The sequence below is a fragment of the Telopea speciosissima genome, chromosome 5 (genome assembly GCF_018873765.1).
Source record: "Telopea speciosissima isolate NSW1024214 ecotype Mountain lineage chromosome 5, Tspe_v1, whole genome shotgun sequence".
Taxonomy (NCBI): domain Eukaryota; kingdom Viridiplantae; phylum Streptophyta; class Magnoliopsida; order Proteales; family Proteaceae; genus Telopea; species Telopea speciosissima.
Window position 1 is genome coordinate 14,163,079 of NC_057920.1, and position 124,346 is coordinate 14,287,424.

General features: G+C 38.3%; 8 protein-coding genes across 10 annotated transcripts; 1 reads left to right on the forward strand and 7 right to left on the reverse strand.

Moving 5' to 3' along the window:
- Positions 1–9,068: 9,068 nt before the first annotated feature.
- LOC122662804 (subtilisin-like protease SBT1.6) lies at positions 9,069–11,440 on the reverse strand. Its single transcript, XM_043858519.1, has one exon. It carries the CDS (start codon positions 11,438–11,440, stop codon positions 9,095–9,097), a length of 2,346 nt encoding a protein of 781 aa, XP_043714454.1. The 3' UTR covers positions 9,069–9,094.
- A 4,180-nt stretch (positions 11,441–15,620) lies between these two features.
- Positions 15,621–55,239, reverse strand: LOC122661344 (DEAD-box ATP-dependent RNA helicase 28). Its single transcript, XM_043856706.1, has 20 exons — positions 55,220–55,239; positions 32,640–32,943; positions 32,383–32,559; positions 32,190–32,258; positions 31,961–32,067; positions 29,432–29,510; positions 28,437–28,610; positions 24,772–24,920; positions 24,056–24,151; positions 23,672–23,774; positions 22,896–22,958; positions 22,618–22,679; positions 21,610–21,706; positions 21,381–21,499; positions 21,256–21,298; positions 20,840–20,941; positions 18,255–18,353; positions 18,071–18,160; positions 17,229–17,494; positions 15,621–15,970 (listed from the first exon to the last, which is right to left on the reverse strand). Exons 2-20 carry the CDS (start codon positions 32,895–32,897, stop codon positions 15,955–15,957), a joined length of 2,169 nt encoding a protein of 722 aa, XP_043712641.1. The 5' UTR covers positions 32,898–32,943; positions 55,220–55,239; the 3' UTR covers positions 15,621–15,954.
- Positions 34,608–37,946, forward strand: LOC122661346 (signal peptidase complex catalytic subunit SEC11C-like). 2 transcript variants are annotated; one of them, XM_043856708.1, is made up of 9 exons: positions 34,608–34,744; positions 35,111–35,223; positions 35,367–35,438; positions 35,647–35,682; positions 35,760–35,805; positions 36,028–36,121; positions 37,370–37,427; positions 37,683–37,737; positions 37,782–37,946. In XM_043856708.1, the coding sequence occupies exons 1-8, from the start codon at positions 34,702–34,704 to the stop codon at positions 37,722–37,724; spliced, it is 504 nt and encodes a 167-aa protein (XP_043712643.1). In that variant the 5' UTR covers positions 34,608–34,701; the 3' UTR covers positions 37,725–37,737; positions 37,782–37,946. The 2 variants fall into 2 exon arrangements, with proteins under 2 accessions (XP_043712643.1, XP_043712644.1); XM_043856709.1 differs by lacking the exons at positions 37,370–37,427; positions 37,683–37,737; positions 37,782–37,946 and adding an exon at positions 36,269–36,365.
- LOC122661345 (E3 ubiquitin-protein ligase CIP8-like) lies at positions 41,851–43,225 on the reverse strand. Its single transcript, XM_043856707.1, has one exon. The coding sequence runs from the start codon at positions 43,147–43,149 to the stop codon at positions 42,055–42,057; it is 1,095 nt and encodes a 364-aa protein (XP_043712642.1). The 5' UTR covers positions 43,150–43,225; the 3' UTR covers positions 41,851–42,054.
- An 851-nt stretch (positions 55,240–56,090) lies between the features above and the next one.
- LOC122661253 (CTL-like protein DDB_G0288717) lies at positions 56,091–68,540 on the reverse strand. 2 transcript variants are annotated; one of them, XM_043856597.1, is made up of 4 exons: positions 67,211–68,540; positions 57,984–58,332; positions 56,974–57,237; positions 56,091–56,602 (listed from the first exon to the last, which is right to left on the reverse strand). In XM_043856597.1, exons 1-3 carry the CDS (start codon positions 68,275–68,277, stop codon positions 56,974–56,976), a joined length of 1,680 nt encoding a protein of 559 aa, XP_043712532.1. In that variant the 5' UTR covers positions 68,278–68,540; the 3' UTR covers positions 56,091–56,602. The 2 variants fall into 2 exon arrangements, with proteins under 2 accessions (XP_043712532.1, XP_043712534.1); XM_043856599.1 differs by lacking the exon at positions 56,091–56,602 and adding an exon at positions 56,821–56,843.
- Positions 68,541–73,759: 5,219 nt separating this feature from the next.
- LOC122661255 (thiosulfate sulfurtransferase 18-like) lies at positions 73,760–76,897 on the reverse strand. The gene is made up of 5 exons (XM_043856601.1): positions 76,735–76,897; positions 76,559–76,638; positions 76,378–76,448; positions 74,383–74,436; positions 73,760–73,878 (listed from the first exon to the last, which is right to left on the reverse strand). The coding sequence occupies exons 1-5, from the start codon at positions 76,860–76,862 to the stop codon at positions 73,789–73,791; spliced, it is 423 nt and encodes a 140-aa protein (XP_043712536.1). The 5' UTR covers positions 76,863–76,897; the 3' UTR covers positions 73,760–73,788.
- A 3,542-nt stretch (positions 76,898–80,439) lies between these two features.
- LOC122661254 (receptor homology region, transmembrane domain- and RING domain-containing protein 1) lies at positions 80,440–86,612 on the reverse strand. Its single transcript, XM_043856600.1, has 4 exons — positions 86,436–86,612; positions 85,976–86,206; positions 81,304–81,699; positions 80,440–80,839 (listed from the first exon to the last, which is right to left on the reverse strand). The coding sequence occupies exons 1-4, from the start codon at positions 86,578–86,580 to the stop codon at positions 80,745–80,747; spliced, it is 867 nt and encodes a 288-aa protein (XP_043712535.1). The 5' UTR covers positions 86,581–86,612; the 3' UTR covers positions 80,440–80,744.
- A 14,788-nt stretch (positions 86,613–101,400) lies between these two features.
- Positions 101,401–118,977, reverse strand: LOC122662553 (peptidyl-prolyl cis-trans isomerase CYP21-1). Its single transcript, XM_043858212.1, has 7 exons — positions 118,771–118,977; positions 117,142–117,220; positions 106,331–106,378; positions 102,921–102,944; positions 102,560–102,742; positions 102,274–102,349; positions 101,401–101,836 (listed from the first exon to the last, which is right to left on the reverse strand). The coding sequence occupies exons 1-7, from the start codon at positions 118,867–118,869 to the stop codon at positions 101,674–101,676; spliced, it is 672 nt and encodes a 223-aa protein (XP_043714147.1). The 5' UTR covers positions 118,870–118,977; the 3' UTR covers positions 101,401–101,673.
- Positions 118,978–124,346: the final 5,369 nt, after the last annotated feature.

Sequence of the window (124,346 nt, forward strand, 5' to 3'; positions counted from 1 at the left end):
AAATATAGTTTTTCGGATAATTATATCATATCTTAATCCACATTTGTTAGGATAGTGTTAAATGGATACGGATATGGATACGAAAATGGTTTTCGACTATTCATTTACATCGCTAATCCATGCTTAGGTCATGTTTGGTGTGTCCACTGACTTGAATGATCAATGTGGAAGTCTGATTTCATTCTTTCTTTCTCTCCTTAATTACTCTCTGTCAGACCTGAGGACTAAGCTGATGATGGTGTAGCTGTCCACAGCTTAATTAAAACCAGTTGTCAGTGGTCACTGGTCAAGCGGTCAAAAGTCTTTCGGTTTCAGAAAGGAAGCATTAATCTGGATAAAGATGCCGGCGGCCGCACCATCCTACCAAGGTTAATAAATAACGGTTGACTTGGATTCCACTTTCGAATCCGTAAGAATTGACTGAGAATATTCTGCTTCAGGTGTGTGATTTTTCGAAAATTTTTATGGGAATAAGAACTCTCTAGTCCTATGCCAACACTCTCATAAGTTTATCTCTCCTCTTGACACCTATATTCTCTTGTTTTGAAAAATAAAAAGAAACACAAGGGATTTTGATCGTAAGACAGAAAACTGCTTTCCAATTTGTATTTAAAAATTTTGGTCAAGAGATCGCTATCTGGATGTATAGCCTTGCAATAATTTGGTTTCGGGCTCCTCTATAGGTGTGCGTTGGAAGATGTTTAGTGCGACCCCCAAACTCAACACGTGGCCTAGGTACCTTTCTAACGGTGGGAATGGATGTGCACCACCTAGCTGGAAATCTTTCTCTCCATCGTATGTGCACCCAGATGTACACCCAGCTCGATGGTGTACATCCATCACCGCCGTTGAAATGGCACCTTGATCACGTGTCGAGCTCGGGGGCCATACCAGACATCTTCCAACACACACCTCGCATTGTAAAGGAGCCTCCCAATGTAGGGGCCAATGAGAGGGTACACAAGGGGATCTACCAGATTGAGATTTTTTATTTCAAAGGGGTTGAACAATAAATTCATGCCATTCTGTGTTTGGTGCACAGGAACCACATGATCACTGATCAGTTAGCCAGCATCCTTTTTCCTAACTTTTCTAGGTTTTTTCTAAGTGAAGTTTCATTGATAAGTGAACAATCGCTTGGGTGGGTGGTTGGATGATGGCTTGTCAGTTCGAGTGCATGACCCCCCCACCAGGAGGTCAAGGGATCGACGGATTGGATATGGTACGGATTTACTACTATTAGAATCCAAATCTGTTTATCTAATGACATAACCGTATCTGATCTGATATCTGATGGAATTTTAAAAACTAGTATTATATTTGAATTCGGGAGTGTATCGAATATCCGGATATTATCTGATTTAATAAACTATTCGATTAGTAAACGAATCTGACATATATCTATTACGGATTTTTGACTAATTATCGATACCAACTCTGATTACCAAAATATCCTTATAATAATATTTATAATAAGGGTAATATAGTAATATATCATATGTTTTTACAAAAATATTAAACTAATCGCATTTTACAATATGATAGTAAATTATCATGATATTATCCGATCTGAAATGGAACTATCAGAATCTCAATCGGATTATCTTTTGGACGAATTCCGATATTTTTCGGAAACCAAAATTCCGGATTCTAAAACCTCTAAACAGATTCGAACACGGATTGGACACAAATTTTTGGCTATCCATTTAGATCCCTACTTTAAACCATGCTTACCAAATATGTAGGCCTCTTCTAGCTCTTATCGACACTTTTCATAGTGTCAAATAATTTGTAACCTTATTTATTTTTTGCTCTTTTAGTAATATACCCAGTTTTTTCCAACGAAAGTAATAATGTTAGTTCACATGTATACTCAAAAAATGCATATGACCATGGCACATTTTGATAATGATACATAAAGATGTTATTTTCAAATTATTTTTGAAAACAATTTGTACCCTTATATTAAAAAACTTTCAGAAATAAAACAATGGACAATTAAAAGGTATCAAGTTCTAAATATATCTAGAGAGGTGTCATTCGGACATTAACATCAATACAACAAAATGGCAATTTGGAGTCTTGATTCCGTTTTTTCCAAATCCTAGCTCTTAAAACTCCCTTAAAAATCTATAAGAATCATACAACAAAACCTGTTGTCTCATAGTACACGGATCCGGATCCTCTACTTCCGAGCTGCCCCTACTGCCATGCGCCCCAGACACAGCAAGGCGGTAAAGACCATCTTACCCCCGCTTGGGCAAGGCGCTCAGGCAGGGGGTATGGCGGTCTTTTCACCGCCTTGCTGTGTCTGGGGCGCACACGGCAGTAGGGGCAGCTCGGCAATAGAGGACCCCAACGCATAGTACACTAATGTTGGCTAGTTAAGGATAGAAATTGTTATATTTTAAGGGTCATGCCGTGCACTGGTTAGATGGAGCCATGATCGGACATTCGTTTAATATTGGGGACATTTTGGGTAACCTCAGGATAGTTTTTGTATTATACACAAAAGGTTTTGTCTTTTCTATGCAACATAAGATGATGATACTATGATAGTTCATTATGCAAAATTATTTTTTTTTAATAAAAGAAAGGGAAAAGGCTAGGCACACCGCCTACATACCGCAAGCTAGCGCCTGTTGTGTCTATCTTTCTCTTCCCCCTTTGAATGACCCCTCTTCCCCTCTTATATGATGCCCCATCTCGCGTTCCCATTGGTGCTTACCGCATGTGGGTGGTGTGCCTATCCTTCTCCCTAAAAGAAAATAGGAAGCAGTTTCCCCACACCCACTGTGAATGAGGAATCCCTTGCCCATGGGTTTCTATGTCTTGGGATGGGCGGAGTGGGGAGGACATTATCGAATTGGTACTCTAGAGGGGGTAGGGTAATATGACTCTCGATGGGTGGGTGAACACTACTCCGTGGGTGGAGGAAATTTTCTCCAAGAAAATAAACTAGCAAGAACTCAAAACATCCATGACATTCTTAAAGGTTAGCAACCTCAACATCTCACCCTTAGCCCTAATAGAGAAATATTGAACTAAATTAACAATAGATCCCAATTGTTTCTTATTTACAAAAACTTGACATTATCTGGGACTGAAATTTTTTTGGTAAAAGGGGAATTTATTGAGCAAGGGGGTGTGAACAACCAGCAGCTTCAGCCCCACAAAGATGTTGAAGCCACTGCGTGGAATGTGGCCAGTCTGTCACACACATAATAGACAGGGCCTTCCTAACTAGGGCATCTGAGATTACATTCATAGCCCTAGGAACAAGGGAAAAAGAAACCGAAGAGAAAGAAGCCGAGAGACTAATCACATCTGAAACCAGGTCTTCAACTTCCCAACTCGAGGCTTTCCCACCAACAAGAAAACCAATCGCATCAGAGCAGTCCGATTCCACCTGGATGTTCTCAAAATTCATCTCCAAGGCTAACAACAGAGCACATCTAATTGCAAGGACCTCCGCTATAACAGCCGAGCCAAAGTGAAATTTACTTGGTCAGATAAGCAAAAACCACCTTATCTTGTTAAAGAAATTTTACATAGGGGTATGGTTATCTATTTGGAAGAATAGTAATCTGTCTTTTTTGCCATCCATTGCTTTTGACTATAATCCATCGTTGTGCAATTATATTCTTCGCATTGGTTTTATAGAAAAATATGTTTAATTTTTAGGCTACCTAGTTTCTGCATCTTTTTTTTTTTTTTACTTTTATATATAAAAGGGGCGTCTTTCTCTGTGCCGCAGCGCAGGCTACGCCCAGGCACATGGGGGTGGGCACAATGACCACCCTGCCCCTTTGCACAGGCTGCCCATGTGCCTGAGCCCAGCCTGCGCTGCGGCACAGAGAACATTCTCCCATAAAAAAAAGTGGAATTATTTAAGGATATCAGAATCTGGTATGCAAGCTTAATGGTTTAATATATATTTTTTTTGCGAGTTTGGAGCAGAGATGTTTTTGGACATAGATGAAATCTGATATTTTTAACCAATGCTACTATCTTGAATCCCTTGAGCCCTCAGCTACTCTTTTGAATCCATTACTAGAAGTTAACAATAACTTGAAATGGTTGTTAATTAGATGCAGAAGAAATATTTTGGATGCAGAAATTACGTATTTCATATGTGATACAAGGAGATAGAAATACTTTTTTTTTTTTTTTTAAAAATTCTATGGCTAATTTACATTTAATAAGACTCTCTATACCTTATATTATTGATAATAATGATATTAAATTGTTTGATGTTCACTCTAAAGATACGATATTTGTTGAAGAATTTAGTTCTATATATACCATTGTTAATCCTTTGTATCCATCACTCATTGCGCTTCCGTTTGAAGAGGATTGAAGGAGGGTTTTTTTGGCCATTGGGTCTCTTAAGGCTCCTGGTCATGATGGAATACCTACGAACTGTTGGGATATGGTTAAGTTAGATATTATACGGTTTGTTCATAATTTCTTTCACCTATATTTCTTTACCATTTGGTGCAAATTATACATTTTTTAACATTTTTAAAAAAAAAAAAAAAAAAAGAGAACTGTTTATGTAGATGAATTTAGACTTATAAGTTTGTGTAATGTTACCTATAAAATAATAACTAAATTATTAGATAACTGTCTAAGGTTCATAGGTTTGTATCCCTTTTTCAAGCTGTTTGTTGCAAAAGAGAGGCAGATATGTGATGATATTATTGTGGCAAATTAGATTTTCATTATTTAAAAAAGGATAGTGGCAAGAGAGGATGGTTTGCCTATAAAATAGATATGTCAAAACCGTATGATACGATTGAACCGGGTTCATTAAAAATTTTTTTTTTTTTTTGGGTTTTTAGGCTTTAGTCAAACTTGGTGTGATATGATAATTTATATTATGTTTTCAATATCATATTCTATTAAACTAGAAGGGAGTAGTTTTGGTTTTTTGAACCCTGAGGATGCCCACTTAGCCACTATCTATTTATTGTTGCTATGGAAAGATTATCTCGAATTTTAAAGGTTTATAGGGATCTTAAATTATGTAAGGGTATTAAAATTGGTAGCAGATGTCTTGAAATTACTCATTTGTTATTTGTTAATGATACATTTATTTTTTGTGGAGCTAATAAAAATGATATTTCAATTTTACATGCTATTTTGAATCTATTTCCTGATCTATCAGGATAGTTTTCTTTTCTTGACGTGAGAGAGAGGGATGAGTCTATTCTCTTTTGCCTTACAAAAGAATTGAAGCGTTGTTTACCAAATGAGAATTTTATCCTAACTAAGGGGAGGTGATAGTTTCCAAACATCTCTCATATTTCCTTTATCTTGTCTGAGTTACAAAAACCACCCGAAAAGTGGTTGAGGATCAAATCCCTTAAACGTAGGACACGGGAGTTTGAATTTTAAATTTGCTGGAAATATATCATCCAAATCATACATGAAAATACATGTAACAAGGGGTTTAGATTACTAATCTGTTTTGTAAACACACCAAGGTTGATGTCAGCAATTGAAGCACCAAATATAATGTCACGAACCTAAAATTAAGTTGAGAAACTTAAGGGGTTAAGTCGTGGCAATGGACACTTTCCTTAAGACTGTAGAGACGCCTATGGTGCAAGCCAAGTTCGTGTGAATCAACCTCCAAAATAAAACAGTACTTGACCCCTCCAGTAGTCGTTGCTCTCGTTTACTGGGCCTCGTCGAGATACATTCGGGTTGTGCTCAGTCAACAAAGGAAATCGAATAACAAGACCTCTCAAAACAATAAAAAACAAGAAAGAAAACTTGAGAGAAACTGAATATAAGAAAGTGTGTAACAACACTTATAATTATCATACAAAATGTCGAAAAACATAAGAGGAAGACCCTTTGGAGACACTCTTCCCAAAGAATGTGTCCTTTCAACAGATACAATGGAAAAAGTCAACATCGGTCAAAATCAATCAACCTCGAATTGAACCGAAAACTTACCGAGGTATTTTGGAATTTCATTTTATAAAATACAACAAAATTCAAACTCTTACATCTATACCTAGTCAAATAGAGGGTCCACTTTGATGAACACATGTCCACCAATAAATTAGAGATAATATAAAGTTGTATTCGATAAAGGGAAGAAAACAAGCTTAAAAAAGATGTAGTGGAGAACCGTTCTGTTCGTAACTCCAATACCCCTGCAACTCAAACTCTCTTAGCAAATTCAAAAGAAAGAAAAAAAGAACAAAATGTTTCGTATTCTTTTTTACATGAAACACAGACATCATTTATTTCATCACTCTGCATAGTTACATGGAGATAATTCATATTTTAATTAGTTATCAATATTTATAGTTTCTTACTTAATGTTAGACGACGAGAGACGTGGGGTCGGGCTCTTCTCCGATGAAGAATCTGTTCAATGAAGCATCCAACGACTGAGCTGACTAGCACACAGCCCAACATAGGCATTGGGCACGAATTAGCTGAAGGAAAGCAAAGAACAGTTGGCTCTTAGTTGTAAAGGTCTCAAACTGTCCAATTTCCTACTTAATCGCTCTATCTCAAATCTCAATCAAACAGAAACAAGAAAACAAAAGCCAAGCAAGTTGAAATTCGAAAAGGACTTCTTAAGACCCACAAGGAAAGGGAAAGCATTAAAGGAAAAAGTTTCTAAATTCTTAATTTGTTAATGGATGCCGCACTCCACGCTGTGATTGATTTGATGGTTTCCATTCCGGAGGCGAAAAAGATCCTATCAATCCGAACAGCATGCAGCCATGTGCAGCACCTGAGTGAGGCACTGTGCATTAATCGCCTTACCCTTGTTCGGGCAAAGCGTTGGGTAGGGATTAAGACGGTAAATGCACAGTGCCTCATCTCAAGTTGCCCGGATTGACAGGACCCGAGTTCGGGGTTTCAACTTTCAAATCACTCTGATATCTATCCATCCATCTAGCTATAAGTCGCATAAAATTGAGAATTCCGAATAGTTTCTTTCACAAAAAAAAGCCACTCTTACCGACAGGAATTTAAATAGACGGTCAAATTCGAATTTAGTTTCCATATGTAGTTTCCATGGTTTTAGTACACAGTATCGGAATGGGTATCAGCAACACATAAATCGATACGATAAAATCGATACGATACCAATACAATATCGGGTTGGATCAGTTATATCGGACAAAATTACCCCCAAAATTTCTTAAAAAATGAGTTTTTTGATCATTTTACCCATTGTCCGTACCGTGCTATTGATACGGTATTGACATGGTACCGGTATCGATGACTAGCAAAATCGATACGTATTGCCCGATATGGGCGATTCGATATCGATACTTAGAACCATGGCAGTATCTGTTTAGGGGTATTCGTATTTGTTAAAGAGTATTCTGATCTAACTTCGGATAATTCATAACAAAATCTAATCGATCAAATAGATATCAACTAATACTAAAAAATCAAATATCTAATCATATTGAGGGTTCTTATAGGTTCAACAGGATCTAGAGGTTGAGAGCAATTTATATCCATCGGGGGAGGAAGGTCTGGGTAACATAAATTAGGGGATGCAAACAAATAGTTGAAAATCCAAATTCGATTCACATCCAAATCTGGTCAGGAGATATCTAGATCCGATCACACCTGGTCCATATCCAAGCCTTATTTGATCCGTTTGCATCCCAACTTGACGATCCAACATATCATAAGAAATTTTATTTTTAGCTACACCCCATTTCTTTCTCCAGAGTATTTTCTTTTCTTCCACCTTCTCAACCAATGAATTGTATTTACATTTCCTTATTTTCCTTCTTTAATATTAAGGGCAAGAGATCGTTGCATGGTCACATGGCCATTACACTCGTCTTAGGGCCAATGAAAACACATGTAGGGACATCAACATGGAAGAAAAAATTTATTTCACGGAGACAAGGTGGTAATTTCACACGCTCTTGTGTCTACGCATAGCGCCACACGTAGGGGTGTCAAAACGTAGTTGAACCAACGAAATCGAACCAACCCGACTATAACCAATATGAGCTTCTTGGATCATGTTTCAGATTGGGGTTTTGTCACATTGAAACCACATCGTACCGTATCGAAATTGACAAGACACCAAACTTAAAAAATTAGACCGCACCTGATATAACTCGATAAGAAACCAATACCAGCCTGAAATTCGGATAAAAAAACACACATTTTTTTTTCATACTTTTGAATATATTTACATGACAAATCGAAACCACACCGACTAAAACCAATATGAACTTCTTAGATCATGTTTCAGATTGGGGTTTTGTCACGTCGAAACCAAATCGCACCGCAACTGATATAACTCGATAAAAAACCAATCCTAGCCTGAAATTCAGAAGAAAAAAAGAACACACACAAACACATTTCCTTCATACTTACGAATATATTTACATGACAAATTGAAACCAAACTAATAATAAACCAATTAGAGATAGGGATGTAAACGGATCGGATTCGGCTCGGATAGTGCTATATTCACATCCGATTAGCTTTCAAACGGATTCAGATAGTGCTAAACGGATATGGATCGAATATTTTATCCGTTGACATGTACATATAGTTTTTCGGATAGCTATAGTCTATTCGTATCCGCATCCGTTTAACTTTCGAACAGATTCGAATACGGACACGGATACAAAAACGGATTTTGACTATTCATTTACACCCCTAATTAGAGATATCGTTACAAAATCGATCCAAACATTCTTGGTTAGAACAGGATTTTCTTAGGCGTTCACATAAATACATTCATAAATACATACTAAAGCAAGAAAGTTGTTTAATAACTTAAAACCCAAAAAACAAAAAAAGAAGGAAAAGAGGTGGTAGTGTTACATGCTAACATTCTAACACACTTAAAACAAAACATCCCTTTGATCTTCCAGTCTTCCTTTGTTTTTTTTTCTGCTAATCTGCTCATCTGCTCTTCCAGTCTTCCTCTCAGTTGCCGAGGAATACGAATATCACACCAAACGAGATGTCCAAGAAAACTACCCAAAAAACACGTCAGAGAATGCGTAGCTGAGTTTACTACCATACTCCGCTGCTACTCCTACACCTACACCTAACCTCCATGAGACATATATAATCACAAAGTCTGAAACTCGCTGACCACTATGGGGCTCCGAACCACATGTTTCCCGTCCGACCACGACAGAGACCCGAAAACAGCACCCGTATTTTCATCCAAGACCAGATTCCTACTGTCAATCGATACCGTCATAGCGAAGCTGCGCTTCTTCACCATCTCGGAGAACACCAACTTCGATGGTTTCACAGTCACCGAAACCCCTTTCGGCAGCGCTTTCACCTCCACTCTGTAAATCGAGTTTGCTGGTCCAACATTTGTGACTGTTCGAATCAATGTCTTGGTCGAAACCCCACGCGCCGCTGAATCAAACAACGCCGTGATCGACGGGTAATTCAGATTCCCCGGCGATGGTTTCCTCGGAGGGCACCTCGCAGGTATCTTCGTTATCACCTGTATCGTATTTTCCCCGTAACCGATAGAACACAAGAAGGTCACGTAATCGTCGCTTGTGATGTCGTAGACGAGTCCAGGGTCCATTGCTCGGTCCAGATTAAGATGGCCAGAACCGTAATCGTAAGGCGTCGATGGCTTACCAGTGGCTTCATCGGTAATGGGTTGGAGACGGTTGTCCACAATGCTGGCTGTAGTCATCATTGCAGACCGGATTGCTGCCGGGCTCCAATCTGGGTGGGCCGATTTGAGTAACGCAGCGGCGCCGCTCACATGGGGGCAAGCCATGGAAGTACCGGAGAGGATATTGAATTCGGTTTTGCGAGTATCGGAATCTAAGCCGGTAGGTCCAAATGCATCAGTCCAGGCGGCAAGAATGTTGACACCAGGAGCGATCAGGTCCGGCTTGAGGATCTCTGGGTTCACACCGTTGGGTCCTCGACCGGAGAAAGAGGCCACTACCGGTGCTGGCTTCACGCCAATGACGGTGCCACGGAAGACAATTGTCGTCGTCGGATTTTTAGAAGATGAAACGTAAGCTTTCAATTCGTCGGCTTCTTTGGCTCCGAGAGCACCGGTAGGGATAAGGTGAGCGTCGCCTACAAGACCCTCGCCATTAGAGATTCCATTGGCGAGTATCATTCCAACACCACCAGCTTTCTTGACGACCAAACCCTTTGCGACTCTCGGATTACTCCCGCGATCACAGATTACGATCTTGCCTCTCACGAGCTTTGGATCGAGGGAATTCTCCATACAGAGGGAAGCAGAGAGCATCCCCGATTTGCCAGGGTATACCAGAGGGAACATTTTGCCGTAAAGTGGCTTACCAGAATAGAGAGATACACCAGCGATTTTCCGTCCATCGCCGAGGATTACATCGGCCGGGAAATTACGATCGATAGTTCCAGCTCCAACAGTAGTAAGCCATGGTGCCAGGTTAGTTACAGACATACCATTGGGGCCATCGTTACCAGCGGAAGAAGATACGAATACCCCTTTCGAAACGGCTCCATAAGCTCCGATGGCAATTGGGTCGAGATAGTAAGGAGCGGAAACACCATCACCTCCTCCAATGGAGATCGAAATCACATCTACACCGTCAGCCACAGCACGATCAAATGCCGCGAGAATATCAGAGTCGAAGCAACCTGAGCCCTTCCAACAGACCTTGTAGACTGCTAATCTAGCTTTTGGCGCGACACCTTTGGCGATCCCCTGAGCGTAGCCGGCCATGCTCGCCTTGAACACGTGACGACCTGCAGCTGTAGAAGCAGTATGTGTTCCATGGCCGTCTGCATCTCTCGGCGATCGGTACTCAACAGTGGCGTTAACCAATTCAATATCGCTAGCTCCATTCAATCTCGAAGCCGCCTCATGGCCTTTGGCGAAGAACCTAGCCCCGATAAGCTTCCGATTACAATGAGCTGGAGTAAACTGAACTCCGGTCTCGCATATACCCTTCCACCGAGATGGAACAGGACTGAGGTTACGATCAGAGAAGCTTCGGCGCTCAGGCCAGACTCCAGTGTCGAGAACACCGATGATTACATCGGAGCCGTAATCAGAACCAGACCAGAGGCCCTGCTGATTCCGGAGGCCAAGGAATTGGGGAGAACGAGTGGTATGGAGCTGACGACGACGATCTTCAAAGACGGCGAGCACAGATGGGTGTCGAAGCACGGAAGCTGCCTGGTTGGGAGTTACAGTAGCAGAGAAGCCGTGAAAGACGGTGTCATAAACATGAAGGATTTGAACTGGATCAGCAAAAGCAGAGCTGTACCAATGGTAGTGAGAGGGGAAAATGGAGGGTTTGGACTGCTCATCGACACGAAAGATGAAGGTTTTGATGATGTTGTCAGTTGAATCTGAACGGGTTTCCAGAGGAAGACTCAAGAACGATAAGACGAAGAGAAAAAACAGAGATTTGCAGAGAAGTGTGAGCACTGCCATGAGAGCAGGAAGTAGAGTGAGACTAACACGACAGAGAGAGTGAGGGAAGTGTGAAGTGAGTTGCAGGAGAGTGTGAGTTGTTTTATAATGATTCAAAGTTTAAAGTTCCATTATTACTTACTTGCTTACCAGTGTGACATGGTGATCGTCACGACAAAAAAGGCCAGACAGGCGGAGATATTTTAATAACTGGGAATGGATTGTATTTATACTTTTTCGATTCTTGTCATTACAGTTTTTAACTTACACAGATAGAAGGGTCAGACAAGGAGACAACAGTGATTTAGAACGAATGATGGCAGGTGCGGTGGAGCTATTGACAGTTGGATAAGCAGCTTAGGGCTTTTAAAATGAAGTATGGTTTTGATTCCGATCTGATGGTTTCTAGGTGGATAATAGTACTGTGCTGGACTTTTTTACCTAGATCATTTTCTTATGGTGGGTTGGTTTTAATTGATGCATCAGCCCTTAACTCGCGGGAGCTTTATTAAAAGGGGAAGTGGGATGGGTAATAGCTTGAGTGTGTTTGGGACCAGCTTGGGGCGGGGGGGTTGTTTTGGACTTTGGACTGGAGACACTAATAAGATGATAAAAGGGACGCCACGTGTGGGGGATGGTATGTGGAGCCCTCATTTAAATGTGTGTATGTTAATATTTGCTAAATGGGGAGTGGAATGACGTCCTAGTCCTCACCTTGGACAGTGTTTTCAGGCAGGGGGTAGGATGGTCATTTCTGCCCCCATGTGAGGAATTGGAGGGGATAATGATTCGTTTCTATCGGGTACGGTTCCTTAGTGCCTCTAATAAGAGGGGGTGGACCCCACCCGGGCAGAGAGTTCGATCAGGGGGTGGAATGGTCATTTCACCCCCTTGTTAGGGAACTATAGGAACCGTACCGGGCATGGAACTGTAGGCGATAAAGATCCCTATCAGGGACCCCCCCCAAATATTTATAGGTAAAAAAGACTTGTCTGGGAGCACGGCGACGCCTATGCTCAGACACAGGCGCTAGGGATGTAAATGGGTACCTGAAAATCCGAATTTGATTCGCATCCTTATCCGTTTAGGAGTATCCTAATTTTTATTCGAATAATCCCGAAAAAAACATATCTGATTCGAATAGATATCCAACTAATGATATAGACATTTTTGAAGAATCAACAGATTCTAAAAAATGAGGAAATGAGAATTATGAGACCAAAACATGGATTGAGTGAATCATAGGGATGTAAATGGATCGAATTCAGTCGGATAGTGGCATTATCATATTCGTATCCAATTATATTTGGACGGATTCGGATAATATCCTATCGATTTTCAGACGGATTCGAATAATTTCCTGATAGTGATTTTTTGAATACAGGTTCTCTTAAATGGATATGAATACGGATCGAATACAATTTTTTGACTATCCGTTGACATATTTACAGTTTTTATGATGAGGGTTAGGGTTGAGACTTGAGAGTTCAATAACTACCATTTCTTCTACTCTTCTTAGTCTTTTATTCTCTTACGTTTTTTATTTTTGATTTTTTAATAGATATGTAATTCCATGTATCACATTAAATAAAACAATATATATATAAACCAATAGCAAATCTAGCAAAAGAATCACATTATCTTAACTTATAAATTTATAAAAATAAGATAACAAAATCCAATAAGATAACTTAAAAGGATAGACAAACACAGAGTTATATTTTAGATATTTTATTATCGACGGACTGCTAAACGAATTGGATAATAATCGGTCGGATAGGGGGATTATCATATTCGTATCCGATTAGTTTCGGACGGATTCGGATTCTCCTAAACGGATACGAACGCGAATCGAATACAAATTTACGAATATCCATTTACATCCCTAGTGAATCATATCTGTTGGGGGGAGGAAGGTCTGGATTACACAATCAAAGATGTAAACAGATAGTCGAAATTTCGAATTTGATTTGCATTCGTATTCGTTTGTAGGGATATCTGTATTCGGGCAGGGAATATCTGGATCCGATCACATCTGATCCATATCCGATCTGTATATATCCCTAGAAGCAAGATAGGGTGAAATGATCACCCTACCCCTTATGAAAGGTGAAAATCTCCGCCCTTGTTGATGCTTCTGTGTTCGTTCTCATTGGCCCTGCTGGTACAGGGTGCTCCCCCTCCCCACAAAGAACATTATTCATTACATTATTATCTAATATAAGAGAGAGGGTTCTGAACAAACAACGAAGATAACCACACACTAATATGGTGCAAGGGAATGGTTTTGTACAAAAGAGCGTAACAAAGTCATTTCATATTATTTAATAATAATAATATCTAATATTTAAATATTTATAAACAATTTACAAAACTCAGAATTTTATCCAATCATAGTCAAAATTCTCTTTGGACATTCTTTTCTATTTTTTTCAATATTAAACATCTCCTCCATTCACAAGTACACATTGTAAATCTAGCATATTGATATATAGTTATTATAGACATCAACCATTGGTACACCGAAACGCACAAAATATAATTGCAACAACAATGACCTCTCCTTACCAAAAAAAAACAATAACCTCTCAAGTACGGAGACCAAAATAAAATAATTAGCAGAGAAATTTGTTGCATAAACGACCAACAGTGATCCATACAAGACTCTCAATATGATCACGTTCAATAAACGTACATATGAATGCTCACATTTATATTTTTGAATCGCATTCCAAAAATATATAAAATGACAACCTTATGAATAGGATGCCCAACTTTATCCCTAGTTGTGAACACTTAAGGTATAACATTAGGACAACATTTCGCATATAAATTTACAATTCAAATTAATAAAAAAAAATTTATGAAAACAAACTAATTTAAATTAACATAGTTTTTATACACTACGTATATGTGATCATAAACCTCTGCAAGGTAGTTGATAGTATAACATATACATCACACAATGTAGTAAGAACATTACTGTTTCCCCCCCCCCCCTCCCCTTTTCCATAAGACCAAATCACAGAAAATACAGCCCTTTGAAGTTTTTAGGAATTTAAACTAACACTTTAGGAGACAGTTTTCCTTCACCTGCGGTGAATGGAAAATCCCTTGCCTATGAGTTTGGGTGTCTTGGGAAGGGTAACGGGAACAGTAAGATATCCTCGATTTCGAACTACATCGGGGCATAGTAATAATGATCTAGATAGGTGGTGGAGTACACTTTCTCCAACGCGGATTTAATCAAACATTATACATAAAATGAGCCAACCCTTAAACGAGCAGAGGAATAGTAACTTCGCTCAGGTTCATATAGATGAACTTGACTGAGTTCTGGGCTTGGGTCATCACCCAACAAAAGCATGGTTTTCTCCTTCAAATTAAAGCCATATTTGGCTCTGCTCAAGCCTAAATGCTAAGCCCAAGCTTCATAGCCCAGTTGGGTAACGGTTGAGCAACCTTCTTCAGAAATCAACTGTCATATATCAGTGACCTGTTGTCCAGTCTATTATTAAATATATTTATTAATAATTTACAAAACTACCACCAAGCTCAGAATTTCATCTAATCAAAGTCTCAAGACGTTCTTCCTTATCGAGATGTGGATTCAATGTTAAGCATCTCCTCTATTCACAGATACAAATTGTGAATCTAACATTCGGAGTGTAAGCATCAAACATAGGTACACAAAAACACACAGTATTACAACTGCAAAAACCTCTTAGGTATGGGTCCCAAAATAACTATAAAAGAGCTTTGTTACATAAACAATTGACGGTGACCCATACAAGACTCAATAGTATCACGTTCAACAAACATACATATTGATGCTCACATTTATAGTTTTGAATCGCATTCCCGCAAATATTCAATGTGACAACCTTATGAACGAAATGCTAAATTTTTTGCCCCTAATTGCAAAAACTTAGGTACATTAGGATATCATATCGCACATGTAAAATAAAAATACAAATTAATTTAAAATTTTTTATGAGACTAAATTAATTTAAATTAACGTACTTCAAATTTGGTTTGATGCACACATATTCAATATGCATATGTGAGCATAACTCACTGCAAGATAGTTCATGGTATAACATACATGTTACACAGTGTACTAAGAACATTACGGCTCCTTACTGCAACAACACGCCCCCCCCACCCCCACCAAAAGGAAAAAAAGAGGAAACTCAGTTTGTTTTTACATTTTTTTTTCACCCTTTTTTCTAACTATTCCAATTAATTCGTTACAGTTTCTTCTCCCCAGAACAAAATGGGAGATTTGTAAAACAAAACGCCTAAAATAAATAGATTACAATTAAGACTCTGGAACGGATAGAACTACGTAAGAACATGCCTGATTACTCCTATATAATCTACAGTTTCCAGAACCTATCGTAAATATTACCTTAAAAAATGAAGAAAACATAAGGATGGAAAGAGCTGGCCGTTTCAATGTTGAAGCAGGCATCCCTTCCCCCTGAGTTGCTGCCTGGAGAATGCTCCAGTAAGTAAGTTGTCAACTAGTTGCTTTATTTGCGTTTATACCTGCACAAGTTTAAACAGAGCACTTAGATTCTTTTTCTAGTAACTTATAGATAAGCACAGAGGCCAGGGCAAACCCGGAAGAATCAAACAGAAATAAGCCACAAACCATGATTTCAGTGAAACTTTTAGAATTCACAAATAGGCGGGCAATGACATTTACAATAAATTATGAATCACTAAATTGAATACAGTTCATCCACCGTTAACATTTCTCCCAGTTTAATGCCACCTGATTAATCAACCTCAAATGCTTGTAGAAAAGCATCAGGGTGTTTACAAATGACACACAACCCAATGAATTAGCAAAAATAACACTATAAGCATTTCCCACGACCTTCTGAGGTAATTGATATGAAATAACATTGAAGGAATTGACAGAGATCCAAAAACCCACAGTTCTTGAATGATAAATATTGTGATTTTCTCTTACAAGATCCACAAACGGCATACACTATGAGCCTTCAACCTGTCTATGTCTTAGTAACTCATCCATGATGAATGCAATAAGATGGGGGTTCAATCTAAGCCCTGGAGTAGATCAACTGATGTCAAAAACTTGCTTGTCACTCACCCAATGCTTCTAACACTACTTACATACTGATATTTATTTATTTTATCTGAGACATATTCTAGACCATTATTGGGTCTGTCGCATTCATAGAAAATGACATATGAATGATCCAATCATGTTCAGTTTGATATATAAGAAATTTTCATACAAATCAACTTACTGGCTGTGACATCCAACTTGTTCTCTAATTTTTCTTAGTCGGATGTTTGTAAGCAATTGCCATCAATAATATACCTAGACAACACTATTAAAAGGGGGGGGAAAAAAATAGAAGGCAACATTAGCATATTCTTCTACTTTTGCAAAGTTCACAAAATGGAAAGGCAAGTGTCACAAATAAAAGGCCAAAATATATGCCATAAAATTGTAACGCTGAATTCTCCATCAGGTTTTAGTCCTCTGCCAAAGAGAAACTAAACAATTTTCATGAAAAGCTTCCATAATTTTGATTCAGTTAAGGCACTAGGTCTGGTTTTGCCTCACCGTTAATTGGTGTAGTAACTGTCGTTATATTTCACTTTTATTAGTTGTGAACAAGCAGCATTAGTGGATAGCAGGTTTGGTTATGTATCTGCCTATAACAGCAGTTGGTGGTATCAAACATATCCTCAGTAAGTTAGCAATTCAACGAAAAAGCCTCTAAAGCACAGACAGATTTTGAGTCCAAACTATGTATCTGATCCATACCGTGATTTGCTCTTGAATTGCTTAGACTTTTTCTTTCCAGCTGCATGAGTGCTTTTTTGTTTCCTTTCACTCATATCAATCTGGAATAATTCACGCATCTCTTCTGTCCTTGACTGAGTTCTTTGGGGAGGGCGTTTTGATGTTTTGCCAGCCCTTTTCACAATCTTGCCAGCAACTTGTGCCTTAGTCATAGCCTTTGCAGCTTTTGCCCGTCGATAAGCGACGTCAACCAATAATTTTCCTTCTTTTCCCTTACCATTTCTTCCCTGCCATGAAACATATATTCTATTTAAATATAAATAGATGACCAATGCATGTTCCTCGACCATGAGTATATGTAACAAATCTATTTGGTTAAATATAAACAAATCATATGGCACAAATACCACCCATTATTCATAGACCATCACACAACAGTCTTGAAATAATATTAATATTGGAAATGCTTCACAAGACCAGGGTTTTGAAAGACAAAAGAAATGGACACAGTAAATTGGGAAGAAAATCAACAAGGGAAAATGTAGACTCTCAAGTCGTATACGGTCTATATCATGAATGGCCAGCACAAATGAAGATCAGGGTCAAGGAATTAGATACATGAACTAGGTAATTTACACCAAAATAACAGTGCATTAACACAACTATTCAGCAGATTCCTTTGGATTGTAATCAGATAATGATGACAACAAACAACCAACAAGATCAACTTGTGTCCCAGGAATTTTCTAATCGGGTAAAGTAGAGAGGAAAAACCGCCCACCCCTGGCTCATTCATAAGTTATAGTTAGCTCTGGAAATAATCTGAGAGAATGACCAATAAATGCACAGATGCAGATACAAACCAGTTCTAGCTCCTTGTCAGCTTCATCTTCATCCTCCAATCTCTCTCGAGATGCTTCCAGTCTCCGACGCTTATTTCGTGGCAAATTTTTCTGAGACACCCGAAATTATTGGCCCTCATGTTTCCACTTGCACAAGAATTTCCATTTGAAAAGAAAAGAGTAATTTTGAAGTGTGAGTAGATACCTCGCGCTCCAGCTTTCTCTTTTCCTTCATTTTCAAGTCTTCAGCTTGCTGGGCACTGATAACTTCATTTTCAGAATTTTTACCGTTCTCCATGGAAGCCTGTCATCAGAGACATGTGTCAACATAATATCACAATCAAAACATTATAAACTTGGTATACAATTTTGTTTGAGAGATAATCCCAAATGAAAAGTAGAACTTAACTGGTCATGTTGTACGGTAAAATTGCCTTGAGATCAGGGGGAGGCAAAAAAATAATAATATTGTTAAATAGTGGTCTAGTAGAGTTAGGTTTCTAGTCATGATAGGGGGAATGTCCTATCGTGACTAGTGTTTTGATTAGTTTTTCTTTTGTGTCGGTAGTTGCTTTTGACAAGGATTCTGGTTTCCTTGTTTAGTTGTATGAGTGTAGGACTGTATCTTCTAATTTCTAGTTGTACGTGATGTTATAAATAAAAGGGAAAAGTCCAACGATAGATACTCTCTCTCTTTCTCGGTTTCTTCTCTTCTTTTATTTTCTGGTTCTCTTGAAGCTCTACCAGTTACATGGTATCAGAGCTCTCAGAAGTCAGAATTTCTTCATCACGATTCTGTTTTGAGAGTCTCTTCTGGCCTGTGGGATTGGTTGTAGCAACCTATGCTGCCTACTGTGGTTTAGCTCTAGTTCCTGCTTATATGAAGAAGAACTAGAGCTCATTTGCATTGTATGTCTTCCATGGAGTTTATCACCCCATCTCAAGGTGCTATTTAGAAGGTGGCGGCATCTTATTTTCAGCAGATTCATCCTTGAAGCAAGTATGTTCTGAAATTTTTTATCTGCAATTACTCTACTATCAGCCAAGCACTTTTACCTCAAACTTCAGGGTTTTATTCCCTCTTATAATAAGTTACTTCGCCCAGAGTATTGGGCTGATCAGAGGCCTGTTTTTTTTAGTGGAGTTAAAGTCCTCCTATTTTGACCTACAGTACTCTGTTTTGGAGTTTTTAATTACAGCATTATATTTTAGCCTACCACAAGATCAGACCATCAGATTCCATTCAGTTTTTAAGGGATTGTTCCCCTGTTATAGCAGCACCTTCGATTCTGATTCGGTGCTCATCTGCCACCTAGTTTGGCTTATATACCAAACTATATAAGCACTATATAGTTGAAAGCAAAACTAACCAAAACTAGTTTGGCCTCTCGGACCCCGCTGATTTGGTGCTCATCCAACACCTAGTTTGGCCTCTTGGACCCCATGGATTAGCTACGCCCCATCTCAAAAATATAGTCTACCATTTTAAGAGTTTAGCGTCGCATTTTCAACAGTTGGACAGAATTTGAAATTTCAACCAATTCTCTATTTCTCCATGTGTACAAATTGCATTAGTTTAGCTGATAACATGGACAATATGCAAGTTCAAGTCTGAGGAGTTACTAATGCAAAGACTAGGACCAGAATAGTTCTAATCTCAGGCAGTATCAAATAGAAAATCTTCCAAAGAACAAGAAAGAGAGCAATGGGATCCCAAAGAGAACAATGAAAACTAAAATCATACGAGGGAACTCAAATGAGGGAACAATTTCCTGGGTTGAAGTAACAAATAAAAACTCACAATTTGTAACCTATTGAAGCAGCAATGATCTTGATGTGGTACTCTTCAAGAAATCGATGTGACAATCAGTTGAAAGTTAGGCTTATTAAATTGGCCAATTACAAGGTAAATCCATGGGATCAAAGTCCCAATACATATATGACCCAACCCAAAACTTATTTCCAATAAAATAAACCCTTTAGGTGACTTATCTACATCAGTTACTTTGTCCAAAAAATGCTGAAAGTACTGAACCTACTGCGTCCTTTCGGGAACCTGCAAAAGCAGGACTTGCTCCGGGTTACAGCCCTTACAACTCCACAGATCCCTGTTTCACCCTCAAGCTTTGCACTCCTTCCTTACATAAATGTCTAACTCAGAATCGCAACTGAACACACCCAAAGATGAAAGATCCGAAGCCAAAGCCATGGATGTACAAAGGAAACCTCACTTTGGGAGGTATCCACCAGAAAAAGATAGGTTAGATACATAATGCATCAAGCATTTAGACCTATTTACGAAATCATTGCTAAGATCATTGACCAGACTTGCATAGAGAATGCTACTTGCACAGGTTCAAACCCTGGCTATGGATGGGCATCAACTCTACAACAGCCCCATTTCTCTTCCTCGTATTCACAAAACCCACATTTTTTTGAATTCCAAAATAATTGAACACCTTAATCTTCACTCAAAGTAAGTTTTAGCAACTGTGGATATGTTATTAGGCAAACCTAAATTGATTGAGTAAAACTGTAATTCTTTCCCCACAAATTAACTCTCCAAATCACAACCACAAACAACACCCCCCCCCCCCCCCAAAAAAAGAAAGAAAAGAAAAGAGGGAATGACATTTAAGAATATTCAATAGCCAAAACAACAATACTTGTAGGTAATACTAGGAAGATACTCATGATTTAGTGTGTACCAACTACCAAGGATACAAAACTCTAGCTCGATGTCTAAACATTAAAAAGAGTGAGACTAACATCCATCTTATAGAAAATTACCTTTGCTGACTTAGCAAGAAGCTTTTTCTCCTTTTCAGTTGTAAACCAGGTTCTTTTAGGACGTGAATAGATTTCATCCTTATGTGCAATCATATTTTCTGCCTGACAATGTCATGCAAATCAAGAAAATTCCTATTTAGCAATCCAAACTTAAACAAAAATCTTTTCAAGCAAGGAGACGGATATCAGAGCCCTGATGGTATAATGATATATAATGGTAGTCCTAGATGCTAGCATGCAAGAAGATCCTGACATCAGTTACTAGATCCATGGCATCATGTCCCTCCAAGCTAGAGGCTTCAAATACAATCAAATGAAGGTTACCATATGACATTTGACCACAGAGAACAAATTACAACGAGGTGTTAAAGAAATTCCAAGCATAAACACATGGATCAGGACAAAGAACTCTGAACCTTTGTTGCTTCCATTTCAGCTTTTCTAAGGGCTCTCTCTTCCCTGCACAGAACAGCAGTTCTTATCAAGATGATCAGAAATATATTTAGAAGGAAGAACTTAATATGTAAAATTCAATAAGAACCTCTCCTCTTGGAGAATAGCCGCAATTTGATCTTCCGTTTGTTCAATTATTTGAGACCACTTAGTAATTGATTGTTCTGCAACTATTCGACTCCTCAGCTTTGATCCAGCTCTCTTTGCCTACCATATTGAATAATCCTTGCTGGATAAATTAAGCAGTCTACTCATAATGAAAACAGAAAGAATAAAGGATTGAATACAATATCATCAAATAGGAATATATTGCTCACAATAGCTTTTAAAACAGATCGGTCATTATCCATGACGAATGTAACAGCATATCCTTCTCGCCCAGCTCTAGCTGTACGACCCACTCGATGAACATAGCTGCATCGAAAAACAAAAGAGAGGGAAAATAAAAACTACAAGCATCACTAGAATGAAAACCATAGACAACAAGCTCAATTTTATTTGCAAACTGCTAACTGTGAACTGACTGCAAAGGATGAGACAGCTTTCCTCAGTAATACATTTCATGGGAAAATGAATGCAAAAATGAGAGGAAGCAAAGCACTAGGTGTGATGCACAAAATTTGAGTATTTGTCCTTCAATGCTCATATCTTTACCTAGTTTCAAAATATAGTTTCCCTAATTAGGAAAATGTTATTCTCCAAGGAGACTCTGTGATAATCCCCAAGAAGATGTTTCTCCCTTCATGGAACTTTTCTCAATCAAAGTAAGACCTTTTCAGTGGTCAAAATGTCTCTCAGAAGGAAGGTAGTGATTTGTCGATGACACTATTTAAAAGGCACAAAAGGACCATAATGTAAAATTTGACCGAAGAGGGCACCTGTTCTGCTTGTTTTCCGAGAAAGGATGCACCCATCCCTGCCTGAAGAAATCTTGCAGTGGAATATCAAAACTTCTCCTTGGAATAATACTTCCCACTTTTATCGATGATAATTATTTTAATTACTAAAGAAATGTATATCAGAAGATTTAAGTACATAAATTCTAACATATGCATTTAAATATACTAAATTACTTGGGGGATGCATTCCATCATAAAAGAAATGAATATTGGCTTTCTATGTTGGTTAGATCAGTGTGCCAAATATGGTGTCCATCTTAAAGTGATGTAGACATGGGTCTATCCAAATTAGGTTCAATCCTCTACAGTATTGAGACCCGTAGCAGATACAGTGAGGAGGAGACAACCTTGCATGCCAAGAAATGAATAAATTACCCATTAGAAATGGAAAACACCAACAAGGAGAAAACAGGAAGTCATACTCACCTAGTGAGATCACGAGGGCACGCAAAGTTTATAACTGTTTGAACACCAATTATGTCAAGTCCCTACAGCAAATGACAATAAACCTAAATATTACCCAAAATGATTGTTGTCATGTTTCGAATAATCAATTTAATATTGCTGAACTTTTTAGGATGCCAATTCCCAAACCACATGCACATGCACACAAGCACAAACACAAACAAACAAATAGTGTGTGCTCGAATGCAGCACTCCAAACAGAAGAATTCTGACGAGAACACTAATGAAAACATGCTTACACGAGCAGCGACATCAGTTGCAATGAGAAAATCCACTTCCTGTTTCCTGAATAGATCCAAAGCCTACACAAGACCGGCTAAACACTAGTTACACATGATAATAATGACAAAGCTTGCGTATATTAAGTAGTAGAGCTAAAAATCATGGGTAAAATTATCAACTTATCAATAAAAATATAAATAATATAATGACAGAACGCATTTGCATGATTTCAGCTCATAACCAATAACTATTTATTGAAGTTAGGTTAAAAAAAATAAAATTCATGTGCAATGCCCTGTCACAGCTTCAAATGATCACCAAAAGGAATCAAACAATAATTTTGGAAAGCCTTAAGAAGCAGAAAATATATATAACCTAAATAGCAAATTAAAAAAGAAATATCTCACAATCAAATCATGGACAGTTGACAATTGAGAAAATAAAGTAAATAACACCAATGAAGAAGGTAAGCAATATTAAAAAAAAATCAAGACCAAATCATGACCATTAAAACCATTAAGAAACTAAAGTAAGTAAACTGTAATGGAAGAAATACATTATCACAAATGTCAAAGTGGTGGTGCATACAGAAAAACAGTTTGCACTCCACAAGTCAGTTTAATACAATATAAAAATGCTCTTGCAGGTGTTAAGGTCCAAACAAGTGATACTTATGATAAGCAAGATGATAAAAGTAATGCCACCCTGGAACCTCGTCGTAGACCAATATTTGCATAAATGGATATTAGGGAGGGAATTGAAGCAAAAACTTCATAGAGAACAGGACGCTCACATCAAGACGCTGCACTTGAGTAAGATTGCCATGAAGCTCGGCAGCTTTTAAACCAACTAATCCAAATAAAATCTTCAACCTATGTGCAGCCAGTTTTGTTCCACTACCACCAAAATCATAAAGTCAGAGTCATAGATTTGATAGAAAACACATAATAAAAATGACACAAAATTCACTCAAGCCTAAAGCCTACAATAGTTTTGTTCCATCTACTATATTCCATAGAGTATACTATACACATCCATTTTAATACATTCCACAATGGGAGGAATGAAGAGAAATGGATCCTTTTCTGAAAACAACATTTCTTGTGAATATAAAATAAATTAGTTATTGAGATTTATGGTGCAGATCATTGTCATTGTGCTTTATAATAACAAAAACCTGAAGATTATCACTTTTGACGTGAATGTTTTAGAGCATAGAGCAAGAAGAACTGCCTCTTCATTTGCTTCACGCATACGACGAATCCTAACCACCCTGCACAGGAATTATCATAATTAAGGAGAAGTAAAAGCCAAATAGATTGATGACCGCTAAATAACAAGAGCAATGCATATATATAATGGGCTGCCCCCCCCCCCCCCCAACCAAATAAAAAAAACAGTATCAGTATTTTCAGTGTGAAGGAGGGAAACAAAAGGTGCTTCCATGCCCATAAAACCTACCATTTTACAATCAGATTATTTCATCCAATGTAGAGCAGAGCCCATTGTAGATTTTGCAAAACGCTAATAATCAATAAAATACACTTAAAAGAAAATGGTAAATTTAGTTCAACCATGTTTATGATAGTTAAAGAGATTGCTGCTTCAACAAAAAATATTGTTTAGAGAGTAAAATTCTGCCAATTCCCTAGCAGAAAGCCACAAGATGGGCACTGATATGAAGGAAATCTATTTACGGTGATACTTCGTCTTTAATTTTTTCTTTGTGATAGTCTGGTGCCATGCCTGCTACACCTTAGTCTTCTATTGCACCTTTCAGATCTTATTGATAAATTCTACCCATTCCTCACTAATACCTAAACAGGCACAAAATTCTACTGAAACTAAATTAAATTCAAACTCAGATGATTGAAAGGATCATGGAGGAATTACTCCTCAGTCAATCTTGCAGGTCGTTTTGCAGATGGATCAGCTGAAAGACGCAAGGGTCTAGTTAAAGAAAGCTTGATAAGCTCATCAACTTGTTCAGTCATTGTAGCCGAAAATAGCAAGGTCTGTCTTCCTTTAGGACAGAGATGAACCTGTAAAAAATAATGAAAAAAAGAGAAAGTTCAATATTTCACCAGCATATTAAGAACCATGATTAAATTCCTCACATCAACCATGCAGAAGCAGCTTCCTGTATAGTTTTTCATTATTCTTAGAATCTTAGTCAACAAGCCTCAAAATGACTTTGATCCAGGCATTGAGAAAAGACATGAATGAAAATGGCTTAACAGAAAATATAGACATACATACACTGGAACCTTGAAACAAGATTCATGTAGCCAAACCCTACTTGGGATAAGTCTAAGTTAAGTTGCTGATACGCTCAATACAGAGGCTGCCAAAACCCAAAAACCCCATATTTTTGAAAGAAATCTTCTTTCTACTCTAAGTTTTAGGCCAAAACCTAAGTGGATCCCGTCTACACTAAAAAATGATATAGGAGATCCATCTGCACTCAAAACGACATAGGAGAAGTGATTAAACAAGAAAAAAATTGCATTAAATCTCTCATCAAAGTAGAGATCAAACATCCTAGCTGCCAATTGAAATACGTTAAAGTTGGTTTTTTTTCCCCTTCTTTTTCTTGTTTAATTGCATTGTATGTCAACTATCACTAACCAAAAATTTGTACAATGGCATTTTCATAATTATTTGGTGTAGAAACAAAATCGAGTCTGTCAGGTGCATACCAAACGCTGATTCTGATCTTTTTCTGTTCTGAAATCAACACCAAAACATTGTTACCAAATGCCAATCCTACTCCCAAAAATCATGGAATCAGGAAAAATCAATTCCACCTGGAATCAGTGGAATGGGAGCGGGATGGTTATCAAATAGGGCCTTAATTGCTTCTTACTCACAATATGGGCTTTCAATAGACGGAACTTCCGAGAACCAAGACAAAGCATCGGTGTATGGAATAAGGTACAATTATAAGGTAACTGACATAAAAATGAACAATGATGTCAACATTGAGAGACTACAGTAACGTAATTGAGTTTCAACACCATTATCAAGGCCAAGTATCAAAAGACTTCACTGAATTTCTCTACTTTCTCCAACATGAAATGGACCAGGACATTAAATGGTGTGCCCGGGGGGGGGGGGAGGGGGAGGGGGTCTCCAATTCCATGAGCTTTTTTCTCCAATGCAGCTTGACAGGTAACTTGGCAAAGATTGACTCAACAAAGACGTCACACTCAGTGGATCAAACTTCTTGTAGTAATTTGTGTTTCAATTGTACGTCCGTTACTACATCTTTCTCCTAATATTTCATTTATTACCAGATTGAGAGCAAAAAAACAATGAAAAGGAAATATGCAGTCTCTATGTTCCTCTGTATCTGGGAAGGCTTTTCATTTAGAGGTAAACAAAAACACCAGGTGACTAATTGCAAGGAGCTAAATATTTCTTATCAATGCCATGAGATCCAAGTGAAACTTGCAATTTTGTATTTTTATGGGCCTCATAATTATCCGTATGAATATTTGACATTAAAAGTTTTTTTTTTTAAAAAAAAAAGAGCATCCCAGTGCACGAGGCTCCTGCTACTGCAGGGTTTGGGAGGGGCAAATCTACACAGCCTTAACCCCCCGCTTCGCAGAGAGGCTGTTTCTATGTTTTGAACCCACAACCTGACGGTTGCAATAGCGCAACTTAACTGTTGCGCCAAGGCTCACTCAACATTGAAAGATTTAAACTAAAAAATAAGAAAAAAATAATAAAAAAATTTGAAAGTTTTGAGTCCCATAGCTTCTTTTCTCGAGAACAGGCATCTCCACTTGTTCCGGGGAATAAAAAAAAAACTACAGCAAATATTCCTTAGCTAAGCATGCAAGCAAAACCCTCACATTGTTATCCACCATTTTTCTTAAATATTCCTTAGTGCAGCATTACTGGCACCTTTTGATCTGTGATACTTTAAAATGTCATCAATCATATGAGAGACATAGTATGTGCTGTTGATGTTTTGTATACAATATAGACAGTCTTAGGAGGCTGACAGGTAAATCTTTTGGCCAAGCACATTGCTTCTAGACAAGTTCTGAGATGTACATCGGCTGATCAAAACCAGCCGTAAGTGTAGGATTCTTCCCTACACCAGCAGTAGAGTAGGTGTAGGGATTCCCCCTACACCAGCATAAATCGTGGGTTAGTTGTTAGTCTTTTCTTTAGTCTTCATTTTGCTGGAATTGTAATCCTAATTAGGTTTCCTAGTTTAGTTTTGAATCCTAGTTCTACTTTGAGTCCTAGTTTGAGTTTGATTTTTAGTTTCTATGTTCAGCCATTGTGGCTATAAATATAATTGTAATTGCTCAATTGACCCAACGATTGAATGAATACAAAGTTTTGCTTAAAGCATTGTTAAATACTTAAATCCTGAAATAGGATAGGTGAGAAGCCTAAGGTGAGATACCCATTCTAATCCCCATCCCCTTTCTATCGATTTCTTCAACAAGCCCCTGTTTCTGCCCCAGCCGATCTCTTGAAGACTCAATCTGGTTGCTGGAATTTCTCTGCTAGTTCAAGAGTACAAACAACAGATCTGATAGCTAGTTTCAGCCATTCAAGAAGGCTAATCGAATACTGTTTGAAGAAGGATCAGTCCACAGCTCTGTTGGAAATCTGGATTTTCTCCATTGAAGCTCGATCTGCTTATTTTCTTCAAACTGCTACTTCAAGTTATTGCATTATATTTGGAGCACAGCCTGCAAGCACTATTTTCTCTTCTCATTCCAAATCTGATATTCAATTGGTGACTGGTCTGTCTGAAACCCTAAACTTCTATTTTCATTCTCCTACCTTCTAGTTATGTGACCCATCATAACCCTACATCAGACCATCAGAATCAGCCCCAATTTGGAGGGCTACTTCACACTGTTGAGACCTACACTCGACCTAGGTTACACCCCCATCAGCTGGTTAATTTTTTGATTTCTGAATTCCTTTTAATTTCTGGTTTACAAACTCTAATTTGGCCTGCCGATATTGGTTGGCTTGCTGCCTGGGTATTTCTAGTGTTGGAGCTAGCTATTTCCTAGTTAGCTCTACATTATTCTGCATATGAGGATCATATTCCATGGATCTCTCTTTGCAATTGGGGAGAAAATATCTTGGATATGCTATAATGCTAAGTCTGCATTAAGTACATCTTTCAAAATTGATGGGGGGAAAATGAGCAAGGGAAGTCCCAGTGCCATATATTTTCTTAAATGCATGGATGCGGAAACTAGCATATAAACTAAATCAGCAGTTCTATTGGGCACAGCCTAAAATGCTACAATAAATCCATTGTCTTGGAACATAAAGGAGAGCAGTAGATATCTCCGGGTTGAGGTTTGGAAGAGGCTCATGCCTAATCATGAGGCCACCTCACATTTGCCTTGTGCCTCAGAATGCATCTCAGGGCTTTTTCATCACATTAGCCTTGTGCACTTCAGAAAATGTACAGCTTGAATGCCTTTAGGAACACTGGATATATACACTCATATAAATGCATACAGAAAAGATATTGAATAAGCATTTGCACTTAGAGGGTGAAAAGTTACCAGCTCATGAATTTCGGCACTAAATCCAAGTTCCAAAAGGCGATCTGCCTCGTCAAGGATGAGAACTGCAAGATCTTCCAACCCCACAGACTGTGAATTTCGTAAATGATCTATCATACGCCCTGGAGTGGCCACAACAATATCTGGCATTGATCTCAAGGCTACCTCTTGCATCTGAACCGACAATAACATTAGATTCAAATTGAAATAAAACAGGAGCAGAAAACAAAAGTAATGATGATATAGGAACCCATCATAAGCCTTCTCAATGTGAAGGAGCTACAGAAGAAGCAAATCTGTAGCAAGAATAATTGACCACTTTCATAGCACTGTTCTTGACCACACCTCTGGGTGGAATAGAACTTCCAGTGCAAGAAAAAGTTTGCTCTGGGAAATGTTGGCATTTTCCCATTGAAGAGTTTATGCGTGGGGAAGAAAAGTCGCATTTTCAAGATAATTACTTGTCAGACAAGCATGGAGTTAGGACAGCCTAGGAGATTCAGGTTTCTAGCAATGAACTTCAAGGTAAATTGGTTGGTACTTGGTATATACAAGTAAGACTTTAGGCTATTGGTTATCTCAATTAGGAACTTAATCTTTTTCTTATTCTCATGTTTTCAATAAGAGAGAGAATGGATTGTATGGGAACAGAATGACAAGAAATAAAGGCAAAAATTAGCTCCTAAAAATACGCCAATATTTTATATCACATCAAGAATGTCAAATTTATAGATAAAAATCTGAACTCCTAGAGCAATACACGACATATTTGAATCGTAGAAGCAACCCAGGTGTTCATGAAAAGATAACCGGTATCTACACAAACAATGTTAGATGGACCTGAGTCACATATCATTCCACTGAACAGTCAAGACACACTCAATTACATAAACAAGAAAGAAGAGAATAAAAGACTAGATACAATCAACAAGACAGAAGTAGTCCGACCCTGGCACCTCTGAATCCATAACCCGGGGGGGAGATTATGAACTAACCTTTGTTGAAAGACCACCAACAACGAGGCAACATCTTATATCAGTGAACTGAGCAAGTTTCTCTATCATACTGTGGACTCTGTCAAAATAATTAAAAAGAAGTAAGTGCTATTGTTTCAATTGGGACACCAAACATAAAGTAGATTTGAAATGAGTTGTCACGACCGGAAGACGGCAAGGCGAGCCTAGGCCGGGTATAGGTGGTCAAGTCATGTTAACATTAACCTTCAGTAGTGCTAGCTCATAGTATTTTTTAAGTTATCTCATTCCTAACTATCCTAGTCCATGGATTGGTCTACAAGAAAAAGGAGATTTGATTAAGTATGGTCACTTGGGTTGGTGTCTATTGGGTCTTGGGCTTTTTATTTCATGGATTTTAGTTGTACTGGAACAGTCTATAAAGTCCCAATTATGCGGTTAAGTAGGTCACAATAATTTTGCATTAGTTGTGTTTATTCGGGCCAATTAGAAGTCGAGAAATTGAGCTCAGGTAGGAAGTCAGTTAAAGCATCAGATTCCTAGACAAAGTCACTGGATTTTTTCCATCACTAGGAATATGTCAGATGGCGGCTAGTCTCCAGTTTAGTTTTTGGGTATTGATTGCAATTCAAGTAGGCACTGTTATGTGGATAGGTCACAGACAGGTTCAATTAGCTCTATTGTTGCTTCTTTATTTTGTTTTCTATTGAGAATACTGATAGTACTACTTCTTATCTTCTTCAATTCTATGCAATCCAGGTCAACTTGAGTAATAGTTCAGTTTTCTGAATTCTACAAATCATCTTCTAATGAATTACAGAATTTTGCACATACACATGTTCAATATGATTCTGGTCTAGCAATTTCCTGCCATTGAATAATTTTGTTTCAGATCATAATTCATGTTCTGTTTCAAATTTCAGCAATTTACTATCATCATATCCTCCAGAAATTTTCAGCAACTGCCCATCCATAGAGTTCAGGATTTACTGTCCAGCATAGTAGCATACCTCCACTAACCATTTGCCCCTGCTAAACCCTTAAGAAATCCCCTTCTCTCAACCTCCCTCCTTACTAACATCACTTGGCTAAAATCCCATTAAGTCCTCTTCTGTATTATTCATTTTCTCTCCAACTCCTAGTTATGAGTAGGGATACTCTTCCCCAGTACTAGTTGGATTAGGATTACAATTTCCCAAGCTTGTGGAACTAAGTATTCACATTTCAATTCCTGGTCTACCTATATTCCAGTACAATTATGACACTATTCTCCTACATCACATTCATATCCAACCACACTTCTAAGGACACCATAAATTCAGAGCATTTTAATTTAGTGCACCAATGCTCCAAACCCCACTGAGGTTACTCGGGGCACAATCTGTTCTTCCATGAGAACCAGGTTCACCTGTCTTAGCCAACTAGCCAGATATTCAAAACGGTAGTATGCATGTTCCTGGCACAATACCAAAGAGCATGTTCATTATGAAATCAGACTGAAAGGACACATGTTTCTTCATCTTCTCTGGAACAGGAGCATCCAGAATATATTCAAGCAGGCTGTAGCCTTGAGCGTTCCCTATTTACATTAAATATTTCTAGCTTGCACACAATCAACCCGGCTCCCATATTTTTCTTATCATCTTCCTTCTTACTGAAATCTTCTCATTCTAAAACTTGAAAGAAATTTCCTCTTCAAGAGTATGAGAACTCAATTAGGTTTGACTTAGTAACTGAATAGACATTGATCGCTCAAGTATTTCAATTGAACATCTCATTCCTTAGTTTTGATAGAAATCTCTCCTTCAAGAGTACAAGGGTTCAATTATACCTACAACTAACTGTTATAACAGAGCAAGCAAGTAGTTTTGTGGCTTACATTAAAAGCCAAGATTTGGTAAAGCCACGCAGCAAATCACTTGTAAGGCAAATCTCTAATCAAGATTAGTACGCTGCGGATTTGGCCCAATAAAAAATTTCTTAAACACTTTTGTTATCTCATATTTCTAGTGTAACTATCATTTCTAGAAGTTTTTCTTTAAATACACTGGGGAGTCTCGTAAATGTATAAACACACCTAAAGCCAAGTATTCTACAGTACCCAATGTAAGGGGCTGGAGAGTGTTGCCCTTAGAGAAAAGGTTTCTTCTTTCTGATAAATGAAGAGTGACCCTTATCCAAGAATTAGGACAAGGGATGTAGCCCCATCATCAGTTGTTGCACTAACTATTGTTATTGACCTTGTGCAATCAGTTGGCTGCTTTAATCACCTTGTATAGTGAAAATTCATACTGATTGTCTTACCTGTGGTCATAGCCCTTTTGTGGATAAACCACATAAGAATTTTGTTTAAGTGTTATTGTTTCATGTAATAAATTTCTTGAACTTTGTATAGTCATTTGTTCCATTATCATGCTTTCTGCGCAACAATACAAACTGGAAAGAACCCTAAGAAGGTAAAAGGAACATAAGAAAGCCCACATACAATATGATGAAGTGAAGCACAAGCGCATAACACAATTAAAAAACAAATACATTAGAATAACTTACTGCACAGCCAATTCCCTAGTTGGAGTAAGCACTAGAACCCTTATTGCATGTATACGCTTAGGACGGAAGAGTAACCTTTCCAGCACAGGTAAGGTGAAAGCAGCCGTCTGAATGGGAAAATGAAATAAAAAAGCGTATTATCTACCAAATAACTCTACACAAAAGCTCAATACTGTTCGACAGAGTTCTGCTGAGAATAGAAAGTGAGTTGTTTATCATACAAGCATACCTTTCCGGAACCAGTAATGGCACTCCCACAAATATCACGCCCAGTTAAAGCTAATGGTATGCACGCTGCCTACAATTGAAAACACTATAGTTAACTAAAAAAATTAAATTGAAAAACTCTCTAAATCGTATTAAGAGCCACAATTATTTTTAAAAAAAAAAAAAAAAAAAAAGTTGAGTATGTGTGTTAAAACCTGAATAGGTGTTGGCTTTTGGTATCCCAGAGTTTCACAAGCTCGAAGCAACGGACGAGAAAGATTCAGTTCCATGAAAGAGTTCGCATGAAACGAAGTCCCATCAGACGGAGCAAAGAACGATTTCGCGTCTCCGCCAGTCTTCTCATCGTCAACTTCTTCGGGTAGATAATTTTCCTAGAAATCAAAAAAAATTCTCGTGAAATCCAAAATCTTCTGTTGATTCGTACTGATTGATCAAATGGAGAAGACCTTACTTGCTTGTCCGGTTCAAATTCAGCGTCTTCGTCGTCGATGTGATTAGAAATCTGGACAGCACGTTCTTTGAGAGCTTTGGAAATCTTGAAATCTATGGAAGTTGTGCTTCTTCGGGCGTGTTCTTCAGCGACGGATTCAGAATACGCAGCGAACTCCCATGGGGACTGAGATTGTTGAGCTCCGTTCTCCTCTTCCACTTCTTCTTCGCTTTGGTATTCCTCGTCGCTAGGAGCGTCGAATGTGAAGCTTGCATCCATAATGGAGCAAAAACCAGACGAGGAAGAGTGGAAGGAGTAGGAACTTCGCAGTGAAAGGTTTAAAGAAAATAAGGTTTTGATCGGCCGTTGGCGCCCTACATACGTTTAGAGACTTGGGGGAAAAAAAGGTTTAAGAGACTTGGGTTGTCAGGTTGTGCTAGCTAGGTATAAGCTTACTCATATATTCATTCACAAATTACAGTTCCATTTGCCTCATGCCCATGGTTCGTGATCTCGGTATCGGCTGGATCGGATCGGCCGATACAGATCGGGATCACCCAAACTCAGACAAATATGACACTTTTGTCCCTATTTTCTTATAAAAAAAAACTATTTGTTTTACATTTTTACCCCTGTCGGTATATCTAGATCGGATCGATATCGGGATCGTTCTCATGCCCAAGGTTTGTAATATCGGTATCAGCTAGATCAGATCGGATCAACTGATACAGATTGGGATTGCCCAAACTCGGGCAAATATGACACTTTTGCCCCTATTTTTTTTATTATAAAATATCTGAATTTTTTTACCTTTTTACCCTTGTCCGTACAGCTGGATCGGATCAGATCGGTATCGAGATCGAACTCGATCGATATCGATCCGATCGGGCCAAAATTGGCCGATTTGAGAATACGAACCTTGCTCATGCGAGTCATGCCATTCAATGCCAGGCCAGGCTCAGCAGAGACCTCAGAATCGATAGTTGGATACATCCGGCCCCAGAATCGAGCTAGAAAAATCCAATCCTAACTCACTGTCAGGGTTGAAAATTTCAGCCCAAGACCCGTTCAAGCTTAGAGTGGGTCCAAGCTCACAAGGAATTTTTTGCCTGTCAGGTTCCCTGCCCCGTCCAGTTATCCGGTTCCTCTCATAGTGGGGCAAAAATGACAACTTAACCACACCCGGGCAGGGGTTAGGTCGCCATTTCCACCCCCCTATGAGAGGAACCGAACAACTGTACCAAGCAGGAACCTGAGAGGATAATAATCCAGCTCACAGGGCCAAACTTGCATCCCTAGTCCCTACTCTTGATCTTAGCCAAAAGGCTGAGAAAGGTATGTTTGCTCAAAGATTGAAAACCCAATTTTAGGTTCCTCAATCCAATAATCCAAAAACTAAATGATTCAATTGAGGCCCAGCACAAGCCCAGTCTGATATACAAGACTAAAGTCTCAAGCCTAGCCGAAGCCCATCTAAAAACATTTTGAATGCAGTCCAGCATGCAAATCGTTATCACCTCCAATTCCTGCCCGCTCCAATTCCCTCGAATTCCTCACATAGGAGTGGAAAATGACCACCCTACTCTTGCCCGAACACACTGCCCAAGGTGGGGTAGGGTGGTCATTTCTGCTCTTATGTGAGGAATTGGAGGAAATTGGAGCGGGCAGCAAATTGGAGGTGATAAAAATTCAGTGCATCTACCATTCTACCATCCGTAATAATGTACTGGGAGAGGATTCTCTGAGCAAGCGGAGTAACCTATGCCTCCTCCCACCAAACAAAATATAAGGAAGAAAAAAAGCATGACTAAGGCTTACCGTTTAAACTATAATTTGGACAACAAACCCAACCAATAGAAAATTGAGACGTCAGATTTTAGAAAGAAAGATCCAAATCTATTCGCTGCCGACAGAGCTAATTTGCTGTTCGCTCTTGTTGACTGTGTTGACTGTGTTGTCTGTTCTTCATTCCTTAAACACTACAAATTTGAACTTTTAACCGTTACAAGCTTTATGCAAAACAATGGCAACAGAAGAATTGGAATAACGAAAGGGCGATTTATAGAACCAGAGAAGACAAAGAATGGGAAGAACAAGGCGCTTTATAGTGCAAGCCATCAATCTTGGTATCTCTCTCTCTCTCTCTCTGATTCATTTGAAGATTTTCTTTCCCAAATCTGTTTGATTAGTTTCTTTAGGTACTGTTTGGCTGTCCAGAAATGTAATGTTGTGCTCAATTCTTCCAGTGTTTTCATAAGAAAACTTCACATTCAAAATACTATATCTAGTAAATTAGGACTGAGGAAAATACATTAAAAACCTTTTGAGTATGATTGCTTTCATGGAGGTTTAAAATCCCAAAACATAAAATTTAAGCACATAATTATAGCCATGTATCGGTATTGGTGTCAGTCGATACCGATATGAATCGGATGATACAACCAATCCAATACTGATTTCTAAAACCCTGATTAGTTGCAACAAATTTTCAGGAATGACGATTACATTGCCACTAATGATATGGAAGCTATTAATATGCTTGAGTGGAAGCGATTCACCAGTCACAGTTGTACTAAGTGCAAGCATGGAACCAGGCTTCAAAAGGGTAAATCACCTTAAGCTTCCATCAGTTCATATGATACCTCATTAACTATTCATACCAGCAATGGTTGTTTTGGTTGTGAAAAAGTAGAGTTCATGTCAGTAGACCTCTCAGTGAACTAACTAGTAACTCTCTGTTTCTAAAAGGGTGATATATTGTTCCTACACATGAGCAAATCGCCTATTCGTTCTGGAGACATAGTTGTTTTTCGTGTTGAGGTAATACTCTTCTTTCTGACTCTTTTGGGGTTCCATGCGAAAGTAATTATCCCACATCAGATGTGAGTAGTCCAATGTGAAGACTTATAAGGACTTAGATATATTCTCTTTAATGGCTAACTTTTAAAGATGAGTTCTACCCAAGTCTCAACAAAACTTTAATTCATCTTGGCGTATATTCTTATCATTTTTTTTCCATTCATTTCAGGGACGAGATATTCCAATCGTTCATCGTGTTATTACGGTACTGTCCCATTTTCTTTCAGTCTCTGAATCTACATATGTTTTTCTTGTTATTTCACCAAGTAATCTTTCTTATAGGTCCATGAACGACGGGACACTAATGAAATCAACTTCCTCACAAAAGGTACTTGTTCTGATATAACCATTTCCATTTCCCTAAGAAGTAATCATATAAAATCAGTTCTTGAAGAATATGTATATATATATATATATATATATAAGAACAGAACAGATAGTTCAAATAAGTAAAAACCATTCTGTTCTAAACTTAATATAATTTTTTCATTTTGATCTCCCATGATCTCTTTAGGTAATGTATGCCCTGTTTTTGTGCTGCTATACCCAGGGGATAATAATGGTGAAGATGACAGAAATGGGGGAATATATGCAAAGGGTCAACAATGGCTTCAACACTATCATATAATTGGAAGAGTTGTAGGGTAAGAAAATAGTCTTGACTTGCAATTTCTAAAACTGTCAAGTTTAACTTGAATTCTGATTTACTCTCTTTCTATCTAACATCTTTGTCCTGTATATTCTTGTATTTTGGGTCTGTAATTCTGATTTAACCTAATAATGTCTTGTAGGTTTCTACCTTACGCTGGCTGGTTTACTATTATTTTGAAAGAAAAGCCTGTAATAAAGGTTTGATTAAAGCATTCTAGTTACTTAACATGAAATGTCTTCAGTTTAAGAACAAACTTTAAGTTGTTTAATCCTGGGAAAACCTTAAAAGATTTCTCTAACTCTGTAGGAAATCTTAGGAACTTAGTTTACCAATAACTGGTAAACAAGTTAATCCCTTGAATGTGGAACTTATGTACTATTATATTGATTGTGGCTTTGAAAGATTAGGAACTAATGCTCTCTAAGCTATAAAAAGTATCATTTATATGGGAAAAAGATATAGTTCATGAAAAGAAGTAATTTTTGTTGAATGGTTAAAATAATGTTGGCTTTGCAGTATCTTCTATTTGGACTTTTAGCATTCTGGTCGTCAACTTGAAGAGATGAAGTTGAAGCACACCATACAGACTGCAAATGAAAATTTCCTTTGAGGACCCTTTTTTTTGGTCAATGAATTGTTATGGAAGATGTGATTATCAAACCTTGAGAGGACAAACATTTTATTTTTTTTTTTCTAACAAATGTTAGATTATGAGCTTGGTATTCCTTGTTACAACCTAAAATAAAATCTGTGATCTGAAAAATAAGAGAAGCTGGTAATGTTTCTTAGCCTGTAATGCAGAAATTAGATTTGCCTTTTAAGGGCTTGTTTTCAATCTTGTTATAGATTTGTTTGAGTCTAGTTTGGTTTCTTGTTTTTGTTTTTTCGCTTTTTTACTGATGGCCATCCTGATGGTGGAAAAGTGATCTAAGTTTTGTGATCTGGGTATGCCTGGACATTAATTCTATATTCTCTATTGTTCTTTTAATGGAATCTTTTGCTGACCTTTAGCACAAAAAAGAAGTAAGAAAAAAAAAAAAACCCTACAATGTGAGAAGTTCCATGTTCGTCATATTATTGGAAGAATTGTAGGGTAAGAAAATAGTCTTGACTTACAATTTCTAAAACTGTCAAGTTTAACTTGAATTCTGATTTACTCTCTTTCTATCTAACATCTTTGCCCTGTACATTCTTGTATTTTGGGTCTGTTATTCTGATTTAGCCTAATAATGTCTTGTAGGTTTCCACCTTACGCCGGCTGGTTTACTATTATTCTGAAAGATAAGCCTGTAATAAAGGTTTGATTAAAGCATTCTAGTTACTTAACATGAAATGTCTCTGTTTTTACCTTTTGTATTTTTCTTTTTAAGTTTAAGAACAAACTTTAAGTTGATTAATCCTGGGGAAACCTTACTAGATTTCTCTACCTCTGTAGGAAATCTTAGGAAACTAATGCTCTCTAAGCTAAAAAGTATCATTTATATGGGAAAAAGATACAGTTCATGAAAAGAAGTAATTTTTGTTGAATGGTTAAAATAATGTTGGCTTTGCAGTATCTTCTATTTGGACTTATAGCATTCTGGTCATCAACTTGAAGAGATGAAGTTGAAGCACGCCATACATACTGCAAATAACAATTTCCTTGAGGACCCCTTTTTTTGCTCAATGAATTGTTATGGAAGATGTGATTATCAAGCCTTGAGAGGACAAACATTCTATTTTTTTTCTTTCTAACAAATGTTAGATTATGAGCTTGGTATTCCTTGTTACAACCTAAAATAAAATCTGTGATCTGAAAAATAAGAGATGTTGATAATGTTTCTTAGCCTGTAATGCAGAAATTAGAATTGCCTTAGATTTGTTTGAGTCTATTTTGGATTCTTGTTTTTGTTTGTTCACTTTTTTACTGATGGCCATCCTGATGGTGGAAAAGCGATCTACGTTTTGTGGTTTGGGTATGCCTGGACATTAATTCTGTATTTTCTATTGTTCTTTTAATGTAATCTTTTGCCGAACTTTAGCTCACAAAAAAAAAAACCCTACAATGTGAGAAGTTCGATGTTCGTCATGGTGGAAAAATTGTGTTGTCTAAAAAATAAGAGATGTTGGTAATGTTTCTAAGCCTGTAATACATAAATTGAATTGCTTTTTGAGGGGTTGTATTCGGTCTTGTTATAGATTTGTTTGAGTTTATTTTGGTTTTTTTATTTTTGTTTGTTCGCTTCTCTGCTGATGGCCATGCCGATGGTGGAAAAGTGATCTAAGTTTTGTGGTTTGGGTATGCCTGGACGTTAATTATGTATTTTCTATCTTTCTGTTAATATAATCGTTTGCTAACCTTTAGCCAAAAAAATAAAATATAAAAATATAAAAAAACCTAAAATGTGAGAAGTTCAATGTTCGTCACGGTGGAAAAACTTTATTGTATAAATGCACAAATGTTGACATGACAAATTTAGGAGATCCTTCCTAGTGAGTTGAACGGAGAGTTTGTTGGTATCCTCCTCACGTCATTGAGGGGGCCACATGAGAAATGAGACGGTGAGAGAGTTAAACTCTCTCATGCCACTTACTTTATCAAATTGAGTCGGTTACATAACTGACTAAAAGTTTCTGTTATTTTTCTTTATTAAAAAGGAAAAGAGGAAGGGAGGATTTTACATATAACTCCGTTGAATGGTCTTTTTCCTTGCAAATAATTTAAAAAAATAGTTCCCATGGCCATTTTTAAAGGCATTGCATTGTTCTACACAATTTACTACATCTTGACAATTAGTCCAAATGTCTACGATTGTGATATTGCTCTATATAATCCTTGTTGTAGTCCTTTTGCTTTTGCTTCCCGTAACCCAAAATCTAAAGATGTCAAGATAAATGTGTTAAATAAAATCCAATAAACCCAGCCAGCCTATTGGAATTTTGTGTCTGAACTCCCATCACAAATAATGGTTGGATGATTTATCCTTAAAAAGTGAAAGTATAGAAGAAGGTGATAGAACTACTAATAGAGAACGATAATTATATACATATTCATATCATGGATCCATCAGTTATTGTTAGCCATAATGACAGACAGATTACGAGATACATAGTGAAAAATAGAATTGTTTTGGGCAGTCCAAATAAAATAAAAAGTAATAAATACTACAAACTGAAGAATTTTTGTCTTGGGGTTATTGAGAAAAGAAAGAACTAAATCTAAGAACTCTAAGATTGATGGAGCCTAGAGGTTCTTAGCATGCAACCGCAATGCAAATCCTTTTCGAAAAAGACCAACAGAGAAACATATGCCAGTCAATGAAGTTTTTATTGTTGATATTCAAGAGTGATGAAATCTCTTGATGTGTGCTAATCCCTAACATTGTATAGAGTAGCTATATTATCATTATTTGATTATGGGAGAGGGTTCCCCACGGCGTCAATGTGGGGAGAAACCTGCATGCTACAACAATAATTGTCTTGAAAAGGTAGCATCCACTTGGCGCCATATTCAGAGTATTAGAGAGGGGAGTGGGAATCTATGTAAAGGGAAAATTGCACTTTGGCGTCATAAGAAAGTTTTCCCCTTTGATTATAGTAGAGATTTTCTTGAGCAAATTTCCCGTGGGTTTTACCCTCACATTAAGGGTTTTTCTACGCTAAAAATTCTTGTATTCAATGTGGTTTTCTTGCTTCTACTTGTGCATATTCAATATTGGTAAAAATTCTCCTTCAGTCATCGAAAAGAAGAAACCCTTACCCACTAGTGATATGACCATAGGATAGGACATTTGTTGAAAATGTATCCATTAAATTCATATTTGTATGGATTAAATAAATTAATTGCGGACCTTAATAGTCCTTAAATTTTAAGCTAAAATTGTTCACGACTAGGGATGATATATTGGAAATGAAGATTTCAAGGCACAAATGCGAATGCACATTGAACAAGAGCACATGAGAATTTCATGTGTGTTATTATTGGTTTAAATGGAGCAAAATTCTCATCAATAGTGTACAGTTGGTCCTTTGACTTAAGGGGTGCTTTTTAGTGTTGTTGCGCATTAATTGTGAGTTTTGACGCATCAATGGTTGAAATCTTCCCGACTATATATTAGTGTACTAGATTCACAACGTTTGACCATATTCAAAAGAAATGCCCAACATGAAATCTACTATCCTAATTGAATGAATATCAAAGAAAGAGAAAATTTGTTTGTAATCGATTGGACAAAAATTTGCATTCGATTCCGAAAATGAAACAGTCCGCCAAAGATTCACCACAATACTTTCTAGATTAGAACCGAGATCAGGAAATATTCTTAAGAAACGGTCTCCACTAATATATCTAGCGTATTACTTGCCTTGTAAGAGTCTAGAAATAATCCTCGTACTATAGATGTACTACAATCGGTTTTTATTCAACTTTGTTCGTCTTTGGTCATCAAAAGCAAGTTTTCCCCTGTTCACATTATTTCCTCCACAAGGATTTGAATTTGAACCATAAAGGTTGTAAGTCAGTATGCTAATTCCATGAAAGTAAAACTAATCAATGTTATCCTTGACTTCTATAAAAGAGGTACATAGCTTTTTCTGCATCTTCTACTAAAAAGCCAAAAAAAAAGGCTTTTTCTGCATCAAAGCCAAACTTTTAGAGGAAGTCGATAATACCCTCCTCTTGTTGCGTGATATCCTCTCTCGTCCATCCGAAAACCACAGTTAAAGGATTCTCTTTCACCGTGGCTTAAGAAAACCTTGGTCCAAAGACTTGTGCACAATTCACGCACAAGGTGTTGAATGAGGCTAAAGGTGTCAAAGCCAAAATTAAACCGGTCAAATCAGACTGATCCGACCCCAGTTTGGCATGGACCAAACCGAACTGAACCCTTATCAATCCGGCTTCGTTTATGCTTATATCACTATTCAGTTTCGGCTAAACCAATGGGCCCAATTACCCTGACCGATATGATTGAACCCAAAACCAAACTGAAACCTAAAACCGACCCCAAACCCTACCAAATCCCTACTAGAAACCAATCCATATCCGATTTTCAAACCAAACCGAAATTCGAACCCAATAACACTAACGAAACTGAAACCGAAAAAATCCTAATTGGTTCGGCTTTGGTTGCACTGAAACTCACACCGAAATCAAAAAACCGAACCGAACCGCTCGATTGACACCCCTAGATGAGGCCAAAAGCCCCATCAATCAAAATGACAATTACAACTTCGATTTGACGAATTAAATCTAAAAATAGTATTATCCATATGGATCCACATAGAGTCACATGATCAGAACAGAAGAGAATATCAATATGGGACCCACTGATTATTAGGTGAGAAGGGTCTAAAGAATCGGTACAAGGTAGCGCATGCTTCTTTTCCAATAAGTTAATAGCGAATCACATTCACCGTCTCCATGACATCCGTGAACTAGATATAGCAGGTGCAGAGAATAGGAGCAAAGGAACAGCAAAATGCTAATCTCCATACTGTGGTTAGTAAAAAGTGACCCCTCAAATTCCATGAAAATCTGAATTGTTTTGAATTATAAAGTTTCCAACATTCAATTAAGATTACATAGAATTCCATCCAATTTTTTTTTTTTAAAAGATAAGATTATATAGGGAGATTCCAGTGACTTGAATGGAAGGACTAGGTGAATTCCAAAGGCATTCACACCAAAGAAGCCAAAAGCAAAAGACACCATACAAGAAAGAAAATTGGCAAAAGATGTTCTTCACAGAGGGTTCTTCCTACAAGAATTATTATCAAAACAGGGGAATCAAGATTTGAAGTGGAAATATTTACACTGCAATAAAGAAAAGCAAACATATGGTTTCTGGATCTCTACGTTCATCCACACAAAAACTACAGGGGAGAGAAAGAGAGAGAGAGAGAGAGAGGGAGCGAACCGGAGATATTGCAAACATACGGTACCCATTAACCAGATTCGGTATTATTGCTACCGGAACCTGATGGTCCAACAGCGGCAGTGTCCGTCGATCTCTTCTTTCTCTCCTCCTCATACTCGGAATCGTCCGTCGGCAGCTCAAATCTGCAAACAGGGCAAGAATTCCTCGACCCTAACCATGGCACAATACAGTCCCCATGGTACCCATGCCCACACGGCAATTTCTTCGCGGTTCCACCCACTGGCACGGATTCCTTACAGATCGCACACACAAAAACCTCCTCCTCCAGCGTGATTTCCAGAGTCTCTAACGCCGACACTGCAAATCTCGCTGCAGGTGGCGCTCCTCTCCTCACTCCACCATCGCTCTCCGCCAGGTTCTGCAACAACGCCTCGTAACCCGCAGCATCTACATAATCCTCAGGATTCCCTATATAACCGTCCAATTCAGGCATTCCCATTCGCAATTCAATCGAGTTGTCTTCCAACCCCATCAGGATCTCGGACCAGTCCAAGATCCGGTTCCGGTTCTCTCCGATCGTAGCGCGAGAGGCGAAATCCCTGATGCGGAGCCGAAGGATGTCTCGGCGCCTTCTACGGCGATCTCCCTCATTTTCCTCCCGATCGGGATCGTCTTCTTCATCCTCAATTTCATCATCATCAGATCGATCTGCATCGATGTTACTGAATTCAAGTTCGTCATCGTCGTCATCTTCATCGTCATTGTCATTATCCCATCCATCGAGCTCAATCCGAAGGTAGCCCTCACCTTGGGGCGGGGGAGGCGTATCTGAGGCAGAATCCGGAGGCTGAGGAAGAGGAGGAGGCGGCGCGTCTTCGTCACGCGCAGATTGAGCGATTAACCGCAAGACCTGAAGGAATTGTAGGCTAAAAGAGGGATCTTGGCTGTGAAGATTAGCCGGAGGTGTTGGAGGCGACGTTGTAGGGGCGGACGCGGCAGTCATCAACTCGACGAAGCCAGTCTTGCAGTCGCAGCAGATCAGTTCGGTTATGTTGGTTAGGGTTTCGACGGAGACTCGCTTGTCGCAGTGGTGGCACCAGTATTGTGAAGGAGGCTGCTGCTGCGGCTCCGATACGGGTGGATGAGGTGGGGTTTCGGCCATGACTTTTTATGGAGAAATTTGGCCGAGAAATCCCCTCAACCGCAGAATACAAGAGAGAGACGGAACAACGGAACAAGACGAGAGCGAGAAGCGGAGAATTCTCTCCTCTTCTTTTATATAGTCATATCGTGGCATCGTATTATGACCGACGACAGGACAGAATTTCTATCCTCCTACCCATTTTGTACTTCTCCACTTCCGAAGTCGAAACCGTCGAGCTCCATCTCTTATTCGCCACGTGTCATTTTAGGTTTGGGAAGTCGAAAATTTCACACTCCTGGAAAAACATTTCCCTAACTCCCTAACATGAGCTACGTGTCAAACAATAAAAAGCTGCATTTTATACACCATCGATTCGGTAATAAACGGCATTTGATCTATGTAAAGAAACGAAAGGTCGTCATCGTTACTGCGCAGCATGTCTGGTCTAGAAACTAGAAAGGTTATTGGCCGTCCGATAAAAATTTATCTTGATCTAAGGACGAAGATCAAACTGTTATCTTGGACAAAAAGCTGTTTCTCTGTGGTACAAGGGACCACTACTGGGGGCGATAATTTTCCGTGGTACAAGGGTTCAGTTATGTTCTTTACCCCAAAAAAAAACCAAAAACAAAAAGAGTTCAGTTACGTTACTTCTTTCTTGATTAGCCGTGGGCCGTGGCCCGCGGATTAACGATGAAAACAGGATAAAGCACCAAATCGTAAAGCCACAAGGTTTTAGCACTCGGAATCGGGTACGGAATCGGTCAGTGAGGATTTTGATCCGTATCTGTTTGAATCGGTTCAGTTATTGAGAATCTAAGCTATTTTATGGTGAAAATTGAATCGATCCAAAATCATGAATCGGCCCATGAATCGATCCGATTTAAGATGAATTATAAATAAAATGATTAAGAATCAATCGATTCAATTGGATTTCGATTCAGGAAACAATAATTAGAAGTAGTGGAAAACGGAATTGGTGTCAATTGATTCAGATCCGTATTGGTCGATTCCTGATCTGATTTTCAATTTCTAAATCCATGGTAAATCTACTTAGAAAAATGGACAATGGACCGGAGGGAGAGGGAGACATATTGTTGGAGGAACTCCAAGAACCAATTGAAAAGCTGAGAGAGAAAAGGGTGTCAAACTAGAACCAGAACCGAATATCTGAATTGGAATCGATCATTTACTATCGAATCGAAGAAAAATTATCTGATTTTGATTTCATAGGTTCTCTTTCTGGTTCAGTTTTGATTTGCACTGTAAAACGACGACTCTAAACCGAATAGAAATCAATACCTCACTCGAATACTAGCCCATGTATCAATTGAGTTAATTAATAAACTAATGATTAATTTAATTAACAGCAATTGTTGTATCATACTTAAAATATAATACAAGTAAAATGTCTTGTTACTAACTATATAACATATATATTTATGTACGGATCGAAAATGATGGGTCGTGTTATAATGGATTAACAAACTCTATTTGATACTGAAAAAAATAGTTTATTTATCATGTGAGAGTAGAGAGAAAAAAATAGGAAAAACAAGAAAAGAAAAGAAGTGAAGATGGGATAGGTTTTTTTATTTTATTTTTATCCCATAAGCATGGGAAATAGGATGAGTGAGGCATATCGGGAGAGAATGGGGATACACAAGAATATATAGGGTTTGAAAAGCTGAGGTTATTTTCATTGTTGTTTTTCAGAACCGGCACTACAAACCGCATGCAAATCAATTGTGAATCGGATAATGAAAATCGATTAAAAAACCAATAAAACTAAACTATATGCAAAACAATTTTGATTTTGATTGATTTCATTCCGGTTTTGATTATGATTTTATATTGTCAAAATGTAAACCGCATTAAAACTGTACCGATTGACATTCTTAGGCGGGGTTCACAAGATGAAGATAGAAGAGGCGAACTAGTGATTTCTTAGATTTTGTACTCTATTGTCTATTGGTAAGACATCAACCAATTGAGCAAGCAATCGTCTTGAAGTTGTATCGTTTAACACCCCTTGTTTAAGGAATCAGATTGAAATTGACTGGAGTTGATTCTAGATTCTAGTTGATCCTCGGTTCCAAAAAAATCTACCGATTTCTAGGATTTAGGTTGATTCCGGCTAATTTTTCCGATTCCTAATCAATTCGAGCTGAATCAAAATTGGTGGAGGCGGATCTCATTGTTGATTCACCATGACCAGGTGAGCTATAAATTTAACCACAAAGTATATGGATAGAGAAGGGGAATGGATTAGGGCTTGCACACAAGTGGTTAAGAGGGGAGGAGATAAAAAATGCATTTTTTACTTTTGGGTGAATCAACTTGGCGGATCTTCTGAATAGATCGGTCGATTTTTCCAATTGAATCGGGAGATCTACCGAGTCAAAATTCCAATCCTTTGTTTGTTTGTTTGTTTTATTTTTTTTTGGTAAAGAAATTCCAATCCTTTGAGGACAAATTAGAGTGAGAGTAACTGCGTGAGCAACCCATTTTCGAGTGGATCTAGATGAGTGATCTACGAATTCCTGAGTCAACTCGCCAAGTTTTAAAAATGCTCTTTCAACAGATTGAACCTTATGATTTAGGACCTCTCCCATGTGTCTCCCTTAGGGGTGTCAATTTTGGATCGGAACTGATAATCAGACCGAAACTGTCCCGCTAGGAATCGGAACCGACCCACCCAATAGCTTATTGCTCCAGATCTTGTCTTGGTGATAGGTTATTGGTTCGGATCTGGTCTGGTTTGCGGAACCATTGAAACCGAAAGAAATGCATACACTTGATCTTGTCTTGCACCATTTTTTCTATTTTAAAATGTTAAAAGATGATCCTTGCAATTTTAACATACACTTAAAGTGACTTTTATTATACAATTGTTGTCCAGTTGTTATTAGAACATGACCCAAGACTAAGCAAGACACTTGACCCCTCATATTCTAGTATTCTACCCCTCTTATCTGTTGCACATAGAGGACACACATCAGTAGTTAATGAATTGCTTTTGAAAGATTTAGTTTGCTAGAGATTTCTCATTCCAATGGGAAAAATGCTTTACATTTGGCTGCTCAACAAGGGCGTGTTTGGACCCAATTAGGAATCGGAACCGGACTACCCATTAGTTAATGGTCTGGATCTCAGATTTGGAGTCGATGAGCTTATTGGTCTAGATCTGGTTTTCACACCTTAGAACCAAAACCGCTAAAGCACTGGACTAGTTGACACCCCTAGTCTCCCCCCTTTCCAGCCCGTCTTGGCTCTTGATTAAGAAAACTTTTTACTATTTGGAAACTATTAATTGGGAAAGTTATTTTGTTTCTTATGATAAATTAGTACTATGATTTGGGAATTCCACCTATTTTTCTCTCTTTTTTGTTTTTTTGGGAATTTTATGGTTGGTGTAAAATTTATTTAAAAATAATTAGTAAATAGCTCGCAAAATCTTATCATGTTATTTGAGAAGATAATATGTCTTTACTTTTGATTTGAATGATATGCTGAACTCAAGGCTTCATCAACATAGAGATCATGAAGAATATGATCAAATTGTCTTACATATCATTGATAAGGCCTATAGTGCAAGTTAGTGAGCAATACAGTTTGCCGCCCTAAGAATAATATTGAAAAGACAAGAAACAAACTAAAATGAGAGTTGAACAATATCTTCAATGATGGGTACCAATTGAAAAGGGGTGGCCTACTTAGAGAATTATAAAGGATAATCTCCTTCTTGTGTGATTCAATTTAGAGATGATTGACAACATCGTGCAAGGGCATGGACTAACTCTAATCTGATGGCCAACGCTTCCTCCATATTAATTGAAGAGAAACCCACAGCCTCCGAAATAGCAAAGATTTGAGCACCCAAATGGTTGCAAACAATAGCTCCAACTCCTTAATGTGAGTCAAAAGGGAGAGCAACATCACAATTTAATTTAACGAAGCCAATTGGAGGAGATTGGAGGAGGGATCCATTGAAAGCGCATGCGAGAACCAAGGAAAGGATGAGATGACATCTGATCATTAGGAGAGATTGCAGTCCAGAATTCATGGCAAGACTTTTGGGCTGATTCAATGACTTCCACGGGTCGAACTTCTTCGATTAATTAAAGATCAAATCATTTCTTGCAATCCATAGATACCAATATATAAAATAACAATGATTGTGTGCTTCAAATGCTCTTTGCTTATCTTGAGAGAGGAGAAGGCGGCGACGCATTCATGAAGTTTTGAGCTGCTAGAGGAAGGGGCTGAATAGGAAAAAGGACTACCAAACCAAGTTTCTCTCGCAAATGGACAATCAAGGAGAATGTGCTCATTGGATTCAACAACCCCCCCTCCCCCCCATATTGGGCAAGATGGATCAAGGGTCCTTTAACGGGAGGGACGACCATCACTTGAAGCAAGGCCCCGTGCACAAGATCGCCATAGGAAGGATTTAATCTTTCGTAAGGTCTAGAAGACCAGATTCGTTTCCATACTACCAATTGTAATTCATGAATACGAAACAAGGAAGCTTGTTGAGAAGACTTTCAACTCGTTGATTATCGAGAAGGTGGTAAGCTGTCTTCATTGAGAAAACACCATTCCTAAAACCACCCCAAACTTAAGAATCTGGTCTTGTATATAGGTTTAACTTAATCTTTATAATCTGCGCCTTGACTGATGGGTGAAATCAATAATTCATCAATGAACAATTTCAGGATCTATTATCACAATCATTGATATCTGAAACATGTGATATTGGACATCCATCAAGTTTAGGATAAGATGGTTTAAAAATCTTGAGAGTTGGGATCCAACTATCATCCCAAACTGAAATGTTCGCACCATTCCAAAACCGCCAAAGTAATCCACTTTGGAGAGCCTTCCAACCTTCAAGGATGCTCCTCCATGCCCAAGGGGGCTGAATACCTTCCCTTGCTTGGAGGAAGTCACAATTAGGAAAGTAAATAGCTTTAAGGAGCTTGACCCATAACAAATTAGGATTCGCCCACATTCTCCATGCCAACATAGAAAGGAGAGCCTGATTCTGAATAAGGGTGTCTCACACCCAATACCATCTTTCTCTTCGGAGCGATACAATCTCGTCAAAGAGATCCAATGAGTTTGGTGCATCTCCCTTGATTGACCCCAATAGAAGTTGGAAAGTACCTTCCTAATCTAATTATGGTGGGATAACGATAGTTTAAAATGAGATCTCGCATAATTTGAAATCGAACAGGCCAGGCAACCGATTTCACCATAACTTCCTTGCCAGCATGAGAAAGAAGCTGTTGTTACCATCCTTGGATTTTGTTGCAGACTTTGTCTCTGATATCTTGGAAGACGTGAGATTTACTCACCCAGAATCAATTGGCCACCCCAAGTATTTTGAAGAACCATCTCCATATGAAATCTTATGAATCCTTGAAAACCATCGTTTGATTTGAGGAGGGGTATTGGGGCTTAATGTGAGATTTGTCTTCTGCAAATTGATGGTTTAACCACTAGCTTCACAAAATAATTCAAGGCAAGCTTTGAATTAGTAGATTTCCTAGAGCCTAACCTTTGAGAAGAGGAAGCAGTCATTTGCAAAGAGAAGGTGGGAGATTGGAGGTGCTCTGTTATGGACCTTAATTCCTTGGAGGAGCTTCAAATTTACTGCTTTTGAAAGAACAGAGCTGAGGGTCTGCGAACACAAAATAAAAATAAAGGGAGACAAGGATCCCCTATCAAGTGCCTCGAGAGGGGGAGATGGACCTTCTATCTGCACCATTGATGAGCATTTAAATGAGATAGATGTAATACACTCCATGACGAGTAATATCCACTGTGAACAAAAGCTCAACTTAAGAAGCACTTGTTTAATGAAGGGCTACTCCAGTCTATCATAATCCTTTTGCATGCCAAGTTTAATAGAAACGAATATATTCTTACGTTTTATTCCGACTTTTGATGTAGTGAAACATCTCACGGACAATATATATACTATCTGAGATTAACCGACCTAGAATGAAGGTAGATTGATTCGACGAGATAATGTTGTCCAACACTTCTTTCAACCTTGAAGCTATTATCTTTGTAGTGATTTTAACAACAACACCACACAAAATAATTGGGCAGAAATGGTCTACAGATTCTGGAGTCGCCTTCTTGGGAATAAGGCAAATAAGACTACTGTTCATGTCCCTCAGCTTCTCCCTTGTCATGAAAAACTCTGAAACAAAGTGGATTAAATCAACCTTGGGAACATTTGAAAACTTTTGGGAAAATATAGGAGGAAATCCATCTAGGTCAAATGATTTAAGAGGGTCCATATTAGATAGGGCTTTAAATCTATGCAAGTGTTGAAATCGGTGAAATCTAGAGTGATAACACTCGTTCTTTTACCAATCTCTCGATTCTTTGTCTAGATATGACCTAAAGGTTGATACCATGAGATTGAGGAATTTTCATCATGGATCTTTAATTTCGAACGAACATTCACATGGAGGGTGAGATAAGATTTTTGAAATGTGGAGTCCAAATAAAATCTATAGAGACCTAAATATCCAGTACAAGCTACATTATTGTCTTTATAAACATTAAAACTTAATTTCCAAAATTAAATTTGAAACCTTCATAATCAAGTATAAATAAATCAATTAAATTTGAAACCATCATAACTATCAAGTACCTCCTTAGATCATCGTCTCTCCCAAATTAGTAGTTTCCTTTTGGGGGACGGAATGGATGTGGAGAATTTTTCTTTCGTCAAACTTCTATATTTGGAGATCGTGTGGAAATTCCCTTAATTTCCCATTTGGGAATTGAATCCCTGACATGTTGAACCTTCTCAGACTGCTGAGATACTACGGAATCGTTTTCCTATTTTGAATTGGATACAATTAGTAAGCTCTAGATTTAAAGTTGGCGTCTATTTCGGGGGATTATGATTTGGTAGGCACGGCCCACGCGTGACACTGTACGTAGGTGGTTCATTTTACCTGTATTAGAGGCCCCCTATTCTCTCAGCTCCGATATGAGTTACAGGAGTAGCTTTTGTAGGTCGTCAAGTATAAGATGCATATGTACTGTTCCCAAATCCGGGCCATCCAATGCATTTTGTTATGCCACAAGACAGGAGTTAAAGAGACAACAGTTGTCTCAGGAACTTACGAAGCTTTCGGAAGAAGCCGTTGGAGCCTTTCGAATTCCGTCGAAAAAATCCTTAATTTAACATTCTAGTTCCCTCATATACATATAAGTATCAAGTACGGTAACGATTTTGAATCCAAGTAAGATACTGAAATCAAGGGGATATAATAAAGATTAGGTCACCAGTTTTGATTTGATTATTTGAGCATAATAATAGAAAAGAAATCAAGGGGATATAATCTTGTAAAGGCAAGAGAATGCTCTCAGGGTTTCTTGAGCTTGCACACGTGTTGACCAATAGGAGCGTGTACACAAATATTGACCTGGGCGGAATTTCCACATTTTCATGAGAACAGGACTGCATTTTCCATGGGAATAGGATAGTTTTGTGTCTAGGTGCAGGAACCATGCCGGCCACGCGGATTAATATCAATTCATTTAATTTGAATTGGTATTTTCTCATTCACAATTATTGTGAAAAGACATCCACAACAATAAACCTGGGACATGATTTGATTTGGTCGAATAGGATACAAGGCCTTAAGTGATTTATTTGATGATGACTGCTTTCCTTTTATTTATTTATTGAAAATCCACCGTCATATAGGATAGGCTTTCATTGCAAAGAACAACGACATGATAACGATATGGCTCAACAGCAAAACAAGCTACTCGATCAAAGAGCAAATTTTAAAATTTAAAGTGCTTGATGCTTCTCTTATTACAGGCAAAGCTTTTCTCTTATTACAGGCAAAGCTTTTATTTATTTGTTTGACCCTTAATATATCAAATTTGATGACTCATCTCAATAGTATAATATAATATCTGATATAATTTTAATACATGACATCACCATTGTAGTCTACTAAAAAATAATATATTTATTGCATTTTATAAAATTTAAAATTAAGGGTAAAATTTAATAACACAATAACAAATGAGAAAATGAGACAGCCAATGGTTTGAAAATTTGATACAATGATGCCAATGAAGACTTCTGATTGATCAAGTAGGCTGTGATTATTAGAACTACCTATTTTATGAAGGAGATGTAAGTTTCTCTCACTAACAGAAACAACAAAGACTCTTTTGATCAAGTGACTTAAAATTTAAGTTTGAGTTTTGCAAAAAGTCATATGGCTTACATGATCTTTTGGCATTGAAACCTATAAAATAGGGATAGGAAAATAGAATTTATTTATTCTAACAATTGATTTTTCGAGTGATGCATATATGTGACCTATATTTAGGGTAGAAGGGTTTCCCTCGCTTTAAAAAACAAAAAGAGTTTTCTGTACGAGAGTGGCTCTTGCACGTGCACGAGGGCCAATGACAACGTGCACAGATGCATCATGGGGGGGGGGGGGGGGGAGGGGCAAGATTTTCGTCTTTCGTTGGGTGCCTACACTGTGTTTGGGCATCCTCTGAACCCTAATGTAGCCTAAGCTTCCCAAGTGTGGCCAATGAGGAGGGGAAGCATGGTTCATAAAAGAAGTAATAGAGAGAATGAATGGAATACAGACATTGTGAGAGGGATATTGGGGTTGGGTGTGTCTTGTATTCTACAGGTCCACGTATTTGTAATTGGGATGAGTTTTGGGTCAATTACATGTAAAATGATAGAATTGTAATTATATGGGGATTAGGTTTTTGGGTTTCCCTATATATTGTCTCTGTGTGGAAAACCTTAGTAACAAGCAAAGTAGAATACTATGTGAGGTGAAGAGTGATGTAGGGAGTTTTTTAAGAAATAGTGAAAAAACTCTGATTTTCTTGGGTGGATGTAAACAATCTTGTCGAATCACGATAAATTCCTTGAATTGTGTATGATTGTTTGTTTGAGTTCTTCCTTGTGGTTGCACATTCATCCCCGACAAGGGAATTCAAGGTGTACAATAGTTTTTCATTTTTTTAGGGCAAAAGTTTTACTGCACCTTAGTTGGAAATTTTTATCTTATGCAGTTACTACGCTGCATCGTGCGGCGGCTGCAGAGGCCATGTGCACCATGTGGGACCCGCTATGCCACATGGCCTCTGCTGCGCTGCACGATGCAGTACTACACTGTGCAATTACAAGAGAGGATAACGATTCCCATGGTTGGAGGAAAAGTACATCCCATCTTGGGTATTAAATGTGCTGCCCCCCCCCCCCCCCCCCCCCCTCCCCCCTTTCTCCTAATCCCCTATAGTACATAATTAATAATATCTCCATGTTCTCCGATACCTTATGGGCACCATCTAAACCCTTCGGTAGAGGGATCCTTCGTTAAACGCGGGTGTGGAAAAACTTAATCCTTCCATTAATTGAAACAAAAAAATATATTATATTTAACGAGGGAGGATTCTCTAAACAAGTTGATAATATCCCCATGTTCCTAATAACTTATGGGGAGAATGTTCTCTGTGCCGCAGCACAGGCTACGCCTAGGGACATGAGCAGCTTGTGCAAGAGGCAGGGTGATCATTATGCCCACCCCATGTGTCTGAGCATAGCCTTCACTGTGACACAGAGAATAGCGCCCCTAACTTGCCCTGCGACACAGAGAATAGCGCCCCTAACTTATGGACACCATCCGAACCCCTCAGTTGATGCATCCTTGTTAATCATGAGTGGAAAATCTTTTGATTTTTCCATTAATTAAAACAAAAAAGACAAAGACTAATTATATTTAAAGAGATTCTCTGAATAAGAGATATAGGAACGCAAAAGAGTTTCAAAACTGAGACCCATGCCAAGCACCACACCTTGATGTTTCTAACCAATGACAAGGGAGTGACAAGGGAGTGACTAGAGGTCTATTGAAACAATAATAGTCAAAATACCGTAAAGGATCGATATTCTCTGTACCGCAACACAGACACATGGGGATGGTATTTCTGCCACCCCATGTGTTTTCGGGCATTTTGGGGCAGCCTGCATCTCCCGAGAATATTTGGCCTACCGTAAATATCTTAACATACATAAAAATTTAAAAACATATTAAAATAAATTTAAAATATGACTAATCCAGATGTTATACTATTATATTTGATGATCAGACTCGCCAAGTTAAAAGATAGATACAAAAGCAGAGATACTCTTCTATATTCTTTTTCTATACAACATTTCTCAATATAATAATCACATTTAAAAAAAACAAAAAAAAAAAACAAACTCCAGTTCCGTAGGGCCTTGGGTGGAGTTCGAGCGACGCAGAGATGGTCGCAGTTATCTACAGCAAAAGTCGAGAGGTTCCCCTGAGCTTGAATCCTGAAGCCCAAAAGTTGAAAATAAAAACAAAAAACCAAAAAAAAAAAAAAAAAAAAAACAAAAGTCCGCCGTGACTCCGCGTTGGAAACCTCAATTCTTCTCTACAGTAGGTAGAAAATAAATATCTACAGAGGCGGAGAGATCTAGGGTTGATGAGGAAGGTGGAAGCGAACCTGAGACATGGGCGATCGAACTGATACACCGTGCCAACAGATTCCCCCTCGACACCTCTCTGCCGTCGGATCTCGACATAAAGCATGCGTGGCTTTCCTTGATACATCCCAAGTTAGTGTTCCGGCGAGAATAGCTCCCATCACAATCGTCGACGATACCAACACAAATCCTCCGGTGAAATCCCTTCCCGATATCACACCATAAGCTTTGATTCCCACAATCGCCACCAAATAAAGACTCGTCAGATTCGCAAGAACTGTATCTGAGATCCCCATCTCTCTACGAAAAGGGTTTTTTTCTTTTTCGAAAGCGTAGAAACTGCAATCCACCAGTCTATATCTCTATACGGAATGGATGATGGTATCGATTTGAGGTTCTAAATTTAATTTGGTTCTTGAGAATGTCGGGTGTTGGGGGATCCTTAATCTTTGCAAGTAGAAAAAAAAAAGGGAAAAAAATTGAAGGAAATGATTTTCTAATTTCAGTGGTGGAAGGTTAAGGATGGTAAACACAAAAATGAAAAAATCCCAATGTGCTCATCACTCGTCATCTTACCATGAGCTGTTCTGCTAACAAGAAGAAAAAAAGAAAAAGAAAAAGAAAAGAAAAAAAAAAAAAACTTTGAACCTTTCTTGGGAAACGGTAAGGTACATCCATAGTGTATTATTCCAAATATGTCTTCATCTATGATACCGTAGGTTCACCGATGTCCACACTATTAACACGTGTCATGCACATGTCATAGTGCGGTAGCACACGTGGCAGAAATAGGGGTTCCTCGTTGTCTCCGGAGGATCAGCTGACGATACTGCTTAGTGCCCTCTGTTTATCTCTCATTCGGTGTACGGCGGCGGGTGGAAATTTTGTAGAAATCCAATGGCCGCCAGGATGAGTGACAAATGAAGTGTATTTGTTGGGTCCCGCTGACTCACCATTTGAGATAAAATTACTTTCATGTCCCTGTTTTAGAAAATCTATTATTATTTTAGAATATTTTTCCACTGGAAATTAAGACGCAATGTCTAGTGTCCCCATCCTCGCTTCCAATAGTTTTTCTATTTTTGTCAGTTTTAGATATTTTGAATGTTTAATCTAAATCAATAACCCCAACAACGTCTCTCTTTATTTTCTCTTCTCTCATCTCCTTTTTTTTTGATAAACTCCTTTCTCATCTTGGTTAAGAAAAATATGTTTGTAACCAAAGTGGTTACAATTAATTGTTGTTGTATTCAAAACCCTATTTTGTTCTCAAGAGAATGCTAATCGGTCTAATCATCCCACCATCAACACGGTGGTAAAATGTTCACTGAAACATTAGTTTGGATGAGATTTTCCATTTTACTGGAGATTGAACAGTCTTTTCACGCACTAATTTGTCTAGGCACAGTAACTATGCGACCAATTGGCGTTCTTTTTCCTTGAATATATTTATCACTATTTTTAAGGGGGTGAATTTTTGTAAATTCTCACTCTATTCCCTTCCCCTCTATGAGCCATTTATATTCCTTGCTTCACGGATCCTCGAATCGATAGGCCTTTTTTTGTCACTTGTGTCTCTCGTCTCATTCGAGTGGCATGAGATACCTCTGATTACCTTCATTAGAGAATAGATAGAACATCACTGAATCCATTGTTAGTGTCAATAAAAAAAAAACATGAAGAGGACCTCATTGATCTCCACTGTGAACATCACCTGAATTTAAAACAATTTAAATTATTTAAAAACGACATAAATCTATTATAAAGCACTAGAGAACATATAATTAATGCCAGAAAACCCTTTCCAACAACAATTTTATTAGAGCTGCCGTTGAATTCCTTCTGTTTCTACCTGCGACTGCAAGCAGCGGGCGATGGTAGATTGTAGACTGTGACAACGGCAGCAACAAACCTTATTGGCGGCAAACCAAGCAATCTTTCCCAGTCTCCCTTTTCTTATCTCCATTAACCTCAACTCACGAACTCGAAGATGGAAGAGTGGAAAAATCGAGAAATCTGAACTAAGATAAGTTTTAGCCTTTAGGGCCGTAATTGTAATAATGGGAAGGACCGTGAGGGAAAGAAACTATCTTACCCAGGTAGGAGAATGAACCTGAATTTCTAAAAGTCAGTTAGTTTTGGATTGAGTTACTGTAGAGTGGCCAGTTCACCAACCAACCAGGTTCTACTGCCAAGTCCGCCATCAATTCCTTCCACTTGAAGCAGCACATCAATAAGATCAGATGTGCCCATAGTGCTTGAAGGTGCTGCCTGAGAGACATCTTCTGGAGCCATGTTGGCCCAACAACAAAGCACTATATTGTTGGATTGGGTCCTATCTTATCCATCAGAAGGTTTGAATCACATCGGTGGATCATGGATGCTGAAGACTGTTAGACGTACAATTTTATACAAAAATGTTAACTGAAACAAAAGATTCATGTTAGATAACCAAACATTCTGAAATAGTTAGTTTCATTAGGACTACAATAGTACAAATTTTGATTCACTCACTCTGTACAAGTGAGGATATAGACCAACCTAGACCGTATATATTTTTCTATTCTTAACACTACATTTAAGCAAAAACTATGTAATCCCCTTAGTTTTCTTAACAATTCCAACGCATATAAAACAACTGACCTAAATCATGTTGCCCATACATTTTGGTGGTTCCAATTCCATTCTGAGAAGGGTGCCTTCAAGTGTCATGGGCTTGAAGTTTTAAGCTGCATCCCAATCCTATGCAACCCTCTGGCTACTGGGAATCCAGCATGCAAGGTTGATGAAGACATACAACAGCATCCCTAGATCAACTTTAACTGAATTAGTATCCCAAATTCAACAATTTCCAAGTCCAGTTTCACTGTTGGTCAACCAAGGAAACCCCACCGAGTTTTGACATCCTCCACCGCCAGAGACTTCACTAAGCACCTGTAATAGCTGGGGAGGTCAGCCATGCATCTAAAGGTGCACAGAGATTTTAGTCCATGCATCAGAGGAACTCTGGTGCAGTATGCACATTCCTCATGAGTATCTAAAATTCTAAACTGTGATAACATGACAGCAACTATCTCAAATTTCAAGCACTCAACACATCTGGTCTCTAAGCTTACCTGCGTCTTCGGATCTCCTATAATCAATGGAATTACTGCCCAAGATGGGAAAAATAAACTTGTTTATTTTTTGCAATGAACAAAAAACCATAGCCAACATTGTACAAGGTATCAGTATGCACAATTCAAGAGGGGTGTTTCAATTTCAGAGAGCAAGGAGAGGTGAAACAGCACATGAGATTAAGTTACCTATACAATCAGTGGAGTTCTGGTGGCAAGAGATGGTCTACTGTTCCTACTGATGGGGAGGTGGACATAAACTTCATGCACATCCTGTTTACAAACCTCCCCTCGGTCCCTATCTACGGCATAGCACACGTATATGGTGTCAATCACGTTGTCCAGCACATGAACAAAGAAGCCCAGCACCACAATGAGCAAAACCCAGGCAAGAACTGAGACGAAGTATGCGTCTACTCCAAGATTGCTGACAGCATTCAGGATGGCCCAAACCTATTCACATAAATTTGCATATTAAAAGAATGCAAACTTCATGGCAAGAAACTAAAAAATAAATTCCAGAAAGATTACTAGAAAAAAATTTATGATGAGATTTATATGGATGACTCATTGGATTCTCATTAAATTCAAACCCCAATTTGAGGAGGTCGTCTTAATTCCTATTGGTCATGGGAATTAAATCACAAAAATAACATACTAACTGCCACGATTCCTGATTTACATCACCTCATCCAATGCAAATCAGGTCTTTGATGGAAGTTTGGATTCTCAAGTAACCAAACATATGCTAAAGAGAGATTCAGGAAGACATTGAACTTGCTAGGATACAAGTCAATGCAGTTTAGGATCTAAAGCACCAATGTTTCCCTCCCCCCCCCCCACCTGGTGACTACATAACAATAACTGGATATTGAAATAATCACAAATCATCAATCTCTGACAGATTGCACAAGATCACTATCAAGTCTATAAGCAGTTACTTTGGAGAAATTGGCCAGATGGAATATCATAGTAACCACATCATCTGTGCACCCAACTTCTGAAGCACTATCAAGCTTGTTCCTCAAATGTCCAGAAAAGTTTGATGCATTAGACGGTTACAACAATCATTCTTTTAGTTCAATTAGGTCAACCATATATCAAACATTGGCAGGTTGACTGGCCAATGTCCAATACTACAAAATCTGGCAAATATTACACCATTTATCACAGAAATAAAAGGTTGTAGTTTGACTCACCACAATTGCATATACTGCTGAGAGGACAAAGATGATTCCAGCCAGGATACGTGAGGAGACTGTCTCCACAAAAACAGCTGAAAGAAGATTACGTCTCAGAAGCTCATATGTCATTTTAGCAGAAGTACAGTAACATTCACCAGTTATTGCAGCAAAGTTGATCGTGAACTTGTTTAGGAAATCAACTGCTGACAGTAGAGCATTAACACAACAACGAAGTATTATGTTCACTATCCCAGGAACAACATCTTCTCGCCTTGCACTATCAACAGCAGCACGCACAACACGAACCACACAGATAATTAAACCCGAGAAGCAAACAGTGCCAAAGGAGGGGCCAAATGCATTTCTGCAAATTTAGAACAGGACAAAAAGGTTACTAACAGATCAGTTCTGTTGCACTCATAGAACTACAGAAAAAGCAAAATCAATTTTTTTCTCATGAAAAGGTAATGTATCAAGCTGGAAAACATGAAATAATCAGATTTTGAAACTAAAAGAAACTATAATCGCAGCACATACCCATAAATTTTTAGAGAGAATGTCCTTAGGAGTCTCAAAAAAAGCTCCATGGAACACTAAGGGCTGATAAATTAGCTATAACAATGTTGAACAATAAAATCTAGTATTAGGAGAAAAATTGCAAGCTATTTCATCCACCAATATGTACTAATGGATATGTGGAATTAGAAGGGGGAAAGGGGGGAACTAACCTTATCAATCTAATAGGAGGGATTTCCATTACAAACTGGTAATAATTATTCACGTGAGAAAACTTAATGTAGAAGGGGTTCAGCTAAGAACCACTCTACAGTAGGATCAATGATAGGTTGCAGCAAAACATCAAATTAGAAACAAAATCGGAATTAGTAACTTAGGCTTCGTATGGCAACATTCTTAAAAAGTGTTCGTGTTTTTTCATTTTTTTTGGAACAAAAACGGGGTAAAAACTGTATGGTATGTCTGGTTTGATTTTTTGTTTTTTTAAAATAAACCGGGCACTTGGCAGACTTTTAGCATACATTTGCAAAACACCAAAATCATGTTTCTCACATTAGAGAAACAATTCTACAAATTTTCGGAGAAACATCATGCCCACTTAAGTTGACGAGGGTATTTTGGAAATTTCCACGAAAAACATGAAGGCATGTTTTGCCCTAAACCTCGCATTCTCTCTTCACTCGCAAGAATACCTAGACCGTTCTCGCTAGACCTCTGCAACTCTCCGTTGCAATAGGTGTCAGCTAAAGCTTCAACGGTCAAGCTTGCAACACAAGAACAGAAAAAACTCGAAGCAGCTAAGCTCAAACCAGAAATCTAATCGAAGTAACAGACAAAACGAACAGACCTTAAGTGGAGAACTCCGGAATTATGTTTGTGAATTACTTTCTAATCGAAACCCTCATCCATGGCTTCTCTCTCGTCTCCTTATACTCCATCTACACGTCTTCCTGTTCCGCTTCCTCAATCTGTCTCTTCTCAAGAGAGATTCAATACCTTTCTCCAGATAACGCTCCAGAGTACCAAGAAAATCGATATATGTGGTAGCTTCTTCGTCTCCCAAAGCTCTTCCGACAACCGAGCAGGAAATTCTTGAGGCCGTCGCTCAAATGGACGGAAAGAAAGAGAAGAGCCTCCCTGCTGTGAGATCATACGAGAAAGACTTGGCTCGGTTGACTTTGATAGGTGAGGTAGCTTTCGAGCAAGCATTAACTGCGGCAGCTGCTGATGGTGGCGAAGCTGCAGACGAGCACATTGCTTCTGGTATGCCCACCATGGTCGTTGAGACTATATATTTCCTGGTCCTTCAGAAGAGAAGAGCACAGTCTCGACCAGACTGGTCAGTTTATTTTCTCGTCGTCTCAATTCTTCATGTCTTTTTTTTGAGATTCATTTTAAATACCATCGCAGTAGTGGACTAACATTGGAACCTTATTTCTGCCTCTAATTAGTGTTAATTTGTGTCATGAAATATGGTTTACACAGCGAAAAATGAGAAAAGTAGAAAGTTTTTGTTTGCAGGAATGATGTTATCAAGTGATTTTTCATCCTTAGAGAAGGTTGGCTTTAGATGTTGAGGTGCCTGCAGTTTGTTGGTGCCTGTGTTGTATCTCTTGCCTTATTTCTTTAACCCCAGTGTTAAATTTTGATGATAATCATTCTTTCTCATGTCATTGAGTTGCTCAAGGTCCCCATGGTTAAGTCATTTATTGAGGACATGGGTTTAGCTGTGGTGTAAGTGGCATTTTACGTAATTTTTGGTAAACAGAAACGATTCTGTTAAGTGTGACCCATACAGATTTCTGTTTCTTCTTAGTTACAGAAACATTTTTTGTCAGTGTTACCATACAGCATTTCAGGACCCAGAAACACAAAACTGCGCCAGACCCAAAGCCACTCAAAAAACACAGAAACGTTGCCATACAAAGCCTTAGTAAATAAGAACCAAATCAGCCAGCAGAAGGTCACCAAACTTAGGTCGAGTAGAGGTGATGTTGAACAAGTTCTATGCTCCAAAATTCATCCAATTCTGATGGTTGGATGCTGAGATATGAAAAGAACTCCAAAATAGAAGGTTATGGAATACCTTACAAACAGTACTGTATTTGGGTCCAATGAAGATCGAGTATAGGCCTTGATGATAAGAAGCTTCGCTGCAAGTTTGGTTCAGTTCTGATGGTCAGAAGTGGAGATGGGAGTTGGAAATGAAAATAGAAGATTAGTGGTGTAGAACAATCCAGCCAGCAGAATAGGCCAAGAGTGGGATCGAGTGGGGTGGTTGATGGTGTGATTATGTGCTCCAAATCTCCACAGGTTCTGATGGAAGGATGTGAAGTTATGGACTTAGGAGTTGCAGCAACAATTCAACTTGTAGGAGCAGCAGCAGGCTTCAATTGATGGCAGCAACAGTCTTGGAGTGTTTGGGGTTGATTGCAGCTTTTGAATGAGTCTTCACAGCACTGGGATTGCTCAACAGAGAACAGCAGCAGCAGCACAGGGATCGATTGCAAGGAAAAGAAGAATAGAGACGATAGAAAATAGGGGATAAGGAGATTCGGCTCACTCAGCCCTAGGGGTTTTTCACCAGCCAGGCCTCTCAGCCCTTCATCCACACAATAGGACAATAAAACTTTGCACAAAAGGCATATCTCATTCATCATAATCGTTAGGGGGGGGCCTCTAAGGGCATTACATATTTATGGGCAGCTATTCTTGCTTTACAAGTAAGAGAAAATTAGAAACTTGCAAGAAAGGAAACAAACTACAAATCAAAACAAGGAAAATAGAAACTTCTAAATAAAAGCTAAGCCTACTTTCTAAATTTGGAATTAGAAACTAAAAGGCAAAGGTTGCTTAATAGACAACCACAAAATACCTAAGAGAATAATTCTAAAAATAGAAACTAAACTAAACTCCTAATTCCTCATACAGACAAAATTGAGTCTTCTGATAAAATCTTCACATGATCTGGTCTTGGGCCCCACAAGATCGTCTAGTAGCATTCACATAAAGGCAAAATACAGGGCGGTGACATTGTTCAGATAACAGTAACATGAACATTGTTTTGACCTCTATTTCTTCATGTTTTGTCCTACATCAAAACTGCTTACGTGCACATGTCTGGAATGACTGGTCAAATCATGAAGACGATGGTCTACTTATGGTTCCCTCATATCGCACCCTGTCTCAACTACATAGACCCAGAAGTGGGAAAATGACGAATGTCAAAATATCAAGAGCCCATTGAAGTAGGAACTAACTTGGTGTTTTCTAGAGCAAGGAACCTTTAAGTCCAGGTTAGTCTCCCTTGACTTTTCTAAACTAGCAATTGCTAGAACCAGACTTGCCATCTTTGTGCACCTAGGAACAAGATACTATTATACCATCTCTGATACTCCTTTGAATCACCTAAGATGCTCTACTGAAATGGGCCTATCCTGATGCAGGAAAATCACTGAACCCAAGGCTTATTTCCGCTAAAGTAAGCCCACCCCTGTGATTTTCCTGCATCATATAAAAAATGTCACAAAATTCATCATTGATACCCCAGCAATTCTCAATGTTCTACTATGTTCACTTCTTGGGCATGAAACAAAAGCAATAAAACTAAAATGAACTCTCCACCCTACATTTGGCTGTAAAGTAATCTCAGTACCTACAAACCAATAAAGGAACCTTAAAGGTCCGATGTGCCAGCCCCAATCTCACCAAGAGCCTTTTGAGGAGCTGCAAGCAGGTACTTTATTTGCAAATGTAACCAAAATAGTGATACCAGGCAAAGATTCGCATTTAGCTTGCAAGGAAACATGGGAACCTTTGTGATGCTATGTCTACTTGCTTCTGAAAAATAGAATTGCAAGTAATAACAACCAGAAGTAGAAATAATCAACTAAAATTGGATTTGAACAGCTCCAATCGAATCAAAACATACATTTTGTGAAAGCAATAGCAAAAAATAAAAACAAGAAGTAGCAATAATCAACTAAAATTGGATTTGAACAGCTCCAATTGAATAGAGAGAGGGAGAGAAGAAATAAGCCATATGTCACCATCATGCTTTAGTTTCGCTTAAAATAAACAGCTACTCACACTCTAACATCCCATTAAGCCAATTTTTTGACTTCTAGTTCGAAATAGAAACTTCCTGAGGTAGCTTGGACCACTCGACCCAGCTTGAACCAGACCTTAATGTAGACCAGGTTCATGGAGATCGAGCAACCATTAATGGATGGACCAGCCAGCTCGCAGGAGCTTAGTCTATAGGGTTTTATTTGCTTTAGTACATTCCTATTTCAAGAAGGAATTTGTTTATTTAAGTTTTATTAGTTAAGTTGTAATCAGCAACTAAGTTAACATAGTTAGATTAGGATTTATTTTCCTATTCAGAGTAGGAGTCTATTATTGTTTCTATTTAAACCATTGTAGAGCCCAGGCTCATAGACGATTTTGATGAAATAAACTATCGAGTTTTCTCTGCAACTTAAGAGATTCAACCCGAGGGATTCAGCATTGGTGTGAAGCCAAGAGGACAGAGAGACTCTGATCCACAGGTGGGAAGCCTTAGTTCTTCTATTATTTCATTTCTTCCTTTGTTCTACCGCCAACTACTTTGGGTTGCTCCTCAACATCAGTACTGATTGAGAAGATCTGGTACGTGGTTTCATCAAGGAATATTGTCCTTCAACTATCCAAACAATCCCTAATACAGGTAACTAGTTGATGCAGATTCATCACTGAAATGGGCTTATTTATTTAGAAATAAGTCGTTTTCTATGTAATAGGCCACTTTAATGAGCCTAAACTAGGGGTATATAGATTGCATACGGGGTTAGCCCAATACTTAGTTTATTTTTATGTTTTTTTAATTGAACCGGTTCAAATTGGTTCAATTTAAGTGATCATGTGATGTAAGTTGGGCTAGATTAGGACTCTATAAGTCAAGCCATGTTTTGAGTCTATTTCTTTTAGTATTTTAGTTTCCTAGTCAGTTTAAGTTACCTAATAGGATAAGGATTGGGTTAGGTCTTTCCTTTTTAGAGTAGAAGTCTATTTTTGAGTCTTTTATATAAGGTTGTAAGGGGGCAAAGCCTTGGATACGAATTTGATTAATGAAAAGCTTTTGTTTGCTGCCATTATTGCTGCCCTGCTCTGTTGAGTATTGCTCCTTGTGAGTGTGCATCCTTGTGATTCTATCAAGGTGGAAAGGGACTAGTGGAATCCGGTTGACTCCTTACGCCGTGACGGCTGGGAGGATCTTCTTCAATTCGAAGGTGGTTCTATCCTTCACATCTGTTCAAGCTGCTGCCAATGGAATCTCCAGTAAGTTTGACACCCAATTTCTTCTTCTAACCCTCTAATCCTTTCCCCCAATCGATCCCCTTTATTTTTTGTTTGAATCTCATAAACCCTAACTCCATTAAACCCTAGATCTTGCTGCCCAGCCATATTTAACCATTGGATTACTTCAAATTCAAACCACAGCCTCTCCTTAACACCCCCTACACTCGACCCAAGCTGCTGCCCTATTTGTCTTTCAAAACCCTAAATTTGACCTAATTTCTAAAACCCAAAACCTGAAACCCTAACCCTAATTTCTGAAATTTTGAATTCTCATCTAAGCCTAACTAAATCTAGCTTTCTAAACTCCCCAAAATCTGCCTAGTTTAATCGTATAAACTATATTCCCATTATCCTATCCTATCCTAACCCTAGGAATTGACCTAAATCCTAGTGTTGTCCATTCGAACCAGCAGCCCCTTTTGTTATTTGATCATGTTGTTTGGCTCCTAGTAGGTCTCCTACCAATCTAGGACTACACTAGTATTCTGAGTTAATTTCAGTTTAAAACCTCCATCGTATGCTCTGTTTTAAAACCTTTCACAGCCAATAGTGTTGATCTCATAAAACCCTAACCTGAGCCTTGTTGACCCTGCAACTTCTCGATAATCTAGCCCCTCTATAGACCTAAACTCGACCCTGGTTTGGTGGCCATCTGGCCGCTGGTTTGTGAGTTACCTAAAATTCTCTCTTGTCCCAGTTTTCTTTATTTCAGAATATGGGTTTTCAAGATTACTTTTAATCCAGCCTTTGGTTTGTATTGAAACCTTAGGGCTTCTATTTAAACTATTGAACTTGAGGTCTGATCTGAATTTTAAACCAATCTGTTGGTTGGATTGGATTTAATTTCAGTTTCATTGTTTCTGGGATCTCTACCTGTGAGATCACTGTTTCCTAAATTACTCCCAAACCGCTCATCGTATCATTCCCATCTTTTGAAAGGTTCTTATCCTTCCTACTAGGAGATTTGAATTTTCAGCCTATTTTCGGGTTTCTATTTGAGTGGGGTTTTTGACTTGGGATCCTATCCAGGAGGGGAGGGTTTTAGAGTTCTTCTTCCTACCTAACCCCCCCCCCCACCACCACTTCCCCAACTTGTACTCCTAATAAAACTACAGTTGAAAAGTTTACACCCTTCAAATAACTTTAAAGAAACAAAGAAAAGAAAAAGAACTGATCAAATTTTTTCGTGTATCCAGTGCATGAGGCTAACGCATGCTTTGATTCCATCTCCCTTGGTTATTTATCTTCATTGCCATCACTAAATCTGGTGGAGGGCCGGTAGGGAAGAAGGGAATTTCAGAGAAGAAATTAGATTGGCAGGGAAGAGGGGAAATCGCAAAGGAGGGGGGGGGGGGGGAGATCGCACAATCACTTTGGCCTCATAGGCACTTACAAACACTTCACTATTCCATTCTTCAAATCTGTCTCCAACGACGGGGATTACATCATATATAAAGAGAAATAAAAGACTCCTAAAAATAAGACAAACTCTCTAACTAGGAAACTAAATATACCATGTAGCTAACTTCTAAAATAAACAGAATAAAATAAAGTAAAAAGACATTATTTTCCCCAAATAACATAAATTCCAAAAGCCCTAGGAGATCCAAAAACTCAAAATGGACCCTGTTCATCTTCGTCTGGATACCCAAATGGGTTTGGGTCGGTCCAAGGTAGTGTATCTGCATCAAAATCATCTCCTAATGGAAGGTGTAAGGTGCCAGCTGGTTCGGTTGGTAATCTCTGCAGCGTGTCATAGCGTGGACTTTATTAAGTTCCGCCTTCATCGCCATTTGTAGTTCTGTCCCATTTGCCAGCCCAAAAGGCCTACAGTCTACATAAGTTTAACAAAAAAAACCACTCCCAAAGGCTATCAGAGCCTCGCAAAGAAGATGAGTGTACAGTATCATGCTTATGTGGTGGAACATCAAAGCGTGGATCCTCATTTGCTCTCTCCCTCAATAAATTTAGGATCCAGTCTGAAGTTCATTCCCGTAGGCCCTTGCCTTTACTTTCCCCATGAGAAAAATACCATAATTGAAACTCTCTTTACTTATATTGTATAGGGAGCTTCTAATGTGTCGATGTTCCATCATCAAATATAGATCTACCTTCACGTGCCTTGATACGGAACCAGTATGCAACTATCAAGGATCTGAATTTCTACTGGCTTATGTCTGTGTCTTTTTTTATTCTCCATCCCAACCCCCCTCCTCTTTTTTTCCCTTTCACTTATATTTCTAGTGCCTGTCTTCACAAGAGCATTAATAGATCTGTCTTCTTTAGAGAGTACCTCATCTTTGGGTAGTCAATCAAACCTTCTGGAATCAGATAAAGCACAGCCATAGCTGCACCTTTGAAATTGATTTGTGCATAAAATACAAACGGCGAACCCGGTGCACGAGGCTCCCGCCACTGCGGGGTCTGGAGAGTGTCAAAATGTACAGAGTCTTACCCCTGCTTTCACAAAGAGGCTGTTTCCAGACTCGAACCCGTGACCACTGGGTCACAATGGAGCAACCTTTACCGTTGCACCAAGGCCCACCCTCTGATTTGTGCATAAAACCCTCAACTTAATTATAAGAAAACTGTTTGTAATGTAAGGCTGACACTAGAGTCACTGTAGAATCAAAGTTTAGAAGAATCTATGACTTGTTTTATTCTTTCCCATAATGGAGTAAAATCTTCTATATGATAGTTTCCAACTAGGGATAACTCTTGACTTATTGAAAATTTGTGTCCATCTCACCATGCCATCGCCAGCACACAAGTTTTTGCAGTTATATAAGGAGGATTGATACTGAATTAGTATTTTATGGAGAACCATATGCTATCCAGTAATACGACATACTTAGATAAGCTCCTAGCCCACAAGACTTCTGCTCATTCTTTTTCATCCTCTTCTAACACATAATTCATTGAATCTATTGTCTTCTGGTCTTTTAGGTTTCTACACACGTTTTAGAACACTCAAATCTAAAATCTTGTGGAGTTGCCACCAACATTGAAGGTTATACATAAAACTGGTCTTAGAGAAATTTAAATGAAGCATAATTGAGGGACTGCAGGTGCATTTGATGTGCAGGGCCTAACCAGTAACTTGAAATTTCTTTGATTGAGGAGAATCAGTGGGTAGTGGGTAGTTACTTTTATCAAACTTATAAGCGCTCACCAAATTAAACTCTTTTTAATTATAAAAATCTTTCCGAGCTCATGAACTTGTTGACCAGACCAAGCATAATGTATTTCATGTTAATGAGAACGTTGCGACTACCCACAAAAGAGATCAAAAGCTTAAAAAATTTGGTGATAAAAGGCATCATAAACATTTCAAACAAACACCATGAAAATAACTCCTAGCAAGGAGAACAAGAGCAAGAATTCACCTTAAAGAGTTCCTTAAACTTCGTCTCGGAGGCGAATGGTCTTTCGAGAAGTACCATTGCGCAATAGTCCCACTAATCACGTACGCCTGAGCTTCCACCATGGTTGCTGCAGACCACAACATTGTGAGAATTGCCAACGTATAGTATGCGGGCACCCAACTATCAGGCTTCCAAACGCAGGAATACCCTTCTTCTGATCCTTTACTGACATGAGAAACAATCTTCCCATTCAACCGGGCAAACACCAAAAAAACTACAATTGGCACGAAATAAACAACAAGCCCGAGAATCATCAACGGAAGAACTCCGAACAACCCCATATTCCTGGCAAGAGCTTCAGATGCAACCGCAACTATCCTCACCGTCAACTCAATACGATGCCAATTCGCCACAATTATCCATACAATCACGCCAATAATCAGGAACACAAACACAAGTACCACAATCCGGTAAGCCAAGGGGAACGCATCGCGACAATTCGACTTCACAGTACAAGCCACGAACCAGTACACATTGAAGAAAATGGGAATTATGAGAAAGAAAGGAAGGGATAAGTAGACGATTTGCTTGGTGTAATGCCTCAGTAACCAGAGAAGTCCTAAAGCCAAGGGCACACTCAAAATGAAAGTAATTACAAGGGTCCAAATCAGATCGCTCAGAAAATGAGAAGACGACGCATAATTCGAAAAGGATCGGAGATAAAAAATTTGATGGAATAATCCAAGGGGGGGAGTCGACAAAGATTGCTTGACACAGGAGGTGGAGTTGGAGTCATAGACATAGGAAGATACCTCAGAAGAATTAGGGTTTCGATGAGCAATGGAGAAAATACCGAAAGCGAAGGTGGACAAGGAGAAGATAATAAAGAGGACCATGAAAGGGAGGTCTTGGAAACGTCTGGGGCCATAGTTGAAGGTGATCTGTGGGTAATGGTTTTGTTCTTCATCTGATTCATTCTCGCCGCCTTCTATCGAAGACGAAGGGTAAGACTTCGAGAGAAGAGCCTGAGAAGGTGAGGAGGACTCGTAGGGAGAAGATGGATTTTTGGGTTCATCCGTGCTGCCCATTACAGATTTCGATGGAGAGAGACTGTGAGAGAGAGAGAGAGAGAAACAGAGAGGGGTAGACTAGTTAGTGAAGAAAGGAATAAACATGAAATTTGTTCGTTTTGGCCTCATTATTGACTATGTTATGCATTAAAAAGCTGTCCGGTGAGAAGGTCGGTTGGCGAAGACGACGATGATCATTAAGATTTTAAGAAGATGATGATGATGATGAAAGTACAGAAAGACCGTTGGTTTTGGTCGCAATGGCTTTGCGGAATTTCGAATGCGAAGTGAAAGCCTAGAATATTTCCAAGGATAAACGAGAGACTCATGTCTGTACAGCTCGTATAAATTTACCATTATAACCCTCAAAAATACATTTTTATGATACTTTTCCATTGTCCCGTGATCAGCTTGTCGGGTCGAGAGCAGGGAGCGCAGGGCGGATCTACCCATGTTTTAGTGCAGGGTAGGACCTGGATCCTGTGCATCCGGGCAGCCGGGCTGCATGTGCAGTGCCAGACTCAAGGCGATGTGCTTTGACTGCCTTACTCCTGCCCAAGCACTTTACCCGAGCAGGTGTAAGGCGATCAAAGCCTGCCGCCTTGAGCCTGCCGCTGCACATGCAGTCCGGCTGCCTGGATGCACAAGATCTTTTTCGGGGTGGACACGATACCGATATGGATCGATTGTATCAGACAAATTTGCTTTTAATTTTTTTTGAAAAATGAAATTATTTTACTATTTTGCCCCTTTTCATATGTTGGCACGGTATCAAGATTTCTGACTTGTAAAATCAATATGTATCGGGCGATACAATAGCGATACCTCAAAGGCTCAAACTATGGATCTACCTTTAAACGGAAATCTCAATTCTCTGGCTGTTTTGGTATGGTTCTATTTTAAAATTATATTAATTTATTAAAATAAATTAACAAATAGATTTTTGTCAAGAAACTATGCTGTGTTTGTGGAATGCATTCTTAGATGATAAAAATAGTTGTTTTCATCGATTGAGAATGTAAAATCCACCTAGAATGCATTCCAAGAATGCATATCAAACACTACCTAAGTTGTTTGATTGCAGATAATGAAAAAAATTTATGAATAGAAAATTCATTTGGCAACTCTATTTCTTTGAAAATAGAATTTTCTCTCCTAATTTTTTTTCAAGAAAGGTAGAGAGAGAGAGAGAGAGAAAGGGGTGGGGGTCTGCCGGTGTCTCTATTTCTTCTTCTTAGAAAATCAATAGATATTAAGTCAATTGTAAGATTAGAGTTAAATGACTTGTTTGTCCTTGTTGCACATATGTACTCATTTAACACTGGCCTGATTTCTGTTTCAATATCGGGTGATTTCTATTTCAGAAGTTGATTAATTTGATTTGATTTTTGCACCTTATTTCAATGAAATATAAAATAAATTTTACAGAAATTCTGAAATAGGTGAGAAGCTCTTTCAATTTTGAAATTGAAATTGCATCCACTCTTTCTCTTTAGTGAGAATGATTAATTTGATAGGAAAAGCAGTATTTTCATGTTAAGATTAAAACACCGCCCTTCTTCTCCTAATGGTTTCATCACCATCATCATCACTCTTTCCCAAAAAATATAGAAAACCTATTCTCATAATTGAACTACCAAATGGATTTTTTTCTTGAAATATTTTAGATTGATGCAACCAAACAATTTCAATTTCTTAACAAAAAATCTATTTGTTGATTATTTCATGAAAATCAATCTTAAATTATAATAGACATCATACCAAAGCAGAAATAAAGAGAAAAATATATTTAAAATGATTTCAATGAAATAAGTGAAATAACTCTCCAATTATTTCACTATTTTAGGTGAAATTGATTTCAATTTCTCATAAATTAGGTGAAAAATCATACCAAACAACCTAATTTCACTTTTATGATCCCATGAAATAGAAATCATACCAATACAGCCTGAATGAGAGTCCAACATATAAAGTATTCCCAAGTCCCAAATTTGATTGAGTTTAATAGGAATACAAAGTTGGAGGCAGTTTTCCTTTACCTCAGTCATCCTTGATTGAGGGAAGAGCATTTATAACTCTTAATGGATGTACTTTTCCTTCACACGCGGTGGAGGAAAACTTTCTCCTAAAAGTTTGTCAAGTGAGAAGAGACTTGTGAAGTGAAATAGATGATAACATGAGATACATTGCAGTTTTAGGGGTTGACTACGTGATATATTTCTTTGTTCGATCATCAGTTGGCTTCGATTCCATGGAGATAGCTTTGATTTATTTAAGTCCTAGTTGTTTGATGGATAGAAATCATACAAAAACAGCTCTGGGTGGGATTTCAACATATAAAGGACTTCCAAGTCCCAAATTTGATTGAGCATAATAGGAATAAAAACTTTAGTTTTACTTCTCCCATGGTCAAGGGAGATCTCTTAACTAAGGGGTTAAGGGTATCAAGAACCGTGGGAGATATTATCGAATTTGTATTATATGGGGTAGAGCATTTATGTCCCTTGATGGATGTACTTTTCCTAAAGAGTTTGTTGAGTGAGAAGAAACTTGTAAAGTGGAATAAGGGATAACATGTGACGCATTGCAATTTTGGGGTCGGCTACTTGCCACATGATATATTTATTTGTTCGCTCATTAGTTGGCTTCGATTCCCTAGAGATAGCTTTGTTTCATTTAGTAATTAGTATATGATTAATGGGGTGACATAGCTCTATTGTTTTATTCACGTGATTGATATTTTATAGGGAAGGAATGATCTTTATCCTCTGCAATTCCCTGTCCGTTCATTTTTTGCAATTCCTCTCATAGTGTGCGGAAATGACCACCCTACCCCCTACTCGAACACACTGTCCGGGTGGGGTCCACCTCTCTATTAGAGGGACTTGGGGAAATGGACCGGATAGAGAATTGTAAGAGATAATTTTCAGAAAAGGAAGTAGTAGCTCTAGGCCGTTGATTCTGATCATGGATTCTGTATTTGAAAGAATATTTATAGGATATTATTGAACTACATAAGGTAACAACAATACAATTTATAATTTATTTTGGGGAGGATGTTTCTTTGCCTGATCGTTGTGGATGCATGAGCAGGCAAGAGCCAATGAATGTCTTCTATTGGTTCAATTAATAAGAGGCAGAGAGGTCATTTCACAAGGAAGAGAAAGATAGAGAGGAGCTACTACTAGGGGAGGCTGCTCCCTGGATAGAAAATATTCTCCTTGTATTATGTTTTTCCATTGGATAACATTGAGTTTGAAATCATAGTTTTTTTTTTTTTTGATAAACGAAATCATAACTATTAATTAACAAACTCTGCCTAGACTTCAACCTATTCTTGATGTCACAAGTGTTCTAAGAGATGTTTCTTTGCGAATAATCAATTGTAATTTATTTGAGAGAGAGAGAGAGAGAAAGAGATGGTATATATATTATACGGGGAGGATCTTGTTTCTAGTGTACAGCGAACCTCCCACGCCACACCAATGACAACACGATATGACATCATGTGTAGAGACTCACAATGGTCAGGAAAAAAAGAGAAAATGAATAAAAATAACCATATGAGAATGTGTACATTAAGCGGATAACGTGAAGATTTTTTTTGGGATTATATTTTCATAATAGTTGATTTAGACAATCCACCATGATAAGCTTTTTATTATGGTCTACCATTTTGGAGCCATATGGATAGTTTGTTTCGGCAACAAATTGTTAGATTAATTGTATCCCTTATGGATTAGACATATGCCAAATTTCAAACAAGTATGCACTCATATATTTTCATGTGTCTTTATATTTTTCATCCATTAGTATATGTGTGCACTCTTTTATAGTTTCTAGAATTTTAAAATTGAATTCTATTACATGCAAAATCTTTTTGGACTAAAACTTGACATGTGGATAGGGGACTTTGAGGTTTACTTGTCCACCAAAATTGGGGTCCATCCGATTTACTATATAGTAGATATTGGGGTCATCCTAAATAACCTTCTCCGTATACTTCGTAAGGAATGTTTCGATTCTATTATTCATCTAAGTACTCTTAAATAAAAGGGACAACGTGCTAAGGGAGAGAGTTCTCTAAGCAAAAGGTATAGAGAAACACACCAATGAGATGTGAAAGAATGGTTTTATATATGGGAGGACAGTGAGATCATTTCATACGAAAACAAGAGAGCTAGAGAAAAGAAAAAAGGGTACTAGTGTAACCTCTCCTAGCGGCTTAGAGAATATTTTTCCACATGTTTAACTTCTATGAAAAACAATTAGGCATATCCAAAATGTTAGAAGGATTGCCCACCTATCTCCTAAAAAGAAAAAAAGGTGAAGGATAGCCATTATGGGAGGATGGGAATATAGATTTGAGGGATGTGTTTTACTTTTAACATGCATGGTTGGAACCTAATCTAGCAAATGTATCCATAGTTGCAATGTTTGGTTAGGGACTTACAGTCAATAATCTTATTGTCCACAACATCATTTAGTTATTGTTTAATTTTCAGAAATATCTAACTTCTCCACATGACAATATAATGCTTAAAAATTATTTGAAAAACCCCAAATTGTCAAACTTATCAAGCATTAGTCCACGTGGCACTTGGTGGTAAACCATGTTGGTTGTTAAAAAAAAACTATTCAATTGATAAAATCTTTGGCTACGTTTGGCTGCAAGGAAAATTAAAAGGAAAGAGAAGTAAAAATTATCAAACCAAAAAAGAAACTTTTGTAATCATTATTCCATGCCATTGTATAAACGACTTAAATTTTTTATCATATTTAATAATGATACATTTTACATTTTAAACCAAAGGGAATTGAATGCAAAGTAGAGTGGAATTTAATAATCAAATATGTAATGATTTGGAGTTAGTGATATAGTCACATAGGGTAATGATTATAAAAGTTTCTTTTTTAAGAATGAAAATTTCACTTCCCTTCCATTCAATTGGTAATGATTATAAAAGTTTCTTTTTTAAGAATGAAAATTTCACTTCCCTTCCATTCAATTCCCTTTGCAACCAAACGAAGCCTTTGTGATTTAGGATTTTTACTGGTAAATAAAAGAATCATTCATGAGAAAATCATGAATTACACAAGACTTCCTGAACAACTAACTCATGAAACCAATGATTGGAATGTGGTCACTCTGTCTTACACGAAATTGACAGGACCTTCCTTTCCAGGCGATTAGTAATACAATTACATGTCCTGAAATTACAAGAGAGGAAAAGTGATTGGAAAGAGACTGATACAAATACTATATCCTGGATAATTGAATCAATAATGAGTTGAGTTGCGGTTTTCCCTGGATTTTCTTTTTTAAGGATTTAAAGAGGATTGTTTTTAAATCTAAAGATACTTTATGAAAATAAGCTAACTCTCATACATAAATGCTCATGTACATTGCTTAACACAATTGAGCTTTATTGATGAAAATGGGAGCAGAGGCAGAACTAAATTAGCTAAGGCTTGATCATGCTTCTTTACTTGGAGTAGTGTACTATGACTAAATTAGCCAGATCTTCATCACAGCTCCTCATGTGGTTTCTTCACACCAAAGCCATTCTCTATCCAAGCTTTATATCCTCCTTCCATGTTGTTCACATGCTTAAAACCCTACAATTCAAAACAATCAAGAGAACAACGAGTAGTCATAAATGTTTGGAGAAAGTTTTCGTCCATCCTGAGAGGATGGTTCATCCAACATCCTAGGGTTCACAAACTCCTATAAGATTTTAATATATTTCCAAAATGCTCTCCCAATGCCCTTTCCTACCTTCTCTCGCCCCGCAATGAATGAGATCTCATTCATTGTGGGTGAAGGAAAACTTAATCCTAAATGTTTATGCTTTTTTTAATTCTCTATTCTGAAAAATGAATAAAAAAACTCCGTCTAGAATTTGTTTGGACTTTGAATCTTCATATCCTAATTTTGAATGAATCATTGAATCTTAACGGTATTTTTTTTCTTTGGGAAAATTTTTTCTCACGCATCCAATATATCATAACCACTCTCACCTCCATTTTTTTTTTTTTTTTGATCCTCCTTTTATGCTTCATATCGCTTGACCACTATCTGGTCACTGTGACATTTCTTCTTAAGGGGGGATAGAAACTTACAGCGCTCTCAAGATCTGTGGTTGCTTGAACTGATCTGATCCCAAGTCTACAACCCTTCACAATTTAAAAACGAACAGTTAGATAACTATATACTTTCTTTGATCTTACACAAGAGAAATCATTGGTGTATATAAATGATAAACATTCCAATATGAAGATCTTAAGGTAGATGGTTTAGGACATTTTTAACGATAAAACAAGCATGGATATGTATTAAAAGAGGGTGCATCTTGTTGTCACCAAGTAGGTGAACTTAAAAGTTGTAACTTTACTTTTTGTTACCCGTGTCTTAAGCCTAAAAGTTATTTCATGAAGCGGTAACAAAGGATTTTCAAAAAGTCAAACTTCGGTTAAAACAGTTTTCATGTGAAATAACAGATTCACCCTCATTGGAAAAAAAATGTGTTGTACCACATAGGCAAAAAGTAAGCTTACAATCACGTAGTAACCAACCTTGGTTATAACAAGATTTTTTTCAAAAGGACAAAACATCATAAAATTTTAAATAAGCATGGGTGACTTCAAGATACATGCAAAATTAGTATAGTAATATAACTTTAACAAAGAACAACTATGTAATCACTAAAGGATGCCATTATAGTAGGGTTTAAATGTTTATTAAAAAAAATAGTACGATTTAAATATGGGAGAGGGATCTCTGCCTGATAACATGGGCCCTATGCTAGTGCGAGGGCCAATCATAGCACGCGGGAGCATCAGTAGGGATGTAATTTTGCATTTCATGTGGGGCATCATTTTGCCATGGGCTTTGTTTGGGCGTGGGAGCCATACAAGAAAATAGACATGTCTACTAAAAATTAGAAAGCTATATGGTCATCAAGCTTAAATTTCCAAATCGAAGCCTGCTCATTCTTAGTTCTATTAGAAGTATCTGGAAGCTTTAAAATTGGACATGGATATGTCAATTTGAATTTGAATTAGATATGCATGAATCGAACTTATTCTACACATTAGTTTAAGCACTAACGAAGTTTGTCACAAGATGCAAAATAAAGTATGGGCTTCAAATTTCTAAAATATCAAAAGGGTTCGTGGATTACAAAAAGAATGCATGGACATACATGAGAACGTAAATATTCGAATTTGAGGTTGAAATTTGAAATGTGAGTGATCAAGATCGTTTTCTAAATATATAGTAGTTAGAATCATCAAATCACCCTTCAACGTTGGACGATTATGGCGTGCAAATTAACCACATAAGTTGTATGATCTGTGCAGACCAAGAAGTTTTTGCCATAAATTTAAGCATAGGAAATTATATGCCACTCGAATTTTGTAATACATTGGTTACCTATCTAAGGGTTTGATTTTTCAGGATACGTTCATCTCTTTTTACAACATGGCAAATTATTATGGATAGATAGACTCACATTTCAAGTTTCAGCCAAATGAAGTTGTTAAGTGGCATTAAGGCATGAAAAATTAAGAACCACTAAGAGATGTGTGGACCATTGAGGGGGTACATGGACATTAAACAAGAGGATATCCCATTACAAGGGATGGTGTATGATTGAATTTGAGTATGAGACTTCACATGGTTAGTCTAGACCAGCCCCTACATATCCAAGGTCTTAGAAAATCACCCTCCTAGATGGCAATATTAGTTTGCTCATCTAGAAAAAAAATCTCTAGACGTGCTTGCTCAATGAAACTTTCACTTCCTAACTAATATATAATTTATGAGAATAAGAACACTGCCTGGTCGTATAGTCCCTACATCTAAACACATGAGCATGTAAAATTACCACCCCACTCTTATGAAATAAAAACCACATACATGTATATGCCCTTGCATATGCTCTCATTGGCTCTGTGCTGGTGCAGGGACTGTGCGACCCCAAGCAGCAATCTTTGGAATTTCATTTGCTAAAGAAATGATCACTACAAATTGATTGGTTCCAAAAAATATATATATAATCAGTAAACATAAATCAAAATAGCAACAAATAAGTGAAGGAGCGAAGATGGGATTACCACTACGAGATTATCATCTTTGCTGTAAGCGGATGAGACCTGCTTCAAAAATTGGGGATTCTTCACTCTTCCTGAATTTTATGATTTCCAACAAGAAAATAATGCCAAAATTATAAAAAAAAATTATCTTTTTGTTCTCACCATAGAAAGGTAAAAGACAGAGAAAAGAAGAATAGATTACCTTCTGGAGTGATGAGCGTGTAAGGAATGTTCAAGATATTCTCAAAATCTATATGACCTTCTTTAAATTCTTCTGCAGGCCTGTTAATTCAAGCAAACCCATAAAAATAAAACATAAAAAATATAATTTTTTTGATTTGTTCTCTAAATGAGGGAAGTGATCGAAAATCCATATACCTAACATCAATGTAACGATAACCCAATTGAAGGAGATCCTTGGCCTTATGGACGTCAATGGACACAATGGCTTCCGCAGTACAACATAGAAGAATCCCAGCAAGAATTATGACCGATTTCATATCCATAGTGAATTGCCCAAATCGAATCTGTAGAGACAGAGACAGAGAGAGAGAGAGAGAGAAAAGGAAAAATGTCACCTTGCTTGAGCAATGGAGAAACAGTAACGGTGGGCTACTTTACTGCTGCTACTGTTGTTTTCTTCTTTTGAAGGTCGGCTAAATTTTTTTATCTTTTCTTGATAGAAAGAGTAGATTTTTATTAGATTTATAGCCATCAGGAGTAGAGAAATCGAATCTGAATTCTTAATGGTGACAACAAAGATGTTGATGGAGTCCCATGAGAATTGAGGACTCCACCAACCACCGAGAATTAATGATCAAATTCTGGGTCTCTCTTCATTCTGGTTTGAATCGTCCCTAAATTAGTCGGAATTACCTGAGAATTTGTTGGACTCGACTGGAATTGGCCCAATTGATCTCATTTTTTGAACCGTCGCCTCGTCTGAACATTCATCTTGATTGATCTTCTTTTTATTCGTTCCTAAAATAGAATCTAAATAACAATAAGGAACAAGGTATAAAACATCAGTATCACGGTAAGTATTGAATTCTTCTACCAAAAACGAAAAAAGGTAAGTATTGAATTCGGCTCCCTTCAGCCGTGGCGGGAGCTGGAGGATCCAGTCCAGCCAAAATAGGGATGTTTAGGTAAATTTAAGATACTTCAAAAAAAGTATTTTATCTCAGCAGTTTTTATAAGTCCAAAAAACTGTTGCCGTAGGAGCTGGAGGATCCAGTCCAGCCAAAATAGGGGTGTTTGGGTGAATTTAAGACACTCCAAGAAAAATACATTATCGCGGCAGTTTTTATAAGTCCTAAAACTTGTAGCAGACCCAAGGTAAATGGCACCCAAGATACCTAACGTTTTAACAAATTATTATATTTTAATAAATTTTTTTTTTTTTAATTTAGTCCGAATTTCTTTTTTACATTGTTCAATGTTGATTTCCTCCCCCACCCTCCCAAACCTCTCTCTTTCTCTCTCCCTTTTGGCAACCATCTTTTGATCACTCTCCCTCTGCAACTCTCTCCCTCTCCCCCCCCCCCCCCTTCCTCGCTTATTCTGAAAGCTTCATAGGAAGATGGGTAGGATTGGCCAACCCAGTCGAAACGACTTTGAATCGCAATCACTGATTCAAATTAATTCCAATTTGAATCAACCAGGTCTGCTGATCCATTGATGGTAACTAAACTCATCAGCTCAGTACGTACTTTGCAAAGAAAATATGTACTTTCAATGAGTATGAGTTATACCCAATGCACAAGGCTCCTACCCCTAGGGCTGTGGGGTCTGGAGAGGTTCATAATGTATGCAGCCATATCCCTATTTTCTCAGAGAGGTTTCTAACTCGAACCTGTGACCACTTGATCATATGGAGCAACCTTACGGATGCACCAAGCCTGTGCTCAAAAATATTATAGCCCCTCTTCTATATAGACACTACTGTAATGAGTAGGTGCTGTAGTTACCAAAAACATTATAGCCCTTCTTTTATCAAAATGTTAAAGATGGTTTTACCATGACATCTTAACCGTCTTTTACCCGAATGTGAGGCATGGACTAGCCATGCATAATCGTTATCCCCTCCAATTCACTGCCCGCTCCAATTCCTCACATTAGAGTAGAAATGATCACCCAACTCCTGCCCGAAAACACTGCCCAAGGTAGGGTAGGATAGTCATTTCCGCTTCTATGTGAGAATTTGGAGCGGACAGCGAATTGGAGGTGATAATTATTCAGCCATATAGATAAGATTCTAGTTACCACGTTAGAGCCCAAAAGCATTACAGTAGTGTCTAGTCTTGAGAAAAGACTACACCTTTGTTCCACTAAGGCATGAAATACCATTGATTGTAAACGAGTTACAAGAGTCAAGTCACTGATGCTTTGACTGCTTGGTCTACTCATTAATCTTGAATTACACATGAATAATGAAATCTAGTAGCAATTAAAGCAAATCAAAGTGTGCAAAAAGGGAATAGATATCAGGTATTCATCTCTCTGCTCCATCCATACAAAAGTTGTCTAAAGACAACAACTTACCATTGGGGCTAAGATTCTCAAGGCTCCGGTATTTTCCCAAGACCTTTCTTTTTTACCCTTGCATGGTTGGTTAAGAAAAGAGGTTCTTGGTCATGGAACAGCATAACTCAAATTATTCTTGCTTTGCAGTCTTTTTGTTTAAAGAGAATTGGTAATGGTTGCAGTACTAATTTTTGGACTAATCCTTGGATTCCTTCTTTACCGGGTTTTTCTCTTTGTTCTACTTCTCCTCTTTGTTCCTCTTCAAAAAAGATATGTGAATTTATAAACTCTCAAACCTGGAATTTGGATTTACTTAAAGTTACTGTGCCTTCTTTCCTGAACAACATTATTACTGTCCCCATTTCTAACTCTAATAATAAATGGTGGTGTATGTTGTCAAGAGAGGGCCGGTTTTGCACTAAACGTGCTGCAAATTTTCTTCAATCTTGTTCCAATAATCGTGATTTGCGTCTCTCCTCTTGGTGGAATTTCTTTTGAAAGATTAAATCACATCCTAAATTTAAAATTTTTTTTCTGGCGTGTATTACATGCAAGGTTTCCGATTAAGGATTATGTTTCGAAGTGGACTCGGATCGATCCCACTTGTGCTCTCTGTAGCACTTGTACTGAGATCCTCCGGCATATCTTTCTATCATGTGATTGGGTTAAACGCATCTGGGCAACTGGTCCTTTGAGTCTGAGAACCGAGTTTATTACCCACCCCTCTCTGGAAAATTTTTGCGTCTCTATCTACTTGAATCGCAAGTTTTACAAGTCAACTCTCTCTTGTTTTTTTTTTTTTTTTCTGTTTTTATTTTAACATGTTATTTTATCTAGGATATCAGGAACAAGTTATATTTTTTTTCTACTCAGTCGAATCCTCTCAAGATCATTAAGAAGATTGAACAATGGCTACTGGATCTTAAGATCTTTCCTTCCTTTAAGGGATGTATTTTCTGATGAGGATCTGACTATTACTACCTCTTTACCTAGTTTACCTATTTGCAATTTTTATGTTTTGCTATGAACAGAGAACAATCCCAAAAAACTAGGACCATCTGCATGGGCTTCTTGCATTTTGTTAGATGGAAAATTCATTTTGATAACTACAGGATCTATTAATTCTCGTCATCCCTTGGAAGCAGAACTTTTTGGGATAGCACAAGGGCTTAATGTTACTGAGGAGATGGGGCTGAAGGTGACACAAGTTTGGTGCTCAAGTGACGCTTTGCCTGGACTTCATCCAACTCCAACTCAATCCCCATGGCCTTGAGAACTTCTAACAAGTGTTTTGCAGGTGATGGAAAAATCAAAACTGACCCTTTATAGACCGCTTCAAAATGATTTGATGCGATCAATGCTCTTTTGTTGGACTAAAAAGGCCTTGATAACCAAAACCCCAATTGTGTATAAACTCTGTAAAAATTTGCCATCTTAATATATATATTTTCTTTCTTTTCATCTTAATAAAAACAACTTACCATATTTCTCGGTGCTTCGCAAACTGTTCTGATTTTGAAACAATGACTAAAGAAATGTTTTCAACAGTTCAATAAATTTGTAGCAACTATACATAGGTTATGCTTGTTATGAACTTGAATGGATGGACAAAGATGATAAGAAGATGAGGCAGCACGCATCTACATATTTCCACATGATAAATAAGATGCTGCAAATGTAGAAATACAAACACCATGATGCCCACGCTTATCCAAACCTATGGAAGTCGGAGGTAAACTGGAGGAGGAAACACTGGTATCACTTCAAGTGATAAACCCACAGAAGCCGGGATCCTGACATAGTAAACTGAATCGACGATCACGCCCGAACATTAAGCAACAACAATAACAGTCTTCACATGGTTAGTCCCCCATGTTTGGGCTCATGTCATACTTGCACACCGGGCAGACTGTCCCCCACTTGGTTAGCCATGAGTCTACACAGTTTGTGTGAAATTCTGCAAGCAGTTTCAATATAGTTACATTGCAGGATCAAACATACATTGAATGAATTTTGAACTGAACTATTAAAGGGATCACAGCAAGTAGATTTCAAGTTCCAAAATGTCTCCATTAACAATCTTATCTATCAAATAAAATGCCCACAATAGCATTGTGAACATCCAAAAGATTGATTAAAATCAGTAATCAATTGGAATAGGATCATCAAGAAAAAAACTCCAGTAGGATCATCAAGACAAAAAAACCAGCTAGGAAATTTCTTGAGTGAAGCATATTGATGGTTTTTTTCCCACAACAAATGTGCCACTGCAATGTAGAGAACTGCTTTTCTCAGTCCTGAAACCTAGTCCAGGCTGAGGGTGTTCCTCTTCAAATTATAAAGCTCCTTTAAAAAGCATTGGTAAAACTTCACGACATGTACAACTACATCAATTAAATTAAGCAATAACAGTAAACTTACCATGCCGACAAGGAAGAACCCTCAGAGTTTCACCATCTCTGTAGTCTTCAAGACAAATAGCACAAGTTACTCCCATGCGGCAGTCACTTGAACAAGCACTGTAAAATGTGAAGGACGGAAGATCTTCCACTATCTTACTATCTATACTTGGAGAACGCTGGTATGTGCCTTGACGGTACACACGTTGATTCCGAGTAAAGAAGAATGTGGCAAGGACAGATACTATGACAGTAAGAGAGATGAAGGAAATTACCAACACAGTCCAGGCTGTTTCCTCTAACAAAGACCTGATGCAACACTCTCCTTCTTCACCTCGAGCAAGCTTCTTTAAAGTTTCACCTGCCACCTTTGACACAAAGACTGCATGCACCCATATACCTTCAGGGTTTCCAATCACTACACAAAACAAAGGAGGAAAAGAAAAATGAAATGGCAACACTTGAAAACAACAATAGAAGAATATTTCATACATGAGATGCTTAGAATGAGCAATAATACCTGATACCATAGCAGCACAACAGGGCAAACCATACTAAAGCATTACTAAAAGATGACTCTAATAGACGAGTGATGCAGCAGCCAAGCACAAGCTACAGTACCAGAGAAGAAGGAAAGACTAGAATCCTAGCCTCTCTAGTAAATCCTATTCACCTATGGGAGTCCAATTCCTAGTCTGAATCTTACTCCTAGTTTCATTTGCAGTTTTCTTTTCAACATTCTTTTCCTATTTTGACTATGTATTTGTCCCCTAGTTCAGTGGCGGGAGCCTCATGCACTAGGTATGCCCTTTTTTATTTGTCCTAGTTCAGGCTGGATTAGGGTTCTATAACTCTAGTCCTGTTTTGATTGTGTTTCCTTTATTAAGTCAAGTCCTAGAATTATTAGAAATTTGAAACCATATTACATTCAATGTTCTAATTTTAGAGTCATAGTTTGAGTAAGAGTGCTAAATACAAGTCTATTTGACTATTGCAAGTAGTAGTTTGAGTTCCAAGTTACTTTAGGACTGTTAGAGAGTCAGTTTATGAGTTCTAAATATAGATGTAACGACCAATTGCCTAGACACGAAATTATGAGTTATATTATTGAAGTTTTTTTCAAGTACTGTGGATTCAGTTCAAGTTCTGTGTATTTCAGACCATACTCTTGTGGATTCAGGAGTGATTAGCTGTTGTGGGTCCAATAACAAACCTGGTGAATTCCAAGTGAAGTTCTGGTAGATTTCAAGCCTGCAGATTGGGCGGATTCCTAATCTGATTTGTTGTTCTATCTTTATTCTATCCCTATTCTATCATTCTTCTATCGAATTCAGGTCAGAATATCTCAACTTCTTCACCTGTGGCTTTATTGATTTGTCTTGTTTCAACTTCATAACTTCATTAATGGTTACAATTCTTCCACATGCTGATTTTGATTTGCCTTTCTAGCTTTATAGTTTTGGTTTCTGTTCTGAAAACCAAGTTGTAGTTGAAAATCTGGTTTTCTTAATTTAACTCAACTACTTCCAATTCTGACTTCCTGAAACAGAATCATTCTTTTCTGAATCTGATTTATGTTTGCAGTTTAATAATTAACTTGGATCATTATTTGCTTACTGTTCTGAAACCTGAAGCCCCTGCACGATTCTGAAATTTTGGGTTGTTTTCTACTTTCCTAGTTAGAGTAGGACAGCACCATAACTTGAGATCCAGCCATCAGATCTGGATCATACTTCGCAGACCTAGTCTATCTTTTAAATAGACACTTCGGCTAAACTTTCAGACTGATCTGATATTTTGATTAAGTTATTAAACTTTCTCTTATGCTGGTTGTGTTCCTTTTCCCTGCAATCCTGTCACAAGTTAATCTCTGTCTGTAATTCTCTTGGTTTGGGATTAGTTCTACATCAATGAGTGTCAAATAGACAAGGAAAGATGCACACATCAAGGTTTTACTGTAAAATGAACTTTTGTATAGTATATAAAACGACAGTATACTGTCAAAGACCTGCACAACTCCACATATGGTCAAAGAGCAAGTCGAACAATTAATCCGTAAGACCATGAAACTCAACTCAACTCAACTAAGCCTTTTTCCCAACAAAATGGAGATGAAACTATACTAGTGTTAAATATTTTCCTCCATTCGAGTTTCTGTGCTTTGGAATATCAGTTTTGAGTTATTCAAGAGGTGATGCTAGACATGAGTGTCATATTAAGTGCTGATTCCAGGTATGCTCTTACATGTTAGCCAGCTTAAATCAGCAGGAACATTTTTCCTATGACAGAATCTTATACCATCGGCCATGTGAATGAAGCAGTAACTAGGTGGTGCATGTACCAGTCTATCTTCAAATCTGTCTTCAGCATAGATAATTTATTAAGGAGACTGGTTTTCAGTACGTACAAAGCTGGAAGTCAATCCTGTACAACTGCTATATCGCAGTTTCGTTAGGGCTCAAGTTCATATACATGCTGTCTACCCCAAAGTTTTAAGTAACGATATCAGGTATCGCATCGGTTCGGATAGATGCAAGATACGCTAGAGATACGCATGGATATGGTCAAGATATACATGGAAATACACTTTTGGAGCATAACGCACTATAAAGAAGCAATATATAACATGTATAGTGTATAAACACTAAAAAGGAGAACAACACATCACGGGACAAACACATTCAATTGAAATTGTATAAAGGATGAGATTTCTTACATATACTAATAGTCTAATACCACAGAATTTTGGGCTGATTCAAAATCAGAGGTGGAAATCACTCCCATTCATTACATGTAGTTCTCAAACTATATTGAACCAATTTGCATCAATTATCCCCTTTTCTACAATTATTTTCAGAACTTTTTATTTTCTAAAAATATAATAAAATTTAATATCTTTTTATTTTTTTGCAAGAAAATCAAAAAACTTTACAGGTAGAACACTTTTCGACTTTCTGAGAAATTTCAGAAATTTATGAACAAATTGATGCAATAATGCATGTTTGATGCACTGTTTTAGTTTGTTTTACCTAAATCTACTCAAACCTAGCAAAAAAAAAGAAAAGAAGTAAAAACAATTATTTATGGCAAAAAAATTGAGTTTTTTCAACTTACCTGTCTTGCGCTATGTTTAGCTTCAATGGTTATTTTTTATGCTTCAATCTTCCAAACATCAGTTTGATTGTAGATTTTGAATCGTTTTTTATGAATGATTCAAAGCCCCAAGTCCAAGAAATGAAAGGGAAATTCATTGTGCAGTTGTGGGTTCAAATTTTGGAATCTCAGGTACCACCAGCAAGAAGAACAGGATCTGTTTTGAAAGTGAAATGGGTTTTGTCGATACGTATCAGCCGATACTTATCAAAATAGTACGATACACTTTTCATTTAAAAAAAAAATTTGTATCGTATTGGTTAGTATCATATCAATAACAATACGTATCAGCCGATACGTATCAGATCGATACATTAAACCTTGGTCTAACCCCAACATTTAATCATTGCTTAATTTTCGAACAAGTCTTGAGTCCCCCTGTGTAAGATATAATGCATTGAAAATTATATTAGACAGTCAAATCTGTTTGGAGTTGTTAGAAGAACAGGGACAATCAATAAACAGGGGAAACCCCAACAATTAATGAGCTATATGGGTAGATGAGCCACAAACTTTTGACACATGCCCTATCCAGGGACTTACCCATGGACTGATTGATTGCAGCCACTCCCACGTGGCACTTATGGGTGTATGTACCAGAAACCTCTTTCCCATTTATATATATGAAAGAAAATATTTAAGATGCTCCAGAATGCTAAGAAATGTCTTCCATTCTAACCATGATATGAGAAAGATAAATTTTATACTAAATGATAAACATAGTTAAAAGTCTGGATGTTGAGAGTTCATTGTTGATCTGAAAATGTGGTGTTGAAATAAGAGATAAACAGTGTTGCTTGGTCATAGTTACGCTGCCCTGATAAATATACCATCTACTAAGTGTTACCAAAGAATCTTGAAAACTAAGGTCTTCAGTTTTTGCAACACTTCACACTTGGAAGTAGTTGGGACTTGGGACAACAGTCTTCATAACATGCTGATGTCAGTGAAACATGTTGGCTCTTGACACTGCTAAGTAAGGTGCAATGTGAAAGACACATCTACTAAGCTGCCAATGCTATAAATTTTTCTTTGACCTTCCGGCAGTGGCTTGGCTCCAATGTCAGAAGGCCATAGAACCATACAAGACCCTAGTGCACTTGTGCCACAGTGCATCATATTTCAAATGATCAGAACCCACCACAATTATCCTGCAATACCCGTTTCCATTCTAATGAACTTAGTTGTCTACAAATTCTAAGGAGGAGCCCTTTAATTTTACATATGCCAAATATAGAACAACATTGACATTAGCCTCAAATCATTGATATAGGCAGAATGCACACAATAATTTCTCTATACTAGTTTTAAAGTGGCCACATTTGATATTTCTCTCTCAAAAACCAGAAATTCAGAATAGAGCTGACAACCGTTGGTCCCATAGAACTTAACCAAATTGTGAAGCATGAAACTAAAAGCAAAAAAAAAAAAAAACTAAAGCCTAGGCGAAGACGATTATGTACCAGAAGAAGAAAGACAAAGAACGAAGAGAGGGAGGTACGTTGGGGAAGTCAATGTTAGAAAAGGAAAATAAAACTCACTTGAAACCAAATTCTTCCTGTCTCGATCATCATACACAATTGCAGCACGAAAGCCGCCGTCTTGAGCGTTCCGGACTTTATCCTCGAAAGAGCAGTTACCTCTAACAATCAGAGCAAAACGTACCTTATCGTTTGCTTCGGAATCCACGCCATTCCTAAGCGAAGAACATGCATCCAGAGGATCTGCCACATGTAAAGCTCCACAAATACCAGACCTGTTGACACCAACAGCTGTGAAAATAGATAAATAAATAAACAGATTTACAGAGTCTTCAAATATTTCCAAAACAACGAATTAAAAAGCAAGAATTAGAACTAGTTCATAATGATAAACTTGGAACATATTATTAAACTTAAGGAGAAGAAAGGAAGCAAAACTAAACCCTAGAATCATTGATGAGTATGGAATAACTTAGCTAACCAAAAAAAGGAAAAAACAGCAAGAGAAAGGGAGACTTACCAAATCTAGCCGGAGCATCGACGAAGGAAATGGAAATTGGTTTTCCTCTGATATGAACAATACCAGAAGAAACTCGAACACCATAGCAGAGAAAGACTAGACATCCAACAAGGGTTTGGGGAGCGAGTAGAAGCGCGTGCTTCATTTCTTCTTCTCTAAAGTCCAATGCCCAAAACCCTGTTGCCTAAAATTATTTGATCTTTCTTATCCCCCAAATTGATACATTATATACGAAGCCATGTCGAGTGTTTTTAAAAAAGGATTTTAAGGCCTGGATGACAACACTTGCTTCTGTTTGTCTCTCTTTTTTGTTATGAGAAAAAAAAAATTTGTTACCGCCCTGTTACAGAATTGGAGAAAAGTTCCAAGGGCGCTGTTCTCTGTGCTGCAGTGCAGGCTGTGCCCAGACACATGGCCTGCCACTCAGGGGGCAGGGTGGCCATTGCGCTCATCCTATGTGCCTGGGCACAGCCTGCACTGTGGCATAGAAAACATTCTCCCAAAGTTTTATGTGGGGGTAGCACATCGCCACGCCCATACAGTAGGGGGTGAAATGACTGTCCCGTCCCTATGAAATGTGGAAATTCTACCCCCCATTATGCATTTATGCTTGCCCTCTCATTGGCCCTCGTGCACACATAGGAGCCACACTCCCTGCAAAGAACACTCATCCTAATAAATATTACAAAGAAATAGAGAAACTTCCAAGAACAAAAGGAAGAAAAAAAGAGGGGGGAGTTGTTCTTTTATGAATAGATAATTAATTCGATGGGCAAAGTAGTAATTTCATGTTCAAAATAAAACATCACCTCCAATGCATAGTATGTATGAGCTTTTTTAGTTTGTCTTGACCCAATAACAAAAATACAAAAAGTTAATTATGGAAGAGAAACATGGCCTAGAAACAAAAGTGTTCTCATGCATGGCTTAAATTCCCTGTTCAGTTGCATAGCGTATGCTAGTACCTTCACGTGTGGCATAATATTATTTACATGGCTATCATTAAGGGTGTTAAACGGTTTTGTTTCGGTGTAATCGGTTCGGTTCGATGCAAAGATTTTTTAGGTGAAACTAGAAGCGTTTATTAAACGGTTTCAGTTATTGAAACCTAAACCATTTAGTAAACGGTTTTGGTTTCTCGATTTTTAAACAGTTTTGATTTATCGGCCCTAAATGGTTTCGGTCACAATTTTAGATATTTGAGTCCTAAACTCAACATGCCACATTGAAAAAGACATGATTCTAATTCATAGAGAAGCAAAAATATTCATAGAAACATTGAATACTATTACACTAATGCATTTGAATGAATCCAACCCAATTATTTTATTACAAATTCCACATATACACTTCTACCAATCCATGTTTGACTTTCATTGTTTTCAAATCAAGCAACAATCTATTGTCTGAAAGCACTATTGGTTAATTATTGCCATTACATATCACTAATAATTGTTTTGATTTAAACGGTTTCCTAAATGGTTTACCAATGGTTTAAACGTTCATGTCGATTTATACCGTTTAACTAAACGGTTCCAATTTTAAAATCAAAGTCAAATCAAACTTTTTCACGATTTCAATGTAAACAGCTCGATTCGATTTCGATAAACGGTTTTCAGTTTGATTTTGACACCCTTAGTTATCATTGATAGGGGTTTGAGAGTAAGAGATACTTATGATAACAATATATGGTGAGGAGCTAGTGCACTTGAGCCTAGCCCTTTAGGAGGTCTCAATTTCCAGACCCCTTTGTTTCCCTATCTAGTATTTCCCCAGTATCCTCCTTTGTCCCATCCCCCCCCCCCCTTCTTATCCCCCCCTTTGTATTGCTGTTCTTTATGGTGAAAATCTTCTTTATCACAAGATCATCAAGGCCATTTATAACCCTTCAATTTCTTTATGGGAGTGGAATGTTGACAAGGAAGGCTCTTGGTTTTGGAAGGGTTTTCCCACGTCCTTAGCAGTTATTAAATACTTGTCCCTAAAAAAGGGGGAAAAGTCCTTATCAGACAGCATGCAACATGTGCCCAAACTCTACCCCCACCCCAAAAAAAAAGCATGTGCACAGAGGCCCCTGGGCCCAGACACAGGACCATGTGAAATGATGCCCCTACAACTAAAATGTAAAAAAAAAAAAAAAAAATCATCCCTGCTTATGCTCTTGTGCATGCTCTCTTTGGCTCCCACACTTGTGCAAGGGCCACGTAACCTAACAAGGATCTTTTGCTCCAAAAAAATTAATAAAAAACTATGTGGGATGGTGCTGGGTAATAGCGATACAATTTTGGTGTAAGACTATAAGCAGATCCCGTCTTCGAATGGGATAGGAACTCCATTTTCTAATATATCAAATTCTTGGATTGAAAGTTAAAATTTTGGTAAATAATGGTTAATGTGATACTAATAAATTAATTTTCTTTTTCTTCTCTTTAAGATCCAAAGGATGTTGAGGACAATTCTAATAGTTATTTGAGGGTCGGAAGAAATATGAGAGGTAAACTTGTTTGGTCATTTAATGGATTCTCTCAAATGGGTTTCTAATCAAAGATTAGAAAAGGGTCGTACCCAGTGCACTAGGCTCCCGTGTTTCACAAGGTCTGGGAGAGGTAGACGGTAGGCAGCCTTACCCCCTTCTGGAAAGGCTGATTCCCAGGACTCGAACCCACATCACTGCTCTGGCGGTAACAAGACCTTGCCATTGCATTAAGTGACGCCCTCTTTTCTAATCAGAGATTGATATCCTAATCTTTTGATTATAATTCATGGGTTGATATATTTGTATTCACCCTTTCTTCTCTTTCCTTCATTAGGGCAAGATTGGCTATATAAATCACCGCTAGGAAATGTAAGGGGAGTTGGCCCATAGAGTGTCAAAGATCACGAGACCTTTAAAGCCAAGAGTAAAGGATAGGAGCATTGGCTATCGAAGGTGCTTTCGAGGAGCATCGTGTTTGATTGTGTCCTCGACCTCTAAACCACAATTGAGAGAACTCCAGATCTTTATCTCCTCCAGTTCCTTGACTAGCCCAGTTCCCCAATCCCCCTGACAAGGGGGCACAATGACCACCTACCCCTGCCCGGGTGGGGTCCACCCCCCCTAATTAGAGGGACAGAGGACTGGGCTTTTCAGCACGTAGAAACTATAGTCAACATTCAACAACGTTCTAATACAGTGTTCAAACATATCTAGGAGAAGATATTTCTAGGAGATCAACTCTGTTGATCCCAGGTTGACACTGAGAGGGGGGTGAATCAGTGTTCATAAAAAATAATTCCTAAATTCCAACCCTATGTTGATGTCGATGGAGAAGACTTCGCGCAAACCTGATTGGCGGGGGCAATCCTATAATTACCAATCCCACAACACACATGCACGTCCACCTCGCAACCACTGTGTGGCTAGGTCTACCAGATAGTGCACCCCACTCTGCAGATCAAACACACTCCAATACATGCAATGGAAAGTAAAGTAGACAAGACACCAAATTTACGTGGTTTGGCCAAACTGCCTATGCCCAAGGAGCAATACCCTACCCAGGGTTTCGTATATTTCTCAATACACTACTCAAATTTTTTACTGCAACAACAGCCCAGGAACTACAATCCCTGCTTCAGTTTGTGCAACAACACAAACGAGGGAAACTACCCCAATCTCTGTACAAACCCCACTTGACAAAGTTACAATAATTAATTGCAAATAACATAACCAAATCCCCCAATACAATAGCCAAAATTGGCTTACAATCAAACTAGGTTTTTTGCAACTAACATGCAACCTAGAAACTCACAATGGGGATTTACAATTGGGGATTACCTCTTGTAGAGTAATCCAACAATCATGAAGCCTCTGACGCATAGAAATCGTATCTATGTACGCTCCACTGCTCAAACCATCTTCAATACGGAGTCATCGAGCATAAAACAGTAATATAGTCAACCTTCTGTGCTCAAACGATGCTTCAACTCCTTTCAATGGATTCCTCTCAAAAAAATACCCAATTTAAAAAAAAAAACTTCATCCCATTTGGACATCGGATGGCCAAGATACGGCCTTCTAAAGTTGAATGCTCCAAAAATTGGTAACTAGTGGCAAATCCATAAATAAAGAGATTCTTCATGACAAACCGTGCACAAAAGGAAAAACACGTCAGAGATTTTCACACTCTCTTCCTTCATAAGAAATGGGGGTGATGTCATGCCAACATCACACTTCACTACACATTAGTTATTTCCTTTATTTCCTCCTTTTTTTCTTTTTTCTTTCTTTTTCTTTTAATGAGCCAAATCTGATGCAAGATACCGATCCAACGCTCGAGGAGATTCTGGAGTTTTAACAAAATAACAGAGAACGTTTGTCTACAGTATAACACTTAAAGATAAGCCAAAAATTTTGGCTAAGTATATAAACTTTTGCCTATTCTAGATTTGCTTTGTTTTAACGCATCGACACAAAAATATCTGTAACTTTCTCGTCCAATACTCAAATGATACGAGACCAGTTGCGTTGGAACCACGACTCGACAAAATTCATTTCTCATGAAGATCACTTCACCCAGAGTTTTCATTAAGCCTTCCAAAAATGACCTTAACGTCACTGGCATTGCATGAACCTGTGAAATCACAACTTTAACAGTATGAAACCTTCACCTGCTGCTTCGCCCCTTTTCCAAACACTATATAAGGACTTAATATGCTGTTAAATGGTATTCTTCAAGTGCGGGTACCCTTGTAACCCTACCAAATGACCAAAATACCCTTATAACTGTGTAGGTGACTTTTAACCATTTTAGCTCTTCCAAACCACCAATAGCTACTGCCACAACACCACTATGATCAAATACGTTGCCAACAATGACAACAACATTCCACACACTCCAATGGACTAACAATCTCCCCCTTTGGAATTGTTGGCAACTCACTGCACAAAGTCATCCTGACTGTGTGATGCACTTCTCTCCCCCTTTGACAACAAGTACAAAGGGTATCGACGCTCCCCCTACATGGAAGCTCCCCCTACTCCCCCTGCACATGTACCATCAGAAGAATCTACTATGGGAGTATCTACTGCATTTTTCCAATCCCATAGAGATAGGGAAACTCCTCTTACACATGACATCACTAGATATTCAATCAACATGAATACCATTCCTCCACACACACTACAAAATACCTCATCACTGACACCTCATTAACTTTGCTCTCTCCTCTGCATAATCATATATCTCCTCATATGATGCCGATTCATCCAAAATAAAAAATTAATAAAGGAACTAAACTGGTGATGTCCACGATGATTTCAAGCACTACATACCTAAGACTCCACTGCTATTACCAGAGTCCACCTGGGGGCACTAATATGGCATTTTGTAAGCTCCTCCTCTCCATGTGCACCTTAGTGCTTGGGAGATGTATTCACTCCCACACCCAGCTTGGGTGATGATTGAGTAGTGAGGAATGCTACTTGTACATCTGTGTTCTTCTCTTTCCATATACTCTTTCTGTTGAGAAATAGAATGGTTTAGTGCTTAAGTGAATCAATATGATTCCCTAAGCCTTTATTTATACTAATAAAAGAGAATTACATAGACACTTATGCCCCTATATAGCGGACATAAGTATAAACAAAGGAAAGACAATAAATAACATAAGAAGAAAATTAAAAGGAGGAAAGGACCAGAATACCGTATTCTGGCCTATATCTCTGACACTCCCCCTCAAGTTGGTGCAAAAATGTCACACATGCCCAACTTGGCTAGAAAAGGATGAAACACTTTGCCAGTCAGCCCCTTGGTGAAAACATCAGCAAGCTGATCAGTAGACTTCACATAGGGAACACAGATAAGTCCAGCTTCAAGTTTCTCCTTAATGAAATGTCTGTCCACCTCCACATGCTTAAGTACGGTCATGTTGGACAGGATTATGAGCGATGCTTATGGCAGCCTTATTGTCACAATATAACATCATTGGAAGTTGAACAGCAACTCCAGTATCTTGCAACAGCCCCTTAAGCCACAACAATTCACAGATACCATGAGCCATCGCACGAAATTCAGCCTCAGCACTGGACCTGGCCACCACATTCTATTTTTTACTACGCCAGGTGACAAGGATCCCACCAACAAAAGAGCAATATCCAGAGATGGATTTCCTATCACTTGAACCAGCCCAATCCGCATCAGTGTATGCTTCAACCTTCAGATGACCATTGGGAGATAAGAGTATCCCTTGTCCTGGAGCAGACTTCAAGTATCATAAGATGCGATGGATGACCTCCATATGAGAAGAATAAGGGTCATGCATAAACTGGCTGACCATACTCATTGCAATGGCAATGTCTGGCCGAGTGTGAGATAGGTAGATAAGTTTTTCCACCAACCGTTGATAACGACCTTTGTCAACTGGTGAGCCTTCTTTCTCCTTGAGTCTTGTCGTAGCTTCTATGGGAATTGCCGAAGGATGACACCCTAGCAACCTCGTTTCAGATAGTAGATCCAGGACATACTTTCTTTGAGACAGAAAGATACCCTTTGAAGAACGAGCAACCTCTATCCCAAGAAAATATTTCAGAGTGCCCAAATCCTTAATTTCAAACTCACTGCCAAGGAATAGCTTCAACCTGTTGTTCTCATCACCATCATTACCGGTTACTACAATATTATCAATGTAGACTATGAGGAGAGTAACCTTAGCACCTACACGTTTGATGAACAAGGTATGATCAGCATTGCTTTGTTGGTAGCCCACGGACAACATAGCCTTGTGAAATCTACCGAACCAAGCTCTAAGTGACTGTTTCAAGCTATAGAGTGCACACTTCAGTTGACACACCTTTCCCTTGGTAGCAGGACTTGAACAACCTGGAGGAATGTCCATATATACTTCTTCCTTTAGTTCACCATGGAGGAAGGCATTCTTCACATCCAACTGCTGAAGATCCCATCCAAGATTCACTGCACAGGATAGCAATTCCTGTACAGTATTGAGTTTTGCTACTGGTGCAAAAGTCTCCTAGTAGTCAATGCCATACGTCTGAGTGAAGCCTTTAGCAACCAGACTTGCCTTGTACCGATCCACTGTACCATCTGCCTTCTGCTTGACCACAAACACCCATTTACAACCCACTGGTCTTTTTCATGGAGGAAGAACTACAACATCCCACGCATTGTTTTTGTTCAATGCTCTCATTTCTTCCAACATTGTTGCCTTCCACTTCCCATCTGTAGATGCTTCCTGCCAATTTTTAGGAATGAAAACAAAAGAAAGGGAGGAAACAAATGTATGAAAAGAGGGAGAAAGAGAACTATAAGACACAAAACGGGAAATAGGATGTAAAGTGCAGGTCCTGGTACCTTCGCGATGAGCAATGGGTAGATCAGAAGAGGAGGGCTCACCAAGAGAAGGAGGATCTGGATCCTGAGGTGGCAACTGGATGGGTATCGGTGCTGCAGTGGTCTGATTCTGCCCTCTGTTAGAATCTCCGGTTATAAGTGAGAATGGTGGAATTGTCAATGGTCCTCTGAAAGTTACGAATGGTCCTCTGTACTGGAGTCAGCTCCCCCTGAATAGGAACATTACCACCATCTATTTCCATGATCTCCCCCTGTATTGGATTCCCCTCAGGTGAAGGGACAACAGCCTCGGGAGACTGAACAGCAGCCACGGGAGGCTGGACAGCAATCGGGGAGTGATGGTAGGTGGCTATAGGTGATGGGGGGAGGGGAAACCCAAGAGTATGAACCACATCTTCACTAGAACGCTCCCTCAGAAGAGGTGGGGAGGAATAATAGGAAAGGGTTTCATGGAAAACCACATCCATATTGACCATAGTACGGCGAGTAGGAATGTGGTAACACTTGTATCCTTTCTGGGTTGGAGAATAACCCAAAAAAATACACCGTAACCCACGAGGTTCAAGTTTGTCAAGGGAATGAGTATCCCTAGCATAACAGATACAGCCAAAGACTTTGGGAGGAACCACAAATGAGGAATCACCAAGTAAAACGTCAGATGGGCTACGGGAATCCAGAACCCGGGAAGGTAACCTATTAATAAGGTAAGCGGCAGTGAGAACCGCTTCACCCCAATATTGGGATGGAACATGTCGAGCAAACATTAATGCTCTTGCCACATCCAATAAGTGGCGATTCTTTCTTTCGGCCACACCATTTTGGGTCGGGGTATCTATACAACTATTCTGATGTATAATCCCATGATCAGCAAGGTATTTTTGAAATTGGGATTCCTTATATTTAGTGCCATTATCACTCTGTAAAACCTTAAGAGTAGCCTGGAATTGGGTTTGGACCATTTTTTAAAAATGTTGAAAATAAGAAAAAACTTGGTTTTTAAACTGAAGAAGATAAATCCAAGTATTTCGAGAATGACAATCAATAAATGAGACAAACCAACGATGGCCAGAGATAGAGGTCTTACGACTAGGTCCCTAAACATCTGAATGCACCAAATGAAAACAAGAACTCCTTTTATTAGATAAAGAAAAAGTTGCACGTGTCTGTTTGGCCAGAACACAAGCCTCACCAAAAAAAATTATCCTTATTACATTTGGTGACCAAAGAGGGAAATAAATGCGCTAAAATTCCTAATGGATGGTGACCTAATCTAGAGTGCCATTGGTAAAGTTCAGAAGAGACCAAGGAGTTCTGATGTAGTGGAGAAGGTAGCGGTGAAGGAAGATGACCATCATCAAGCAGATACAGCCCACCGTGAACCTTACCCAATCCAATCGTCTTCCTAGACGCCAGATCCTGAAAAACACAATGGGAAGGATAAAAGGTTACCTTGCAGTTAAAATCACGACTAATACTACTAATGGAAAGGAGGTTAGTAGTAAAATTAGGTATATGTAAAACAGAAGACAAAGGGAGGTTGGAAGTACAGTTGATGATTCCTTTTCCAAAGATGGAAGAAAGGAAACCATCAGCCACCTTGACCTTGTCTTTCCCAGAAGAGGGAGAATATCTATAAAATAAGCTAGAAGTACCAGTCAGGTGATCTGTAGCCCTGAAATCAATGATCCAGGCATGTGAAGTCATAGAAGCACAATGACCACCAAAAGGGATACTTGACCGGGCAAAATATGAACCTGAAGGAGCTGCTGAATTGGCAGTGGCAGCGGAAGTAGGAGAGGCAGCAGCAGCGGAAGACCTTAGTATACGCAGGAAAGCCTGTAAATCGTCCTTGGATAGGCCAATGTCTGTAGCCGGGGGTGTATCAACAGATTCAGATTGATTTGCCTTGCTTTTAGGCTTTTTCTTGGCAGCCCGCTTGGCTTCAAAGTCAGCCGATTTTCCATGAAGCTTCCAACACCTGTCCTTGGTATGATAAGGCTTATGACAGTGGTCACAGGTAATAGGATCTGAAGGAGAACTACCAACAGATAAAGGCCCAATAGGGGCAGCAGTCTGGAGAGCCAATTTGTCCGAAACAGGAGGATGTAACATAGCAGTCCTGCGGTTTTCTTATGAAGAGACCAGGGCATAGGATTGTTCAAGTGTGGGAAAAGGAGAATGGCCCAACACTTGAACACGAATCTGGTCATATTCAACATTCAACCCGGCCAAAAAGTCATACACCCTAATCTTGTCAACATGTTTCTTATAGGCAGCGATGTTGGTAGCTGTATCAGGGTGATAATCTAAAAAATGGTCTAATTGCTGCCAGAGGCTGCGGAGAGTGGCATAATATTTAGACACCATGAAATCCCCTTGAGTAGTATGAAGGACCTTTTTGTGAAGCTCATACACCTGAGCATCATTATCAAGCTGCCCATATGTCTCTTTACATGCTGCCCAAATCTGAGAAGCTGTATCAAGTAGAAGAAATCCCTGGGCTAGATCTGAATTCATAGAACCAACAAAATATGACATAAGAAGACCATTGTTGGCTAGCCATCGAGTCTTGGCAGTACCAGGGGCAGTCGGCATAGGGATAGTCCCATCAATATAACCAGTGAGGCCACGGCCAGCAATAGAAGAAGAGGAGGATCGAGACCATAAAAGATAATTGCTGCCGTCTAACGTGATAGGGTTAGGATGAAGATCACGGAAATCAGATTTATCATGGCTAACCTGATCAGATGTAGCAGTCGAAATATCAGTGGAGTAACCCATAATGAAGAGAAGATCTGTCCGGCAGTAAAATAGGAGCCCTCCCCAATATCGAGTGTGTGAGGGTTATGGAAGAAAACCCAAAAACAGAGACTGATGGGGCAGGGCAATCCAAAAAAATTTGTTGAAGAAGGCTTATCCACCCTATCCAATATATTGTAGATAATGCCCTGGAAGAAGAATAAAAATATCCAAAAGAACCAGGAGCCGCAAGCAGTCCAATCCCAAGAACCGAGAATATTCAGGGATTTTTAGAAGAAAAAACCTGAAAGTAAGTCTTGATTGGGAGATATTGTCTTTGGTTGTTGTTGGAGTATCGATAGTAGCAGTCCAATGTCGCAGGAGGGTCTCCAATAGAAGGAGAAGCAGGCCCAATAAATTGAGGACTGATCTTCCCAAAAAAAATAGGAAACCTAATTAGCGCAATATGTGGAACCAGCAGCCATCGAGAGAAAAGGTTTAGGTCATGAAAACAGGAATAAAAGAGGTGGGAAGGGGCAGCAACTAGATCATGTGATCACCTCTACAGTGCTGCCCTTAGAGAAGGAGAAGAAGCAAGGAGAAGGGGGAGAGAAAAAAAAAATCGAGAGAGAAGGGAAAGGGAAGAGAACACGATGGGAGGGAGGGTTTTTGAAAAAATCAGAAGTGTCGTTTCTCTAATACTATGTTAAGAAATAGAATGGTTTAATGCTTAAGTGAATCAATATGATTCCCTAAGCCTATATTTATACTAATAAAAGAGAATTACATAGACACTTATGCCCCTATATAGCTGACATAAGTATAAACAAAGGAAAGAGAATAAATAACATAAGAAGAAAATTAAAAGGAGGAAAGGACCAGAATACCCTAGGGGTATTCTAGCCTATATCTCTAATTTTCAACTATCTTTGGCTTTTGTCTATGTCGCTGCTTTGACTACCTTTCAGTTGTCTTCTTACCATGTCTGTTCTGCCTCTGACCAAGCTTTCCTACTATAGACTTCATTGTTGCCATGCCAACTAATGTACCTGTTTTTCTGAAGTCTACCTCTACCACCAATGTCATTTGCTACTAACTTGTTCTTTTCTCTCCAATCTCTGTTCATTGTTGCCTTGATCTTCTTCTGTTGCATTTTCTCATTATGTTTCTCTTGTGCCTTGGGGGCTGGCTGCTCAAGGAAGAAATGTGCTCAACATCTGTACTTCCCTTCTGTACCCAAATCCTCTTCTTAACTGTTTGGGATTTCTGACTATGCTGTTTATCTGTCTTCTTGGGAGCTCTTTTGAACTGTTGTTTTTGTCTTTGAAACTGAACAACTGGCAGTTTGGTTTTGCAATTTCTATCTACGTGTCCTAGCATTTGGCATTTATAACATACAACAGTCCTATAAAATCTTCGAGATCTATTGTCCCTGCCTATGATCCTCCTGTGCCTCATAATGTATCTGCAATCTGACATCCTGTGCCCATAAGCACCACAACTATAACACCAACCAGGGAAGTGGGGAGTGAACCTGGATGTGGGTCTATGCCATACTGTAGGAGTCTGCCATCTTTGTCTCTGGTGTGAAGTTCTTCTAAATCCATCACAATTGGCTCTTCTGTTGTATCTGAATCTATCATATCTTTGAGCCTGGAGTTGTCTTAACTTTCTTCTTTTCTTCTTGGGTGAAGAAGCATGGGGTGTCTCTTTTGGAGTGTTGTCATCCTGTGTTTGGGAGTAACTCAACTGTGCATGCAATAGACTTATCTCTTCTTGTGACTGTACCACCTGTGCTTGCAGTGCTACACACTCGTCTTCAAGTTCACAATACTTTTCATCTTTCCGTATAATTTGTCCTTCAAGCGCTTCCACTATGAACTTGAGTTCTTTGACTTCAGCTTTCAACCTCAAAATTACTTGACCTTGTTGCAGGTTATCTCTGTCAACTTCAGGCGGTGTGCTTCTCTTCCATAGTTCTGACATAAGTTCTCTCATAACAGAATTTTCTTTTTCTAATTTTCTGCACTTTTGTTTTTCTGAATTTTAATCATCCAACTGAGGCTGTAATTCAAGATTTTTCTGATCAAGGTCTTCAACCTGCTTGGTGATTTTCTTATTATTTTTCCTTTCATCCTTGAGGTCTTCTAATGCACTAAGTAATTTTGCCTCCATGTCAACTACCGCTTCAAGCTCCTCCTTAGACTCTGAAGAACCATCTAAAATTTGATGCTCTAAACCATCAGGAACAATGAATGTAGGTTCATTAACCTCTGTATCTGATTGACTAACTGACCACATGTCTGATCTTCTGACAACTACCCTTGAAGTTGAATCATCACTCAACACAGGTTTAGACTTCTTCTTACTTTTTCTAGCCATCTAAAAGTCTCTCAGTTCACAATCCCAAAGTTGTTAAACTTTTCTGACTGGGTAACCTTGCTCTGATAGCACTTGTTGATCCCAGGTTGACACTGAGAGGGGGGTGAATTAGTGTTCATAAAAAATAATCCCTAAATTCCAACCCTATGTTGATGTCAATGGAGAAGACTTCAAACAAACCTGATTGGCCGGGGCAATCCCGTAATTACCAATCCCACAACACACATGCACGTCCACCTCGCAACCACTGTGTGGCCAGGTCTACCAGATAGTGCACCCCACTTCGCAGATCAAACACACTCCAATACATGCAATGGAAAGTAAAGTAGACAAGACACCAAATTTATGTGGTTCAGCCAAACTGCCTACGTCCATGGAGCAAAACCTTACCCAGGGTTTCGTATATTGCTCAATATGCTACTCAAAGTTTTGACTGCAACAACAGCCCAGGAACTACAATCCCTGCTTCGATTTGTGCAACAACACAAACGAGGGCAACTACCCCAGTCTCTGTACAAGCCCCCACTTGACAGAGTTACAATAATTAATTGTAAATAACATAACCAAATCCCCCAATACAATGGTCAATATTGGCTTACAATCAAACTAGGTTTTTTTCAACTAAACATGCAACCTAGAAACTCACAATGGGGATTTAAAATTGGGGATTACCTCTTGTAGAGTAATCCAACAATCATGAAGCCTCTTACGCATAGAAATCTTGTCTATGTACGCTCTACTGCTCAAACTATCTTCAATACAGAATCATCGAGCATAAAACAGTAATATCATTGACTTTCTATGCTCAAACTATGCTGTAACTCCTTTCAATGGATTCCTCTCAAAAAAATACCCAATTTCAAAAAAAACTTCATCCCATTTAGACATCGGATGGCCAAGATACGTAACCAGTGGCAAATCCGTAAATAAAGAGATTCTTCGTGACAAACCGTGCACAAAAGGAAAAACGCGTCAGAGATTTTCACACTCTCTTCCTTTATAAGAAATGGGGGTGAAGTCATGCCAACATCACACTTCACTACACATTAGTTATTTCCTTTATTTCCTCTTTTTCTTTTTTCTTTTTTCTTTCTTTTTCTTTTGATGAACCAAATCTGATGCAAGATACCGATCTGACGCTCGAAGAGATTTTGGAGTTTTAACAAAACAATGGAGAACGTCTGTCTACAGTATAACACTTAAAGATAAGCCAAAAATTTTGGCTAAGTATATAAACTTTTGCCTATTCCAGATTTGCTCCATTTTCGCGCATCGACATGAAAATATCTGTAACTTTCTCGTCCAATATTCAAATGATGCGAGACTAGTTGCGTTGGAACCGCGACTCGACAAAATTCATTTCTCATGAAGACCACTTCACCCAGAATTTCCATTCAGCCTTCCAAAAATGACCTTGAAGTCACTGGCATTGCATGGACCTGTGAAATCACAATTTTAACAGTATGAAACCTTCACCTGCTGCTTCGCCCCTTTGCCAAACACTATATAAGGACTTCATATGCTGTTAAATGGTGTTCTTCAAGTGCGGGTACCCTTGTAACCCTGTCAAATGACTGGAATACTCTTATAGCTGTGTAGGTGACTTTTTGACCATTTCAATTATTCTAAACCACCAATAGCTACTGCCACAACACCATTATGACCAAATACGTTGCCAACAATGACAACAACATTCCACACACTCCAATGGACTAACAAACTCAAAGAATGGTAATCTCAGCAAAAACAGGGCTGTTTAGCAGTTTTAAAGATGAAAGCGTATCTAAATGATCCATTCCCTTGGAAACAGATTTGGAAGTTACATGTTCATCCAAAATTCCAGGTTTTCCTTTGGAAATGTCTACACAACGCCATTCCAAAAAAGAGAACACTTCTTAGCAGATTTACATTGATAAAATACAATGTGTGCAAGGTTATTAAACTCTGGAATTCTTGATCCAGATCGAGTCCAGCCAATTTCAATTCCAATTCAATCAGAATTGGCCGGCATCAATCAGGAATCAGCCTGAACCCTAGAAACCCAGTTTGATTGACGAATTAGGATCAGGCTCGACCGATCTGATTCTGATTCTTGAAACCCTGGGAACAGAGCATATCGGGTGAAGCACTCACCCATGATCTTTTAAACTCCTCGTCCACAGCCCGATCAGAAATCCTCAGGCTGTTACGTCTAGAAACCCTACTTGCATATGCAATTTTACAGGTCTGAAATGATCTTGTTATGAAACATATCATTTACCATCCTAGGTATAGCATGCAGGCTATTGGCCGTTCTAGATTTTGAAAGTTTTAAATATGGGAGAAGCGGGGACTGATAGCTTTCAAGAGCTGACCACATGACAAAATAAAACTTCAGAATCAAACACTACCAAGAGGGTGCACACTAATGCATGGATTACTCAGAAATTGCACCATCTTGTGGCATTGTTTCCTCGAGCCTGAAATCTGCACAGTTGCTATCTACAATGACACTATATAATGAAAAACGATTACAGATAATCTCCTCTTAAAAAGAAACTGTGAAGAATGGTGTATTTCCTCTATAAAATGAGCATTTCTATATATTGTAACATCTTGAAAATACATGACACTTTTATCAAACGATAAAGATTTAAACCTGATCTGGAAAACCATGCACACCTAAATCAACCTCAAGGACATGTTACAATGCAGCTCAAATTTGAAGCACCTTTGCACGATCATACCATGGAGTTAATGCTAATGTTACAAACTAGTTGGTGAACTAGTCAACTTTCTTCATCCCACTTGCTCTTAGGTATCTCGCCTGAGTCTGCAATAACAACCTTCTTCCGAGGTTTACCGCTGTAGGTCCCAGCTCCCCCTTCTATTGCATAAACAGTGTCCATTCCTTCAATAACCTTGCCAAAGACAACATGCTCCCCATCCAGCCTAATAGATGTTTCAAGTGGGTTAAGAAACATTTATAAAAAAAGGAATAGATAATTTGGGGAAAATGGCTACACCATAAGTAATAATAAACTGTTCTAATGATACACATTCTGCACATACTTCATCATGACTGTAAAATCTAGACAATGCACCAAGTTAAGGAGATCTGAGAGAATCAGCCTGAACTGATTAGTAAAACATCTTGTTATTTGTCTCCTGTGCAGTATCTATCTTATCTTTAGAGATTTTAAAATATTTATTTGGATGATTCTTTCTATTTTTTCTCGTTTATATTTCTGGGAGAGTATCTTCAGAGGCCAAGTGATACAGATGTCCAATCACTACAGTCCACAGTCACCTGCATCCGGTCCACCTGTTCATGTGTAATGCAAAAAACCACAGTACCCCAGCATTATCCAACAAGCTGTGTAACTTACCAGCCGGTTTTGACTGTGGTTATGAAGAACTGTGAGCCATTAGAATCGGGTCCTGAGTTTACCATGGAAACAACACCTACAAGTGACAGTGAATTAACTCAAGAGATTCAAAGATCAAATTAAAAAAGTGCAATTTATGGCATCATACCTTACAACATGCAAAAGAAACATAAGGAACATTGAGCAAAATATGTTTTCAAATATATAGAAAAAGGCAGTCAGGGTTACTCATGCATGAAGTCATTTAAAAGAGAAAGAACATTTGAAGAAATCAGAGGTAGCGGACCTGCATGTGAGTGCTTTATCTTGAAATTTTCATCAGAAAAGGTGCCACCATAAATAGAGACGCTTCCCTTCCCATCTCCAGAAACGATGTCTCCACCTTGGATCATGAAACCAGAAACTATACGGTGGAACGGTCTTCCTTTATAGTGGAGCTTCTTTCCATTGGCATCCTTGCCTTTCTCCCCTACAATTGAAAATTAATAGATCAACACCATTAAAGAAAACGAAAAATTTTACACAAAAAAAAATTAAACCAAAGGAAGAAGAAAATAGATGGTGCAGAAACAACATAGCAATAACTGTGATTCTGACAATTTAACCATAAATAATAGTCAAGGATCTTCAGGAAGTCCTCCATGTACCTGTGCATAGAGCCCTGAAATTTTCTGCAAAACCGGAAATAGTGAGGCGTTAGGCAAAGAAACTTGCAATTATTTACTGCAAATCCAGAGTAAAAACAGTACAATCACTAAAATGCAGGTTACCACATAGTCACTTACCAGTATATTAAAACAACAAGAACACATACAATTCAGTTACACACCTCATATCAAACACATAAATAAATCATTTCTTAACTACTACAAAAAGTATAATATTACTTTTATAAGAAAAATATAAAATAGAAAAAAGAACCCTGCCAAGTTTAAATTAGTAAACTACACCATGTAAACATGTTTTTAAAATCCAAAAAGTCAGTGGCTTTGAATGCAATATTTCAGTTTTACCAAGGTCAGAAAGACCTACCACAGAATATTAAGAGATGCAATATTATGACCAAGAACGCTAATTATTTCAGTAACTTTTGATGACATTTCTGCCAGCCAAAATGACAGGAAGGAGGGCCGCCAAAGGGTCAGCCTCAGAGCAGATCCTGGTGGATCTATATTTAAATAATTTCATCAATTGGACTTATCCAATTAATAATCATAAAGATCTTCCTAGGTGATCTGTGTTCAGATCCGACAATTAGTACAATCAGATTCAAATACTGATATTTGATTAGGTTTTAATTCATTACATTATCATGCACAAATATAACATATTACATCCTTGGTACACAGTTTAGCTGAAATTTCGCGAAACTTGTGCGAAATATTTCGGTTTCACAAGGGCTTGAAACGAAACCGGATTGCACATATTTCAACCAAAATTTAGAGGTTTTGGTTGAATTTCGGTCAATTGTTTCGTTTCGCCGAAATTTCGGCCGAAATGTTACTCTGACCATGCTTTAAATACCACATTTTGTTCATTATTTCTAGTTACGAAGAAGCGACGATTTGCTGCTTTGTTGGGAGATTTGTGCAAGATTCAAAGTTGGAAGTATACCATTTTCCCAAAAACTAATATTTGCAAAAAAAATAGGATAAATACTTGGTGGTTGGCATTCAATTTTTTAAATGTTACATACTGTGGAAAATGTGGTGGTCAAGTTGGAGCCTAATTCAACTATACAGGCAAAGTGCAACAATGAGGTGAGACTTGGTAGCCAATAATTTGTTCAGTATTTATGAGGAATGTAATTACTTGATTTTGTACTAATGCGAACATTACCCATGTTTGAATTGAGTATAGATAAAGAAGTGTCCGGGTTTAGAGGGTCTAAAATAGGGTCCGAAGTCAAACTGCCATTTTTGGTGTATTTTTTAAAATTTAAGGGTTCTACTATGTCTAGAGGGCCTAAAATGGGGTTTCCTAAAAGTTTTTGACCTGATTTGGTCATTTGGCTCTCAAAACCCACCATTGAAACTTGCTAGAAAAAGTTTCCAGGTTTCAACCAAAATTTTGGTTTCTGTCGAAATATTCCGAAACCGGAAACCCTGGTTACATCTTTCCACTAGATTAATAAAGTATGAACACCTAATAGACAAAAAGAAACACACAAATAAACATTATATATAATATAATAAATAATGCATATTTTAATCAGGTTTGGATCTTAATCAGAGTGCATCAAGGTAGATTAACCTCCGTCAAATTAACAGATCTTCCATAAATGGGCTGGATTTTGATGGGATGGGATCTACAAGAAATTTTTACCATATCTTCACTTTCAGCAGCTCATTTGATCTTGATCAATCAAATATAATCCAGAACCAAATTTTTTCAGTCACCTCTAAAGAAGGAAACTATCAAATCATTAAGAGAAAATTCTTAAAACTATAAATAATCATTCATTGTGAGAAAAAAATCTTAAGACTACAAAAAGTCACTCATTATCACAAATTGAAATAAAAAATTTAAACCAACATATTTCACATAAGAATTGGATACAGTGATTTGCCTGACCATATAACTTGCTCCCATTTTCTTTAGTAAAAGATATATTTCTAAATTTTATCACTAAAACATATAAATAGACGAGGGCTGGTTTCTGACACATATGGTAGCACAAGCCATTATGTCCCTTTTTGGCTATCTGCCATTGATAGTTTGGCTGGTGCTAAAACCTTGTGGACATACTATCCATGAATTTTCAAACCATGTGTTAATTTCAGTCCAGTTAGACTTCACCACATCAGAAAAATTCTTTGAGACTTGTTTCAAAAAGCTAAATGCTGCTGAAGAATTTGAACCATCTAAGAAACAAGGGGAAACACCCAATAGAAGTATGATAATAAGATAATAAAGGTTGAGATGGGCCACCAAATTTGACGTGGTAAATCAAGAGAATTCCCTGTCGATCCAATGATTAGAATGACCAAATCATCCATCCATGTGGCAAAAACATAAAGTGCCAGTAACCTCAAAAATAAATAATAGTTAATGAAAACCGTAAAAAAAATGAGTACTGAATTCGTCTAATGATTTTATTTTGATATTTTACAATCTTTTTACCCATTATGCATGTATTTCAAAAAGCATTTATAAAAGTTGCATTTTGTCCAGTGCTTTCGGACCACAATTTATCAACACTAGTTTTATTTTAAGAATTTTTATTTCATTTTTAGGTAATTTATAAAAATGTAAAAGAATGTTAATTATACAAAACCTACAAATATGTACCGAATCACTACATTTGTAGAATAAATGTATGTTCATATAATTGCAATAGACTTTGGTCTACCAATCATGGATTGTTGTGTTACATAAAAGTAATACAAATCTATATGTTGTTTTGTCTTCCCTTCAAGAACTAAATGTGTAGGAAGTAGCTTTGCAATCTAGGGGGGAAGCAAAAATGACTACTTTGAGCAAAAAGCCAAGTATAATTTTCCAGTTGAAGCAGGAGCTAAGTACCTAACAAGTAGAGATGGCAACACAGCATGTTAAATAGGGCCACACCCCAGCCCAGCCCTAATGGTTTGGTTCTGGTATGACCAACATTGGGTTAGGGTCAGGTCTGGGTTTCCAAAAGACCTAAGGCCCTGCCCTGCCTCAACCTGCAGGGGCCCCACCCCAGTTGTCTTCTACTACTGGTGATCATGCATGTTTCATGGGGTGGCACAGGCAGCAGATCCAAGTTAAGCAATATTTTAAGTGGGTTAGATATGGTTTTATCTCAACCTGCCCCACCTTGCCATTTTGCCATCCCTACTTTTTGCTTTTCAAGCAATATCTGTACTTACTGGTCGTTATAGACACATGTCGACAATAAACAAAGTGTAATTTAGTAATATTTTCCATGGGACAAATATTAATTTCCAAGCATCAATGAATATGAAGTGTGAACAATAACCATCATTGGGGAGACAAAGAAAAGCATGATGCAATGTCAGAAAGGGACTAAATCGCTGCAAAGTCCTGGGTAGGACAGAAATTTAAGACATACCAACAGTTTTTGGAACAACCTGACCATACAATCCAATAACTACTCTACCTGCAGAAAAACGAGGTTAAGAAAGTTAAGACCAGATAAAAGATGGAAACTAGAGTATTACATTTTATGTATCCTAAGTAAGAAGGCAGTTATTCAGGGAACCGTGAGAGCAAATAACACAGTGGTTCTCTGTTAAAAAGAGATGTTCCTATTCACCAAAAGTCTCAAAATAACAGAATTATTTGTGTGTCAGAAGAATTAAAGGGGAAAAAGAAAAAACGTTCATATGAACCCAATAGATAAATATAGAGACAGATAAATCACTAACATTACAACAACCAACATCCTAAAAAAGAACAGTCATACCAGAGTGGTTTATGATTTATAGTGCTTGGCAACACACACACACACAGAGGCATGCACACCATAGTTTCAAGGCATCACCTGCGCACCCCCTAGGCGACAAGGTGCTTTTGGCTACCCTAGGTGTGCTGTCACGTCTCCGTATGCATAAAGGCCTCTGCCTTGGTTGCCTTGGCCTGCCTTCTGACCTGGGTGGACACTTTGAGTGGGTCTGCCTTTTTTATGTGCTATTTAAAGTTGATTCTTTTCCTGACTGTTTAATAGGCTTGTGTGCAGAGTTTTGGAACAATAGATACATGGAATCATGCATGTAAAAAGAAAAAACAAAAGAAAGTAAAAAAGAGGAGAAGTGAGGACTGTATTGATAGTGAAACCCTCAAACCCTTCCGCGGCTCCCACACGACCACCAGTAAGTTTCCTCCCCCTCCTTCGTCTTCTTCTGCTCTCTATTTTTCCCCTTTTCTTCTTCTTCACTGTTTCATATTTCTGCTTCTTTTTTTTCTCTTCCCTTTCTTCTTCTTCTCTGTTTGGCATTGATGATTATCACAAAAGCCGCATGGTAAGAAAGAAAATTTTCAAACAAATAATGGTATGAAGAACATGGGAAGAGGTGAAGAAAACCACAGATCCATGCCAATCAGCCAAAGTATGGACATACAGAAATGCACAATATTGCACCTAGCATGAACAACAGCCAGAGAGACACTTAGTGTGAAATTGTTAGCTACATGGAACCAAGGTTCGAAAACTTGGGTCTCGGAGCCATCTCGGCCCAGCCCAAAACCGAGTCAAGTCGAGATCTCGCCGAGTTTTTGTAATTTTTTTTTTTTCGACTCGGAAGCCCATCTCGGTGGGTTTTAGACCTCTTTTGGGTCTGAAAGTTGGTATTCAGCCTATTTTAGGCCATTTAAACACAATGACACTATCAGATTTTGCAAAAACAAAGTCCGAATAGGAGTTTTAGTTAGTGGGAAAGTAGGACAGACACTTACTTATGCCTGAAACCAGGACAGACACAGGACAAACAGACTTATTTATGCCTAATATCATTTAAGTAAATAAGCAAATACCCCCCTATTTGAATCCAATAAAAATAGTTAAAAAATCAAATTTCAAAAGGAAAAAAAGTCAACCCCCCAGTTTAAGAACAAAAACTGGATTTTCGGCGGTAGGTGCAATTTTCAACTTTCTAATGCTAGGGTTTTTCTCAAATCAAAAAATTCCATAAATCTTAATATGGTAAAACATTGCTAAAAATAAAAAATGCGGTAAAATATTCATTTGTTTTGATGTCCAAAAATATATTTTCATTCAGAGCGATTTTGACAGCATTCGCGCACATCGAATTAAGTTTAACCGGTACATAACTCCTTCAATATAAATCAGATTTAAGCAATCTTGGACTTGTTGGAAAGCTTTCCAACAAGTCCAAGATTGCTAAAATCTGATTTATATTGAAAGAGTTATGTACCAGTCAAACTTATCAAAGCTTTCCAATAAGTCCAAGATTGCTAAAATCTGATTTATATTGAAAGAGTTATGTACCGGTCAAACTTAATTTGGTGGGCGCGAATGCTGTCAAATTCGCTTTGAATGAAAATAGTTTTTTGGACATCAAAACAAATGAATATTTTACCGCACTTTTGGTTTTTAGCAATGTTTTACCATAATAAGATTTGTGGAATTTTTAGATTTGAGAAAAACCCCAGCATTAAAAAGTTGAAAATTGCACCTACTGCCGAAAATCCAGTTTTTGTTCTTGAACTGGGGGGTTGACTTTTTTTCCTTTTGGAATTTGATTTTTTAACTATTTTTATTGAATTCAAATAGGGGGGTATTTTCTTATTTATGAATAATATCTTAAGTAAATGAAATACAAATACAAAAACATTTACTTTTGTGACTCGACCCCCATCTCGTCTCGGATTTTCGAAATACCGAGAAACTCGGAAAAGCAAGTTCTCGAACTATGCATGGAACAAGATACACCACAACACAACATTCTAAAGGCCATGCTTCAGATCCAAATCATTACCATTTTCGTTTTAAGTAACAACAAAGATTCATTAATGAGAATTAATAAGTACAATTTCAGTCTAGGGAGGTTTTTGTAATTCTTATTATTTTCTTTCTTATAAATAATTTGCTGTCCTGTCTGTGAGATTCAGCAGCAACACTTAGTGGGATTCTAAGGCACAGTTGGTGGGATTCCATCATTCCAGCAAGTTCTCAGTGGGAAGCTGGGTTTATATCTTCTTCTTCTTCATTCTTTCTTCTCCATTGTTCCTCAAGTAAGTACAGTTCTTGTTCTGTTCACAGTCCTATATACTGAAACTCTTCAGTTCTTGGGTCAATACATCTGAGATTCAATTCTAACCTCAGATGCATCAACCGCAGACCATTCTAAACCTACCTATGGTTTCAGTTTTTTTTATCAGAAGTCAATTGAGTAGTCCCATAAATCTAGAACTCTTCCCATCAATTTCTGTGCCTATTTAATTCATTAATTTTCTGATGTAATCACTTATTAGTTGCTGTGAGCTATCAACAGATCTGTTGCCGTTAATCATTGTTATTTGCACTTTGAAATCTGCTCTATATAAGTTGTTCAGTAATTGTTCCTAACTCCCATTGACCTCAGGGTTTTGGGTATCCATCTCAAGTAGGACACTGCTATAACTCCTAATCAGCCGTTGGACTCCAACCAAAATTTAAAGCATTGTTACTGGTTATATCATTGACATTACAACAGAATATTATGTTCATCTGATTTGTTGTTTTTTTTTTTTTTGGGTGAATAAATAATTTAATTCATTACCAAAGGAAAAGAAAAGGGGAGGGGGGGGAGGGAGACAGAGCGTACAAGGGCACAAGACCACAAACGAACTACAAGGCCCACCTGGGAGGAGGCTAAGCCTGTAAAATCCAAAGCCCAATGGGCAAAACCCAGAAAGGAAGCCCAAGAAGCACAAAAGCCCACAAGAGCTTAGAAGCCCAACAGAAAGAGAAGGGCAGCCTAGTCATTTCCAAGTAGGGAACCACAAACCCTAAACTAACTTTCTCATCTCATTTTGGACCAGCTGCCGAGACGAAAACGGAGCATCACCGGAGCCAAACAAACAGCCGCTGAAGAGGGGCGCTGGCCAAGCGGAGGACCACAGCCAAGCTTGAGCAGGCCAAGCGAAGGTGACAGCCACGTCGAAGAGGCACCAGCCTTGCAGAGGGCAACCGCGGCCGAGCATAGGTTGCAGATGGCAGACTATGCAGCTGGTAGAAGCACGGCGTTAGCCGAGCGCGCCAGGCAGATCAGATAGCAGACTGACTGAGAAGAGCTTGCGGCCAAGCAGCAGCAGTCCAAGAGGCTGGCGATGAGCGGCGACTGAGAGTTCCAGCGATGAAGAACGTCTGGCGAGAGAGAGAAAGCAAGCAGGGCTATAGGCGAATAGACAAGTCATCAAACCAAGCGAAGAAGGCAACCAGCAAGGGAGGGGACCCAGCAAAGAGCAGTTGACGGAGACGAAAGCCCATGAAGCATCGCGACCTGAAGAGACCCCAACGAGCCAGGCAACAGACCTAGCGGGAGGGCGCCTTGCAGATCGGCAACCCAGGCAAGATAGACGTCGACGATACAACAACCTGAACGGGCTGTCGACAAGCAGGACTCCAGACAAGCAAGGGTAATGACTACTAGCACTTCGTGGGTTCGAACGAGGAGACCAAGCTCAAAACCCCAAAGAAGAAGGGAAGAAAGACAAGGAGGAAGAAAGGAAAGGAGAGGAGTCGAAGAAGAAGGGGAAAGGAGGAAGAAAGGAAGGGCGAGAGGGGGGGGGGAGGAGAAAGAGAGAAGGAGAAGGGGGGAAGAAGGGGGAGGAGCAGCCTGGCCGTGAGGCCGGGCTGCTCCTCTCTCTTCTATCGTTAGGTTTTCTGGGGAGAGAGGAACCCACAGGCAGATTTGCACTATGGTGATTCTGGTTTAAACTGAGTTTCTGAAACCTAATCCTTTCAGCTTCCAGAAACCCATCACATTGTTTCAAAATGTCTTTCTTCAAGGTTGTTCCAAGCTGGGCATGGTTGATATTTATGCTCCAGCTTGCGAGGGAGTGTTAAGTAATACCGTAGGGATTTATTGTAATGTTGTTTCAGTTTCAGAGGCTTATGAATAAATGTTTAAAGTCTAGGGAGCTCTTTGTAATTTTTATTACTTTCTTTCAGTTTCAGAGGCTTATGAACAAATGTTTAAAGTCTAGGGAGCTCTTTGTAATTCTTATTACTTTCTTTCTTATAAATAAACAACTTTGCAGCCGATTACAGTAACATTTATTCTAATTGACCTGCTCTTCTCTTCTTTTTCTCCTTTCTTCTTTCTTCTCTTTTTCTCTTGCACAGGTACTGGTTGTTCTAGTTCTGGTTCTGTCACAGCAGGCACATACCTGGACATAACATCTACCCCATATGTAGAGTCCCGCATCACCACACCTGTGGCAAGTGAGGTCCAAACAGCTACCATGTAAAAATCTAAAAGGTGAAGCAGATTTGCACTATATAATGGAAAGCTACATAGTAGCATAAACACCACAGGCAGGTTTTACACAGACTGGATAGGATTTACTTGTGTGACACCACAAAATTCAGATACAAGGTAATGCCAAAGTATGGGATGCAGCATGGAATTGGATAGTTACAATTTAAATTATGACTATATAACTTATATGAAATTTACTCTTGTTTCACCTCAGCAAATTCCAGATACATTATGACATGGCAAAACATGGGATACAACATTGAGATTGGATAGTCACAAATTTAAGTTTTCCTAAAGAACTCTAGTTACAAATATCATAAAACAAATTCAATATGGAGTAGGAAGCCATGACAAAGTAAGATTTCAGGAAGCGAAGTTGTCATGGAGGATTACTTTGGACACAATTTGGAAAATACTTAAGACATCCAAAACTACTATGACTAGGAGACAGAACAACTTCCTTCAGCACTTGAATTAATGGAAAGACTGGAAGAATAGAGGCAGTTAAAGCTCCATCTGTGTTTGTGTGTGTCTTATGATAGAAGTACCCTCTTTTTTTTTTTGGAGAATTTTTGGAATATATTATAGCTGATTGAGAAGCGATATGATAGGCCCAGAGCTCTTCTATGCTAATGAGATTCAATGTAGGTGTGATGCAATACGGGTTTCAAAAACCCTCGTCCAGATCTATTATGGGCCCACCCAATCAACAAGACTCCAATTTTTAAAAGGGGATGACAGTTTGGTAAATAACTAGAAATTTTAAGGAGCCACTAGGTAGACTGTTAAAGATACATACCGTGGGATTGTATACTTGGCTAAGTAGTTTAGATTAGGCTCTTATTGTTTCCTATTCCTATTGTAATTAGATTCTAGGATTTGCTAGGTAACAGTTTTATTCCTATTGTGACTCTGTTTTTGGCTTTAATATAAATATTTACTGCTGGTATGATAGAACACAAGGTCCATTGTCCAGCTTCTCTTCTTCTCCCTCAATCTCTTTCTCTCTTCTCTCCTCTATTTCTGGGTTTGTCACACAAGCATACAATCTCACGGTATGTATCTTTAACATAGACTAAGAAGGGCAGGAACACAAACGGAATTAGTATTGAGGAGGAGGGGTAAGTAGCCAAGTAGGTACTAACATAAGGAGGGTAGAAATAGAATAAGGGATTAGGCACCCAATCAAGTTGGAATTTGAAATTAGGTTCGTGACTCTTCAAGTCTCTACTGGATGCAAGCAACAAGCAGCCCAGAAGATCCATCATAAAAGAAATAAAACGACTGAAACTACAACTGGTGGAGGAGGGGAACCTGATCTGAAAATGATTCTGCCATTCACGAACACAACTAGATTTAGGGCTCCAATTCCACAGAGGTGACAACCTAGTGTAGGTATGTAAGGCCCAAGGTTTTTTGAGGCTGATAGGGGAAGACCTTGGAGAGATCATTGTTTCTGTAACTGTACCCAGGATTAGCACCAGAACAGAGCATCAATATTAAGCGGGAAATAACATGAAGGAACAAGAGAAAAAACAAGAAGAAAGGAAGGGAAAAGATAACGAAAGAAGAAATGGCAGTGGAAAAAGATGAGAGGAATATTACCTGTTAAAAAAAGGAGGACAAGACTGAGGAAAAGGAAAAAGCACGCTACACAGCCAACAACAGTACCACAGCCACAGTAACACAAACAGAGTATTCTCAATCAACTCTGCGTAGCAGTGAGTTTACAACCATATATATATATATATAAAGACTCCTATAAAATAGAAACTGACTCCAATAAGGAAACATAAAAACTAGAAGGTACACTGTCAATAGAAGAGTATATGAATCAGTTCGATGCACTAATCTCTCGTAAGGGTATTGAAGAAGAAGACACTCAGTTGATTTTTCAATTCAATTCGGGATTGAAGCCGCAGATCAGAAAGGAGATTAATGTGCATGACATCTATGATCTACAAGAATGTTTTCTAAAGGCCTTGCGAGCAGAAGAAAACTTAAGGCCTCCTCCTAGACGGTCTGATTCTTAAGCCAGGGAGAATTAGATGAACTTCCCAGCTGCTATAGTTACAGGTGGCCGACCTACTAACACCCTTATGGTTGCAGATCAAAGGGTAACGCATCTATGATCAATGGCAATAATACAAACTGTTTCAGTTGCCAGGAGTATGGGCAAGTTGCTAAATTCTGCCCTATGTGACAGAACGTTAATGATGCAGTTGGCCAGCAATTAATGAGGATGATACAATGGAGGTATATCATGGTTGTCCACTTGATGACGGACATGATGATAAAAATGATAATGATAAGGATGGTGAGGAGACCCACGAAGTTAATATTATATGCCCGATTCCATTGGCTGAAACTGATGAGAAAGACAATTGTGAAGACATCAAGGAATTGATTACAGTTGAGGCTGAAGATGTTGACGCAATGGTGGAAGAGGACAACGACGCAATTACGGGGCATTCTAGGGACATACAATTCACAACTGCTATAACTCATAAAGTTCAGCACATTGAGTTTGTGATCCCACCACAGTTATTTGAAGAGAAGGTTCCACAGCTTGAGAATTTTGTTCTTTAACATCTGTTAGCTACTGGAGCTCTGTTATGGACTGAACCTGGATATACACCATGTGAAGTTGGTTCCTCAACTTTACAAAACTCGAGGTCAAGTTTCTTTCAAGCCAGAGAGAGTTGATGCAGATCAGCAAGGTACTCTAAGAAATACCAAAGAAGGAAGAATAACCAGAGTCAACTCAGCAACTCAACTCATTAACTCAACGAGTTAACTCAGTCATGAACTCGGTTGAGGTTCTGGTTCACCCACTTTTGGTTCAGAATTGAACCAGCAGCAGTAACATGGGACACTTTTTCAGTAGTTTGTCGGAGTTGTTATTCTTTTAAATAGTTATTTGTATTAGTGGTAATAGAGTTCTTACTTTTTAGAAACTCTATCTTATCCTTTATCTTATTTATTACTTGTTAGAATTTAAGTCCAATAGGTCTTCCTTTAAGGTTGTAATATAGGAAGAGTTTGGCTGGTTTATTTCTTATTTTAACTCCTTGTTAGAGTCAACTATAACTCTCTTTTATCTCTTTTTATAAATAAAGGAATTTGAGGGGCTACAGCCTATTTGATTATTCAAAGAAGCCATGCTTTCATGGTTTCGTGGTGGTGATGCAGTTCTCCACTTGCTGTGGTGATTCAGTAGATTGGTTGGTGGTGATTCCCGGGTCATGTCCCTTCTCCTCTTATTCCTATTTTCTTTATTTTCCATCATTGTTTCAGGTTAGTGCATTCAAGTTCCTATATTATTTTACTCATTCCCTGCTTGCTGGAGTTTCTGCCACTACTATTCACCTGAGATATCAGATATAACCCCTGTTTCAGCAACCGGATTATCACCTAAGCAAACTCGTGGTTTCACTTTTAAATCCTGTTCACAATTGGGTTAATTCCAATTGACTTTTTACTTCCAGAAATCTTCAAGTTATACCCTTGATCTGAGATACCGTACCTACTACTTGTTCTTAAATCTGATCTCAGATTCTGGTCTGTTGGTATGCAATAGAATTATTTGCTGCTTTGATTAATCTGGTTATACCTAACGTTCTGAGATCAGTCCATCTCAACTGATATCAGATCTCAGTTCTTTAGAGTTCTCAAGTGGGACTCTTCTGAAATTTGGAATACGATCGTTGGATTGATCCCATCTTTTGAAGTTCCGTTCTCCTAATAGGACAGAGTCATCCATTACACACTGGTGCACATCTTATATTCTGATCCTGGTTAATTAAATTTTCTTTGAATCTGGGATCTTTCCCTAGTCTATGATCCTGTTGTTTTGTGGTTTTCTGAAACTTAATCCCTAGGTGGATTTAAACCAAATTATTTTCTTCTCGGCTTTCGATTTCTGTTTCTGTTCCTCTTTCTTCTCGTATTCTGAAACAACTCATATTTTGTTTCCTATTGCTGCCTTTTCTTTTTCTTTTTTTTAAATTCCCTTTCTTCTTCTTCTCTGTTTCATACTGCTGATTCTGTGGTTTACCGTTCATATTGCATTATAGACTAATATTGCATCTCATTATGGCATAAATAATACATAGCATGCATGCCTAGGGTGCCTAGGCATTGCTAGGCGGGTGTCTTGTTGCCTAGGCATCTGGCCACCACCTTGGGTCACCTTGAGAACCATGCTTCCCGTGCATTGCCAAGTGAGAAAAGGAAACGAATCCAAGAGGAAACTCTCATGAGAATAAGAGTGTCCAATTCAAGTTTAATTAAGCTTGAAAAAAAAAAAAGATACAAATACAAATAAGGTTACCCATTGGTGATTTAACCCGCCTAGATAACCCAACTGCCGAAATTCAAACACTTTCCTAAATCAACATAAAAAGGAAGAAGAGTTGCAATTGAGGGCAAATCTATCACCATTCTATTAGAGAACAAAAAAGGAAAAGTTCAATCTATTGAGAAATATCAGAAAGATGGTAAAAGAAATATCAGCATCACACTTCACACCTCTACTAATTTAAGAGAACACAAGGATGGTATGACACCAAAATAACCAAAGTCTTCAGATATGTGGAAGAATGAAATGTAACTCTTCTATGAATTAGAAGCCAGAGATATTTACAGAGAACATTTATGTCAAGTGAAAGTAGCATTGTTGCAGTATCGCTTAACTGGTTGGACCAGCATGATAGGCTTTGGAGATCCAAATTCCAAACCCAGGCAGAACCGGTCTAACCTAGGATTTTGGGCCAACAAGGGTTGGAAGTTTTATTTAGTAGTTTATTTATTTCAGTATTTTATTTGTTGACTACGTAGGTGTTGGATAGAGTTTAAGTTTGAGTTGCAAGTTATTTCAGTTTTGTAGTTAGAATAGGAGTTTTGTTATTTTCTTCTTTAAATACTTGCATGTAACCCAACATCGAAAACAGTGAATTGAATAGAGGTTTATTAAGTTTACTCTGTGAGAGTGTGCTTGTGCGTGTGATTCCCCCTCTCTCCTACAAGTCTGAGTTTCTTCTCAGATTGTCTTCTCTTCCCTACCGGCCTTCCAGCAAGCATGCTAGTGGCAACAAAATGGCGAATATGATGTTTCTACTTTCTCCCCCCCCCCCCTCTCTCTCCAGTGAATGAAATGTATTCCAAATTTCCATGACCAAAAGTACAATATTTTATGCCTCCAAAAGTAAGCCTAAGTGAACTGAAAATACTGGCAAAATCTTCCAACTGCATATTTTTAGTCATTCCAGCTCAATATAGCCTAGGAAAGAAAGACATGAAATGCAAATTAAATTCAAATAGCCGAAATAATAACCTGAAAAGCACATACCAGATCAAGAAAACTGTGTTGATATACATATACATTGTTGTGGCCCTTACTTAACAGCTTGAGCTTTTGGGAGCAGTTGCAATATGGTATCAGAGCAAGTTTAACTCAGATCTCTTGTCTAGTTAAATCTGTTTTGAGAGCCCTTAAAGAGGTTTAATCTTCTTGGTTGCTTCTTTTCTTTTTTTTTTTTTTATGATCATGAGATCTGAGCATGAAGAATGAAGATTGATCTACACTTTGATCATAAGATCTCTCTTCTTCTTCTCCTTCTCCTTCTTGTCAGTTTCTTTTATTTATTTTGTCACATGGTATCTGTTGGAATAGGTAATCCAGAATACCTTGTGGTGTTGCCTACGTGTTGTGCCTCCTTGGTGCCACATGATGGTGTCCAGAGCCGTGTGTGGTGTTTGTGTGGGCATGCACATGCGTGGGGGGGGGGGGGGTATTGTGTGTTGATATATTCTTGTGGCCCTTACTTAACAGATCGAGGTTTTGGGATAAACGGTTGTAACACAAACAAAAACTGAAATTTGGTTCAACCATATCAATCAAATTTAAAAACTTTTAAGAAAAGTAAATGCTCTGTACCGATTCTCTGCCCATCAATATCAACATCCAAGAATACTCTGTGAGTAATTTCAGGCACCTCTTCCACTTTATCTTCAGCCTAAAAATCAATGAAGAACTTTAATGTCTTTGGAGGTTGTATGTACATAGATAATAATGCTATATCAAAAACAAGCAAAATCAGTGATCAGTGCATAACCATGCAAGTTAACAAAAAGCAATTGCTTTTCCATGCGAAACATAAGAGTTTTCTCAAACATGGAGCTTTTAAGCATCGGAAATTGTGGCTATTAGATCAAAGAAGATATTCCCACCAATGTAGGGATCAGAAATATGATAACAAAGAATGAAATCTTCAAAGTTTTCAAACTCAAACTTCACAACTATACATACATTTCCTTCTACAGAAATTTTCCAGAAGCCTTCAGTAGGAATACTACTCCACTAGACTCTTCTAGAATATATTACACTGGACACTATGACTAGGGACCATATATTGATGCAGGCTTCAGTGGCCAATAGGAGGCATTGGAAGAGGACCTGTGGCGGTTTGAAATCAACCTCTTTTGTAGGCCTAAGATTCTTAAAAACTGAACCAGTTTTTGGTTTGGTTTGAACCAATGGTGCAGTGGATAGGTCAAGTCTAATCGTGGGCTAGTTGTGAGTTTTTATTTTCTTTTGATGTTGGCAGCCTCCCAAATTCAGTTAAAGAAAACTTGTCGTCCATCACTCATATTGCATAAGTTTTAACTTCATTCCTTGTAATCCATCACTCATAGAAGTGATTTGATTCATATTGAATGAACTAAAAGAGCCAAGGCAGACCTACAATGACCATAGGAGAAGTGGTGAGGAAAGGCATGCATAGTTTCGGCCTTGAATCAAGTATGACCTCAAATTGAACTGAATGGGTGACAAGGATCCATGTAGCCAACCCCATTTAATTGGGATAAGGCTTAGTTGTTGTTGTTTGTTCCTTGATTCTTCTTTACAAAAGGGTTTTCCAAACACCACCAAAAAGTGAAATATAATATAAAATCTTTGCTCCGATCTATTGCTTGTTTCTTTATTTTTGTTGTGATCCAACTATTATTACCTTCAGCATGTTTCTTCTACAAACTGACCACCATTGTTCTGCAGAGTGCAGAGGTAAAATAAAGGCATAAAGGGGCAAAATTCTAACTTTGGAGCAACTAGGAACTTGACTATATTGCTAAGGAATGACTTCTCCGTTGGCAGGTCTTGGATTTCAAAATCCGTATACTAATTTAAGCAACTAATCACTGCAAACATTTTACGCCGACACAAATTTTGAAAAGAAAATGCTAGCATTTCAATATGCAAAAATCCAAGCATTGAATTCCGTAACATTCAAGATAAGACAGTTTCAATTCACAATGCCACCGAAGTCCGTCAAAACCACAATTAGATCATGGACAAAATAAATTTCAGTTTGAGGATCCAGATCTCCGTGTTAAACATTTCTGTGAGTAGATCCACATGAACTAAATAGGAAAGGAATAATTAAAATTTTCAAGATTTCCAGGGAACGAATATAATTACAAGCAAAATATAAAACAGTAAACTGGCAATTCTGCACTAGCTAGAAAAAAGTAAGAAAACAAAGAACAATCAAGAAAGAAGAAGTACCGGGCGAGAGGTCGAGAAAGCGAGATAAATGATGATAACCGCTACAAACAAGAAGACATAGCACCTTGGATGAACGAAACGCGAGAAATCGCGACGCATTGTCGGCCGAATTTGTCTACTTCGCGTTCTCTTCTTCCTTGTTAAATAGTGTTATTTCTTCTATCCGCTCGCTGTTCATCTCTCTCTGTATTTCGAGAGCAAAACTGTCCGTCACTCAGTTGTGGTTTTCCCCTTTCTTTTTTTTTTTTGTGTTTTTTTCCATTGCTAATTGCTATTTCGACCATTAGAAAAAAAAAATTTGCAATGGAGGCCTGGACTCTGAAGGGAGGCCCCGAAATCCCGAATTGAAAATTGAAATACCCATAAGATTTTTTTTAAAAGCCCATAAGTTATTATTAATAATGGAATTTAGGACAAGGACCGAGTTTCCTCTCGGATCCAGGGGTCCTCTAGGGGCGATAATTTTCCCGGATCCAGATCCTCTATGGTGTGGTTGTCCATCCTGCCCGTGCTGTGTAGGGCCACGCGCAAAGACTGCCTTACCTCTGCCCGAGTGGGGATAAGATGGTCTTTACATGCGGTCTTGTGTCTACGTAACGCATCACAGCACAGGTAGGACGGGCAGCTAGAAGATTCAATTCCGTTTCCTCCCTCAACTTTTTTAGGTCAATCATTTTTTTTGCAATTTGGATCCTCTACTGCCCAGCAGGACCATGCTGCCCAGACACGGTGAGGCACACAATGACCGCCTCACCCCTGCCCGAGTATCTTGGCTGAGTGGGGGTAAGGCGGTCATTTCGCGCCTCACCGTGAGCAGTACGGTCCTACCGGGCAGCTCAACAGTAGAGGATCTGAATCCTTTTTTTGGTTGGGTAAAAAATCATTATTATTTTTTGGTATTCTATGACCTTCCAATGGGCAGTTCCGGCTTTGATGAATTATTCTTCTTTCTTCATCTCCTCCACTGTTCTCAAAACCATATTTTGAGCTGTTCCTACTTTAGCCTCATCTTTAAGTTGAGCCATTGAAGAACCCACTGTGGCACCAAAGAATTCAACGCAGACAGCATCGAATGAACTAAAAATCGACACCATGATTGAAAGTGGAAACAAAAGAAAATAAAAAAGGGGTGGGTTGCAGGAAGAAGAAGAAGGGTAAGTTTGTCATTTAATTTCATAAGTTTCAGTAGAATAACTCATAAAGGTAAAATGGACATTTCCATTTAAAGACTAACAGCGGACTAGCACCGTCAGGTTTCAGGGGGTGTCAAGTACTTGTTTGAAAAGTTGGGGATAGTAAGCAAAATGGTCATAATCTAGTCGATGTCCAAGTAATTTCCTCTTGAAAATACATATTCGATCTGTGTTCGTGTTCGAATCTGTTTAAGGGTTTTCGAATCCGGAATTTTGGTTTCCGAAATTTATCTGAATCTGTCAAAAGATAATCGGATTCGAATATTTCCATTTCGGACCAGATTGTATCTGTTTAATTTACTATCCGTAGTAAATTAAAAATCCATTTACATCCCTAGGCCATTTAGTGACATGAGCCGTGTAGTCGAGGCGCGAAAAGCTTCTTGTAGAGTAGACCAGCATTCATGGCTAGTTTCTTTGTCTAACAGTACGAGAACGAGAGTCTCAAAGATAGACGACACAAGGAGACTCACAAGTTGGGAGTCCTGTTTATTCCAGACAACAACTTCAACAGGATTGGTGGGGCAAGGATTGGAGCCGTCCAGATAGCTGAATCAACCTTGGCCTTTTAAGAAAGGCACGACTTGCTTGCGCCAGATGAGATAATTTAAGAAACTCATTTTAATGGATACAAAGTGATTTGCAGATGGAAAGTGATTGGTGCATGGGTGGTGGAGGATGATAAAAGTGGGGAAGCGGTGGAAGAAATAAGAGAAGATCCAATGGTCATTGGAGGAGGCACCAACTAGGGAAAAGATGAGTGAGACACCACCACAGGAGAGGATCGCCAAGCTCATTGGAGCAGGAAAAAAAAAGGGCTTATAATACCATGTTTAAGTCATGAAAAATGTAATGTATTACTTAGAATTGACTCTACAGTGTAGAGTTATATATAATGGTTACAAGAGATACCTTAATCGGTTGACCACATGTGATATGGAAGATTACAAAGAGATTGAGGGAGAGAGATTGGGAATCCATATAAAAAACGAAACCTATACAAAATATGATTCTATAACTTATGTGTTACCCAATATGAGAAGATATCGATCTTGAGCGTCCATAACAAACTGGACTCTGAAGATAAATAGAACATGCAAATATTTTTTTTAAAGGGCTGATCATGATCATCCCTTAGCAACCTAGCTTTCCACCCATTGTATTGGTTTCATGTGATCTATCACTTAGAAAGTCGTACAAATATTTTTTTAAGGGGTTCATCACTCCTTAACAACTTACAAGAACACAAGAAGAGCCAGCTTAGTTAGAAAACCTTAAAGACATCTAGTCTAGTCTAATATATATATGCATCCTAGACTTGAGAAAACGATGCTCTTTTGCAACCTCAACAGGTTTGCTATCTTGCTAGTTCTGTGGCCAACAATATCATATCACTTTCTCTATCAACAGTGATCTGAAATGTCATTGGACCATACCGATTAATGCATGATCAGACGTTTAAAATAAGAAAGCCATTAGTATTATGCATTTGGGTCGGAAATAAATTTTCCTACGCTATTAAATTTTGAAGGGACAGATAAATATTCTGTCCCGGCCAATTATATACTCCATTGCTATTTGTTAGGGACGGAAAAAAGGCCACCATCGCTATTGATTATTATTAGAGACATGAAAAAATTTTCCATTGCTAAAAACAAAATGCAGTTTTTTTTTTTCTTTTGGTTGTAGTGATCGGGATGGTATTTTCTTGGCTCTTAGTTTTTCTCTTTTAACACTTGACTATTTTGTTAATACCTCAGTTTGTGTCTGTTATCTTTGGTTTTATACTTTGCAGTTCTAATAATGATGTCCATATTATTGTTTCTAAGGTTTCATATGTCATTTGTCTAAAGTTTGGTAGGGTGATCCGCCTTTTTTTCCTTGTACATGTTCGTGTTGCTTCCGCTGGATGAAATCGTTTCTATTTTGGTGTTTCTTAAATAAAATTCTTTTCTAACCCAAAAAAAAGAAAAAAGAAAAAGAAAACAAGTTACTTATCCAAAATAAGAGACAAAAGACCCAAGTCACAAATGGATTGTGATCACGGTTTGAAGAGTCGATATCAGATTGGTCGAATCGATGGATTTGTATCAATATCTGTCGAAACTAGGGGTTAAATACGGTTGGAATGGGCCGGGTTTTTTAAAACTCTAGCCCAACCTTGAGTCATCTTAGCTCAACCCAAGCCCAACCCGGCCCTAGGTCGGGCTGAGATATCTCAACTCAGGCCCAACCCTATCGAGCACAAGCCAGGCAGGCCCTGATTGACTTTGATCGGGCCAAGTTGGCCTTGATTGACCCTGATTTTTGCTAGAGCCTGGCTGGCCTTGACTTGTCCTGTTTTTTTGCCATTTACTTCTTTTATATATTAAAAAAATAAGATATATGTGATTGGGTAGTGGTTTATTTCATATTCAATTGAATATTAGACTTTTATTTGGGTTTAAAAACTTTGTCCAATCTTAAAATTGTAGATATTTTTTCAATAGATAAATTAATTTTTTTTGGTAAACTATAGATAATTAGATATTAAAAAAAATTGTAAAGCATAACTTAACATAGGACTGAGCCGGGCCGGGCTTAGCCCGAGGCTTCAACCCTAGCCCAAGGCCAGAAAATTTCAACCCTAACAACCCTCAAGTTGAAAAATCCAGGCTAGGCCCTGTTTGGACTTAGGATGGACCGGGACGGGCTCAGGCCGACAGGTGGAAACATACACCCTGAAGTCAAAACTAATACCGATTTGATACCAATTTTCACTATTTTTATTAATATTTTTATATCCTAAACCATGTGTCATTATCCTATTAGTTGTGATGGACTCCGGCTTCCTGATTCCATGAGACTAGAATCCCACCTGGGAGAACAGAGTCGTCCTCATTGATACCTGATCGGCATAAGTGTAATTGGGCCCACACGAACACAATAAATCCGAATCTGCCTGGAACAAGGAGCAGCAGGAGCTGGTCTCATCATGCGATGAGTTATTATATGATCCTATTTTAGTTTAGTTCTTGAATAGTTGATCTGATCGGACGATCCAGAACCATTCACCCATTGTACACTCACACTCATACTCACACTCAACTTCCATCTTTCTTCTCGTTCTAATCGAACTCTGGCTTTCCTTCCCCCTTTTAAATCCTGTAAATCGTTCTCTCATCTCTGAACTTTCTATTAAACTACCACAGCAATAATTAGTAAACAAACAAAAGCTGATTCGCAATGTTGAATACAACTAGTATTAATCGAGATTCAGAGTCCAAGTTCTTTCCCTCCGACAAGATTGAATCGAGCTTCCTAATGGCGAACGCCTTAAATCCACCATTATCTACGGAATCAGGCACGGAGATGGTATCCTTAATGTATTATAGAAGCCTCAAGGATCTGTTGCCTACTTCTCCGCTAAGAATTTCATCGTCGACCGATATTCCAATCAAGAACAAGCTTGTGAAGAAGGCAGCCTTAGCTTACTTGAAGCCCATGTCGTCATCTCCAAATAATTTTGGATGTTTGGAATTTGTTAAACATATAATCATAAATGCTTTTGAACGACTCTTCAAAAAGAATCTGAGCAAAGGAAGTGCGGAATCAGACTCCTCTCTGTTAAGCCAAATAGGGGAAGAGAAGAACACTTCCGGCGACTCTTAGTTTTTCCTCTTTTTTGTTTTTCAGATTATGTAGATATGCACATTGGACTAGCTGCTTCAGCATCACCATTGTTTTTTGTTTGATTTTTTATAAATATATTTTTTTAAAAATTTCATTAGCCAAATCATCAAGTCTGTGTTTTATACTCTTGTGGTTTCTAAGCTTTTTTACTTGTTCACTGATTGTTTTGCATGGAGTTTACGAATACTATAGAGGGGGATCTATCGTCTCCATTTATCTGTCCCTTCATTTCTTCCATTACATCTAATAGAGGGGAGTAGACCCCATCCGGGCAATGTGTTCGAGTAGAGGGTAAGGTGGTCATTTCCCCCCCCCCTCATGAGATGTAATGGAGGAAATGGAGGGACAGATAAATGGAGACCATAAAGGGGGAGTGGGGGAGGGTAGTATAAACCTTCATTTTTAAACCTCCACCCCTCATTCATTGAATTCAAGTTTTAAGAGTTTGTGTGAGTATGAACAATCCTTAAATAAGAGTATGCTTGAGACAAATTGATATTCTTTGGAGTCACAACAACATTTAGCTAAAAAATCCATATTACTTCTTGTTGATCAACAATGATTACAATAATATCAGGCAATCCCGTCATATATTGGATTTCACCCAAATATGCTTGTAAGTGAGATAATTTTCTTTTCAACATTGCTGCATCTATTTTTGGCGGATATTGTAATCATCGTTGATTAGCAAGAAGAATATATGGTTCTTCA

Excerpts from the sequence above, each read along its gene's own strand:
- LOC122662804 (XM_043858519.1), bottom strand. The coding sequence starts at position 11,440 with ATGGCAGTGCTCACACTTCTCTGCAAATCTCTGTTTTTTCTCTTCGTC.
- LOC122661344 (XM_043856706.1), bottom strand. The coding sequence starts at position 32,897 with ATGGATGCAAGCTTCACATTCGACGCTCCTAGCGACGAGGAATACCAA. Across the intron at positions 21,500-21,609 it reads GATCTGTTTTAAAAGCTATT|GCAAAGAGAGCTGGATCAAA; the intron begins GTGAGCAATATA and ends TCAATATGGTAG. Across the intron at positions 18,161-18,254 it reads AGAGAAAGCTGGAGCGCGAG|AAAAATTTGCCACGAAATAA; the intron begins GTATCTACTCAC and ends CGGGTGTCTCAG.
- LOC122661346 (XM_043856708.1), top strand. The coding sequence starts at position 34,702 with ATGGGAAGAACAAGGCGCTTTATAGTGCAAGCCATCAATCTTG. Across the intron at positions 35,683-35,759 it reads TCGTTCATCGTGTTATTACG|GTCCATGAACGACGGGACAC; the intron begins GTACTGTCCCAT and ends TCTTTCTTATAG. Across the intron at positions 35,806-36,027 it reads AATCAACTTCCTCACAAAAG|GGGATAATAATGGTGAAGAT; the intron begins GTACTTGTTCTG and ends TGCTATACCCAG.
- LOC122661345 (XM_043856707.1), bottom strand. The coding sequence starts at position 43,149 with ATGGCCGAAACCCCACCTCATCCACCCGTATCGGAGCCGCAGCAGCAG.
- LOC122661253 (XM_043856597.1), bottom strand. The coding sequence starts at position 68,277 with ATGGGCAGCACGGATGAACCCAAAAATCCATCTTCTCCCTACGAGTCC. Across the intron at positions 58,333-67,210 it reads AGTTTAAGGAACTCTTTAAG|AAATGCATTTGGCCCCTCCT; the intron begins GTGAATTCTTGC and ends CTAAATTTGCAG. Across the intron at positions 57,238-57,983 it reads CAGCAGTATATGCAATTGTG|GTTTGGGCCATCCTGAATGC; the intron begins GTGAGTCAAACT and ends TTATGTGAATAG.
- LOC122661255 (XM_043856601.1), bottom strand. The coding sequence starts at position 76,862 with ATGGATATGAAATCGGTCATAATTCTTGCTGGGATTCTTCTATGTTGT. Across the intron at positions 76,639-76,734 it reads TATCGTTACATTGATGTTAG|GCCTGCAGAAGAATTTAAAG; the intron begins GTATATGGATTT and ends TTGAATTAACAG. Across the intron at positions 76,449-76,558 it reads CACGCTCATCACTCCAGAAG|GAAGAGTGAAGAATCCCCAA; the intron begins GTAATCTATTCT and ends CATAAAATTCAG.
- LOC122661254 (XM_043856600.1), bottom strand. The coding sequence starts at position 86,580 with ATGAAGCACGCGCTTCTACTCGCTCCCCAAACCCTTGTTGGATGTCTA. Across the intron at positions 81,700-85,975 it reads CAGGAAGAATTTGGTTTCAA|TGATTGGAAACCCTGAAGGT; the intron begins GTGAGTTTTATT and ends TGTTTTGTGTAG. Across the intron at positions 80,840-81,303 it reads GGTTCTTCCTTGTCGGCATG|AATTTCACACAAACTGTGTA; the intron begins GTAAGTTTACTG and ends AACTGCTTGCAG.
- LOC122662553 (XM_043858212.1), bottom strand. The coding sequence starts at position 118,869 with ATGCGTCGCGATTTCTCGCGTTTCGTTCATCCAAGGTGCTATGTCTTC. Across the intron at positions 106,379-117,141 it reads TATTGATGGGCAGAGAATCG|GTAGAGTAGTTATTGGATTG; the intron begins GTACAGAGCATT and ends GTTTTTCTGCAG. Across the intron at positions 102,350-102,559 it reads GATAAAGCACTCACATGCAG|GTGTTGTTTCCATGGTAAAC; the intron begins GTCCGCTACCTC and ends TGTCACTTGTAG.